Raw genomic sequence first — 144,179 nt, forward strand, 5'->3', positions numbered from 1 at the left:
AGGAGGGAATCCTCTGTCCACATACAGGTAGTTCTTGAACCATTCATTTAGTGACCAAAGTTACAACAGCACTGAAAAAGCGACTTATGACTGATTTTCTCATTTATGACTGTTGCAGCATCCCCGATCAAATGGTCAAAATTCAGATGCTTGGCAACTGTCCATGTGGGGAAGCCGGATTCACTTAACAACCATGTCACTAACGTAACAACTGCAGTGATTGACTAAGCAACTGTGGCAAGAAAAGTTGCAAAATGAACTCACCGGAAATTTTGGGCTCAAATGTGGTCATGAGTTGATGGCCACCTGTATTTGCTTCTAAGGCAGGTTACTCACAGGAAGAGAGGGTTAAGGTCAAAATGGGGAGCCATGACCTTGTGTCCAATTTCCACAACAAGCTTATTTGGATGGCCTTAGCAAAAATCAATTACAGAGTGACAAAATAACAGAATAACAATAACAGAATAACTGTTGTGGCCCGTCAGCGGCCTGCGCAGATTGTAGCTGATTCCGACAGCAAGGAAGCTGGTGTGGTGCTGCGTCAGCAGCCTGTGCAGCTAGCGCTCGAGTCGGACATGAGGAGGCTGGAGAAGATGTGGTGCCAGAGGCAGGGATTCAGCCAGGGCCTTCAGAACCTCCAGAAGCTCTCTTAAGTGAAGAGGACGAAGAGGAGGAGCCTCTTCTCGATGTACGGGCGCACAGAGCTGCCAAAAGGCAGGAGTGGCTCCTCAGGAGGAGGTCTCCTCGAGAGTAAGGCTTGGGGCTAATTGGCCATTCCCTTAGCTTATTTAAGAAGGAATGCCGCTTGCAACAAACTATAGAGAACAACTTTAGTTCACTCTCCTTCGTGTCTGCAAAACTGCTTCTGGGCTTTCTGCCACCTCTAGTAAGACTGTGATTACCTTATCTTAGAATTCTGGTAGGCTGTTAAGACAGTTCATTAACAGCCTTTGAATGATAAAGACTAAGTTTTTGAGTAAAATAGGTTTTGTATAGAGTTTGTGTGTGCTGCGTTCTTTGGGGTCTGTAGCTGGGGCAGAACAATAACAGAGTTGGAAGGGATCTTGGAGGTCTTCTAATGCAGCAGTCCCCAACTTTTTGGTTCTGTGGATTGGCAATGGCAGCGGCAGTGATGGGGGAAGCAGGAGGGAGGAAAGGTGATGGTTTCACATGTGTGCCCGCCACTTACACAAATGGAATTTCGTGTGGTTGCCCACTGCTTGTGCAACTGAACAATTTTTTTTTTAATTTGATTTATATGCCGCCCTTCTCCGGAGACTCAGGGCGGCTTACAATGCGCTAAGCAATAGCCTTCATCCTTTTGTATATTTATACAAAGTCAGCTTATTGCCCCTACAACTGGGTCCTCAATTTACCTACCTTAGAAATGATGGAAGGCTGAGTCAACCTTGAGCCTTGGAGAGATTCGAACCTGCAGTAATTGCAGGCAGCTGGTCTTAATAACCAGCTTAATAACAGGGTGCCTTAGACCACTGTACTACCAAGGCTCTTTTGAATCCACACCTCTTTTTATAAGCCTCCATTTTGATTTTTCAGAATCTCTTTGCAGATGTCCCTCCATCTTTTCCAAGCTGCAAATCCGCACACAAAACCCACATATCTGCCCACAAAACCCACACACAAAACCCGAGGTGGCGCAGTGGTTAGGGTTCAGTACTGCGGCTACTTCAGCTGACTGCTAGTTCAGCAGATCAGCGGATCAAATCTCACTGGCTCAGGGTTGACTCAGCCTTCCATCCTTCCGAGGTGGGTAAAATGAGGACCCAGATTGTTGGGGGCAATATGCTATTTAGTATACTGTCTTTGGTGTAAGCCACCCAGAGTCCTCAGAGTGGGCGGCATAGAAATATGAATAATAAAATAAATAATAATAAATAAATATACATATATTCATATAAAGCTGTATTAATTTTACATCGGAGACATTCACATTTTAAAAAAATCCACACATAACAAAAATGGCATGAAGGAAATTTGCATTAAAATTTGCAGTAAAAACTTACGTTAACAACTAGTTGCGACAGAGTCATTGTATATAAAAGCTTTATAAGTTAGGGAAATTTTTGAACAAAAACAATTGCACAATTTGGATGGATTGTGGGTTTTTTTTTTTAATAGAAACCCACCAATCCAAAGAATTATAATATTTAACATTATGATCTTTAAAAATTCTAATTTGTTAATCTGAGACAGAAATAATTAGTATCCAAAGCTGACGTGCCCTTTTAGCTATTGACAATTTTTTTCTACACAACTGGAATGTACTTCAATTTAAACATACAATTCTGTTCTTTGTTTACCTTGACACTAACATCTTACAGCATCAGATATATATATCTGAAATATCTTGAAATAAAGAATTAGAGCACAGGTGTCCAATCTTGTTGGCTAGGGAATTCTGGGAGTTGAAGTCCACAAGTCTTAAAGTTACCAAAGTTGGGCACCTCTGAGTTAGAGGATGTTCTGAGCATGAATAAAAGCAAAGTTTTTATTTACTTTGATTTTAATAAATTGCATGGCTGAGGGATTCTTTCTAAGTTCCTACAACAATCCTACGACTGATGGCTCCAGGCAGTGTGTAAATGAAGAGTACTAAGAAGATAACTAAGATAATTAGGATTAGGCCAATAATGATATATTTCTTGTAATTTCTCCAGATCAGATAATACAAACACTTGAAAGGATTCACAAACCAGGAGAAGGATGTGTCGGGCCGGCTAGAAAGGGAAAGAAATGAAAAGAAAACTTAGTAATACTGCTAGAAACATGAATATGTATAAAAATGAGTCAACATCTCACTCTTTAACTGAAAGTTGTTTGCTTGTGTGTGTGTATACTAAACACTAAACTAAACACCCATACACACAGGGTATGCCAAAAGCCAGGCCCCATAGACAATTTATTATATAAGATAAAGGTAAAGGTTTCCCTCGCACATATGTGCTAGTTGTTCCCGACTCTAGGGGGCGGTGCTCATCTCCGTTTCAAAGCTGAAGAGCCAACGCTGTCCGAAGATGTCTCCGTAGTCATGTGGCCGGCATGATTAAATGCCAAAGGCGCACAGAACGCTGTTACCTTCCCTGTTTTTTCTACTTGTATTTTTTATGTGCTTTCGAACTGCTAGGTTGGCAGAAGCTGGGACAAGTAACGGGAGCTCACCCCGTTACGCGGCACTAGGGATTCAAACCGCTGAACTGCCGACCTTTCGATGAACAAGGAGGCTGGGGAGGGCAAAAAGGTGACACCTGGGGGGGTTGGGAGGCCAAAAACGGGCCCATTTTCCACAAAAACAGGCCAGTTTTTCACGTTTTTGTCCTCCCCAGCCCCCAAGAGCACTCTGAAAGCCTCCCAAACCCTCTGCAAGCTCAGTTTTTGTGAAAAACGGGCCCGTAGTCCAAAAATACGGTATATTGGAAATTAATAATTGTTCGTAATTGCTCTCTCTCTTGCTTGCCCACCTGTTCCCCCCAAATCTGCTCACTTCCTAGGGTCTTTCCAAGCCATAGTTGCACAACTGAATCTAAATATGAGGCAGATGGTCAGCATTCTTGGAAAACAGCCATCTTTCTAATGTCCCGATGAGGAGATTAAATAATAAATCATAGTAATGGCTTTGTTTCTTGTTTATGCTGATTTAGCATTTTGTGTCTGATAAACGTATTATAAAAGGTAGCACTCGGTCACGGAGAATCCTGGAGGATGTCAGGCTTCAGGATGGACAGAAAGCTAAAAGTTCATTTTATCACCTGCCCAGATATAATAAACCTGGGATAAGTTGTGCCACTTACTTGGGTTTTTCCAAAGGTTCCGGTTCCTTCCGAGCTTTGCCGACTGGATTTTTTTCAGCCTCCTCGGCCATCACTAAATGAAATTCAGCTTCCACTTTGCCCTGGATTGAAAAGGAGATGAACTTTTGCTTCAAAATATTTAAAGATTTCGTAAAGAATGCTTTACTCACTACAGGTAGTGCTTGACTTACAATGATTTGTTTAGTGACCAACATTAAAACGGCATGGATAAAAATGACTTATGACCATTTTCACTGCCGCATCCCCATGATCGCATGATCAAAATTTGGACAAAATTTGGCAAACTGGCATGTATTTATGATGGTTTCAGGGTCCCAGGGTCATTTGATCAGCTTTTGCGACTAACGATTACACTTGAAGGCCAAAAATTCTGTTCTTAACAGTCGTTAAGTGAGTTTTCAGACCTTCCTTGCCCCAGTTGTTGAGGGAATCACTGCAGTTATTAAGTTAGTAACACAGTTGTTAAGTGAGTCCAGCTTCCCCATTGACTTTGCTTGTCAGGAGGTCACAAAAGGGGATCACATGACCCTAGGACACTGCAACCAGGGGTGAAATCCGGCAGGAGAACCGGTAGCGGAAATTTTGAGCAGTTCGGAGAATGGGCAAATACCACCTCTGGCTGGCCCCAGAGTGGGATAGGAATGGAGATTTTGCAATATCCTTCCCCCAGGAGTGGGGAGGGAATGGGGATTTTGCAGTATCCTTCCCCCAGGAGTGGAGAGGGAATGGGGATTTTGCAGTATCCTTCCCCTGGAGTGGGGTGGGAATGGAGATTTTGCAATATCCTTCCCCCAGGAGTGGGGAGGGAATGGAGATTTTGCAATATCCTTCCCCCAGGAATGGGGAGGGAATGGGGATTTTGCAGTATCCTTCCCCTGGAGTGAGGAGGGAATGGAGATTTTGCAGTATCCTTCCCCTGCCACGCCCGCCAAGCCACGTCCACAGAACCGGTAGTAAAAAAAAATTGGATTTCACCACTGCAACCATGATAATACATGCCAGTTGCCAGGCGTCCGAATTTTGATCACGTGACCATGGGGATACTGCAATGGTTGTGTGAAAAAAAGGTCATAAGTCACTTTTTTCATTACTGTCAAACAGTCACTACCTGTACCAACCTCCTATGCCCAACCTCTGTATGTTGCCAGAAGGTTTGAAGGAAAGCTGATGTTCTCGTGAACATTAGGGATCTTCTCTTTAATAGGCTCCCTCATCCTACAGAGAAGGGGTTCAAACTCGATTTCATTGAGGACTACATCAGGGTTGTGTTTGACCTCGGGGGGCCAGGGTGGGCATGGCCGGGGTGGTCGTGGCCAGCTCAACATCACTCGTATTGGGGGCACTTGTGGTGGCCAAGTGCTAAGGCAGACCCTCCTCCCTCTCATTATAATCTTCTTCCTTTCCTTTCCTTTCCTTTCCTTTCCTTTCCTTTCCTTTCCTTTCCTTTCCTTTCCTTTCCGTTTCCGTTTTATTAAATTTTTTATACCGCCCTTCTCCCAAAGGGACTCAGGGCTGTGTACAGCCAAGATAAAACCAACAATACAAAAGTTAAAAACAATTTAAAATTATTAAATAATTTGGCCGATCGTCTAAAATACAGTAACCCATTAAAATAATATTTTAGGCCAGCCCTGCTTGATGGAATAATAGCGTTTTAAGGGCGCGGTGGAAGGTACGGAGGTTGGAAATCCGACGAATCTCTGGGGGCAGCTTGTTCCAGAGGGCAAGTGCCCCCACAGAGAAGGCTCTCCCCCTGGGGGTCGCCAGTCGACACTGTCTAACTGACAGCACCATGAGGAGACCCTCTCTGTGGGAGCGTACTGGCCGGTGGGAGGCTATCAGATGCAGGAGGCGGTCTCGTAAATATCCAGGTCCTATGCCTTTCCTTCCTTCCTTCCCTTTTTCCTTCTCCTTTCTTCTTCCTTCCCCTCTTTCCTTATTTTTCCTTCCTTACTCTCTTCTCATCTTCCCATCTTTTCCTTTGCCTTTCCTCTTTCCCTTTCTCCTTTCCTGTCACTTCTTGGATGCTCAAATGCAAAAGGGGAAACATTTCTCCTTTTGTTTTGTTTTTAGTTTGCTTGTTTTGCTAGCCCACTGCCAGCAAAAACGGAGCTCAGGGGGATCGTACACGGTCTCCTGCAGCCCTCTACCAGTGAAAACAGAGCTTGGGTGGGGGGCCTGGCCGAGGCACCATGGGCCGGTCCTTTGATGTTTCCAGGGCAGCCCTGCAGGACAGAACTAAGCACCCCGTGGGCCAGATCCGGTTCCAGTTTGATACCCCTGCTACAGAGAGATTCCTAATGTTCATCAGAACATCAGTATGATTCTGCTTCAGATCTGCCAGCAATGTTCTAAGGCCAAGAGGAGATGGCATGTATTTTGTGCCCCCTTCCTATCCAGTTTGAGCCCTCCATAAATGATATAGGGTCTCCTGCTTGAGCAGGGGGCTGGACTAGAAGACCTCCAAGGTCCCTTCCAACTATTCTATTCTATTCTATTCTATTCTATTCTATTCTATTCTATTCTATTCTATTCTAGTCTAGTCTAGTCTAGTCTAGTCTAGTCTAGTCTAGTCTAGTCTATTGTCAACTTGCAAAGCTTTCAAGTTGCCATGAGCAGGAGGGAGGGAGAACTGATAGAGCTGATTGATTTCCCTAACTGAAGTGCATTCCATACATTCTTCCTGACTGCAATCAGAAGGAGGGTGTTGGATTTCACAGCCAGCCAAAGTGGTTAATTGGAGAATGTGATTAATGACATGGCCAGAGAGGAGGGGAGAGACAGGGTCATAGGGGAACGTAAATCTACGTGGGATTAGTTCTAACTGCATCCGAATATTGCCGAAATGGTGCTCCTAATAAATGACTGTATTTCTTTTGAAGTTCGGCTCATGGCTCATGAATTAATTAGGGCATCTTTCGGAAACTTCACATCTATTCTATTCTATTCTATTCTATTCTATTCTATTCTATTCTATTCTATTCTATTCTATTCTATTCTATTCGTTCCAAGCCTCCCAGTTCTTATACAGGTAGTCCTCAACCTACGACCACAATTCAGCTGAACATTTGAGTCACTCAAAAGTGAGACTTTGTGAAGTGAGTTTTGCTCCATTTTGCAACCTTTCTTGCTAAAATTGGTAAATGAATCACTGCAGTTCTTAAGTGAGTAACATGGTTGTTAAGTGAATCTGGCTCCCCCATTGATTTTGCTGGTTAGAAGGTCACAAAAGGGGATCGCATGACCCTGGGATACCGCAACCGTCATAAATACATGCCAGTTGCCAAGCATCTGAATCTTGGTCACATGACCATTGGGATGTTGCAAGGGTCGTAAGTGCGAAAAAACGGCCATAAGTCACTTTTTTCAGTGCCATTGTAACTTCAAATGGTCCTTAAATGAATTGATGTAAGTTGAGGACTACCTGTATTTGTTGCACTGTCCATGCAAATTTCAAACTGATCATCTCCGCAAATGCACTCAGTGCTCAAAACTCCTCGAAATGCATTATCTGCTTACTGTGGTATTAAAAGGATGTGGTTAGTAGCTTATCTGGTTTCAGTGGTATTAAAAGGAAGTGATTGTGGCTTTAGGTTTATGACTCTGTTGATGAGATTTCAGAAGCTAAAAGGGAGATTAAATAGGATTATTGATTCTTGGGAAATGGGGCTGCTCTACTATCCGAAATGTTATCTTTTTAGGCAAAATACTGGAATTTCCACTTTCCAGCAATCTGAGGATTCGTCACCTGATGAATTCCTGATTCTTCTGATAATTCTGATATCTTCCAATAGTTCATCTTCTGATATTTCATCAGAATTTCACTAATTTAGCAACTTTAAGAGGTGTGATCTTCAAATCTCGGAATTCTGGGAATTGAAGTCCACACCTCTTAAAGTTGTTAAGTTGAGAAACACGGATATAAAGGGATAATGGTCTATTTTTAATATCCAGCAGTTCAAACTGTTCCAGTCTCTTGGAAGTCTGGCGATGCGCAGAACTACACATTCTTGACCACAATATCCTATTATAGCTGAATGTTATGGAGATTCATTCCATACGTTGCAGGAATATCTGAAAAGCTCAGGTGGATTTTCAACCAATAGGATTTACATGCACACTTTAAACCCCAAAATGCACTAAGGCAGAAACTTGTCCCACCCCATGGATAAAATACCCAGACACAAACTGAGTAATGTGATATATGCAGGACAATGCAGTGAGACACGTATAGAGCTGTACATTGGAGAAACAAAACAACCACTTCACAAATGCGTGGCGCAACACAGGAGAACAAACCTATCAGGACAAGATTCAGCAGTCCATCTGCATTTGAAAGATAAAGGTCACCCTTTTGAAGACAGCAAAATTCATATCCTGGACAGGGAGGGTCACTGGTTTGAAAGAAGGGTCAAAGAGATCATCTACATTAAGATTGAACAGCATTCTCTGAACAGAGGGGGAGGAATATGACACCACCTATTTCCTGTTTAAACACAACCCTTTCTACAGTTCCAAGAAGGTTCCACATTCATTTGCATTATTCAGGTGACCCTGAGGATACAGATAAACTTCCAAGTGGCCTCAAGAACTCTCAGAAAGAATACTAATGACCAGATGACTGCAAGGAATATAAATCCTTCCATTCTCCACCATTCAGTCAGAACTGAAGAAGCGTCTTGGATGAGAAACGAAACGTCTTCAAGGAAAAATTAAATCCAATTGCCTTTTGAAAAAGCATCTATGGGACCTATTATATCTGCTTGCACTGAGTCTGGTAGGAAATTACAGTATACTCAGATAGGAAAAATGTCTTAGAGAGTGACATTTTCTCTCATCGTGCTTCAGAGGCACAATGTGCCTGGATTAATTATGGCTGTGTCATCTGCTATAAATCTTTTCTTCTAATTGAAATATAGTCAGTGCTGAGTAGAGGAGGAACAATCTCAATCAAAACACTGAAACCAGCATTACATAAAATGTCAGTGGCTGAATTAATACAGGTTAACCCCATTAACCTTTTTTCTGAATTAACTCTTTTTGTTCAAGAGTTGCCCAAGACAAGTGAGTTGTTACCCAAGAAGTTGGCTTCACCACAAAGAAACTCAAAACTGTGTCAATTTAGGATGTTGTGAGAATATAGTCAGTGAGTTTTTAAAAGAGAGTGAATTGTAATCTAAATCCAACCTTTGAGATTTATACATGCTGTCAACTCTAAAGCTGGCCTGACTGAAGCCATCTTGGAGGCTTTAGTGTTGCCACAATGGTGCTGAGGGATGGGGTGGGGGTGGGGGGAATAGAGATAGCTGGGGTCTTGTAGCCAAAACAAAAGTAAACTAAACAAAACAAAACTACATTTAGACAAGAAAAACAAAATGCACAGGTACAGTATATGTGGTATCGTGCTCAATAGCAGTAACTGCGAGAGGGATCTTGGTGTCCTAGTGGACAACCACTTAAATATGAGCCAGCAGGGTACAGCAGCTGCCAAAAAATCCAACATGGTTCCAGGCTGCATAAACAGAGGGATAGAATCAAGATCATGTGAAGTGTCAATACCACTTTATAATGTCTTGGTAAGGCCACATCTGGAATATTGCATCCAGTTTTTGTCGCCACAATGTAAAAAAGATATGGAGACTCTAGAGAGAGTGCAGAGAAGAACAACAAAGATGATTAGGGGACTGGAGGCTAAATCATATGAAGAACGGTTGCAGGAACTGGGTATGTCTAGCTTAATGAAAAGAAGGACTAGGGGTGACATGATAACAGCCTTCCAATATCTCAGGGGCTGCCACAAACAAGAGGAGTCAAGCTATTCTCCAAAGCACCTGAGGGTAGAACAAGAAGCAATAGGTGGAAACTAATCAAGGAAAGAAGCAACTTAGAACTAAGGAGAAATTTCCTGACAGTTAGAACAATTAATCAATGGAACAACTTGTCTCCAGAAGTTGTGAATGCTCCAACACTGGAAGTTTTAAAGAAGAGGTTGGATAACCATTTGTCTGAAGTGGTGTAGGGTTTCCTGCCTAAGCAGAGGGTTGGACTAGAATACCTCCCAGGTCCCTTCCAACTCTTATTCTATCCTAAAATAGTTTTTATATATATAGGGTCCTCATTTTACCCACCTTGGAAAGGATGGAAGGCTGAGTCGACCTTGAGCCTGGTGAGAATTGAACTCGCAGTAATTGCAGGCAGCTGGATGTTAAATGCTGCCTTAGTAGGAGGCATTAGCCTCCTACGCCACTCAGACTCACTTTCCCCTGGTTTCCCCTGAGAACCAAGGACATTCCCACAGGTGGCTGAAGAGAGGAGGAGTGAAGTTTCCAAGCAACCAGACAGCACCTTCATTGGACGATGTGACTGATTGTTTGGGAAAGGGGGAAAACTTTTACTTTTAATTAGGTAAAAACCATGGGAATCTTTAGAGTCAGTTTTCACCAGTCTGTGCTAATATGATATATCCAATAAACTTGTTCTTTGAGGAACCTTCTTGCCTTGGAGTTCTGTTTGCTCTGGGTGTATTACTTGGAATCCTGACACATGCCTTATGACAGATTATGCTTTCAGTTAAAACTGTCTTTTCATTTCATTGCATTATTTTATTGTATAAATACATACATAATCCAGGACATCACTATAACTAGCCTATATGGAACTGAATCCACAGCAAATAAGTGGATTGCAATTTTTGTAATGCTGAACCTGGGATGATACAGAAAGAAAGAAATTAAGGGAAGAAAAAAGACTAAAGCCTGAAAACAGTCCAAGACCACTTCGATTTATCATGTATTAAATGCTTTCCATCCTTTGAACCTTGATGGATTTTTTTTGTTGTTGTTAGTTTGTTTACGCACCGTAAGTTCTCCAGCTTTGGTGAAAGGCCACCAACCTCTGATCCGCTTCTGCTGAAATATGGAGATTTTGTTCTCTTCCTTTTCTGCTATCGTGCTTATGTCACAACGCTTGGCAGATTTGGCTGCTCGTGGAAAGCAGTTCAAGTTCATTTCAAGAGAGCCTGTGAACCATAGAATAAAATTCTACATTAATCAAACACTTTAATGGGCCCTATAACTTCCCAATATCAACTTTCAGTTCTTGGCTAAGCTCCAAGTACTTCAGATGAGTATAATCTATTTAATATTTCTATCATTGTTGTTATAGTGATTAGAGAAGCAAAAGCTTGGATGATGCGTTTACAGAAGTCATCTGAAAAATAAGTTAGCATGACCTTCTCCATTCTTCTTCCTTGGAGAACGTCCCAAGTTCAGATGAGACTCAGATTTCTATTGGAAACCTGGGAAAGTGACTACCACCTCATATGAACATAACAAGGATGGATAAGCATTCTATCTAGAGGTGGGTTTCAGCAGGTTCTGACCAGTTCTGGAGAACCGGTAGCGGAAATTTTAAGTATTGGGAGAACTGGTAAATACCACCTCTGACTGGCCCCACCCCCATCTATTCTCTGCCTCCCGAGTCCCAGCTGATCGGAAGGAAATGGAAATTTTACAGTATCCTTCCCTGCCATGCCCACCAAGCCACGCCCACCAAGCCAAGCCATGCCCACAGAACTGGTGGTAAAAAATTTTGAATCCCACCACTGATTCTACCCCATTAAAAGGTGGCAACCTATTTAGCATCACAGTTCAGTCATTGCGTATTTTGCTGTCCATCCATTGTGTAGCAATCTGGATTGTATGCACTGAAGAACTCTTCCAGATGTTTTAAAAAAAACTGAATTTCTTCCTGACTGTTTACATAAATTAACCATTATTTGGCATCCTTGGTTCGGGAATAAAAGAAAAATTAAAGGGAAAAGAAAAAGGACCTTCTTTTGAGCAGAATAATGTTCACATTTTGGAGAGGGAAGATAGATGGTTTGAGAGAGGAGAGAAAAAAATCCATTTATACTCCTCAGTAAAGGTGGAGGACTCAGACACAGCCTGTCCCCCATTTTTTATGCTGCTTTTGCATCAATTCTCCAGGAAAATCAAGACTACTTCACAGGTTCACCAGGAAGATCACACTTAACAACCCATATAAAAGAAGGATTTAGGAGCAACGACTCTTAGCAACTCTCTGCTTACTCACTTGAGAAGCCTATTCAGATGCGGTGAGAAATGAAACCACTCTGGGAATGTCCACCCGAGAGGACATAGATGGGCTCCCCCTAATCCACTTGCTCAGACTGAAAAAGCTACTTGGATAAACAGGAAATATTTTTTTAAAAAAATTGATTTATATGCCGCCCTTCTCCGGAGACTCAGGGCGGCTTACAATGCGTTAAGCAATAGCCTTCATTCTTTTGTATATTTATACAAAGTCAGCTTATTGCCCCCACAACTGGGTCCTCAATTTACCTACCTTAGAAAGGACGGAAGGCTGAGTCAACCTTGAGCCTGGTGAGATTTGAACTTGCAGTAATTGCAGGCAGCAGATGTAAGTGGATGTTAATTAGTCTGCTGAGCCACCAGAGCTCATTTGAAACCAAAATGAAGTTGTGGCTGCTCCAACTCTAGAAGTTTTTAAGAGATTGGACAACCATTTGTCTGGAATGGTATAGACCAGTGGTCCCCAACCCCCGGTCCGCGGACCGGTGCCAGGCCGTGGAGTACCTGGCACCGGGCCGCGCAGCGGCCGGGGGACATGAACGCTGCAGCGCAAAGGCTCCTGGGCCGTGCGCAAAAGCTCCTGGGCCGTGTGCAAAAGCTCCTGGGCCGTGCGCAAAGGCTCCAGGGAAGAGAGCCCCGCGCAGGTACGCACGTGTGGCCCAAAGCCCCCACCCCTGCGCGCGGTCAGCGGGCCACGGTAAAATTATCAAAGGCTGATTGGTCCGCGGCGATAAAAAGGTTGGGGACCACTGGTATAGACTCTAGGGTTGTGTGGAAGAGTCCCAGTTAGTGGTTAGCCCAGGGTTCTGCAACCTTAAACACTGAAAGAGCCATTTGGACCCATTTCCCACAGAAAAGAAAACACCGGGAGCCACAAAACCCTTCCCGTGCCTGACTATTTCTTGAGCGGCTACAAAACTAGCATATGTAGGTGAATTAAACATTCTGTTTTCTTCTGAAACTTTTCTTTTCTTGGATTTATCCATGATTGGCCTACCGGGGGTTGAAAAGCTCAATAAATTGCGTGCCGGCGGGTGTCACACATTGGCAGTTGTGACGCATATTTTGAGTGACAGGGAGCCGCAGCAGAGGAGTGAAAGAGCCACATGCAGCTCCAGAGCCGCAGGTTGCTGACCCCTGGGTTAGCCGAAATACCCTCCTGATTAGTAACTTGGTTTTTCCTTGACTGCTCATAAGCCTGTCCTAAAAGTTATCTGCAAAGCCTGAATTAAAACTGTTCATAGCTTGTCTCTAAAACTCTAGGGTTCGCTCCATTATCTTACATACACCACACCTATAACCCAGAAGCTTTGACTTTTTTAACTTTCCCAAGTTCAAAAGCATGCCAAATGCAAACTTTTACCTTTCAATAAAAAGTTGTTTGTATCATTGTGTTATTGTGTTTTTCTTTTAAGACGAAAGATGTTAATGTATGAGTTGTTTTTTCTAAACTAAACTAAAACCTCAGTATTCAGGTTAAATTGCCATGTTGGCACTTTGCGATAAATAAGTGGGTTTTGGGTTGCAGTTTGGGCACTCGGTCTCTAAGAGGTTCGCCATCACTGGCATAGAGTTTCCTGCCTGAACAGGGGGTTGGACTAGAAGACCTCCAAGGACTCTTCCAACTCTGTTATTCTGTAAAGAAGTCCAGTTGCCAGGACTCAAAGTCCAGACAATTCTGTCTGGATGATGAGAACCTTCATTGACATATTCACTCAGGAAACTATCTGCTCAGATAAGGAGCTCCTTACGGAGCCCTGGCGGTGCAGTGGTTAGACTGCAGTATTGCAGGCTGACTCTGCCTACTCCCAGGAGTTCGATCCTGACCGTCTTAACATTGACTCAGCCTCCCATCCTTCCGAGGTGGGTAAAATGAGGACCCAGATTGTTGGGGGCCATATCAGTGGTGGGTTCCTCCCGGTTCGGTCCGGTTTGGCCAAGCCGGTAGCGGTGACGATATGACATCACCGAACCAGTTCTCCCCCCTCCGCCCTCCCACCCCCCCACGTTATTCTTACCTTTTATTTGGTCCCACCCCCAATCTATTGCTGCCTCCTGAGTCCCAGCTGATGACTAGAGGGAAAAAAACTGTTTAAACTCTTGCCGCGGGGCTTCAAAGGGCCGTCCTACAGCTGATCAGTGTTAAAAGCAAACAAATGAGTCAGGTCATAAGTGCGAGGACTGGTCGTAAGTGCGAGGACCTTCCAGAAATGACTCTGACCAGCTAGCCATGGCCACCTAATCACATGACCTCCAAGCCACACCCACAAAATAAGCCACGCCCATAAAACCGGTAGTAAAAAAATTTAGAACCCACCCCTGGGCCATATGCTGACTCTGTAAACCGCTTAGAGAGGGCTGAAGCGGTATATAAATCTAAGCGCTATTGCTCAGAGACAGGAACATTTCCTTCAACTCAAAAAGGAAGTGAGAGCAATGGTACCTTCCAGTTATTGAGCAAAGGAAAAATGGCTGGCAGGTGGAAGGGATGGAACTTTGAAGAGGATATGGGGTTTCATGAGAAAAATCCCACTCCTGGATATCACCCAGAACCTTGAGGAAGCTGGAGAGTAGGAGACGTGTAACTATTGTGCCCATTCAGTGCCCCATCCCTTCTTACCCAGAAAGTCATCAGAAGACAGTCGTTCAAAGTCCCACACTTGGAGGACCAATACTGGAGGCATTTTGCGTTCTGTCTTTTCCAAGGAAAATATGTTCTCCCTCTTGCAGACAACCATCTGTTTTTCAGGCGGGAGATAGTGGAATGGAAACACAAAGCGCCAGTTGAAATTCCCTTCTCCTGTCAGGGAGTTGTAATGGACATCTGTCTCCTGTTTATCCTCTTCAAGGCCTTTCAACCATCTGTGATGCATGTAGGGAGAATGAAAAAAAAATGAAATGGGAATTTGCGATCCACAAAGTGGTCAGATAATTGGCATCAAAACAAAGTATCTCAAGATGCTTGATGGGGTAAGAGCAGTGGTGAAATGTAAAATTTGTTACTACCGGTTCTGTGGGCGTGGCTTGGTGGGGGGTAATGTGACTGGGTGGGCGTGGCCAACTTTTTTTTAAAAAACTTTTAAAACCAACCAGCCGAAGAGGTTGTAAAAAATGCTTTTAAAAGCCTCTGACGATCCCAGCTGAGTTGCCTGATCGTCAGAGGTTTTTTTAACTTTTAAAAATGTTTTTTCTACAACCTCTTCGGCTGAAGAAGTTGTTAAAAAAATGCTTTTAAAAGCCTCTGACAATCAGGCAACTCAGCTGGGATCATCAGAGCCTTTTAAAAGCATTTTTTCTACAACCCCTTCGGCCGAAGAGGTTGTAAAAAAATGCTTTTAAAAGCCTCTGACGATCCCAGCTGAGCTGCGCGATCAACAGCGGCTTTTTTTTTTACTTTTAAAAGCATTTTTTCAGCCGAAGAAGTTGTAGAAAAAATGCTTTTAAAAATTAAAAAAAAAGCCTCTGATGATTGCGTGGCTCAGCTGGGCATGGGGGGGGCAGGGATTTTTGCTACCGGTTCTCCGAACCACCTGCCGCCATCGCTACCAGATCGGGCAATCCGGTCCAAACCGGGAGCATTTCACCCCTGGGTAAGAGCTGACATGAACACATGACTTTTCTTTTTCAAGCTCTCTACTGGCTTCCTATCAGCTTCCAAGTACAATTCAAAATGCTGTTTTTGATTGTAGAAGTCCTACTTGACTTGGCCTCTTCAACAGATTCTGATCAAGTGAGGACTTCTTTGAAGGCTTAAATTTGCACCTTTTGGATGCTCCTAGCAACCAGTTGATGACTTCCATGTTGGCTTCCGGTTCTGTGGGCGTGGCTTGGTGGGCATAGTGTGGCTTGGTGGGCATGGCAGGGGAAGGATACTGCAAAATCTCCATTCCCACCTCACTCCAGGGAAAGGATACTGCAAAATCTCCATTCCCACCCCATTCTTCCAGGAAGGATATTGCAAAATCTCCATTCCCACCCCATTCTGGGGCCAGCCAGAGGTGATATTTGCCAGTTCTCTGAACTATTCAAAATTTCCGCTACCGGTTCTCCAGAACCTGTCAGAACTTGCTGGATTTCACCCCTGCCTTGATCCCTTTTTTACATGCCTTGATACCCCATGGATATTCCCAAAAGGACCTAACTTTACTCCCAAAACCTATACTGTAGGCACACCAGGGAGACTGTTCGCAAGAGTTTATTGGAATTGAGCAGTTAATACATTCCAATAAATAAAGAAACAGCCAAATACTTTACTAACATTTTGTGCCCAATACACAGAAGAGATCTTACAAATGCCAGATTCAGTGACACCTTCAGTACCTTCTGGAAAGTCAATTGTCTAACCCCATGGCCATATTACTTAACATTGTCTGTGGCCATTTTACCATTTTAAAAACATAAACTGATGATAAACTGGGATTGAGAAAATCTTGGAATCCTCAAAGGGCTACCAGATTTCATAATCATTTAAAGTGACTTTTAATTGTGCTTTTTAATGGGTATGTGTTCCAGGGGTGAAATCCAGCAGGTTCTGACAGGTTCTAGAGAACCGGTAGCGGAAATTTTGAGTAGTTTGGAGAACTGGCAAATACCACCTCTGGCTGGCCCCAGAGTGGGGTGGGAATGGAGCTTTTGCAGTATCCTTCCCCTGCCATGCCCACCAAGCCACACCCACTAAGCCACACCACGCCCACCAAGCCACGCCCACAGAACCGGGAGTAAAAAAAAATGGATTTCACCACTGATGTGTTCGCTTTGTGGACTTAACTTTGTATCTTCAGGCATAGACATTTTTTAAAATCCAGAAAGAAAGCAATGGAAAAAAACCACTTCCATAGATTTGCAAAAGAAAATAAACAAATGTGTCTGGATAGAAGTAAGTGAAATTCAAAGGAAGGTACTTTTTAATTTGTTTATAAATGTTGGGTGATAGAAGTATACAAAAGTGCAAACTGATTAAATTATCTGGAACTGCAACTAAATTCTGAGACTACATATAAATTCTTTATTACTTTTGAATTTTAGTCCTAACTCTTATCAGTTCTATGCCTTCTGAATTCTAAGTGGAAGCTGAATTTCCAAAGAGCCATTGCTGTAAAACACCTCATTGTCATGCTATAAAACGCCATATTTCCAGCAAAACCTGGCAGGGACTCCAGATTGATGAATGGCTTTGACCAGAAATTAATTTTCCCCTTGTTAAATAATTGACGTGATCTGCAAGTTATGTATCCCAAAAGGGTACAAGTAGACGTACCCTTTTACATAGATATCACTTGATTTTTGTCCTGTGAAGATATTTTCATCCTCCAGAATGACATCTTCAGTATTCCAGATTATTACTCTTAATTCATAACTGAGGAGGAAGGGGAGAAAATAAATTGAGAAAAGTTACAGGTGAGTGGAATATAAAGTCACTTCAGGAAGAATAGTAATTTATCATCCCTCGCCCTGGTCATATGGTTGATCGGGATTCTGATCATTCTGATAATTGGATAAAAGATTCTTATGTTGAAACGACAGAGATAAAGTTCAGCCCTTCGCATGCCTTTTGGGCACTGGTGAAATCTACTTACCTTCCCTACCGGTTTGGAAGTGCACGCATCATGTGCGTGCGCAGACCCTCTGCACATGCGCAAACCCTTCTGCGCATGCGCAGAGGGTAAAAAACAGGATACTTCCTCGTTAAAAACAGGATACTTCCTGGTTAAAACCAGGAAGTAATGACAACCGGGCAGGTGGGTGGAGCCTCGCGCTGCCGTCGCTACCGGTTCTCTGAACCACCCACAGCCATCGCTACCAGTTCGGCCAAACTGGTCTGAACCGGTAGGATTTCACCCCTGCTTTGGGGTTGTGGAAAATTTCATAAGAAACCACAAGTCTGCCAGTTGAGCACCTGATCAAAGCCACAGGATGCATGCCTAAGTATTTTTGCAACTTCTGTACCTTATCTATTCTATGCCGACTTCTTATGTAACCAAGTAAAGGTAAGAAATCTATATATACTTGCTTCGAACTGTATTCGGGGTTCTTCCAATCTTATGGGAAGACCCACCTTTGTTCAGCTGAATAAATGTGTCGTTTAGAGAGAAAATCTAGACCCCCATCTCTTTTTTCACAGCGAAGAGAATGACTGGCCCCAAATCACCCAGTTAGCTTTCATGGCTAAGGTGGGACTAGAACTCAAGTCTCCCAGTTTCTAGCCTAGTGCCTTAAACTACTAGATCAAACTGGCTCTCTACTTATTGAACATGGTATATCCAGTGCTTAAATTCACTACAGCATAGCTTCTCTGAACTAAAGGCATATAATATTTTTGCACTATTAAATACCGTGTTTCCCCGAAAATAAGACCCTGTCTTATATATTTTTTTGAACCTCGAAATAAGTGCTTGGCCTTATTTTCGGGGAGGTCTTATTATTTTGGGGCGCGTGGAGCAAGACGGCACTCCTCTTGCCATCTTATCTGATTTCCAGCTCTGTCTCCCTAACCTTAACCAGAGGAAATGGCAGGGACCAGCTGCGCACGCGGTTAAATATTTTCGGGGAGGGCTTATTTTTTTGGGGGGGGCTTATTTTAGTGCATGCGTTCAAAAGCCCGATTGGGCTTATTATCAGGGTATGTCTTATTTTCAGGGAAACAGGGTATAGATCATGCTTCTTAGAAAAACCAAATTTAAATTAAAACCTTTGGTACAAATTATATGCTATGAGAATTTTTAAAAAGCCCTTCATTAATTCTTCATTCATGCGTGTGTTTTAAAAAAACCAAATCAACGTTAAAAGTGAGGAAACTTGAGATATATTTTTATAAAATTATCCCACCTGCTAATTAATAAATTATTTTTGGAAACTCATCTCAAAACTTTTTAAATATCTGAATCTTCTTTGGATATTATATCTGATTCCTATTTATTACATGTCCCCTCTGAACAGTCAATTTGATAATGGCACTAGTTATCTGAAATTATGTTAAATAAGTATTGCCAAATTTCTTCAGGTTACAGGCCCTAAGCAGATATGTTTGCCTATTTATAATGGCAAAAAAGAGCCGATATGTAAATAAGTAAAATTCTTTTCAGAAAGCCTTAACTCTAACTTAAAGGTAAAGATAAAGGTTCCCCTCGCACATATGTGCTAGTCATTCCTGATTCTAGGAGGCAGTGCTCATCTCCGTTTCTATGCCGAAGAGCCAGTACCGTCCGAAGACGTCTTCGTGGTCATGTGGCTGGCATGACTAAACACCGAAGGCGCACGGAATGCTGTTACCTTCCCACCAAAGGTGGTCCCTGTTTTTCTACTTGCATTTTTTACGTGCTTTTAAACTGCTAGGTTGGCAGAAGCTGGGACAAGTAATGGGAGCTCACCCTATTATGCGGCACTAGGGATCTGAACCGCTGAACTACCAACTTTTTGATCAACAAGCTCAGCATCTTAGCCACTGAGCCACTGTGTCCCTAGCCTAACTCTAATTTAGGTAGCAGCAAATATTAATTCTGGAGACAACACAATAGAAAATAATACAGCTAAAGACAGATGATAGTTTCCTCCTAGTGTAAAAAAAAATGAAATAGGGATCACTGCTCATGACGCAGAAAAAAATATTTGTTGATCTGGGAAGCATTTTTATCAAGCTAAAAACCTGCAATGATTGTTTTACTAGAAAGAAAGCAGGATCTCTCCTCTTAACACCGGAATCCTTCAAGCAATTCTGCCAGACAAAACAATTTAGGACAGCAAGAGCAAATTAGAGTTAGAAAATGGGAGACATTTTTAAAATGAAAAGGACATTCAGATCCCTTTCCAAAAACCTGGAATTTCCTGCTGGTTGTGGGGCTACTTAACTAACCTTGTCTGCTCTTTAAAATTGCAAAGGTCGATTTTGTCCTTGAACGGGAGAGCAAATCTCAGGGTTTGGAAGCAAAAAAGGAAAATCCTCCAAAGTAGTAATGGCAAACTCTTTTGTGTCACAAAAACTAGATGGATGTGCTACTGTAATTGCAAGGGGGCCAGCTTGAGGGAGTCTTTATTTTTTCCTAATAAGAAATGTTGCCTTATGAAACATGCAGGACATTAGCAAATGTATATTTGAAGACAAAGAAGAAATGTATGTACCCTTTGGGCTTCCTAGGTGAAATGTCAACAGGAGGACCTGGAAGAGGCATATCTTTAGGAAATATATCCACCCACATCTGCACACGGCCCTGGAGAGGAGAAAACATAACACACAGAGAATAAGACTCTAAACTAGGCAAGAAATAAAATTATTACCGATTAATAAAGTTGAAAGGCACCTTGTAGATCATCTAGTCCAACCCCCCCCCCACCGTCAAGCAGGAGACCCTACACCATTTCTGACAGATGGCAGTCCAGTCTCTTCTTGAAAGCCTTCAGTGATGTAGCTCCCACAGCTTCTGAAGGGAAGCTGTTTTTTTTTTAACAGATTAACAGAGCTGGAAGGGACCTTGTAGGTCATCTAGTCCAGCCCCCCCCCACCCCCCACCCAAGCAGAGATCCTCCACCATTTCTGACAAATGGCACCCCAGTCAAATAATTCAGTTCATCTTCCTCCACCTTCCCACAAGGACCTGGGAAGAAAATGCCTTTGTACATCCTCTCTGTAGGAGCCTCAAGGCTTGTGGCCCTAAAATCGATGGCACTTCCCTTATTTCATGAGTCTCTTGATCTGATTTCAAAAGCAGCCTTGCAAGTGATTGAGTGCAACTTGTGATAACAGCTTTCTGTTTCCTTGTGGTCTATTCTATTGCTTCAGACAGCGAAAAGAGGGAACCAGAAAGAGAATAGAAGAAAGAAAAGGGGATTTGGCAGAGGAAGGGGAAAAAAAGATGTCAGAACCAGGACTAATGGTCTTCACTCTGGCCCCATCTCTTCCTGCTTCAGCCTACCATCATTAATGCATGATTCTGACAGCTACCTCTGAAGGAATGCAGTGGTGGATTGAGAAAAATTTGCTCAGTCTTCCTCTAGTGAATCATATTCCCTTCAAATCATGGAAGCACTGTTCAAATTCCAACTCTGTAACACTTTTAACTAACATAAAAGAAAGTTGAGATGTTGGGTTCTTGTGTTTTCTGAGCTCGAAACGTCTCTCCTGCAGACATTTCTTTACCAAGCTAGGTAACATCATCAATGAAGTAATAAATACTAGCTTGCCTTGCCAGTCTTAGTTAGAATATAATTCTCTCCTTGTTGTTGTTTTTTTGCTTCTATTGTTTCTTTCCTGATTATTTATCTGGTGCAGTTTCCTGCTTATCTGGGTGTTTGCTGTGAGGAAGAATATGCCCCAAGCTGCTTTTTCTTTTCTTGATTTTGGATTGTATCTTATAAATGATATGTAGATGGGGTTTATCTCTGTGTATCTGTTGATGGCCGATTTGTCACAGTTTCAAATTCCTAAGAATACCCTACCATTTTTTGATTTGGCTTGACCTTAAATGTTAATCATTTCCCAGTTGTAATTGTGGTTTAATTTATCTAGGTGTTGGGAGATTAAGGATTATTCATTATTTCTTCTGACTGCCACGTAGCGTTCATGGATGCGTTCTGCAAATCGTCTATTTGCCTAATAACAAAACATCTGCAGGAAAATAAATAACCAAACTCAGAAAATACCAAGAACCCAACAGCTCAAACCTGAGTTACATACAGTACATTCTCTTACTATTGAAAGTTAGGATAGAAGTAATATAACAAGATTGTTTGCCATCTATCTAAGATGCAGCCACATTTACCTGTTCCATGCCAGGCCTATCTTTGTGATAGAGAGGCCTTGTCTCAATGTGGTCAGGCACCAACTTACATCCAATCTCTGGAATTTCATTCCAGGAACGCAAAACTTTCAAAGCAAGATGTTCATACGATTCCACTGGCTCCCCCTCTGAACAAGGAAAGACAGCGTGAAAATGAACAGAAGAGTTAGAAGGTTAATATACTGATTAATATCATTGCATCAATTAACAAAGTGGGTAATGCAATGAGCCGTGGTGGTGCAGTGGTTAGAGTGCAGTACTGCAGGCTACTTCTGCTGATCACCGGCTGCCAGCAGTTTGGCAGATCAAATCTCACCAGACTCAAGGTTGGACTCAGCCTTCCATCCTTCCGAGGTCGGTAAAATGAGGACTCAGATTGTTGGTAATATGCTGATTCTGTAACCCGCTTAGAGAAGGCTGTAAAGCACTGTAAAGCGGTATATAAGTCCAAGTGCTCTTGCTATTGCTAATTACAATATCTTACAATGAAGAAGGTCTCAACTGATGGCAGCCCGAAATCTAAGCAGAGTTTGATCTTCTGAAGATGCAGAACTCCAGGACTTGAGGAAGTAGAAAACATCTCAGAAGATGTAAACCAGAGGTGAAATCCAGCAGATTCTGACAGGTTCTGGAGAACCAGTAGCGGAAATTTTGAGTAGTTTGGAGAACCGGCAAATACCACCTCTGGCTGGCCCCAGTGTGGGGTGGGAATGGGGATTTTGCAGTATCCTTCCCCTTCCACACCCACCAAGCCACGCCCACAGAACCGGTAATAAAAAAACCACTGATGTAAACCCTTTCTATACTGTTGTCAAAACAACTTAACAGACATGTCCATGAAATCACTAGGAACTAAATTGGTTTCTAGGAAGTCTCCCCCCCCCCCCAAATATAGACGCAGATGACCAAATACTGAGAATGAGAACACCCCATGGAACAATGCAAACAATATATCCAGATAACATTGGTAACCTTTCAAAAGATCAGGTTTTGGAGATCAGTTTCTAGAAACAGGCATTATTTGCATAAAATTGGATTTGTATCCAATGTCTACAAGCTCTGAAGGCTATGAATGTTTTCAGAGCTTGCCTTTATATATGGTTTTTTTTGTCATTTTGATTTTTTGGCTGTGTTTTAGATGGGGTTTATTTTTTAACCTATTTAGACTCTTTTATTTTGTATGATGCCTATAGGTGGCTATATTAAAGGGATAAATAAAAAAACCAATGTTTCCATTTGAGTTAAATTGAAGATATTGCCTAGAAGCAGTGGTGAAATCCAATTTTTTTTACTACTGGTTCTGTGGGTGTGGCTTGGTGCGCGTAGTGTGGCTTGGTAGGCGTGGCTTGGTGGACGGGGCAGGGTAAGGATATTGCAAAATCTCCATTCCCACCTCACTCCAGGGGAAGGATACTGCAAAATCCCCATTCCAACCTCACTCCAGGGGAAGGACACTGCAAAATCCCCATTCCCACCCCACTCGGGGGCCAGCCAGAGGTGGTATTTGCCGGTTCTCCGAACTGCTCAAAATTTCCGCTACTGGTTCTCCAGAACCTGTCAGAACCTGCTGGACTTCACCCCTGCCTAGAAGGAATTTTTAAGGATTTGCCTTTTCATTTTTAAGAACCAGATCTTTTTATTCGTTTCTCTTAACCTAATATAAGTAAAAGAGCAAAAACTGGGGTACCAGCATAAATGGGCAGCTTACTCTTTGCCTTTAAAACAATCAGATAAATCAGATTTAATTTGACCAGTGTTACTTTCCATCTTCACTCTGGAAAGTATCTAAGTTTATTCCACCCCTTACCCTGGAAAGTAACATCCTCCCAGTAAGACAGGAAAATGCATGGTTTTTCTTACAAAAAAATGGTGCATTTGCATTCATGCATGCATGTGTTTATAATTTAGCATGACTCCTGGTTTCTTCATCGCAATATCCATGTTGCCTTCTAGATCAGCAGGATGACTCTGGTTCACCACTGACTTCTTCTGAGGTTTGTTTTCAATTTCTCATTCGCAATTCTGGGATTTTTGAGGGTCTTTGACAAAATTACTATCCCAGTCTGACTCTGCCTAGCCTTTTAGATCAGGGGTCCCCAACCCCCGGTCCGTGGACTGGCACTGGGTTGCGGCATACTAGAAACTGGGCCATGCAAACAAGCAAAGCCCCATCTCTGGGATGCAGGCAGCATGCAAAACTATGCCCCCTCTTGCAGGAGTGGGTTCTACTTATCTTTACTACCGATTCGGAGCGGGGATGCGTGCACGCTCTTCTGCACAAGCAGAGAAGCTTCTGCACATGCACAGAAGCATTTTGATAACGTCGGGGTTGGTGGGCGGAGCCTCCCACCGGTTTTACTACCAGTTCTATAGAACCGATGTGAACTGGGGACAACCCACCACTGCCCTCTGGTCTGCAGAAAAACCAGTCTCTATGGAACCAGTACCTGGTGCCCAAAAGGTTGGGGGGATACTGTTTTAGATTACCATTACTTAGTGAGCCACCATCGCTTAGATCTGCAAGCTAGTTGACAATACTTATTATTAATAAACAGTTACTAATGAAAGTAATAATGCAACACGCGATATTTTATATACAGTGGCAAAAACACTGTTCCACTTGGGGTATACTCTGAGTATTGTTGATATTGGTAATAATTCATCCTGTGCCCACATAGTTACCATTTTCATCTTCCTGAAAGACAGTCTGTCCTGTAAAGATCTTGCTCCCTATTTGTATCTTTCCAGGTTGCATGATTGGCTCATTCAGTTTGTTATCTTTGCATAACTTGCTCAAGATTTCAGTTGGCTTGAGGGCATCTCTCCAAGCGTTGTATCCCTCACTAAAAATTCAAGGAGAGGAGAGGATTTTAGAGAGGGAGGAGTGAGAGAAGGAAGCTCACTTCAAACTGTGGGTCAGAATTAGCTTTGCCAAACTGTCCAAAGCTATTATAAATATCTCAGCACACTCAAGTTTCCTCTAGAACAGGAGTGTCAAACTGAAGGCCTGGGGGTCGCATCCGGCCCACGGGGTACCCAGATCTAAGTACCTAGAAACACCCTAGAAACAGGGAAGGACCAGCCCACAATGCTTCTGCCAACAAAAATGGGCTCCTGAGCTTCGTTTTTGGCTGCCATGGCCTCCTGCAACCCTCTGCCAGTGAAAACGGAGTTCGGGAGCCCATTTTCGCTGACAGAGCGCTCGAGCCATCATTGGCGCCCCCAACAGGAGTGACGTTGAGCTGGCCACGCCCACCCTAGCCACATACACACCCAGCCCCCCCCCCAAAGTCAAACACAATCCTGATGCGGCCCTCAATGAAATCGAGTTTGACACCCCTTCTCTAGAAGTTTTTGAACCTGCCTAATTTCCTTATCTGCCAGTTCCTTATAGACTGAATGTCCTGGAGGGACCTTACATTTCATATTGGCTTTGTAATCCACAAGTAGCCCTGTGCCTGCTGTAGAAACGGTTTTCTAGATCAATTTTAGTTTCTCCAATGAGGTCATCTGAACCAATCAAATCATAGTCATAGATCAGGACCGAAAGCAAGGACTCTTTAGGGAAAGTTGCCTGAATTTCAAATGACCTAATGCAAAAAGAGTAAAAAAACAATAATGTCAAATTCAATTATGATTGGACTGCAATCCTATGCATACTTAATTAAGAACAAGGCTCACTAAAATCACAAGAGATTGTTTATGGTGTAGAGCGGAGTGGATTTTGTCCTAATCAAGTTAATCAAGTTACTGTGTAGGCTAACAGTGTAAGGTCATATGAAGAATTCAGAGGTGAAATGCTACCGGTTCGGGCCAGTTTGCCCGAACCGGTAGTAAAAAAATGCTTTAAAAAGTGTGACAATCAGCTGTGCAGTGCCATTGTTGAAACTTTTTCTTTACTTTTTTAAAGCATTTTTTACTACCTATTCACCCAAACCGGTAGTAAAAAAATGCTAAAAAAAAGTTTTTAAAAAGTTCCTACGATCAGCTGTGCGACATTCAGCTGTGCTGGGCAATCGTAGGCACTTTTTTTTTTACTTTTTTAAAGCATTTTTTAACTACCGATCAGCTGTGAGACAATCAGCTGTGCCTGATTGTCTGTCAGGTTCCTGCCATTTTGTGTGAAGTCCAGCTGCTTTTGCATTGTGTGTGAGTCAGTTGTGCAGCTTTTGTGTTATTTTTCTGTAAAGTGTGATAGTTGGTTTTTGAACTCTGTGAGGTTCCTGCTTGTTGCAGGGCCATTTTGTATGAAGTCCAGCTGCTTTTACATTGTGTGTGAGTCAGTTGTGCAGCCATACCCACCCAGTCACATGATCACCAAGCCATGCACACTGAGCCACACCCACAAAACCAGTAGGGAATTTTTTTGAATTTCAACACTGGAAGAATTATATTAGTGATCCTATAGAAAGGAAAAGAAGTGTGTTTAGTGGAGGGTGATGGACATTCAGATGGGAAGAACATCCTGGAAACCAGCCTCTAGACAAGATGGAGAAAAAAGAATTGAAGTTCATTCAAAGTCTCCATTTATAATGGACTTCATTTACATTAGTTCAGTTTTTCTTGGAAAATCTCAGCTGGTATCATCATGAAATGATGATTAATCAGCAACAGAAAGAGACAAGATAGTAGATTCAAGGGAAATATAAGAAAGAGGTAGAAGGGTTAATTCACAAAGATCTCTTCAGTGTGGTTTATGCCATTTGTTCTCTCAACTTTCTCTCCTCCAAGGTTTAATGAGGCTGCAGAAAATTGAGCAACAAATTAAGCAAGATAATGAGATGAGAATTAACAGGTGAAAATCTTCAAGTTTAGTCACACTAGTTGGCAAAGTAAGTATAAACGACTCTGTTTTCAGCACAAACAGAAATAAAATCTCTGAGTTATCTTTATGGACACATTCATGCAATTTTCTTGACAATAGTATCTTCTTCTGGGATTTTTTTTTAACTTCCCAGTCTAGTCTTGGGAACCCCCAGTGGTCTTCCATCCAAAGATCTGGCCTGATCCCTGTATCCAGATTTAGACCATGTTAGCCAGGTGCTTCTACCTTCTGAGGTTGACTGTACATGGCTTAATACCATGCAGAAGACTGCACTTTAAAATAATGGAACTCTGCAAATAAAAGGAAATATGTTTATGGAAATGCTCGAATCCTGTCCCAAGAGTTGAACCTTCCTGGGAAGAATGCGTGACTTGGAATTCAAGGAACTACAATTCCACTCATTTTGGTGGCTACCATGTTGGAGAAGACTCCAGAGACCAAAGAACATTGTTCGGAGGCACAGTGACAATATTTACAATGCTGTCTTTGAATATGGTCTCATAAAACATTCCTGTTTCAGCAGGCCGGCCTGGCCTAACTTTCCCTTTATATTGCTTTTTGATTTTATTTTAAACTGGGATGTCTTGAATTATCTAGGACCAGAATGTTTAGTATATTTTAATTGGTTTTTTTATTATTAACGTTTGTATTACATGTATTTTTATCGTTCGCTGTTCACCGCCCTGAGTCCCTTAGGAATAGGGCGGTATATAAATTTAATAAATAAATAAATAAATAAATAACATCCGTTTTCCTTTCTTGGACTCTCTTTTCTAAAGTGTTTGTTAATGTAGACATTTCTTGTGAGGACTGGCTCTTATTAATCAAGGTTGTTTGGAATTAATTCAGGTGGGGTTATGTCCTTCCTGGAGAATTATTACCTTTCAGCCTCTAAATTAAACTTTTCAAGTTGCAAAAAGATTATGAAGCGTGGCAGGCATTCAACATTTTTGTTTTAGGAGATTTGACATGGAAATACTCAAGCCCTTATTTCCTTACCAAAAATTACTGAAAATGTGATTGAATCACGCAACTCAACTCTCCGAATTCCTGATCTCATGCTTCGTTAACTTTTAATACATTTCCGAGGTGGATCAAATGAGGACCCAGATTGTTGGGAGCCATATGCTGACTCTGTAAACTGCTTAGAAAGGGCTATAAAGCACTGTGAAGCGGTATATAAGTCTAAGTGCTATTGCTATTTTACAGCGCTTTATGCGTGGAAAATCTTTTGTGTATCAATAAAGTCAGGTAACTATTATCATTAAAACCACACAAGAGATGGACAATCTCTTGTATCAGAATGCATTTATTCAAATGCAACCATGAGTCCTGCTGTTGCTATTGTACAAGTAATTACTCTTCCTCTAGTCCAGGGATCCCCAACCCCTGGGCTGTAGATGAGCACCGATCCATGGCCTGCCAGGAACTGTGTTGCATAAGCAAGTGAAGCCTCATCCATGTGATGGGCTGTTTGCTAAAATAAAGCCAGGTCATGGCACACACTTGAAAGTAAATCAAGAAGCCTGTAATTGTGGAGTCTTATCTGGCAAGAACAAAGAATGCTTATCCACAGGAAATATGCATGTGTAAAGCTTGTAACAATTCTGGGTAGTTAGAAAACTGATAAAAGAGTTCGGCAACTTGCAGGCCTCAGCTAAAAGTTAGGAATAGAGATGGCCTGCAGCAAATAAAATGTGTATTAGATAACTCCTTGGGCATTCATTAGCCAAGGTTTAGGAATAGGGACAGCGAGAGACCAATAGAACAAACTGTAGAATTATTACTAAAATGTTTATTAGATGATATTTCTTATTATCTCACCTTATCTCGCCTTCTCCTTTAGTGAAAATGTATAAAGCTTACTTAATCCTTTGTTCTTGGTTCTTGGCATTTAGGCCAGGAGCCTTTTTCCTTGAGGTACCCCAATAAAAAGCAATCAAAACCTGCACCTTGTGTCTGGCGTCCTTCATTGGCCTCAGCACCAGGCTCAGACCCAAATTGGGGATAACACATGGATGTGTAGAAACCAGGCAGTGTGCAAAACCACATTCTCCTAGTCCACGGAAAAACTGCCCTCTATTGAATCAGTCCCTTGCACTCAAAATGTTGGGGGCTGCCACTCTAATAACCTACTAGAAGGCCAAAATAATCTCTAGAGCAAACTGGGAATTCTGCAGATGTGTTGTAAGCATGGCATATATACAGCACACCTAATGTAATAGGTTGCATAGGTAAAACTCCAGTACAAATATTTTAATTACAAAAGAATGACTTTAAATTTAAGAGATATTCTTAAGAGAATATATCACTTTAGACTTAAGAGACATTCAAATGATTTGTGATTATACCATTGTGTCAAAATCATCACAAAGGTAGACAGCTAATAACATGAACAGCCAAAAGGGTGGGACTTGTATCATAACATATCCAACTTTTTGCTAATTATGACTCTCTCCCCACAGATAACTATGGATTAGACAGTCTGCATCATTTTGAGAACCAAGATTTACTAACCCTGTGTTAAGGATATGGTTTGAGCCTAACACCCTGACATTTCAATATTTAATAAATGCAGCTCAAGGGAAGAAAAATGTCAGGAGTAACTCATTAATCGTGAAACACTATGCACATTTAATGAACTCACCGACCAAAGATGGGATTTAGTTGCTTTGGAATGTATTTGTCTCGGTCCTTAATTTGTGTTTCCCCCAATTTCAGCACAATATAAGGATCAGATTTACCATCAGGGTCAGCAGGACTGAGATTAAAGGCCTGCAAGAAATTGGAAAAAATATTATTTAATAAGTGCTCTTCTGTGCATTGAAGCTGATTTTCAAAGACAAACCCTGGGCAGGGGGTTGGACTTGAAGACCTCCAAGGTCCCTTCCAGCCCTAGGACTCTATGATTCTGTGAACCAAGGTGGGCTCTGAGGGCACCAATCATACCAGGGTAACAAAACAGGAACACAGCTGCCTGCCCTTCCTTTTACTCTCCCTCACCTGCAAACACTGTCTCTATTGATTTGGCTGCACACAAACAGAATACATAAACAAACCTGTTAAACTATGTCTCTTTTTTCAGGGTCATGCTGCATCTGTGAAGGGCAGATGTGCAAACTCAAAAAAAAGATATGGAGTTTAAGGAGAGACTGACAGATCCTATTTGGGGGCCCCTACGCAGGGGTGGGTTGCTGGGGGTTCGCAGGGGTTCGGGAGAACCTCTAGCTAAGATTCTGTGCAGTTCGGAGAACCCCCAAATCCCACTCCCGGCTGGTCCCGCCCACCATGCCCCTCCCCCCCAGGAGTCCTCATGCGGCCCGTTTTGAATGCAGGTAAGCATAGGGAATGTGCGAAGTCTTGGGGAGGGTGAAAAACAGACCTAACAGAAGTTCGGGAAGGCCAGAAACCCATTTCCGGCTTCCAGAGGGCTTCCGGAGCTGGGGAGGCAGTTTTCGCCCTCCCAGAGGCTTAAAGAAAGCCTCTGGAGCCTGGGGAGGGCAAAAATGCCCTTCCGTTGTGGTGCAGGAGGCCATGGCCACGCCCACCCAGCAACAGGGCAGAGGACCCCTTGCTAAAATTTTTGAAGCCCACCCCTGCCTATGAAGCTCTTCTCCTTCAGATCTGAACTCCTCCCAACTCTACCATTTATATAAGATTTCCAGTGTTTCCCCATTGAGTAAGAGGAAAATGTTCTACTTTAAAATAAAAATGAGATTAAATCTGCCTTTCCCAAATATTTTCCCATTGTAAGAAAAGTTTCTGTTTTCCTATTGGTTCTCACGGGATTGAGGATTATTTTCAATTTGCTCTTGCAATCTGTTCTGAGCAAGAGCTGACAGAAGAGGTGCATGTGTTATTCTTGAACTCTCTCTCCATCAGTCTAATACAGGGGTGTCAAACTTGCGGCTCGTGGGCCAAATGCGTCACCGTTTGGCCACGCCCACCCCGTTTTAGCAAAGATGGGGGGAAGTTGTGATATGTCACGTGTCATGACAGCAACATGTCATCACGAGTTTGATGGTCTAAAGCTGTGATGGCGAACCTATGTCATGCGTGCCACAGGTGGCACACTAAGCCATATCAGTGGGCACATGAGCATTGCCCTAGCTCAGCTCCAGCGTGCATGCGTGCGCCAGCCAGCTGATTTTCAGGCCTTCTGGGCCCACCAGAATTTGACAAATGGGCTGTTTCTGGCCTCCGGAAGGCCTCTGGAGGGGGGGGGGAAGGCTGTTTTCACCCTCCCCAGATTCCTAGAAAGGCTCTGGAGCCTGGGGAGAGCAAAAAGTAGGCCTACCGGGCCCACCGGGCCATCACGTGCCAAAAGCAGGGGGAGCGCGGGGGTCGTAAGTGAATGCACGGGGGGGGGCTGCAATGAATTATGGGTGTGGGCACACATGTGTGCGACTGCCTCTGCATTCCCCCCGCTTTTGGCACCCGACGGCAAAAAGGTTAGCCATCACTGGTCTAAAGCATTATTTCCCAACTTGGGCAACTTTAAGATGGGTGGACTTCAACTCCCAGAATTCCTCTGCCAGCATGTGTCACGTCCAGAAGAACAGATTGATACATGAAGGTCAATTAAACTGATTTATTCCTAATTATACCCAGGCACTGATATCTACTCAACTAACAGCACCTGCTTGGAGTTAAATAAAGATCAACAGAATTCAAAGGAATTTGAGCTTAATTCGCTTGTGGCTACATAGGGATTCCAGGCTGATCCCTCTTTGAACTCCACCCCCAAGGACTGCCACTCCTCCTACAAGTGGGTGAGCAAGTTATTTGCTCTTTATAGGTCCTTACATCTACATAATCTTGGAACTCTTTCTTCCCATGGAACCATGGAATCTTTTTAACTTAAAAGAAGAATTTGACAGGAGGTTACGGGATACTTACGGCCACAATATATACTCTGATTAGAACATTCACTGACTGATTTGGGGGTAGGCCTTGCAGAATTCTCAGAGAACCTCCGTCGCCTGAGGAAGAGTCTTCAGGAGTTTTGTATATGCAGAAGGAGCCCTTCGGTAAATATATACATTACTAAATTACTCATGGCAAACAAACTCAAGAAATGCAGACAGAAAACCCCAATCATTTTGGAAATTATTCCCCTCCTAATCTTAAATTGGTGCTCTTCTTTCATTTCTTCTTAAGGACAAGGACAGTCTCAAGGACTGTCATTTGTCAGAAATGGTATAGGGTCTCTTGCTTGGGTGGGAGGTTGGACTAGATGACCTACAAGGTCCCTTCCAACTCTGGTACCGTTTCCCCCAAAATAAGACATCCCCTGATAATAAGCCCAATCAAGCTTTGGAGCGCAAGGCAATAAGGCCAAGCGTTTATTTCAGGGTTCAAAAAAATATAAGACAGGGTCTTATTTTCGGGAAAACACGGTAATCTGTAATGACTGCAGGATGTTGTGACAACCTTATTTAATATTTTAGTCACTTCTAGCAATATCTCGGCAGTGTTATTTTAAGCCTAGTATTCAAAGGAATGAAACAGATGTGGATAGCAGCTCCGCAATCAATGTTTAGATTTTCAGGCTTGTTTATTTGCTGTTAGGTTGCTTACCTCAGTCTGGCAATTATAAGATTAACAATCTTGGAACAACAGGGCAGTGCTGTATTTTTGTTGACTTGCCAAAGTAAAAACATGGATACTATTTGACAGCTGGATTAAAGTCTATAAATCTTAACTGGTGAGATTCTAACTAAACTAAAAGAAAAAGAAATCACAAGTTCAACTCTTATTTTTCTCACTATATAAGGAAACTATGGAGAAGTTGGTGATGGTGCAATATGCAACTAAATATTATTTTTTATGGTATCTAAAATGCTTTCTGGCTACACTGCCAAAGTTCAGTGGCATGGTTTTGAAATATGAAAAGATGTGTCAACTATGTAATACTTTAGTGCATCTCAACCAGGGGTGAAATCCAGCAGGTTCTGACAGGTTCTGGAGAACCGGTAGCAGAAATTTTGAGTAGTTTGGAGAACTGGCAAATACCACCTCTGGCTGAGGCCAGAGTGGGGTGGGAATGGAGATTTTGCAATATCCTTCCCCCAGGAGTGGGGTGGGAATGGAGATTTTGCAGTATCTTCCCCCTGGAGTGGGGTGGGAATGGAGATTTTGCAGTATCCTTCCCCTGCCACGCCCACCAAGCCATACCTACCACGCCCACCAAGCCACGCCCACAGAATCAGTAGTAAAAAAAATTGATTTTACCACTGATCTCAACTTCAGCAAATTTAAGATGTGTGGACTTTGGATGGTTTGTCATGCTGGCTGGGGAATTCTGGGAACTGAAGTCTACACATCTTAAAGTTGCTAGGGCTGAGAACATTGGTGTATTTCATAAAATAGTATGGCTTAAACTTTAATGTACTGTAAGCCTAAACTTCTCCAAATAGGAGAAGGAAAGAAGGAAGGAAGGAAGGAAGGAAGGAAGGAAGGAAGGAAGGAAGGAAGGAAGGAAGGAAGGAAGGAAGGAAGGAAGGAAATCAAGACCACTCCCAAAATTGTGTCAAAACTAGAAAAACTTTCAGCATATTTTATTTAACCTTATCTACTTTGTAAACAATCTATGGCAGCCTTAACACTCCCCAAATTGTTCAATCACTTATATATAGCTTATCCACTTTTTTCCTGAAAATTATCTTCATTTGTCAATCAGTGAAGAGCTACAAAAATATTTGACCTCGTTTTGCTGCAACATTTTGAGTAGTTTGGCTTATTGATCAAGATACCCCTCTGTCCAATTCTTAATATTTACATATAGAGTAGGTCAGTGTTTCTCAATTTCCGGAACGCAGCAAGAGGTGTGGATTTCAACTCCCAGAATTCCCCAGCCAGCAAAGATCATTGAGGAACACAGCTGATTTAATTCTGAGGAAAAGCTGGGCTCTCAAGCTATGAAGATAAGGTCATCGATGTTTGCACACTCAGAAGACTGAAGCAATACACAGCCTAATGAGTAACATGAATTTTTCTACAACACCGACCCTTGACATATCACACATATATTTTGTCTGTCTTGAACCATACCTTAAATTTCCCGACAATCCTGTCTTCAAAATCAGTATGATCTTCCTCAGTAATTTTGCCTCGAAAGAGTTCAAATGTTTTTACCCAGTCTTCAAAATTGTTGAACTCGCTCTCCAAATCGCCATCATAGACCTTAAGTGGGGAAAAAATGGACTAAAATTCACTACTAAGGAAGAAAAGGACAGGTCTTTTCTTTTCTGTATTATTATATCTTATTCGCATGTATTCTGGTTTTTTTCATTGATGTTTTTGCTATTTTGTTACTATATTTTAGGAATAAATTGCTTTGATTACTTTCTTTTCTATTTCCTATGTGCCTTGCCTGGAGAGAGATGGCTAACCTTTTTGCTGTCGCGTGCCAAAAGCAGGGGGAGAGCGGGGGGATTGTGCATTTCCATGCCCACACCCATAATTCAATGCCCACCCCTGCCCTGCCCTCCCGCACGCGTGCTCCCCCCATGCTCCCCCCGCTTTTGGCACGTGATGGCACAGTGGGCCTGTTTTTCACTCTCCCCAGGCTCCAGAGTCTTTCTAGAAGCCTGGGGAGGGCAAAAACGGCCTTCCTCAACCCCCCTGGAGGCCAGAAACAGCCCATTTTCCAACTTCCGGTGGGCCCGGAAGGCCCGAAAATCATCTGGCCGGCAGGCACATGTGTGCTGGAGCTGAGCTAGGGCAATGCTCGTGTGCCCTCAGATATGGCTCCTCGTGCCACCCGTGGCACCCGTGCCATAGGTTCGTCATCACAGGTCTAAACTATGCTATATAGATAGTCCTCGATTTATGACTACTACTGAACCCAAAATTTCTGTTGCTAAGTGAGACATTTGTTAAATGAATTTTGCCCCATTTTACAGCCTTTCTTGCCACAGTTGTTAAGTGAATCACTGCAATTGTTAAGTTAATAACACAGTTTTTAAGTGAATCTGGCTTCCCTATTGACTTTGCTTGTCACAAAAGGAAATCACAATAGGTAATCAGAACACTACAACCGTCATAAATGTGAGTCAGTTGCCAAGCATTTGATTTTTGATCACATGACCATGGGGCTGCCGCAACAGTCATAAGTGTGAAAAACAGTCATAAGTCACTTTCTTCAATGCCATTGTAACTTAATATAGTCACTAAATGAATTGTTGAAAGTCGAGGACTACTTGTAATTCATAAATTTATCAAATAAACAACAACCTTTCAGTGTAGCACTGCACTGTATAAAGCAAATTTAATGATGTTTCCTGTCAGTTGTGTTACACAAGCTTCTATGTCCAGAAATTTGAAACAATCATTGACACAAAATAAGACGTATACTCTTGCTTTCATAATTGAGATCTTTTTTTGATCCAGAAGATCTCCTCTTATGTGCCTTATTGTATTCAGAGGAGTTGTCAGGCATGGAAGATCAGGTCCACATGTGAAGATCCTTATTAAACACATTTATTGCTAAAACACCTATGCACAGGAATGTTCTCAACTAATGGTTAGCATTTGCTTGGAATTAGATAAGGTGAAAGAAATTCAAGGGAGGTTGGACTTAGTCTGCTTGTGGCTACATAGAAATTCTAGCAGTGGTGAAATCTAAAATTTGTTACTACCGGTTTTGTGGGTGTGGCTTGGTGGTGGGGGGTAATGTGACTGGGTGTGGCCATTTTTTTTTTACTTTTAAACCCAGCGAAGAGGTTGTAAAAAAATGCTTTCAAAAGGCTCTGACGATCGCAGCTGAGTTGCCTGATTGGCAGAGGCTTTTTTTCTTTTAAATGCCTCTGATGATCAGGCAACTCAGCTTGGATCGTCAGAGGCATTTAAAAGAAAAAAAGGTTTTTTTTCTTTTAAATGCCTCTGACGATCCAAGCTGAGTTGCCTGATCAGCAGAGGCTTTTTTTCTTTTAAAAGCCTTTGACGATCCCAGCTGAGCTGCGCGATCATCAGAAGCTTTTTTTTTTTACTTTTAAAAGCATTTTTTTGGCCGAAGAGGTTGTAGAAAAAATGCTTTTAAAAGTAAAAAAAAAAAGCCTCTGATTGTGCGGCTCAGCTGGGCATGGGGGTGGGCAGGGATTTTTGCTACCGGTTCTCCAAACCACCCGCCTCCATCACTACCAGATCGGGCGATCCGGTCCGAACTGGGAGCATTTCACCCCTGGATTCTAGGCTGATCCCTCTTTTAACTTCTCCCCCAGGTGCTACCACTCCTTCTCCTATAGGAGTACAGAATTATAACTGGTTTCATTTCACACTGAATACCAACTATCCTGCATTCCTCAAATACTGTACTTGTTGCAATATTTTCAGGATCAGACTCAATAAATCATTTAAGAATTAAGAGTTCAAATATATCTCTATTTACATGAGGCATTCTATATTCACTGAATATTCACAGATAGAAGCGAGGAATGAGTGCGTGCAGCTCCTTATATATACAATGGGTGGAGCTAGATATGGGAGTGGTGAAATATGAATACATTAAGAAGTGAAGAATAAATTAACCCCTGATATCCCGTTCATATACTATTTACATATTGGAGAATAAGGCATTTACTTGTGACAAATCCCCCTCTAAATGCCGATTCGATATGCTACACCAATTACATTCAGATTCAGAACAATACAAAACATATAACTTAGAAGTCAGGTATTTATGTTGTTTAGATGGCAAAGGTTTTGTTAATATGTCAGCTAATTGTTCTGATGTCTCACAATGCACCGCTTTAATAAATCCATCCTGAGATAACTGTCTCACATGTTTAAATTTTATATCTATATGTCTGGACCTTTGTCCAATGGCGTCAGATCTAGATATTTCAATAGCTGCTTTATTGTCTTCATGCATAACAAAAGGTAAAGCAGGTTTTTTCCAAATGTCAGAAATTAAGTCATTAAACCATACAAGGTTATTTGCTGCTTTAGATAGACAAACATATTCTGCTTCTGTTGTTGAAGTGGCCACTAAATCTTGTTTGCCAGTGTACCAGTAAACTGGACAACCGTTAAGGAGAAATATATAACCAGATGTACTTTTTCTGCATGAAGTGTCTCCAGCCCAATCCGCATCTGTGTAACATGTGAGGTTTGGCTCCTTGACATTATTAGGCTCTAATATCAAACAAAAATCTAAGGTATTCTTTAAATATCTTAATATCCTTTTGACAGCTTCCCAATGGTACATTGTTGGTTTGCTGACATGTCTGGACAATAAATTGAGGGGTAAAGCGATATCAGGTCTGGTCCAATTGGAAATGTAAAGAAGGGAACCTATGATTGATCTATAGAATGTGTTATCTTTGAACTCAGGGGATGATTCATCTGCATTCCTTAAAAAATCAGTCTGCATAGGAGTGTCACAGGGTTTAGCATCGCTTAGATTACATTTGTTCAAGAGCTCTATGATCTTATCTCTCTGAGAAAGCTTGAATCCTCTTCTAGTTTTACTAATTCGAACACCAAGATACTTATTTACTTTGCCCAAAGATTTCAGTGAAAAATGTTCATTTAGCTTTGTTACAAATGTTTCTCTTCTTTCTTTATGTTTACCTATGTACAAAATGTCATCCACATAGATCAATACAAATTCTATGGAATCATCACCCTTTTTAACAAAGAAACAGTTATCAGCAGTAGTAGCACTGAAATCCATAGTTTTAAGTACTTTTACTAAACAATCATACCATCGTTTACCAGATTGTTTTAACCCGTATAAACTTTTGTTTAATAACCAAGTCTCATTCTTGTTTGTGTACTGACTGTGGGGTGCTCTTACATATATTTCCTTATCTAATTTTGCGTGTAAATACGCAGTCTGTATGTCATATTGGAATACATCGAGATTGAGTGCTGATGCTACAACTAGAGCTGTTTTGACACTCTCAGTTCTTACTGTGGGGGAGTATGTGTCAGTATAATCCTCGGGATATTTCTGTGCATAACCTTGTGCTACTAATCTAGCCTTGTATAGAGTATTGCCTCCCTCTAAATTTTTAATTTTATATATCCACCTAGTGCCAATGATAGTTTTGTCCTTTGGTGCAATTGCAGGTGTAAATACATCTAATCCTTGTAAACTTTCCATCTCTTTTGTCATTGCTGATTCCCATTTTTCTTTTTCTTTAGGAGGAAGTTTTAACACTTCCTCATATGTATTAGGTGTCGTTGATTCTCCATTCATATGCATTATATAATCCTTGTACTTATTTGGCATTTGATTTCTGGTATTTCTAATTGTTTTTTCAGGTTTACTATTATTATCATGCAAATATCTTGCTTCCTTTTTTGTTAATGTATCTGTCTTTATTTTGTGTTGACTGTTTGTCCATGTTTTGGTTTTGTTTCTATGTTTGTTGTCATTTTGCTTTTCTATAGTTCTTTTCTCTTGGGGTTTTGTACCTGTGTTGTTGCTTGGGAATATTTCATTAAGATGTATTTTAGACCAGTTGGCCTGTTCATGGAACACAGCTGTTCTGGAAACTATAAATTTGTTATTATTATCAATGAATCTGTATCCTTTTGTACCTGTCTCATATCCCATAAATCTAAGTCTTCTAGACACATTTTCTCCTTTTCTTCTTAATTGTTTAGGTATGTGTACGTCTGCAGTGACTCCAAATATGTGCATGTGTGCTAATTTTGGTTTCCTATTATACATCACTTCATATGGTGTCTTATTTACAATGCTGGACCAAGTTCTATTTTGTGTGTAATTGGAATATTGTAGGGCTTCTGACCAGAATTGTTTGCTTAAGCCAGCATCTTCCAATGTGCATCTAATCATGGTTTGTAATGTTGAGTTCTTTCTCTCTGCAACTCCGTTCTGGAATGCAGAAAATGGGCTAGATGTGTAATGTAACATTCCTTTGTCCTTCAGCCATTGGGAGAATTCTTTAGACATGAATTCACATCCCCTATCTGTCATGATTTGTTTTATTTTGATATTGTGTTGTGTTTCTACGCGTTTGTAAAATTCTTTAAATTTCTGAAAAGTTTCATCTTTATGTTTTAATGTGTAAACAAATCCATAACGACTATAATCGTCCACAATGGTTAAGAAGTAACGTTTTTTATAAGTGATTGATGGAGTTAGTGGACCAACCAGGTCCATGTGTACTAAATCAAAAATTTTGTTGGTTGACCTTGTTGATTTTCTAGGCCTGGGACTAGTTTTTAGTTTTGTAGACTTACATACTGAGCATTCCAAATAGTTTTCACAATTTTTTATTTTAACACCTTCTGCGTGTTCAGTCATCTTTTGTACTACAGGAAAACTGGCATGTCCTAACTTCCTATGTAAAACATGAGCACACTCATCATGAATTGGCTTACCTATTTTTGGTTTTTTCTCATTATGAGTATCCTTGTGATTATGAGCTACTTTACATTCATCATTGTCACTGTTACTAACGTTTCCATTATCTAGTTCAATACAATCTTCCATATTTGAATCAATGTTGTGTAACCATTTCTCCTTAGTTATTAAATAAGGGAGGCCTCCTTTAATCATTACTGTACCTATATCTATTTTATTTTTCTCCAAAGTCGCTTTTCCTTTTGAAAACACAATATTAATATCTGAATCTCTGCTTAGTTTTATGGCACTTAGTATGTTATGAGGTATTTCAGGTATTAGTAATACCCCCTCTATTTTTCCTAGGCCAGGTAAGGTTACATTCCCTCTACCTATTACTTGGACTTTTTCTTGGTTAGCTACCTTTATTACAAATTTATCTTCTACAAATGAAGATAATATACTTTTATTATTAGTGGTATGATTAGTTGCTCCAGAATCAATAAACCAATTATTGTTCTCAGTTTGTTGTATGTTAGTGTTGTCTTGTTTGTTTAGTCCATTCAGTGAACCAGATTTTCTATCCTTTGAATTATCTCTGCCCCCTCTATGCTCTTTATAATTTGGTGGGCTTCTATATCTATGTCTATCAATGGAAGACTGTCTATAGTTGTATTTATTTCTGTGTTCTGACCTATGTCTTTCTTTTGAAATTTTAGGGCAATCTCTCCTATTGTGTTCCTTGGATCCACAGTTGTGGCATCTAAATGTTTCATGATACCTTTCTTGAAAAGCTACCTTTCTATATGGTTTGTGTTCTATGTGATTGTTAGAGCGACTCCTCCTTGAATTGTCTTCAGCTATTAACTTATTGGATAGACTTTCTATGGATAAGTATCCTAGATTGATTGTGTCTAAATGTGACATATAATTATCCCATGATGGGTCAAGTGAGTTGATGATAACACTTTTCATCGTTTGGTCTGAAATCACCTCCCCCCTTAAATGCAGTTCAGCTCTAATTTTGTTTAAAGATATTAAATGTTCACTTATGGAAACCCCTGGTTTTATCCTAGAAGAAAAGAAATCTTTAGACATTCTTGTGGTAGTAGCTACACTATCACTGTGAAACAAATTGAACATGCATTGAATAATTTCTGAGACAGTCAGATTTTGCTTAATGCTGTGATACATTGCTGGAGATACACTAGAAATTAATAAGAAAAATGCTCTATGGTGTAAGCAGTCTAGCTTTAGAGTCCAAGGTCTTTTTGGGGGATTAGTGATAAAAAACAGTAAGTTTTCTTTCATAAAGACAACCTGGAGCTGCTGATACCATTCTTGTAAATTAATGCCATCTATTCTCAGCTTTGGGAAGTCACTGGGCAAGTTTCCGACATTATTGGGTCCATTACTTACAACCGGGGGTAGTCCGTGGTCTCGTAAATGCTGGAAATTACAAAACGGCGTGGGAATGCTCGCAACGAGTCTGCACGATCCTTTCAGCAACTCATGTCTTCCTGGGCCGTCTGCGTGGTCTTGCGCATGCGCGTTGCTCATTTCATTCCTGGAGTCGTCGTGAGAGGTTCTCGTCGTTGCGGCTCGCTCGCTCTGCTCCTCCTCAGATGAATCGGTCTCCGGCTCGGTCTTGGGAGTCCTGACGATGGCGGTTGTTCTTTTTCTTCTTTTGAGAGCGTTGGTGCTTGCATCGATCTGCGGTGTGGGGCGGTATCTGCAGGGCTCTCTGGGTTCAGGCGTCGGTGTTCTCGTCGTCAGGATGGGAGCGGGTAGATTTTGAGGCGTTGGCTTGTTCGCTTGCTTTCTAGTTGATTTTTTGGTAATCTTTAGTTTCGGTCCAAATGCAGCAAAAAGCGTTTTCATTGCTGACTTTATTTGTGTGTCTGTTGAATCACCTTCACTTTCCGATTCTGATCCTTCTGAGGTGTTTGACTTTCTTTTTCATTTTCGTTATCTAGTAATGTCTTTCGCGCCAGAAATTTTGAATCAAGTTTTCTGATTGGCTCTGCTTCGCTCACTCTGGAGGTCTGTTGAAACCAAGATGGCTGCCATTCGAAATTTTGCGCGGGATCACCGTTCTTCTTCACAGCGTTTTTGTCTGTAATCGTATCACTCACTATTTTTGAATCTTTTGGCTTTTCAGTAGCGATGTGCTTCTCTCTCGCTGCTCCGCTGTTTTTCAGCATATCTTGGAGGTTCGCGATGAGGCTTTCATCGTTCTTCTGGCTTTTTTAACAGTTTTAATATTTCTGACCTGAGTTCGTTGTTTTCTATTTTGTTTTCCTCTCGGTCATCATTTTCATTTATTATTTCTTCGTCTTCAGTGGTGTATTCTTCAGATTCTCTCGAAATCGCATTTGCGGATTCATCGATTATTTCTTGATCCATTTCCATTTCTTTGCTGTATGCCCTGGTGTTGGGCCTATCTCTCTTAGACATATTTAAGTTTTTATTGAGTCAATTCAACCATCCTCTGCTACCAGCTTGTTGCAATATTTTCAGGATCAGACTCAATAAATCATTTAAGAATTAAGAGTTCAAATATATCTCTCTTTATTTACATGAGGCATTCTATATTCACTGAATATTCACAGATAGAAGCGAGGAATGAGTGCGTGCAGCTCCTTATATATACAATGGGTGGAGCTAGATATGGGAGTGGTGAAATATGAATACATTAAGAAGTGAAGAATAAATTAACCCCTGATATCCCGTTCATATACTATTTACATATTGGAGAATAAGGCATTTACTTGTGACAGTACTAATGTTCCAAACTGGGATTTCAGTTTTCCAAATGAAATCAGTATAAGTATGAAATATTCTCAGACCTGCATGAATCATAATGAACTTTACCTCCATGGTGGCTAGCTTGGAAGAAATCTCTGTCACTTTGGATTTCAGCAATTTCTCTTTCTTCTTTTTATCTGGCTCATCTTCGGTGCTAAAGCTTACAGAGTTTGTCGTGTCTTTTGCTATAAAAATGAAAGCACAGTTATTATAATTGTAACAGCCCTGACAAAAATAGAACTGCTAGGTATGGGCTGTACAAATCCAGACCAAAATCCAGTTAGATGGCAACTAAAAGTTTCTGCTTGCTCCCGTCAAGATTTCTGCACCAAGGATGAAACTCAAGGCTACGATCACTGAAAGTACAATTGAAGCTGGCAACCCAACCAAATAAGTAACTCTAAACATGCTGGCTGAGGAATTCTGGGAATTGAAATCCACAAGTCTTAAAGTTGCCAAGTTTGTAGATCTCTGCTATAAACTCTGCTACTAATGCCAAAAAACTGCTTCAGTTTTGCTCAGGCCCACCCATTCTGTACGGATACAGATTAACAGAGTTGGAAGGGATCTTGTAGGTCATCTAGTCCAAAACACCCCCACCCCCACCCAAGCAGACCCTACACCATTTCTGACAAATGGCTGTCCAGTCTCTTCTTGAAAGCTTCCAGTGATGAAGCTCCCAGAACTTCTGAAGGCAACTTCTGTTCCATTGGTTGATTGCTCTCACTGTCAGAAAATTTCTCCTTATTCCCAGGTTGAATCTCTCCTTATTCAGTTTCCATCCATTATTCCTTGTTTGGCCTACAGGTGCTTTAGAAAATAGCTTGGCCCCCTCCTTTCTGTGGCAGCCCCTCAAATATTGGAACACTGCTATCATGTCTCCCCTGGTCCTCCTCTTCACTAAACTAGCCATGCCCAGTTCCTGCAACTGTTCATCCTATGTTTTAGTCTCCAGTCCCCTAATCATCTTGGTTGCTCTTCTCTGCGCTCTTTCTAGAATCTCAACATTTTTTTATAGCATGGTGACCAAAACTGGATGCAGTACTCTAGGTGTGGTCTTACTAAGGCTTTATAGAATGGTATTAGTACCTCACCTGATCTTGATTGTATCCCTCTGTTAATACAATTTAGTATTGCATTGGCTTTTTTGGCTGCCACCACACACTGTTGGCTCATGTTTAATTGATTGTCCACTATGACTCCAAGATCCCTCTCACAGTTACTTGCTATTAAGCCTGGTTTCACCCAGTCTATATGTGTACTTTTGGTTTTTCTTACCTAAATGTAAGACTTTACTTTTCTCTACATTGAATTTCATTTTGTTAGTACATTTCCATATTTCCACAGGCATAGCATTCACACTCTTCACACCATGCTCCTTTGTTTTTCACACTTCCTTTTGATTTAAATAGCTCTTCATAAATAACCACACTATTTAAATAGCCTTTGAGTTTAGGTCTGGCAAAATATTTCAAAGTTTTTCACACCAGCATTCAGATATTCCAAGCCAACATTTGATGCATTGGGCCATATTTTCTATGAAAGCCTATACTGTATTTACCAAGACAACAAGGGGAACAATGGCGCATGGTGTCAGTATTTCCAGGTAGATCAAACAAGAAATGTGCCAGTTAGGCTAATTCTACTTTATTGTACGGCTACCTTAACAGAATCTTGCAGAATCTCTGGCTGTCTCCTTTACAGCTTGAGAAACTAGAGAGGGTCCCTTCCAAATCTCTTTCTCCGTCCATTATACAGTTGTGGACTACGCCCTCTCTTATTTGACCATTCCCTAGGCAGTATCTCTTTTTCCCCTCTCCAAGATCTTTCCCACATACCTCTACACATAGGCTGCTAAACAGGGCTGCTAAGGCTGCATTTCAAATGAGGGCAAAATTATACTGAACATGAATACAGAATCAGAAAGAACAATTCTGTATAATTTGGCTAACTGATTAAAACACTTCACTCAGGGACAGATGCAAATAACCTGCATAATTAAATCTCCCAGAAGTTCTGCTGTGTCAGTGGTTTAATGATTAAAATTCCACTCACCTTCACCAACTTCCCAGCTAATAACAAGTATACAAAAGATGAGATTATGAGCCACCATCTTCTTAATAAAACTTCTCTAAGATGCTATAGCTTGAATTAACCCGCTCCTTTCCTGCAGTCCATCTCTCTGCTCATTTACACTAGAAATTTAGACTAAGCACTCAAGTTTAGGGCCAAAGTAGACGATGAATGCCCAGCATTTCTCCATGTTTTCCTTGCCAGTAGTAACTAGAGAGGTGTATTTCAGAAGCACAACCAGAGGGGAGGGAAAATTAAACGACACCCTTCCTATATAATCTCAGTTAGAAATTTCTACAAGAGGAATGGTCAAATAGCCTCACATACCATATGAATGCAAAAACAGGTCTTATTGTATTACTTTGAGTCTGTTTTCTGCAGCCATGGATCCCATCTATAAAATTGCAGTAGGGTAAGAAAGAACCTACTGTGGCAAATTCTCCATGAAGAAGGATCTTGAAACAAATTTCTACTTTGTCATTCAGAATCTCCTTCTATGTAGAAATGCCTTAAATATGCCTTTTGGTATCTACATAGAGATCTTTCTGAAATGTGCTAAACTTCTGAATCTTGTTAACATAGCTGGCTGGGGAATTCTGGGAGTTGAAACAGGTCTTCGGGTTGCCAAGGCTGGACACTCCTGATGTAGACCATCCACATTTGCCTCCAACATACTTGAGGTAAAAGTCTTTTGCATTCCAGTAATCCAGTGGTGAAATCCAAATTTTTTTACTACTGGTTCTGTGGGAGTGGCTTGGTGGGCGTGGTGTGGCTTGGTGGGCGTGGCTTGGTGGGCATGGCAGGGGAAGGATACTACAAAATTCCCATTCCCTCCCCACTCCTGGGGGAAGGATATTGCAGAATCTCCATTCCCATCCCACTCTGGGGCCAGCTAGAGGTGGTATTTGCCGGTTCTCTGAACTATCCAAAATTTCTGCTACCGGTTCTCTGAACTACTCAAAATTTCTGCTACCGGTTCTCCGAACTGCTCAAAATGTCTGCTACCGGTTCTCCAGAACCTGTCAGAACCTGCTGGATTTCACCCCTGCAATAATCCCGTGTTTTCTATATATCTGTTTTAGTGGATATAGGGAACTCTGAATACTCCATGGGACTCTCAAAGGTGCTTTTTCAAAAGGCAACTGGACATTGTTTTTCTTTGAAGACGTTTCGCTTCTCATCCAAGAAGCTTCCTCAGTTCTGTTCAGAAATGTTCAGAACTGAAGAAGCTTCTTGGAGGAGAAACGAAAGGTCTTCAAGGAAAAACAGTTGCCTTTTGAAACAGCACCTTTGGGACAACCAGGTGATATGAATGAGGAGGAACTGCCATGATAATGGACTTCTCTTTCTCCTTCTACAAGTGAGATTTTCAATGGGATCAAAAGTTCCTTTTCCAGGGAAAGATATATTCTGTAGGCAAACAGACATTTTGGATACAGATCACTTAGAATATACCAGAATACTGGTTGAGTGTGAGTATTCTTGAGAGAATGGACTGTTACCATTTACTATGAAAAACACTATTAATAAAAATGTAAATATCTACTTACATGTTCCTGGTTTTCCATCATTGAAATCCAAGACTTTTGCCTTTGGAAATAAATGGAAAAGTTTAGATACATGAAAATACAGATCAAGCTACTTAACTGCCATCCAGCTTTAACATATTTACTTTCTGTTATTTAATTATTTACCTAGGGATGAAGGCAAATATATATGTCCCAAGATAATGTTGCAGGATCCAACTGGGTCGATCACCAGGACCAGTTTTGTCTTCTGAGCTTTCAGACTCATGCTGGAGCCCATCTTTAGGGAACTTCTCTCTAGCAGTGTGTGTGCTATTCTCTGTGTGGTATTTATATGGTGCCTGTTGTATGTGGCTTTTTAGATGTTGACTGGAGTGTTGATGGCTGGCCATTAAATTGTTGGATGTGGTTTGCTTGCGCTGCCCAGCCCTTGCCTTCTAAGTACTTGATAATCTGGTGGTAATTAAGCACTCCTGTTGACTGAAGATGGGCCCTTTTCCCAGGCTTCAATCACTTCCCTGGCTGTTTTTGTGCCTGCTCGTCCGACAATTTTAGTAGCTGAAAAATTGAATGTATGTCCTTGTTCATTGCAGTGTGAGGCTACCAATGAGTTCAGGACTTAATTAGGAATACTTTTCTTTGCTGGAAACTCTCTCTCTCTCTTTCTCCCTCCCTCTCCCTCTCTCTCCCCCTCCCTCCCTCCTTCCCCCCCCCTCTCTGTATGTGTTTGAAATGTCTGAAAAGGAGCTATTCCTACTCAGGAAAAAAAACTTCAATCCTAAAAAAAAATTATATCACATAGAGAAATAGATTAAAATGTATATTATGACTTTGCCTACCTTTTGTACTTTTTGTATTGAAGCATAATACTTTGACCACCAATCAATGACATTTTCAGCAGATTCATCAGCAACAGTTCTTTTTTTCCTCTTGGTAGAGCGGTAAATTGATTTCGTCCGGTCCTTAAAAAATGTTACAGGTAAAAAAAATGACTTTTGCTTGGAGTCATTTTTTAAAAATGTACTTTTGTATCTATTTTTAATTATATCAACCCAGTTATTCCCTAACAAATGGTTCCAATTTATACAAGTGTCTATGACAAAGAAATACTGAATATGAATGTTTTAAATCTGGATCTCTTCTAGGATGATGAATCATAGGCCCATATACTCTAGTTTGTCAGTGTTCCAGAAAGTCCCCAACTCCAAGTAAAAACTCTGAGGCAGGTATTTCTCAAAGTTCCATTTAGTAGAAAAGGTAAACAGGCACATCTGGGAAAACCCAAATCTGAGAGTTCCTGTTTTCCCTCAGTAAATCAAAACCCCAAATCCAGCCCCTGCACCCATCAGTCTGTCACATGGCCCAATCACCATCTGTCCCAACTTGAGCCATCCCTGCAACCACTCCTCCTCTAGGTGCATAAACACCATGACTTTGACCGAAGGGAAGAATGCTATTATGTCTAACTACAATCACTCCTCTAAATCTCCCCCTCCCACTTTCCCAAGCGCAAGAAGTTGGCAGCGGGGAAGCTTCTGGTACTAATAATCCTATGGCATTTCTGGACTCCTACATAAATAGATAGCTTCCTTCCTGTCAAACAGACAACAAGTGGTCAAAATAGGAAGCGCTCTATCAAATCCTGTACATATTAATAGTGGTGTCCCCTAAGGCAGTGTCTTAGGTCCAACACTCTTCATACTTTACATAAATGATCTTTGTGATCATATTAAAAGCAACTGTGTTCTCTTCACTGATGATGTTAAACTATTCCACACCACCAACAATGCAACTACCCTTCAAAAAGACCTTGACTATCTGTCAGATTGGTCTAACAAGTGGCAACTCCAAATATCAACCAACAAATGCTCTGTCATGCACAGTGGCAAAAAAAATAAATCAAAACATAAAATACAAATTAGATGGACATGACCTTGTAGATGACCCTCACTCTGTCAAGGACCTTGGAGTACTCATTTCTAATGATCTAAGTGCCCGAGCCCACTGTAACAACATTGCCAAAAAGGCATTAAGAGTTGTTAACCTAATCTTGCGTAGCTCCTTCTCTGGTAATGTTGTACTACTAACTAGAGCATACAAAACATTTGCTAGACCAATTATTGAATGCAGCTCATCTGTCTGGAACCCGCACTGCATATTGGACATAAATACAATCGAGAGAGTCCAGAGATATTTTATGAGAAGTGTCTTCCATTCCTCTAACCCCAATAAAATACCTTATGCCACCAGACTTCAAATTTTGGGCTTAGACAATTTAGAACTACGCCGACTTCAGTCTGACCTAAGCATAGTACATAAAATTATCTACCACAATGTACTTCCTGTCAATGACTACTTCAGCTTCAACCACAACAATACACGAGCAAATAATAGATACAAACTCAAGGTAAACTGTTCCAAACTCAATTGCAGAAAATATGATTTCAGTAACAGAATGGTCAATGCCTGGAATGCACTACCTGACTCTGTAGTTTCTTCCCCAAACCCCCAAAACTTTAACCTTAAACTGTCTACTGTTGACCTCACCCCATTCCTAAGAGGTCTGTAAGGGGCATGCATAAGTGCACCAGCGTGCCTACCGTCCCTGTCCTAATATTCCTTTTCACTTACTCTTTTCATGTATTCATTATGTTTATACTTTTACCTGTTATCTGATATATGCTTGACAAACTAAACTAAACTAAACTAAACTAAACTAAACTAAACTAAACTAAACTAAACTAAACTAAACTAAACTAAATAGTTAGTAGTTAAAACACCAGGCTAAAAACTAGGAGAAAGTGAGTTCTAGTCCCACCTCAGGAATGAAAGCTGTCCAGGTAACTTTGGACCAATCACTAGGAGATTATCAATTCTAATCCCGCCTCAGTCATTGAAGCAGCTAGGTGACTTTGGGCAGTCACTCTCTCTCAGCCCAACTCACCTCATAGGGCTGTTTTAGTGAGGAAAACAGGAGCATGAAGAAATATTAGCTGTGTTCAACATTTTGAGTTATTTATAAAAATAGTAAAAATGAGATTAATTTTATACGCACACACCCATTGTTCTTTTGTGCTCTTTCTGTTTTTTTCAAATCAGGCCTATGTTGAGCTATAGCATTAGATTATATAACAATTTTCAGCATGGTTACTCACCCTACTTTATGTTCCTATAAGGAACAAGCTATAAGGAATAGCTTCATGATCCATAGCCTTTCGGGTATTATAATGTGACATTATGGTACCATAGTCATATAGATACAGTCTATTAGATTTTATGCATTTCTGTTTGTCATGGCCATGAGGCCCAAAAGGGCAGTATGGCTGCATCTGGTCATAACCACCCGTTTAGCACAGCCTGGGGAGCATGTGTAGCTTATGGAAAGCTACGGATGCAACAGTAACAGAGTTGGAAGGGATGTTGGAGGTCATCGGGTCCAGCCCCCTGCTCACACAGGAGACCTGTACTAGGGATTCGAACCGCCGAACTGCCGACCTTTCTGATTGACAAGCTCAGTGTCTTAGCCACTGAGCCACCTAGTCAGGCTGACTCCAAGGAAACACAGGTTCCTTGACAAGGCCTGAAAGGAGTATACTCTTTGGAAAATTATGTCAAGTCCCTTGAGGGTAAAAGGTATCAGGAGAATAAAAGACCCTAAGGCCGAGATTAACAGAATAACAGAGTTGGAAAGGACCTTGGTAGTCTTCTAGTCCAACCCCCAGCTCAGGCAGGAAACACTACACCACTTCAGACAAATGGTTGTCCAAGCTCTTCTATAAAAACCACAACTTCTGAACACCAGTCTTTTCACTGATTTACTGTTCTGTCAGGATGCAATACAGTGTGAAGAAGTGCCTCTGCCCTGTATCAGTGAGGATGGAAAGATTTCTCTTGTTGCGATTGTGGTACTGATATGCAAACTATTAAACTGATTGTGAAAGATTGTCCACGACGTGTGATCTCTGGTTCCATAGAAAATTTGCACAAAGCAATGCCAATTGGACATCCAGTTGTGAGGCCACTGCCATACCCCCTTAGAGGTTTTGTATATACAGGTAGTCCTTGATTTACAACAGTTCCTTTAGTGACCATACAAAGTTACAGCGGAACTGAAAAAAGTGAATTATGACCGGTTTTCACAGTTACAACTTTTGCGGCATCCCCATGATCATGAGATCAAAATTCGGGTGCTTGGCAACTGGTTCATATTTATGACCATTGCTGTGTCCCAAGGTCATGTGATCCCCTTTTGCGACCTTCTGACCAGCAAAGTCAATGGGAAAGTCAGTTTCACTTAACAACTAGGTTACTAACTTATCAACTGTGATGATTCACTTAACAATCGAAGTAAAAAAAAAGTCATGAAATGGGGCAAAAGTCACTTAATAAATGTTTCACTTAACAACAAAAATTTGGGGCTCAATTGTGATCATGGACTACTTGTAATAACATAGATTGTTTGTATACATTTACTTTTCTTCTGTCATGTTCTCATCAAACAATTAACAACTGTGTTATTAACTTAACAACTGCGCTCAGTAGTGGGTTGCCCCTGGTTCGGACCGGTTCACAAGAACCGGTAGTAAAACCGGCGGGAGGCTCCGCCCACCGCCCTGGATGTCGTCATCGGCGATCTGCACATGCTCACTTCATTCTCGCGCACGATCCTATTGCAAACCGGTAGTAAAGGTAAGTAGAACCCATCCCTGACTGCAGTGCTTCACTTAACAGCTATGGCAAAAGAGGTCATCAAATGGGGCAAAATCCCCTAACAACTGTTTCACTTGGCAATAGCAATAGCACTTAGACTTATATACCGCTTCATAGTGCTTTTACAGCCCTCTCTAAGCGATTTACAGAGTCAGCCTATTGCCCCCAACAATCTGGGTCCTCATTTTACCCACCTTGGAAGGATGGAAGGCTGAATCAACATTGAGCCTGATTTGAACTGCCAAATTGCAGGCAGCCGGCAGCCGGCAGGCAGCAGAAGTAGCCTGCAGTACTGCACTCTAATCACTGTGCCACCATGGCTTAGCAACATAAATGCTGGGCTCAATTGCGGTCATACATCGAGGACTACCTGTATGTGTTTTTGAGCTTGGTATATTTTTTGCACCTTGTTTCATCATATAGAAGGGTATGCATTGTCTAGTGGAAAATGCAAAAAGCTCTAAATTGGATGTTACTTACTTTTAATTTTCCCTCTTTTGAAGGTCTAGAGGAAGATGCTAATGAAGGTTTCCGTGAAGGAGCTGGTGGTAGCAGCGGGGGTGATAGGGGAACATGTACTTCTGCCTCAGGTTTTGGGATGGCTAAATGAGGCTCCCCATGTTCCACGTCAACATAAATGTGATCTGACGGAGGTGATTCAAATTGACTTGTGTGAGGTGGTGCTGGAGCAGCAGCTGGAGCAGGTGATGCTGGAAAGAAGTCAATATATAAAATTAAACAAGGAAGGTCATGTGGGAAACCACCCCTCTCCTAGAAGAATGAAATATTTTGAGAAATATTAAAAAAAGACAGGACAAAATATTTCCCCTAAAAGAGAAATAAAAATATTAAGAGAGACAGAAACTCAGAGCCCCAGCTCCCTGCCCCCAACAGATATTTTCTGCCAATTGAGAAAGATTGGGCCAACCTATCTACAAAACAAAAAACCTTCAGCTCTAGGATGATGGGATTAAGATATGACCCTTCAGGACATAATAGGATTAACCCTCTACCATTTAGCAAGGACATTGCATCACCCTCCAAACTTCAACCAAACTTAGCTCAGACAACCTATAGAGCCAGCTATGACCCCTACATAACCCCTACAGCAGCCAATAGAATACCTGTTCTTGCACAGGAACAGGAAGCTCAAAAACAGAGCCCAGAGAGGATATAAAAGCCACCCACTCTCAACTCCATATGGTCAGCTGCCCAGAACCTATGCGGTTGTGCTTCATTATTAAACCAAATTTCCAATCAGCCTCCATGTTTCCAGTGCCTTTCTCCTGGCTTGGAACTGAACCAGATGGATATTTCTTCCAACAAACATCTGTTCAATGTTCTAAACCAGAGGTGAGGAACTATGGCCTCTTTATGACTTGTGGACTTCAACTCCCAGAATTCCTGAGCCGGCCATGCTCAGAATTCTTGAGTCAGGCATTGAGTTCTACCCACAGTCACCATTTTGGCCAGCAGTGGCACCACTGGTCCTTTGATATTTCTAGGACAGATTTAAGCTGCCCACAGGACAGATCCGTCCCGTGGGCCTCGAGTTTGACACCCCAACCTATAGGATTACCCTTATCAGACCTATATGCCACTACCACCTACCCTTCCATGCTGCTCAGCTCAACAATATAAAAGAAACAAACATGAAAATTTAACAATGAGATATTAACCAATAAATCCTGCTAAAATAGATGTCATAAAAACAACCAACTCAGTGGTGGGTTTCAAATTTTTTTTACTACTGGTTCTGTGGTTGTGGCTTGGTGAGCATGGCAGGGAAAGGATACTGTAAAATCTCCATTCCCACCCCACTCCAGGGGAAGGTTACTGCAAAATCCCCATTTCCTCCTGATCAGCTGGGACTTGGGAGGCAGAGAAGAGATGGGGGTGAGGCCAGTCAGAATTTTTACTACCTGTTCTCCGAACTACTCAAAATTTCCACTACCGGTTCTCCAGAACTGGACAGAACCTGCTGAAACCCACCTCTGAACCAGCTCCACTTAATAGCAATAGCAGCTTGGTCTCCAAGGCCTTGCATCTTCACAGCTCTATGAGAAGAAAGGAGGGTGGATTCTGACAGGACCTTTGGCATGACTTACCTTTGTCCACTTCTACAATATCAGCTTCTTCAGCTAAGGAAACAAGAGGTTCCTTGAGTTTATGCAGAAACTGCTTAAGGCAGTTGATGGTGTGGGTCCCCACTAGAGTGCTACGGCCAAAGGCTCTCCAGTCAACCACACAGATGCTTAGTGGAGGGTGCAGAAGTTCATTTTCGGGCAATTCCTAACAATGGAGAAACATAAAAGAACCAGTCAGATCTTTCCTTATCTTCTCAAAATGGCATTTTTCATCATTTCCTTTCTGCACATTTTAGTTCTAACTGGAAATGAGTTTTCTATCAAATCCTACAAGAAAATCCTCTGGCGATTGGATTTCTGTAATTTACTTGAGATGATTTGTGTTCCGAATTTTTACAGAAGCCGGATTTCTTTAAATTTCATGTCTTATACTCAATAAAAAGGCCACTGGTGTTTTAGAACCTTTCATCATCTATTTCCATCCAACATGTCCTTTGAACAATCCCATTAAATGTCACAAAGATTAAAATCTATTGGGTTTAAAAAAACTGTAGATGTTTTTCTTAAAAAAAAAATAACTTTAGTTGTAGTCCAACCTTACATAAACTTCTCAGTAAAAAATCCCATTTAATTTCAGACAAGTTGTGATTTAAAAACAACAAGCCTCAGATCTTGCACCTAATAAATTCCAGTTATTAGATTCACCTTTTTATTCATTTAAATTAAAGTCACGTTTGAAGTCTAAATCCATTTATTGATTCATAAGAACCTTGGAACAAGTGACTTGTCATAATTTGTTCTTGCCAAACTTGGATAACATGCTATGGTGGATAGACTTTTATATTAGACACAATTTATTTGATTAGTCTACCTGATTAATTTCTTATGAAACATAAATTCTTTGATTATCACTTCAATAGGAGCATATTGAACTGACACTTCTGAAACTGCATACAAATTAAGATAATTAAAACATCAAAGCCATACTTGTCCAAATGTTCTAATGAACTTCACCAATCATAAAGTGCACAGCAAGATATATACATTATGCAAAGATCTAAAATAAGTATATTATCTGATAATGTGAAAAACAAAAAAAAGCACAAACGAATTATAAATTTGCAAACTATATGCATGAATTCTCAGTATTTTTTACAGAAAACATTCTTAAACATGTAGAAAAGAAATGAAATGAAACAGACTGATAAATAAGCAATCAAACAAAATCAGATTCAGCAAGTTTTCTCTCTTTGTTACACAAGCTAAAGAGAGAGTGGGGGAAGAGATTGATTTATACCCTCTCTTGGTCCCCGCCTTAGAGCTTCCTGTTCCTGTGTAAGAGCAGGTATTCTGATTGGTTTTCAGACACCCATGGGGCCATGCAGGTGTAGGTTGTCTTTGTAGGTTGTCTTGAGTCCCAAACCTGGTTGAATCTTGCTGGGTGATGATGTGATGAAGGGGCTTTGGGCAATTCCTATTATGGCTTTGTCCTAAGCTGGCCCAGTCTTTGTCTTGTAGATAGGTTGGCACCAAAATATCTGCTGGGGGGGGGGGGGCAGGGAGCTGAGGGTGTGTGTTTATGTCTTTAGAAACATGTTCCTCCTTTAGGGAAAACATAATATTCTTTTTAATATTTCCTAGAATACTTCATTTTTCTAGGAGAAGGGTGGGTGCTAACTTTCTACAACCTTAATGCTGTAATCAACAATCCTATAATATTTCTCTTAAAATTATATGCCAGATGCTGCTAGAAATGTGAAGTGCATAGGGCGCAGTTAAAGTTAGCGAAAAACAATGCAAGAGGAGTTTGGGAAGTTAAACCTTCCATTATTTTCTTTCTGGACATAGTTTCTTAAAACAATATGGTAACAATTTCCTCTCTCCTGTGCAGTCAGCGTTAGGGATAAAAATTTCATGGGTATGAACAGTACTATAATTCTAACTGTTGGTTATTAGCTCTCCCACAAGAATGGCAGCTGAAAAAGGTAGGAAAGTTATGCTTAATGCCATTCGACATTTTAAAAATGAAATGAAACTCACAATCGGATTGTATTCTCTTATTTCAACCATATTTTAAGTGTCAGGCCCCATGAGCCAAGATAAACAAGTGGAATTACTTCTGAGCCATTTCCCTTATTGTTCCTCATCTAGAGGGAAATCTTGCTAAACTAAAGCAACTATTTGCATCATATAGTAATAGCAATAGCACTTAGACTTATATACCGCTTCATAGTGCTTTGCAGCCCTCTCTAAGCAGTTTACAGAGTCAGCCTATGGCCCCCAACAATCTAAGTCCTCATTTTACCAACCTCGGAAGGATGGAAGGCTGAGTCAACCTTGAGGCTGGTGAGATTCGATCTGCCAAACTGCTGGCAGCCGGTGATCAACAGAAGTAGCCTGTAGTACTGCACTCTAACCACTGCACCACCGCGGCTCATATGCTCTGAGAATTGCTAGGGAGGAGCCATTTTAACTCTCTTTCTCCCAACCAAATTATCTAAGCTTCCCTGCCTCTTTGACCTCTGGAATGCAGCCCCTCCCACTTGGGAATCCAGACTACATTCCACTACAGTAAGGCAAGCTGTAAGCTAAGTGATTTGTTCAAAGTTACCCACTGTCCTTCAGAACTAAATCAAACCTGAATGCTCATGTCTCCCATGGGTTGCATTGTGCTAGACAACTGAATTATTCTTATGAAATTCTATCTAATTCTATAGCTGAGGTGGCGCAGTGGTTACGGTGCAGTACTGCAGCTACTTCAGCTGACTGCTAGTTCAGCAGATCAGCGGATCAAATCTCACCGGCTCAAGGTTGACTCAGCCTTCCATCCTTCCGAGGTGGGTAAAATGAGGACCCAGATTGTTGGGGGCAATATGCTATTTAGTATACTGTCTTTGGTGTAAGCCGCCCAGAGTCCTCGGAGAGTGGGCGGCATAGAAATAATAATAATAATAATAATAATAATAATAATAATAATAATAATAATAACAACAACAACAACAACAACAACAACAACAACAACATCCTTTTAATCAAAAGGCAAAGATTGCAAAGATGAATATATTTAGCAGAAATTTGTATGCATGTACCACTTCAAACCGGTCTGACAGGGTAGTAAAGTTAGGGTTTTTTTTGTAGCTCTGGATCACAGAGGATTTCACTCCTTTACTGGCACATTCAATGAAGACTTGGGGACGATCAACAGATAGAAACTGCACTTTCTTCAATTCCCGAAGACCCCAGAATAGAACCTGTGGCAGGGAAAGAAATAATATGTAACTTCTACAGAACTCGCTTCAGGGATCAATGTATTAAATACAACAACCCTTTAGAGGAAGCGATAATTTGGATCCTCACACTGCAGGTGGAGAGAAGAGAAGATAAAGTTGGTAAAAAGAAGATAGGCTGTGGACAGGTGGTAATTGGGTTGACCCTGAAGCCATGAGATCAATCTTCTGTTTTTCTTTTGAGCAGCTTATAAAGTATAAAGCAACTGACCCCAGATTGTGTTAATTAACTAATTCATTAGTTAACAAGAAAGAGAAGCAAAAGAATCATTGAGGAAGAGGAGGCACACAACTTAGATCTCTCTTTCTTGGCTAAGAATCTCAAAGTATAATGTCAACACACCATGAATTGCGAGGATCTATTTAAATGTGAGACAATCATGAGATCTCTCTCTCTCTCTCTCTCTCTCCCCTGCCTCCCTCCCTCCATCTTTTAAGTGCAAAACATCTGGCAGGGAAAGAATGAAATCCATACAGGTGTGCATCAGAAGTACAAATGGATGTGAACAAACTCACTTTGCCTCAGCACATTTACATGCACTACACAAGGGCTCAGAGGATCATTAGGCGGTTCATTTATCTGAACTTACCTCTACTCTATATTTACTTAATACAGGTCGTATATTGGCTGGGACTGCATAGATTAGGCTGGCATCTGGAGGATCAAGAGATGGAAGGTTTTCTGGGCCAGAATCAGGGACCTATAGCACAAAAACGCATGTTATTGTTCAGCTGCGATACTATTAAAAGCACTCTGAAAAAAATATCCTGGTTAATTCTCCCTGGAATTAACCTAATCATCTATTGATCAAATCAACAATCCTTCTGCCTCCAACTTTTAATTCAAATAAAATCTTCCTATAATGATCTTCTACATCTTCCTATAAACATCATTCTTACTGGAAACTATATAGATCTATCTAGGTGGTCACTAGAAGTCAGAATAAAACAAGAGTAAAATTGAATTCATTTATTAAAAATGAAATTGTTCCAAACTCACCTGAAGCAGCTCAAATGCAGCCAGAAGATCCCCCCCTGAAAGACTGCCACAGTAGATAGGATGGTAACTAAGTTTTGGGGGCTCATATTTGTCCTCCACCAGCCTAGTTACTGGAGCAGCCACAGTTGCACCGATATATTCTGATTTTCCCTATATGTTTAAAAAGAAAAAAAAAATACACAATGCCATTTATGTTCACATTCTGCTGATCCTCCAAGCTCATGCTTGCAATCATTGGAATAAGCAAAGGGGTTACTAGCAGCATAGCAATATTAAATATCTGGATTCCACAGAAATTTGTTTATCTAGCTTAGTACTTCCATATGGCTTCAATCAATCAACTGTAAGTGGCCCAGAAGTCTACTGATAGATGTAGAAAACCCCTATCCATATGGCTGCTAAGAAACAACACTGATTTGATGGCACATAATCAATTAACACAAATTAAATGACAAGTGTGCCGTCATTTAATGAAATATACTAAATCCTTGGTGATATTTCAGAAGCAAGAATGGGCATCATGTCAATATTCCCTTAGTCAAGGTACAGTATGCAATTAGCTCACCTGAGCTCATTAAATTCTGATATCCTATATGTTGACCAACTCAAGATTTGGCAAGATAAGCATCCATTTCCCCCAAAGAACACCTGGGACCCACCACCCAAATTAAAATAATTGTGTACGATGCTTAACACTCATAGGACCCCTCCCCCCTGGTACCTTGTGGTGCCAACAATTTATTAGATCTCAGGTAACAACCCAGGAATCTTGCAGAAATTCCAACGAGACTTCAGATTGAAGCGATTGTGTTGTTCAGATGTTTCATTACCCAAACTAGGTAACATCATCAATGCACTGATGTTGTTACCTAGGTGGATAATGAAACATCTGCAGGAAAACAAGCAAGCTCAGAGAGCACCAAGGAACCCTCATTTCAACCCTGAGCTACAAATATTCTCCTTTATTGAGACTTCAGGGTCTTTTTTATGAGATCCCAGTGAGAGATGGTTGAAATCATCCTTTCATAAAATTTGGGAGGATTTGGATAGGGACACCAAACCTGTAGTAAAATTGGGGCCTGGGGATTTTAAAATATGGATGTTTTGTTTCCAGGTGAGCATCTACTTCTCAAGGCTCTTATTTGACATGTTAGATTAGTCTTCATTTGCCTGATTGAGGTTTTTTCCTTGTCCTTCTGGATTTTTTAATAGAATAGAATAGAATAGAATAGAATAGAATAGAATAGAATAGAATAGAATAGAATAGAACAGAACAGAACAGAACAGAACAGAACAGAACAGGGTAGGGTAGGGTAGAGTAGAGTAGAGTAGAATAGAATAGAATAGAATAGAATAGAATAGAATAGAATAGAATAGAACAGAACAGAACAGAACAGGGTAGAGTAGAATAGAATAGAATAGAATAGAATAGAATAGAATAGAATAGAATAGAATAGAATAGAATAGAATAGAATAGAATAGAATAGAATAGAATAGAATAGAATAGAATAGAATAACAGAGTTGGAAGGGACCATGTCCTAGTCCAACCCCCCCACCAAGCAGGAGACCCTACACCTCTTTCTGACAGATGGCAGTCCAGTCTCTTCTTGAAAGCTTCCAGTGATGAAGCTCCCGCAATTTCTCCTTATTTCTAGGTTGAATCTCTCCTTGATCAGTTTCCATCCATTATTCCTTGTCTGGCCTTCTGGTGCTTTGGAAAATAGGTTGACCCCCTCCCTCCTCTCTGTGGCAGCCCCTCAAATATTGGAAGACTGCTATCGTGTCCCCCTAGCATACAGTATATTAGATCCAACACTGTTGATTCCTAGAAAAGACAACAAATCAGTGTTTTACTCAGCTCTTTCACTGTATTAATAGAAGTAGAATATTTTTTTTCTAGAGCAGCCTCAGCTTCTATGTATCATTTGCACCTTGCCCCTGACATTGGGATGCTTTCAAAAATATTTTTTTTAAAAAAAGCCTCTGCAATTCATTACATTGAACATTACATTACGCTTTTTTTTAAAAAAAAAAATGTATATAAGTATGGGAAAATTATCTTTACCACAGCATCATCATCATAGAGTTCCACAATGATTATAGGAGGGAATTCGGCAATTTCCTTGGCTTCGCCATGAAGCTGAATATTATTAAAAAGCAACATCTGATTCCAAGTGGGAGACAAAGTTTGCTGAATGATCTACGGGAGAAGGGAAAAAAATAGCATATTAATAATAGCGGGGCTTGCAAGAACATATTGCAGATTATCCTGGCAATAACCTGATATCTTTCAAAGCAGGTTAAAAAGGTTAAAACAGATGGTTGATTGTTTTTTTTCTTCAGTCTTTGGGTTTATTTAAAATTATACTGTCTGACTACCTTTATTTCATGTTACCCACAATCACCACAGAGGCAGGTGATCTATTCAGCCAACAATTTACAGAATACATTTTCCTATACCTGCTCACGCCTGCAGAAGGATTTCTTCTGGGTTGCATTATCTAATGACATCAAGCTTACCACGACCTTGTTCCTCTATGTCAGTGTTTCCCAGCCTCTGGAATTTTAAGATGTGTGGACTTCAACTCCCAGAATTCCCCAGCCAGCAATGTTAGCTGAGGAATTCTGTGAGTTGAAATCCACACATTTTACAATCCCCTAGGTCAGGGGTACCAAACTCGATTCCATTGTTGTGGCCCGCCAGCGTACAGTGGACCTGGCAGCAGATTCGGACAGTGAGGAGATTAGAGAGGAACATGGGCCAGTCCTGGAGTCTGGGGAAGGCTCTGATGTGGGCTCTGCGTCAAAGGCAGAGAGGGGGCCAGCGCCATATGCCAGTTATCAGCTGCCTTTGGAGTCAGACATCAGTGAGCCAGATGAACAGCTGGAGCCTGTTCCCAGTATGCGCATGCGCAGAGTTGTCAGATGAAGGGAACAACTAAGGAACAAGGGTTGACTTGGGAGTAAGGCTACAGGTGGACGATGAATGGCCCCTCCCAGAGGGAATAAAAGAGGAGCAAAAGGGGAGTGGAGTTTGCAGGAGACAATTAGTTCATTACTGCATTCTTGCCAAGTATTGCGGAGTCTGAAAGATATCGGCCTGGCCATTCTCCAACCCTAATAAAGGTCAGTAATTGTGAACTATCTTGAAAGACAGTGGGAGAAGAAAGACTTTGCCGGAGAGGAATTCGCTGTAAATTAAATAAAAGGGGTTTATCGGGACAAGGACTCAGCTTCGTGCTGCTGGAGAAGCCTAGTCAGAACATCCATTGAGGGCTGCATCAAGGATTTTGTGTTTGGGTGGGCATGGCCAGTTCAATGTCACTCATGTTGGGGGCGCCTGTGGTGGCCCAAGCAGACTGCCAGCAAAAATGGCCTCTCGAGCTCTGTATTCACCTGCGATGGCCTCCTGCAACCCTCTGCCAGCAAAAACGGAGCTTGGGAGCTCCATTTTTGCTGGCAGAGGCAATGCAGGCCAGTCCTTCACTGTTTCCAGGGTGGCCCAGCGGGCCATATCTAAGCACCCTGCAGGCCAAATCTGGCCTTGATTTTCACACCCCTGCCCTAGGTTGAGACACACTGCTCTAACAACATTAATCATCCCCATTTTCCCTTACCTTTGTGGTCTGGCAGTGGGAAACAAAAGTCACTTTAGCAAAAGGATCCGAGAGGCCGCTGCTGTCAGCTGCGATTAATCCTCTTGCTTGATACATGTGAGCTCTCAGTTGAAAAATATTCTTGGCTGCAAGCAGGTAATGGAGAGAGTTATGCATGTCGTTTGGGGATGACCAGGAGCATGATAGAAACATGGTAATAGGAGAAGGGACTATAAAAGAACATGGAACAGATTGTATTGTTTTTCTTCTAACTGATTCATGGTGGGATCAACACTATCTGGAAAATAGCCTAGTTCTTCCTTGTTTTTCCCCAGAGGAAAAAAATCCAGTTCAAGTTGTATATTTTGTATATTCAAAATTGTATACTTTGGGCTTTTTCTTTCACTCCTTCCCCATGAACATATGAGCAGTATACAATTCTCTGCATCTAGTTTTTCAGTACTTCTTGGGCTGACCATGAGAACATTTACATGGTTATTCCAAGATGTAACAGTAACAGAGTTGGAAGGGGCCTTGGAGCAGGGGTGAAATCCAGCAGGTTCTGACAGGTTCTGGAGAACCGGTAGTGGAAATTTTGAGCAGTTTGGAGAACTGGTAGCGGAAATTTTGAGTAGTTCGGAGAACCGGCAAATACCACCTCTGGCCGGCCCCAGAGTGGAGTGGGAATGGGAATTTTGCAGTATCCTTCCCCTGGAGTGGAATGAGAATGGAGATTTTTCAGTATCCTTCCTCTGCCCCTCTCACCAAGCTCCACCCACCAAGCCACACCACGCCCACCAAGCCACACCCACAGAACCGGTTATAAAAAAATTTGGATTTCACCACTGCCTTGGAGGTCATCTAGTCCAACCCCCTGCTCCCGCAGGAGACCTGTATTAGGGATTCAAACCGTCAAACTGCTGATCTTTCTGATCGACAAGCTCAGTGTCTTGGCCACTGAGCCACCTAGTCAGGCTTAGTTGTGCTTCAAAATGCCGTCGTTTAAGCAGGATGGATTTAATTTATGTATTTAAGAAAATGTACATGGTTGCACAATTAACTCTCAGGATATTTTTGCTATGAGGATGAAATGCTCAAATTCCCAACCCCTCATACATGTGGAAAATTAAATTGAGCCCTTATTTGTCCCTGATTAGATGAGTAAATTCATGTCAGATACTTTATAACAAAATGGATGGGGCAATTGGTCAGGATTATACTAATCCTTGCTTTCTAATAGAAGGGATTTATATAGTCATATAATCCAATGTATGGCTTCTGTTTAATTTTCTTTATCAAAAATGATTCCATCTAAGGTAAGTATGTTCTTGTTGAGTAGCACATATAATCAGGAAAATTCAATTAATTTTCTTTGAAACCAATGATCTAGGTCAGGGGTCGGCAACCTTAAACACTCAAAGAGCCACAAAGGTCCTAACCGGAAGCCCCCCGTTTAATTCTGGAGCTGACTGAAAGTCTGGTTCCCCTACCATAGAGTCTCCTCCTAGCGTGGCATCCTTTTTCCTCTACCAGTCCTAACCCTATCAATTGCGGGCTGACCTGAAAACCTGCCTCTTGCCATAGAGTCTCTTCCTGGCATGCCTTGCTTCCCCCACCGACCCACCCCCAACTGGAAGCTCCTCTCAAAATTGTGGTGCCGACTGGTGACAGGGAGCCACAGCAGAGGGATGAAAGAGCCACATGCGGCTCCAGAGCCGCAGGTTGCTGACCCCTGATCTAGGTCAACATTTTAATTATGTTCTTTAAAGTTTCAAAGAAGTACATAAAGCTATAAGCAACAACAATAAGGTATACATTAGATAATTTGTTAGTACCCAAATACAAAGTATGTCTCACTTTTGTAGATCAGATTGGCAGGGTAGGAAGTAAGATGGGATCCTGTACTTTCTGCCATAGGTGCTTCTGTTTCATATCCAACTGGTAAGTTTTCGAAAATAGCATGGGCATAGTTACTAGAGCCAAGCCAGAGATAAGTGTCAACTTTTCCATGGACGTTCCAACCTGGAGGCCTTTTTCCTGGCAACTAAAGGAAAAAAGTTAAAATATCAAATCCCCAATGATATTTCTAACCATATTTCTTTTCATAATACTCCACTGGTGGCATCATCTAGATGACTTCTGTTGATCATAAGAAGTTAAGCAGGGTCCAGCTGGGATAGTACTTGGAAGGGAGTCTATCAGGATATCCTATGGCTGTAGCCAGGCCAGAATTTAAAAAAGGAGTATAGAAGAAAACAATGGCAAAATACAATCTGTACTGTGGAAAGATGGATCAATAGATCAGTCTAAAAATAGTGGAGAATATCAATCTGAATAATAGGAGAGATGTTTAGATAGAGAGGAGAAAATCTGCCACTATTAACTTGCCACGATGCCTATAGATTTATAAAGTTTTTTGGAGGGAAAAGCACCTTTTAAAATCATTTTTTCGGCCAAAGAGGTTGTAGAAAAAATTCTTTTAAAAGTAAAAAAACAACCTCTGATGATCGCGCGGCTCAGCTGGGCAATGGGGGCGGGCAGGGATTTTTGCTACCGGTTCCCCGAACCACCCGCCACCATCGCTACCGGATTGGACAATCCGGTCCGAACTGGAAGCATTTCACCCCTGATCTGCGGGATGTAGGCATTTCCTGTCCACGAAAATATCTTTCTCCATGGAACCAGTCCCTGATGCCCAAAAGATTGGAGGCCACTGCTATAAGACTTAGTGAGGATTAAGATTATTTTATTTCTTTTCAGCCTTACTTTCAAAAAATGGGTTTTAATCTTCCCGCAATGTTTGCCCCGCTGCTCCTTCACAGGGGAATACAGCACGTCTTTGGCTGGGATTCTTGTATAGGCGATTCTTTTATTGTTGCTAAGCATCCAGATGAAGATGTCGGGCACTGTATGTTGAGGCTGGAAAAGAGGAACATTGACAGCTTTAAGGCAGGCGCCCAGCTTGCAAAATCTGTTTTTGAAGCAGCAGCAATTTGAAAAATTCAGATGGATGAACAAAGGTTCAGTTAAACGCATCAAGCTTTTATTTCAAAATTAAAACATAGGCATAGCTTTGCATTCACAAGCCTCTATTTAGGGCACGATATTATACCATTTTTAATGGCACTCAGAGCTCAGATTTGAGGGTTTATTTATTGCATGTTTTGATCTCTAACTTTCAGCTTTTGTTTTTTGTAGCATAAGCACATGCTGATCCTACCCAGTTTGACATTATTAAATATATTGGAATGAGGAAAATTAATCCTTTATTCCAGTCCTGTAGCTCCTTCTTTTAGACTGCCAATTCTACACAGGGGAGCGTGTGATTTTTGTGTGTGTTTGTGTTTAAATCCATGGCAATAATAGAGGGTTTTAAAGACCCTATGCCCATATAATTTTCTTTTTTTAAAAAAGAAAGAAAAACGGAAGGGCTGTAGAAAAAAGACAAATAAAGCTACTTTTCACAATTCGTGTTTGTACATCAGAATTGGGCAACCATGAAAAACCGATCATTAAAAAAAAAAAAATAACCCCAATACTTACATGTTGTCTTGCTAGGGACTCACAAACATTCAGTACATTATAGAGTAAAATTAAAATTACTGTTCTGACCTAGGCTTCCTGAGTCATTAAATCTCACAAGTAGTCCCAAAAACCTTTTTTATTGCAACAGCTGTATATTCTCTTTCATTCACAGATGAGTCCCAATTAGTTATAAAGAGTCCTTCGGGAGAAATCCTTCGGGATAATCACCCACCTTTATCTCCCTTGACACGTTGCCAAAGATCTAATTGGCAAAGCCACACGGAGTCCAGAATCAAACAGAGCTTCAGGCTTTAAGCTGAACCAAATGAACAAACATTGCTTCCTGCAAAGGCCCACGTGCCTTTCCTCCACTATTAAGTCTTATGGGAGGGGCCAATCATCTCCAAGCCCTACTCCCAAGTTGTCCCTTTTGTTTTAGCTGTTCTTGACTTCTGGCAGCTCTGCGCATGCACGCACTGGAAACAGGTTCCTCTTCCTCACTAAGGTCCGATTCTGGAGGCTCCGGAGGCAGCACATACCTCCCAGATGGCCCTTTCTCTGCCTCTGATGCAGAGCCCTTGTCCGAGCCTTCCCCGGACTCCAGAACTGGCCCATGGTCCGCCCCAGCCTGCTCACTGTCCGACTCTGCTGCTAGCTCCGCAGGCTGTTGGCGGACCACAACAATTACATTCAGACATCAGCCTACTCAGTTGGGAAGGGAGTGAGATTGAATGTCCTCAGTCCAAATGTATACATTACAACGTAAGAAAGTTTTTGTAAACTACACACACACACACACACACACACACACAGAGGAGGTCTTTTAAAAATGTAAATATTCGTTAGCACTTCAAGCTGCATTTACTCTAGTGCTGACATAAGAAGGAGAAGCAGAGGCATCTGGAAAGGGACGTTTGACTTTTCACCTACTTATTTTCCCTGGAGATAATATCCCCTAGGAGATGGGATGGGAGGGGGGAAATTCCTTTGAGCTGGAGCAGTATATTAGGGGTAGAGTGACTTGGAAGATGGCCAATGAGTGCAGGGGAGTGGGGAATGGAAAGGGAGGGATTTGGGTCTGGAAGTCAGTGTTGGCTGTGATGCAGTCAGAGTTAGAATGTCGTGCTAAATAAATGGGAGTTTTCTTCAAAGACTTTGTTTGAAATGCAATTTATTTGAGACGACCTCGAAACCTGACAATATTAGGATATAGGCTAAGGAGACATTATGCTTTCTCTTGTAAAGTGAATCTTGACCATAAGTTCCAGTCCCAACGGAGATGTCAAGAAGCATATCTATTGGTGCTGATTCTTAGCATTGTCTAATTAGGCATGCTTTTATTCTTTACACTGGAGGAGCCCATAGCAATTTGCAAGCAATGCCCAGGTCTCAGAAAACACTAGCTATCACAAATCATTTCTAAGGCAGAAAGTAGGGTGTTGCCTTTGAAGATCAAGTGGATGAAGAAAGGAAACTCGAGCAGTTACCTCGTCAATTAAGAACCGAATCCTCTCTATAAAGTTTTGTGTTTCACGCATCATTTCATCTAGCGAAATCTTCTTTTTTTGCTGCTGGAGAATCCCTTTAGCATCCTTTGACATGGCTTCCTGTAAAAGCACAGAGAAACAACGGATCTGTAGGAGTGGCGAATATCTGTAGCTTGGATGTAGGATGAGGGTGGAGGTTTGTTCTCCGAGCTTGTGGGTCGGTTTCTGAACGTTTCATTACTAGGCTAGATAACATCTTCAGGGGAATTTAGGGAAATCTTTCCTTTAATCTTTCCTAAATCTCTCCCTAAATTCTGCTGAAGTTGTTACCTAGCCTGGTAACAAAATGTTTGGTAATAAAACCAACCCAAAAGCTTGGAGAACGAATCTCCACCCTCAATAGCAATAGCACTTATACTTATATACTGCTTTACAGTGCTTTACAGCCCTCTCTAAGCGGTTTTACAGAGTCAGCCTATTGCCCCCAACAATTTGGGTCCTCATTTTACCCACCTCAGAAGGATGGAAGGCTGAGCCATCCTTGAGCCTGGTGAGATTTGAACTGCCAAATTGCAGTTAGCCGGCAGTCAGCAGAAGTAGCCTGCAGTACTGCACTCTAACCACTGTGCCACCATGGCTCAAACAACTGATTAGTTCTGGGACTCACACAATTCCAGGGGATGCAAATGCTCTAGTTTGCAGTATGAAGGCAACCTGCAACTCTAAGTCCTTTGAGAGGAAGTGCAAAATTCCAACCCCTCAAAGTTAATTCTTCCAATTGCAGTGTTTGGAAGGACAAGAAGGTGGAGGCATTAAGTGGGCATTTTCTTAATACTGCCTCCCTAATGGACAGATTTGCCTATGGAGGTGCCAATGACAACATAACATCAGCAGCCATGAATCCTAAGACTTTTGAAGGCCAATAGATTTTAAAAGGTGACTTCCCAGCCTCAAGAAAGTTACAAAAGAGAGATTCCCATGGTTTTCCAGGAGAGATTCCCATGGTTCTTTGCCCACATTAGCAACATCCTATAGGGATTTATAGGGACGCGGTGACTCAGTGGCTAAGACCCTGAGTTTGTTGATCAAAAAGTCGGCAATTCAGCGGTTCGAATCCCTAGTGCTGCATAATGGGGTAAGCTCCCATTACTTGTCCCAGCTTCTGCCAACCTAGCAGTTCGAAAGCACCTAAAAAATGCAAAATAGAAAAATAGGGACCCCCTTTGGTGGGATGGTAACAGCGTTTCGTGTGCCTCTAGATTGAGTCATGCCAGCCACATGACCACGGAGACGTCTTTGGACAGCACTGGCTCTTCGGCTTTGAAACGGAGATGAACATCACCCCTAGAGTCGGGAACGACTAGCACATATGTGCAAGAGGAACCTTTACCTTTACTTTTTTATAGGGATTTATTGCTATACAAGTAATCCTCAAATTACGACCACAACTTTGTCCATCTCAAAGTGGTTGTTCAGTGAGTTATACCCGATTTTACAATGTAAGTGAATCATGCGGTCATTAAGAGAATTTGGCTTTCCCGATTGACTTTGCTTGTTGGAAGCCATCTTGGAAAGTTGTAAATGGTGATCACATGATCCTCGGATCCTGCAACTATTGTAAATACATGCCAGTTGCCCAGTGCCCAAATTTTGATCATGTGACCATGGAGATGGTCATAAGTCTCTTCAAATGGTTACTACGTGGATGTTCGTAAGTCAAGGACTATGTGTAACTAAATGTCCTCCTGCCCAAGTTTCATGCCATCTGTGGTGGTTATTTTAAATGACAGTGTGTCACTAGTGGTGACTGAATTACAACAAAAATACCTGTAATGATCTTCCCATTTGTCACTGTCTTTTAGCACATTCCCACATTTCTCCTTCAGATCTGTGCAAGTGAGCAGAACTGGGCCAGTGCTCTCCATCAGGCTGGATGGTGACCACATTTAGCATTTCATGAGTGATCGAATTCCATGGTAGGTGCTGAGCATACAATTGTTCATTGTAATGTCTTTGCCATTATGTGTTGTGGGAACTCAGCCATTTTGGTCATGGCTTGCCCTATTCCCTATTTCCAACCTCCCGTGTAATGGAGTATAGTGTAGTGACACACTGTCATTTAAAACAACAACCACAGATGGCATGAAACTTGGGAAGGGGGACATTTAGTTACACATAGTTTATTCATGAATGAAGACAAATATATGTGTCCCAGGATAATGTTGTAAATTCCAATCTGGTTCGGTCACCAGGACCAGAGATTTAATCTTTCAAGCTTTCAGACTCATGCTGGAGCCCATCCTCAGAGAACTTCTCTCTAGCACAGGGGTCAGCAACCTTAAAAACTCAAAGAGCCACAAAGGTCCTAACCTGAAGCCCCCCGTTCAATTCTATAGCCGAACAGAAGTCTCCTCCTAATGTGGCATCCTTTTTCCCCTGCCAACTGGAAGTCCAGTTCCCCCACCATCGAGTCTCTTCCTAGCGTGGCATCCTTTTCCCCCTGCCAACTGGAAGTCCAGTTCCCCCATCATAGAGTCTCCTCCTACCTCGGCGTCCTTTTTCCTCTACCTGTCCTAACTGAAAGCCCTATCCATTGTGGAGCTGACTGGTGACAGGGAGCCTCAGCAGAGTGATGAAAGAACCACATGTGGCTCCAGAGCCACGGGTTGCCGACCCTTGCTCTATCAAAATGTGTGCTTAAGGCTATTCTATACATCATATTTATGTGGTGCTTTCCTATTGGTTGGATGGCCAGCACAAGTCTGAAAACTCAGAAGAGTAAACCTCTGGTCCCAGTGACTGACTCAGGTTCGATCTTGGAACAGTTTATTCAGTTCATTCATTAAATTATAGTTAAACCAAACATGGCTTAGCACAAATATAATGCCAGCCAATTGGTCCAGCAGGTTTTTAATTCATTCCCACAACAGCCTAATCAAATAGTTCACATACCAGTTCTTGCTTGCACAGTTTCAGTCTTTTTTTATCCAAAGCTGTCCGATTCATGAGTTTGGGCTTTTTTTCAGCATTTGTGATAAACGATCTATGGATGCACAAAAGAAGCTTTAGAGACAATAAAAGAACATTTCTACAAAAAAAAAAAAAGATAGCGCTTCTACTGGGATATACTTTGATCTAGCAAAGCAGGAGAGGCAGATATATTACGAGCTTTAATTTATAGCACAATACAGTCATCATTTGTATTTATAAAAAACATGAAGATTCGGAAACACAATTTCTATGTTAATATTCCAAAGGAAATTAATCTGTTTTATTTTGCACCTACATCGCCACACCCAACAGAAGTTTAAAGAAATATGCATAACTACGTTGATCTTGCAGATTTTGGCAATATCTATTTTCAAGAATTGTTAGTGAATGCTTCCAATCAATATTACGTTCTTCTGGCAGAATCAAAAGCTTGCTGGATTATCTAGTAATGAATTGCAGGTAAATTTATAAAGGAAAAAACAATTGAAAGTAGGCCTTTGCACAAAATTGGAATCAAAGCCAGTAATAACTTTTACACTTACAGAATATATATAAAAAAAGCAAGCAATTCTGATTTAGCTGCTGTGCTCAAAGATTTCAATCAGTTTTCATTTTTAAGATGACTCACACTTCCCTCACTTTTTTTTTTTTTTAATTTGATTTATATGCCGCCCTTCTCCGGAGACTCAGGGCGGCTTACAATGCGTTAAGCAATAGCCTTCATCCTTTTGTATATTTATACAAAGTCAGCTTATTGCCCCCACAAACTGGGTCCTCATTTCACCTACCTTAGAAAGGATGGAAGGCTGAGTCAACCTTGAGCCTTGGAGAGATTCGAACCAGCAGAAATTGCAGGCAGCTGTGTTAATAACAGGGTGCTTAGACCACTGTACTATCAAGGCTCAATTATTTACATGCAGAATAAAACTTGGTTATGATTCAACCTTTTTACAACACAATGCTTAAGTAGAATATATAAATATTGATCAAAAGACACGTATTTTAAGTTCAGGTGAATACAAAGTGCCAAATGACTTATGTATAGAAGATTATTCTGTGGAAAATTAATCAAAAGCAAAGTTATTTTTGTATATAATTTGTTTAAAAATAAGTCACAAACTGATGTGGGACAGATTCAAAATCAACGTAGACATACAGTGTGTTAGAAATCAACTCTGCATGATGTGTGTGTATGTGTATTTGCCTTTGCCTTCTTCCTAGGGCTGAGCGAGAGTGACTGGCCCAAGGTCACCAAGCTAGCTTTCTGCTTAAGGCAAAACTAGAAGTCACAGTCCCCCAATTTTAGCCTAGTGCTTTTAACCACTACAGGTAGTCCTCGACTTATAACAGTTCATTTAGTGACTGTTCAAAGTTACAACGGCACTGAAAAAAGTGATTTATGACTATTTTTCACAGTTACGACCTTTGCAGCATCCCCAGGGTCATGTGATTGAAATTCAGACGCTTGGCAACTGGTTCATATTTATGACCGTTGCTGTGTCCCAAGAGTCATGTGATCCCCTTTTGCGACCTTCTGACAAGCAAAGTCAATGGAGAAGCAAGATTCACTTAACAACCGGGTTACTAACTTATCAACTGCAGTGATTCACTTAACAACTATGGCAAGGAAGATCGTAAAAATCAGGCAAAACTCACTTAACAAATGTCTTACTTAACAACATAAATTTTGGGCTCAAGCGTGGCCGTAAGTCAAGGACTACCTGTAAACTGGCTCTTCTCTACATGATTAATGAAGAGAAGGACGAGGGGAGACATGATAGCAGTGTTCCAATATCTCAGGGGCTGCCACAAAGAAGAGGGAGTCAAGCTATTCTCCAAAGCACCTGAGGGCAGGACAAGAAGCAATGGGTGGAAACTAATCAAGGAGAGAAACAACCTAGAACTAAGAAGAAATTTCCTGACAGTTAGAATAATTAATCAGTGGAACAACTTGCCTCCAGAAGTTGTGAATGCTCCAACACTGGAAGTTTTTAAGAAGAGGTTGGATAACCATTTGTCTGAAGTGGTGTAGGGTTTCCTGCCTAGGCAGGGGGTTGGACTAGAAGACCTCCAAGATCCCTTCCAACTCTATTATTCTATTCTATTCTATTCTATTCTATTCTATTCTATTCTATTCTATTCTATTCTATTCTATTCTATCCTATTCTATTCTATTCAGAAAGTGTAACATTTCCAAATATCACCAGTTTCTATCAATCATGTAGAACTATTCTGACAGGTTTCTTCCCTGAGTATTCTTACCTACTTTGCTTGATAAAATCAACCAGAGTTGACTTTATTTTCTCTTCTGATGCAATCTCAGAAACTTTAATGAGATTTTTCACTTGCTCCAAACCTTCTTCCTGAAAGAAAAAGAGAAGAATAAAGAAGGGCATTAAAATAATTTCAGATATCAATCGATGCTATAGGTACATATTATTGTTGGAATATTTTTATATGCTTACAATAAGGAAAGACAGTAGCTGGTTCCTACTGTCAATATAAATAAGTGAATCTTTCATGTAACAAAAGAAAACATGTATAGAAAAATACATGTAGAAAGAAAAAATGCCCATTGCTTAGCTGTAGATAAAGAAAAATCTGCTAAACCATAAATAATGAAGTTTGCTGTAACTTTAAGATAAGGAAACGTGTTTAACCGAATATAAAAAGAAGATGTTCACGAATGAAGGCAAATATACATGTCCCAGGATAATGTTGCAGGATCCAATCTGGGTCGGTCGCCAAGACTTAGTCTTGGCGACGAAGATTTAGTCTTCTGAGCTTTTGGATTCCTGCGGGAGCCCATAGTCAGAGAAGTTCTCTCGACCGGAATAGCAATAGCATTTAGACTTATATACCACTTTACAATGCTTTACAGCCCTCTCTAGTGCATATAGTCAAGGCTATGGTTTTCCCAGTTGCAATGGATGGCTGTGAAAGTTGGACCATAAGAAAGGCTGAACGCCAAAGAATTGAGGCCTTTGAACTCTGGTGCTGGAGAAGACTCCTGCGAGTCCCTTGGACTGCAAGGCGATCAAACCGGTCAGTCCTAGAGGAGATCAACCCTGACTGCTCTTTAGAAGGCCAGATCCTGAAGATGAAACTCAAATACTTTGGCCACCTAATGAGAAGGAAGGACTCACTGGAGAAGAGCCTAATGCTGGGAACGATGGAGGGCAAAAGAAGAAGGGGACGACAGAGAACGAGGTGGCTGGATGGAGTCACTGAAGCAGTCGGCGTGAGCTTAAATGGACTCCAGAGGATGATAGAGGACAGGAAGGCCTGGAGGAACGTTGTCCATGGGGTCACGATGGGTCAGACACGACTTCGCAACTAACAACAACAGCCCTCTCTAAGCGGTTTACGAAGTGCCTGGTTGTGTGTAGCTTTTTCGTTGTTGATTGGGATGTTGATGCCTAAGATGTTCACGCTGATAGGGCAGAAACTCTTGTAATAATTTTATTTATTTATTTATTTATTCATTCATTATTTAGAAAATTTATATTGCTACCTACTCAAGCCATCTTACAGGACATAGAGATCCAATATAAAAGAAATAAAAATAATAAATAATAAAATAATAATAATAAGCCGACATATAAGCCGACATATTTCATTCGGTTGATAATGATTGACTTAAAAAAAAAAACCCCTATAAATAGATGGAAAGAAAGCCTGATGCAGCCACCCATCCAAAGCAACTTGACAACTTTGGCTGAATAAATATATTTTGTCTCTCCGCCAATTGTCTGTTGCATTTTATTAAAATCCTGACTTGAAAAAAAGAGAAAAGAAAGAAGTCTAATCTTTCTGACACTGTTAAAAGGAAGGCTGTGTGACAAGTGTGTGTGATACACCCATAATAGCAGGGGTGAAATCCAGCAGGTTCTGACAGGTTCTGGAGAACTGGTAGCAGAAATTTTAAGTAGTTCAGAGAACTGGCAAATGCCACCTCTGGCTGGCCCCAGAGTGGGGTGGGAATGGGGATTTTGCAATATCCTTTCCCCAGGATTGGGGAGGGAATGGGGATTTTGCAGTATCCTTCCCCTACCACGCCCACCAAGCCACACTATGCCCACCAAGCCACACCCACAGAACCGGTAGTAAAAAAATTTGGATTTCACCACTGCATAATAGTAAACAAAAACAAACCTAACACACTTTTACTAGAGAGTGAAGACACCAGCTCCTTCTCACTGGATTCAAAATAGTTCAATGAACAGAAAGATTTCCCAACATACAACATATAAATAAACTTATCATATTAAGCATTGTTTCTTAGTGGTCTTCCAGTTATTACTTTATTCTTCTTCCCCTTTATCTTAATCTATTACTCCATCTTCTTCCCCTCTTTTTCCTTTCCCCCCCCCCTCTTTTTCCCCCCTTTTTCCCTTATAGAGAACTGTACATTTTAGTTATTTCTTTACTATTATATATTTCTACCTTCATATTATATACATTTTTATTCCACTCTGCACATAGGATACATCTCTATTTTGTACTTCTATTTTTCTCTCCTAATAGTTATTATTCTTTATTGTTAATCTTAAACCAATTATACTATTTATTCCATATTCTATAATATTCTGTCTCTTCTTTTTCCTTAATTTCTTGAAAGATTTCCAATAAGAAATGAATGTTTACTCTAGGGAAACTACTGTATTATAAAAACCCATTTATTTAATCAATGTACATGGCTACCCATTTTGCAAATGCAACTCAGCGGATAACCAGGGATTTTAAGCAAAATTTTAAGCAAAATAATAGCAAAAGCATAGGAGCATAATGCACCCACAATATGTATTCAGCATTTCAAACCATCCAGAAAAGGCTGCCCACTTACGCCAGTTGAAACAACTGAGTTGATTGATCGATTGAAAATTGTTTCACAAAGACACACTCTCTATGTGCGGCTCAAACATCAGCGTCATTCCAAACTTACCAAGAGATCTCCCATTTTTTCCAGGGTATTTGAGAGATACAACCGAAAGGTTTGATTCCCCCAAAAGCTCTTGACGTAAACGCAAGGCTTCTTCTCACCATAAGGCAAGTATAGGTAGTTTCTGTTGAAAGAGAAGAATGCTCATCGGTCTGTTGAAATCCACTTCCTAAGGGACCTCACATACAAGGTCTAGCATAAGTTAGTAGTCATTAAAAATTACCTGGTTTTTTTAAAAAATCTGTTTTTAAAAATGATACCTAACTCAATTATGAATTGATTAATGAATCAATTGAATCATTGGTGCTGTTAGATCCTGGTCAAACAGTTCTTTGGGATTCCCAGATGTGACTGGCGTTTTGTTATCGACAGATGGAAATTTTATTGATGTGCCGCTTTTCTATCCAAGGTCTTTTGGTATGGCACCAAGTGTGCCAATAACCACAAGGATCACCATCAGTGGAACAATCTGCCTCCAGAAGTTGTAAATGCTCCAAGTTTTTAAGAAGAGATTGGATAACCATTTGTCTGAAATGCTATAGCCTCGGTGGTGCAGCGGACTAAGTGCTGTTAACTGCTAGCACTTAGCTGCCAGCTGCCTGCAATTAGTGAGAGTTCAAATCTCATCAGGCTCAAGGTTGACTCAGCCTTCCATCCTTTCGAGGTAGGTAAATTGAGGACCCAGATTGTGGGGGCAATAAGCCAGCTTTGTATAGAACAACACCGCTTGGGGGGGGGGGCAAAGCCCTAATAAGCAGGTATATACATAGAAGTATGCAGGCAGTACAGTATTCTACAGTATTTTAACTGGCTAACTTTCTCTACTTTCCCAACTCTGTGTTCCTATCACCTTTTCATGACTGACACATGATAATTTTTATAGATGTTCCAGTAAATCATTTTGGCAAGGGGTTATGCCCACCGTTCAAAAAAGTTAAGAGGATGGCTGGGACCGACCAACTTTTTTGACTTTTTTTCTTGACTTTTCCTCTAGGCAGAGTCACTTCACTAGCCCCTAATTCCATCACAGTTTAGAACATCCCAAAAAATTGTTGACAACTCCCTAAAGTAATTTTGGGTACTTATGGGGAGTCAAGTTTTGATGTTTTGTGCAATCCGAGTCACTGGAGTTAGTATTATACGAGAACCTAATTAGTAGTGGTTTAAGGGATGCGGTGGTTCAGTGACTAAGACGCTGAGTTTGTCAATTGAAAGGTTGGCAGTTCAGCGGTTCGAATCCCCAGTGCCGTATAACAGGGATGAGCACCGGTTACTTGTCCCAGCTTCTGCTAACCTAGCAGTTCGAAAGCATGTAAAAATGCAAGTAGAAAAATAGGGACCACCTTTGGTGGGAATGTAACAGCCACAGGTGGGTTCTACTTACCTTTACTACCGGTTCGCAATGGGGCCGCGCGCTCTTCTGCACAAGCGCAGGAGCATTTTGATGATGTCAGGGTCAGTGGGCGGAGCCACCCACCAGTTTTACTACCGGTTCTATAGAAGCGGTGCAAACTGGGGACAACCCACCACTGGTAACAGCGTTCCGTGTACCTTTGGCGTTTAGTCATGCCGGCCACATGACCACAGATACATCTTCGGACAGTGCTGGCTCTTCGGCTTTGAAACCGAGATGAGCACCACCCCTTAGAGTTGGGAACGACTAGCACATATGTGCGAGGGGAACCTTTACCTTTACCTTTAATTAGTAGTGGTTTAGTCAACAACCCATACTTAAGCTTGGCTCAATGATGTGTCAACCCATTGGTTATTTGAAGAGTCCCAGTTAAAGAGAGCAAGAGATGGAAATTTAGCAGAATGAATCTACCTGTTTCCTTCCGTAATTAATGGCTTTTCAGGAGATGTGGTAGATATCAGAGGCATTGCAACGTCAGGAGAATCTTCTCCTGTTCCTTCGTGCAACAAAGGGGAACCTTCTTCTTCTTCTCCTTCATGGGCCTTCTTTTTCCCCCTGGCTCCAGATGACACTCCATCAATCACATTTCCAAAGTCCCCTACAAAAACCAAAACTACTTGTCAGGATGGCAAAATGAGAAAGATAGAAATGAGATTAGGACTAAAGATAAAACCCAGGAATTCATTTACAGTACCAAACATTTGGTGCTGATGAGCAGGTATCATAAAGATTTCAAATTCTTAAAATTCTGCGGGATTTCACAGAACATCTCCCTCCGACAGTGCTAATACTGTAACTCCCTCAGGTATCCAAATACTTAAGAAAAAGGTAACCTAGTTTTTAAAAAAGAGATCTCATTGTTTTGCATGTCTATGTTTTCAAGTGGATATTTGAAGTCTTTTTATAGCAGCTGGAGTGGCAATTGAAGCAGAATGTATTGAATTTGATGATAAATGAAAATGGCAATCTTGATTCCTTGGAACATGAGAACTTTGAAGTAAGTCCAACAATAATTCTTCTTCCTTCAGGTAGCTTTTGAGATATCTCCTATAATCCTGGCTGTCAGACCTGGAAGCCAGTGGTGAAATCTAAAATTTGTTACTACCGGTTCTCTGGGAGTGGCTTGGTAGTTGTGGAGGGTAATGTGACTGGGTGGGCATGGCCAAATTTTTTTTTTAACTTTGGTTTTTTTAAAACCATTTTTTCTACAACCTCTTCAGCAAAAAAATGCTTTCAAAAGGCTCTGACAATCCCAGCTGAGTTGCCTGATCGGCAGAGGCTATTTTTCTTTTAAAAGCCTCTGCCGATCAGGCAACTCAGCTTGAATCGTGAGGGGCATTTAAAAGAAAAAAAGCCTCTGCTGATTAGGCAACTCAGCTTGGATTGTCAGAGGCATTTAAAAGAAAAAAAGCCTCTGCCGATCAGGCAACTCAGCTTGAATCATCAGAGGCTTTTAAAAGCATTTGACGATCCCAGCTGAGCCGCACGATCATCAGAGGCTTTTTTTCTTTTGAATGCCTCTGAATTTTTTCCACCAAAAAGGTTGTAGAAAAAATGCCTTTAAATTTTTTTTTTAAAAAAGCCTCTGATGATTGTGTGCCTCAGCAGGGATTTTTGCTACCGGTTCTCCGAACCACCTGCCTCCATCACTACCGGATCGGGCGATCCAGTCCGAACCGGGAGCATTTCACCCTGCTGGAAGCCATCTTTTACAGTTGGGCCTTCAGGCCTGCTACAATTTCTACTGTGGGAAAATGGAAGGGGGGAATGTATAGAGCATGGGTGATATATAGTCAAAATAACATTCTTTTCTCAGAGAGTCAAGGCCACGATACCCTGCAGCTGCCATGAGAGAACTGAGAGGCATCTCCAGTTGGGACAGTGCGTTGTGGGTGCTGGGCAGGGACTTGAACTTTCTTTTGGGTGGGGAAAACCTGGAAGCTTTCAGATTTAGGTTTCCCCAGATGTGCCAATATGACATCTCTAATAAAATGTAACTTTGAGGAAATCCAAGCCTCGGAGTCTTCTTTCGTTGAGGGTGTTACTTGGAACCCTGATACAGGCTTTAGAAAGGGATCCTAAATGGGATCCCTATAACAAATCACCTGTGTGATTCACCTATATCCTCGGTCTTTGGAAAATCCCTGTCTACAACCTTCCCCTTGGTATCCTGACAGTTTGGACTACAATCCTATCAATTCTTTGATCCTATAGAATAATATCCAGTTGATACATGATACAGTACAAATAGTCCTCGACTTACAACAGTTCATTTATTGACCGTTCAAAGTTACAACGACACTGAAAAAAGTGACTTATGACTATTTTTCACAGTTATGACCTTTGCAGCATCCCCATGATCAGGTGATCAAAATTCAGATGCTTGGCAACTGGCTCATACTTATGACGGTTGCAATGCCCCAGGGTCACGTGATCATCTTTTGAAACCTTCTGACAAGCAAAGTCAACAGGGTAACCAGGTTCAGTTAACAACCGTGTTATTCACTTTACAACTGCAGTGAGTCGCTTAACAATTGTGGCAAAAAAAAAAGTCGTAAAACTCCCTTAACTAATTTCTCACTTAGCAACATAAATTCTGAATTTAATTGTGGTCATAAGTCGAGGACTAGCTCTCCTAGCCAGCATGACTAATGGAAAAGTCTCTCCCTTAACCTTTCTTAAGAGGGTGGAGAAACAGGATAAGGCCTTGCTCTAATCCACAGTACACAAATACACTCATGAGGTTTTGACACATTCAGCCTCTCCCAAGCCTCATGTTTCAGTCAATATTAGACTTAGACTTATTTACCTAAAAAGCCTTCTTCTCTACACCCAAGCTGATAATACAGGCTTGTTATCTTGAGATAACAACTGATGTACTTAGAACGAAAGAAGATTTTTCTTGTAATGAAAAGACATGCTGGGTTTTTCCTGAAGTTTGATACTGGCCCTGACTCAAGCAACCTGAGGGAAGAGCAAAATGTTTTTTATTTTTATTTTTTTTGTGGCATTAGTACACACTTTCTAAATTAGGTAAAGCCAGGGGTGGGCTCCTGGCAGTTTGGCAGGGTTTGGGTGATCCTCTAGCCAAGGATCGCCGGGGTTCGATGAATCCCCAAATGCCATCCCTGGTTGGCCATGCAGCTCATTCATCATTCCTCCACGCAGAGGGCCTGGGAGGGCAAAAAAATGGGCCTACCGGAGGTTCTGGAAGTCCAGAAACTGGCCTGTTTCTGGCCTCTGGAATGCCTCCAGAGCCCAGGAAAAGCCATTTTCGCCCTCCTGGTGGCTCAAGAAAAGCCTCTGGAGCCTGGGGAGGGTGAAAAACAGACCCCCCCTGGAAGTTCCGGAAGTCTGGAAACGGGCCTGTTTCTGGCCTTCAGAGGGCCTCCGGAGCCAGGGGAAAGCTGTTTTCGCCCTCCCAGAGTCTCAAGGAAAGCCTCCAGAGCCTGGGGAGGGCGAAAAACAGGCCTCCCGAAAGTTCCGGAAGTCCAGAAACGGGCCTGTTTCAGGCCTCTGGAGGGCCTCTTGAGCCCAGGGAAAGCTGTTTTCACCCTCCTGGAGGCTCAAGGAAAGCCTCCGGAGCCTGGAGAGGGTGAAAAACACACCCCCCCTGCTGTGGTGCAGGCGGCCAATTAGGCCACACCCACCATGTCCACGCCCACCCAGCAACGGGCAACGAACCCGTTGCTAAATGATTTGAACCCCACCCTGGAGTAAAGCTATTTGAAAGAACAGTCAGACCAAATGGTTAACAGTAACATCAGCCTGGGGAAGTTCTATTTGGAATAGAATTGTATACACATACCAACAGATACTTCAAAGCTTATTGGTTTATCTCCAACCTTCCTATCAATCATGGTTGCTTCAAAAAATGCCCCAAAGAGAAGGAATTCCGCAAGTTGTTCTTCATGGATCTGATAAAAACATCACAAAGGAAATCTACTTTAAAATGAATTTGTAACAGTTTACACATGAACAGACACCAAGATATGCCCAGAGAATTCTGGCACAGTACTGGTTTCATATTTGTTATGGGACATATGAAACTGAGCAAAACAGGCGTGAAAGTAATTTCTGCACAGTTTATTTTACTTTACCTGAAACAAAAAGGAATAGAAAACTAGTAGGTTTGTAAAAAAAAAAAATTACTGGCCTCAAGCATAACCTGTATTTTTAGCAATGCCATCACTAACCCTTAAAAGTCTCTTTAGAAATTAAAATAGTTGATGCCACAGCCCTGTGTCAATCCAGATGTTTTGATACTTGCCAAATCTACTATCAAAGTGCTTATAAAACAGATGTTCAAAAATTTCCACAGGCTTGAAAAGCTTGCTGTATTGGATCTCCTGATCAAACCTTTTATTATGGTCAATGATCAGATATCTATACGATGGCCTAAAGTTCTAATATTGCACAATATTACATATTATTACTTAGACATTACCTCCATGGAATTCATGAGAATTGACAGAGGTAAGGTCTCAATTACATCAATACTTAGATCATTCAGTTCTAATCCATCTTCACATAAGAACAGACATCTACATTTTCAAGTAATAATTGTCAATGATTCAGGCAGAATTTACAAATGCATTTCATTTGAATATGGCCACCGGCATCAGGTGGTAAAAGTACTTATTTCATCTTACACCATAACAAATCCTCATCATTTGCCCTGATTATGCACTGAGCATTTTTTTTTCCTTACAGGCAATTCCATAAGATTAAAGATCGCTTTACGGGAGATACATAAAAAATGCTGCTACAAGGCTGATTACCAACATAAATTACTGACGTCTTTATTCATATCTAAGCACATATGGAATGAAATTAATGTTAAATAATGTGTGTGTTTAGGATAAAATGTCACCCTGTTTAATTATACTCTTCAGCTCTAAACAATAAACACTGCAGGATTCAGACTGCAGAAGCCCCTGGACAAGTTAACGAATTACTTCCTTCAATAGAACTGGGAGAAGTAATTTCTCTGTCCCTGCAGCCCTTCTCCCTTCCCATCTTTAAAACCTTCTCTAAAAAGCAGAGGATCCTTAAAAACAAATCTGCAAGGCCCAAGGACAGAAAATCCCATCCTGTGGATCAGGGATGGGTTCTAAAATTTTTTACTACCGGTTCTCTGGGCGCAGCTTATTTTATGGGTGTGTCTTGATGGTCATGTGACAATTCTTTAGGATTTAGCAGAGGTACTGGTCTACCAGGCTTTTAACTGCTTGCAGAGCTGTACTGATCTACCCATTTATTTTTTGCTGGCACTGGTCTACCCATTTATTTTTGCAGGTACTGATCTACTTGTGTATTTTTGCAGGCACTGATCTACTCATGTATTTTTGCACGCATTGGTCTACTCATTTGTTTTCTTTTAACACTGATCAGCTGTAGGGTGGCCCTTTGAAGCCCCCCAGCAAGAGTTTAAACAGTTTTTTTCCCTCTAACCATCAGCTGGGACTCAGGAGGCAGCAATAGATTGGGGGTGGGGGCCAAATAAAAGGTAGGAATAACGCGAGGGGTGGGGGAGCGTGTCAGGCGTGGGGGGGCAGAACCGGTTCGGTGAGGTCATATCGTCACCGCTACTGGCTCGGGAGAACCGGGCCAAACTGGGAGGAACCCACCACTGCTGTGGATGAAATATGCTGCATTTTACACAGTGCTATCAAGCACAAGCCGTTTCATCAATGCTACCCTCGTTACCCATCCTTTTGCCTTCAGCCTTAGTCACAACATTTGCCTTCAAAGAATCCTGATGTTTTTCCTTAAAAAAGTCTCTGATTTAACATGCAGACAGATTTTATTTTTATTTTATTTTTTATCAGATATAAACACAAGAGCACCAAGGAGATAACACCAAGGAGGCTCCTGGTACTTCCTATCATCCCAAGGTTGACATTGCATATAATTTAAAGTAGAACTAGAACAACAGAACACAGAATAATAGGATCGGAAGGGACTTGGAGGTCTTCTAGTCCAATATTTCATTGGACTAGAATATTTCACGAGAAGAGTCCTCCATTCCTCTACCCGCAATAGAATGCCTTATGCCACCAGACTTGAAATTTTGGGCTTACACAACTTAGAACTACGCCACCTTCGGTCTGACCTAAGCGTAGTACATAAAATTATCTGCTACAATGTCCTACCTACATAGTAGTCAATGTCAATGACTACTTCAGCTTCAACCACAATACACGAGCGCACAATAGATACAAACTTAAAGTGAACTGCTCTAAACTCAATTCCAGAAAATACGGCTTCAGCAACAGAGTGGTCAATGCCTGGAATGCACTACCTGACTCTGTGGTTTCTTCCCCAAACCCCCAAAACTTTAAGCTTAGACTGTCTACTGTCAACCTCATCCCATTCCTAAGAGGTCTGTAAGGGGCGTGCATAAGCGCACCAGCGTGCCTACCGTCCCTGTCCTACTGTTCCCTTTTATTCGTATCCATCTCATGTATTCATAGTTATGTCTATACTTATATCTGTCATTTAATACATGCTTGATGAAACAAATAAATAAAAATAAATAAGGAATTTTTTTTAAATCCCCTGCTCAAGCAGCAGACTATTATTCCAGCTGTCCAGTCTCTTCTTGAAAACTTGCAATGATGGAGCACCCACAACTTCTGGAGGCAAGATGTTCCACTGATTAATTGTTCTCACTGTCATGAAATTTCTCCTTAATTCTAGGTTGGATCTCTCTTTAATGATCATCCATCCATGACATCTTGTCTTGCCCCTAGGTGCTTTGGAGAAGCAAACAGAAGACCAGCTCTATTGGTATCTGTCTTTAGAGATTTGCATGTTGACACAGGCCCAGTACATACTGTATTTAAAGAGATTTAAGATCATATGACTTCTCCATGAACCTTCTGTAGTGAGGGTGGCTCCAACAGAGGAAGAATTAGATAGTGCTGTATACCTCTTTCTTGACAATCTCATGTAATGGACAAATACGTAGTGCATAATTAAGCAAATATTTGTTTTAGTCACTAAAAGGTCACACTGGATTATACTTTCTTCGTTCTAGTCCTTTGTTCTGACTTGCAGAGTAGGATGATCTTTCTCATCTTCAAATAACCTTGAGAAACAGATGATCCTTAACTTTCATGTGGTCTCATCACCACCTTCAACAAAATTTGATGATCTTAGTCCTGGCAGGAATGCAGCATATTCCAAGATAGATAGTTATTCTCTTGTCATTGATAACATCCGGTGAGATGAGACCATTGAGAAGCATAAGTGCTTAATTATGGTTCAGAACCTATGCTCCATGTTTGCTAACTTTGAGAGGGTCTACCTGCCTGGTAGCTTTGAGGGGGTCCATCTCCTTGGGATTCCCTGCCAGAAGGGTCATAAGGTCTTCCTTTGTCTTATATTCTTTAGTAAAATTGAACAGTTTTTGATTGCTGATTTGGGTTATATGATTATGTTATTTTCTTATCCTGCCTCAGAATAAAGCCTCAAGAGGTCATTGTTTCTGAACACAAAAGTACCTCTAACCCAACCCTTCTGGAAACTGTAGTGTGTTGAGGAAATGGAAAATTCTGAAAAAATGTCCCAGAGAACTACCTTTCAGTAGGAGCTGTGCCATCTAAAACAAGACCAGACCTACTTCTTGGGATTCATCCAGGGGTGGGCTGCTTGGGGTTCGCAGGGGTTCGGGAGAACCCCTAGCTAAGATTCTGTGCAGTTCAGAGAACCCCCAAATCCCACTCCTGGCTGGCCCTGCCCACCCCACTCCTCCCCTCCCAGGAGTCTCTACGTGGCCCGTTTTGGATGCAGGTAAGTGCAGGGCGCGCACGGAGGCTTGGGGAGGGTGAAAAATGGGCCTACCAGATGTTTGGGAAGACTGGAAACAGGCCCGTTTCCAGTCTCCAGAGGGCCTCTGGAGCCTGGGGAGGCAGTTTTCGCCCTCCTGGAGGCTCAAGGAAAGCCTCCGGAGCCTGGGGAGGGCAAAAACACCCCCCCCCGCCATGGTGCAGGAGGCCAACTAGGCCATGCCTACCATGGCCACGCCCACACCCACCCAGCAACCAGGCAGAGAACCCTTTGCTAAAATTATGGAAGCCCACCCCTGAGTCCACCTGCCATCACCTCTTTGGGATTCCCTGCCAGAAGGGTCATAAGATCTTATTATATTCTTTAGTATAATTGAATAGTTTTTGATTGCTGATTTGGGTTATATGATTGTGTTATTTTCTTATCCTGCCTCAGAATAAAGCCTCAAGATTCATCTAGTAAAGCAAGATTCATCTAGTAAAGCAGATCCAGATTTTAATTATTTACCTCAGGGGGGACATCAAAAGCTTCCACTTCTGCATCTGTTGAATTTGTTTTGTCTGAAGAGGAAGGTGACTTGCCATCTTCTGCCCCTTTGTCTTTTCCGGTCCCTTTTGAACTTTTAGAATCTTTGTCCTTTGATGACCGTTTCACATCCTTGATGATCTTTGAGAACTTTGATTCCTGGGCTGCACCAGAGAGGATTTCCACTGCAAGCTCAATTAGGAGACGACCCCTAAAAGAGACACCTTCCCCATAACCTTCGTTGAGTTCCTGGTAGTCATCCATCAAGCCGTGGGTTTTGGGTGCACCATAAAGATTGATCCAAGCAGGCCCAAAAGTAGGCAGGAAACCTGAAAAAAGAGATACGTTCCATAAAGAGAAAGTCTAATAAAGCATGAGAAAAACAAAGATGCCCAACACAAACAGGCCAGAGGTGGGTTTCAGCAGATTCTGACCAGTTCTGGAGAACCGGTAGCGGAAATTTTGAGTAGTTTGGAGAACCGGTAGTGGAAATTTTGAGTAGTTCAGAGAACCGGTAGTAAAAATTCTGACTGGCCCTGCCTACATCTATTCTCTGCCTCCCGAGTCCCAGCTGATTGCAAGGAAATGGGGATTTTGCAGTAACCTTCCCCTGGATTGGGGAGGGAATGGAGATTTTACAGTATCCTTCCCCTGGAGTGGGGTGGGAATGGGGATTTTACAGTATCTTTCCCCTGCCACGCCTATCAAACCATGCCACACCCACCAAGCCACACCCACAGAACTGGTAGTAAAAAATTTTGAAACCCACCACTGAAGCAGGCATGTTTAGTTGTGTGCCAAATACACTTTTGAGGTAGCATAGTGGCTTGCTGCATATCTTACAAATTGATATATTTATTTGCTAGTAAATCTACACAAGTAAATTAAAGTCTTGACTAGAAATTATAGGTGACTTTTACATAATTGTAAATGAATGAGGTGTGTGCAGGAGTGGGCCGCTGGGGGTTCGCAGGGGTTCAGGACAGGGGTAGATTCTACTTACCTTTACTACCGGTTCGCAACGGGGCCGCTCGTGCTCTTCTGCACATGCACAGAAACGTTTTCATGACATCAGGGTCAGTGGGCGGGGCCTCCCGCCAGTTTTACTATCGGTTCTGTAGAACCAGTGCGAACCGGGGGCAACCCACTGCTGGTTCAGGAGAACCTCTAGCTAAGATTCTATGCAGTTCGGAGAACCCCCAAATCCAACTCTTGGCTGGCCCCACTCCCAGGAGTCCCCACATGGCCCGCTTTGGATGCAGGTAAGTGCAGGTGCACGCGGAGACTCAGGGAGGGCAAAAAATGGGCCTACTGGAAGTTCGGGTCTTCTGAGAGCCTCTGGAGCCTGGGGGAGGGGCGTTTTCGCCCTCCCGGAGGCTCAAAGAAAACCTCCAGAGCCCGGGGAGGACAAAACACACACCCCGCCATAATGCAGGAGGCTGACTAGGCCACACCCCCATGGTCACGCCCACCCAGCAACTCGGCAAAGAACCCTTGCTAAAATTTTTGAAGCCCACCCCTGGGTGTGTGTGCTGTATTTGTGCCTTATCCAATCCAGTTTAGAAAACAAGAGAGTTTGATTTCCCTGAAAAGAAGTTCCAGTAAAGGGAATCTACTTGAAAACCAAGTTCTCAGATAGCTTTTCTACAATTTTAGATATGTGTACTGTGGTGAACTAAAATAACAGGAAATGCATTGTGCATTGATTTGGGTACCATCTTTTTTTCCTCCAAGGGAAAAGTGTGCGTATGAGTGCGTTGGGCAATTCAATCTACCCTATAAAAAGAAATTATATATTCTTTAACTACAATCTGGGTCCTCATTTTACCAACCTCAGAAGGACGGAATACTGTAATACTGCATTCTAACAACTGCGCCATCACAGCTCAGGAAAGGTGTCAATAAAGGAGAATATTTGTAGCTCAGTGTTGAAGTGAGGGGTCCTTGGTGCTCTCTGAGCTTGCTTATTTTCTTGCAGACATTTCATTACCCAAATAGGTAACATCATCAGCAGGGGTGGGTTCTAAAATTTTTTACTACTGGTTCTGTGGGCGTGGCTTATTTTGTGGGTGTGACTTGATGGTCATGTGACAATTCTTTAGGATTTAGCAGAGGTACTGGTCTACCAGGCTTTTAATTGCTTGCAGAGCTGTACCGGTCTACTCATTTGTTTTTGCAGGCATTGGTCTACCCATTTATTTTTGCAGGCATCGGTCTACTCATTTATTTTTGTAGGCACCGGTCTACTCATTTGTTTTTGGAGGCACCGGTCTACCACCACACTGCCTTTTAACACTGATCAGCTGTAGGGCGGCCCTTTGAAGCCCCACAGCAAGAGTTTAAACAGTTTTTTTCCTTCTAGCCGATCAGCTGGGACTCAGGAGACAGCAATAGATTGGGGGTGGGGCCAAATAAAAGGTAAGAGTAACACGGGGGGGCAGAGGAGGCAGAACCGGTTCGGTGACATCATATCGTCACCACTACTGGCTCGGCAGAACCGGGCCGAACCGGGAGGAACCCACCACTGATCATCAGTGCTAGTAAGGAGTGCAGTTTGCTGTCAGTTTATATTCTAGTGGCTTGCCTGTCAATGTTGGTGGGGGTGGTCTTAGCGATTCTGTTTGCTATTTGTTTCTTTGGCAGTTTCTTGATTGGGGTATTGTTTATTTGATTGTTGGTCTGATGTAAGCTTGGAGTAAATCTATGCTGATCTTGGTGGCTGATTTGTCAAGAGTGCCAGGCTTCTAGAAATTCCCTGGCATTTTTGACTTGGCTTGGTCTAAGATGTTCACATTTTCTCAATTGAAACTAAGGTGTGCTAATTCTGTTTTATTGTAAGGCTCCATTAATGGAATCATGCAAATATGAATGTGCAAACGTCCTGCTGTCATTTTTAACCACTTGATCAATTATGGTATGTCCACTCTAAGTTTCTTTCTCTAACCGTTAAGCCAGGGGGCTCCTGTTTTTCTTATCTGATTGTTTCCTAGGCAGCACCTCATTCTCCAAGATCATCACACCTCTACAGCTTGAGTTTGTTTTTTAACCAGAGAAGCATTTGTCTCTTTACCTTTCTCGCCGTCCTGCTCATTTGAGATCTTCTTCAGGTCTATCATATGAGTTGCCAAAGCCACATCATTCATGCTGCCTTCGTCCCATACTTGGATTTTGACTCTCCGGCACAGTGGGGGAAACATTTCTTTAAAGACAACCTGTTCATGCCACACAGGATCAGCACAATTTTTTTGCACCGTGGTTCGCCCCTAAAACAAAAGAGACTGGTTAAAGGAGGTCGTCACCAAACACCCATTCTACTCTAGCTGGGAACAATACTCTCTAATGCAGCGGTCCTCAATCTTTGTGGCTTGGCAGCCTGGCTGGGGCGGGAGAGGGGAACTGGGCCACACAAGCCACAGGCTGACTCATACACGTGCAAACAATTGGACTTGTGTGAGTGGCGGGCCAGTGGGCAGGCACATATGCTCCCCACTTCGACTTGCACAAGTTGAGCTGCATGCACACCAGCCTGCTGCTTGTGCAGATCAAGCTGTGTGTGCGTGCATGTGCACTGGCCCTCCACTGACATGGCCCGGTTCCGAATAGGCCACAGCCCAGTAATGGGCCACAGCCCGGGGTTGCAGACCCCTGTTCTAACATAACTTCGTTCTGGATTCTGATATTCATGAGAAATAACTGTCAGGGTTCCAAGTAATACACCCATAGCAAACAGAACTCCGAGGCAAGTAGGTTCCTCAAAGAACAGGTTTATTGGATATATCATATTGGCACAGACTGATGAAAACCAACTCTGAATATTCCTGCAGCTTTCACCTGATTAAAAGGAAAAAAATTCCCCCTTTCCCAAACAATCAGTCACATAGTCCAGTCAAGGTGCTGTCCGGTTGCTTGGAAACTTCACTCTTCCTCTCTTCAGCCACCTGTGGGAATGTCCTTGGTTCTCAGGGGAAATTATATTGTTTTGGCTACAAAACCCCAGCTATCTCTATTCCTCTCTCCCTATCCCTTATCACCATTGTGGCAACACTGAAGCCTCCAAGATGGCTTCAGTCAGGCCAGCTTCAGAGTTGACAATAGCAGTGATCTTCTACTCAAAGACAGAAATCTACATGGGATCCTGCTGGGAATGATGAAGAAGGAAATCTAGTGTAAGTCCCGAAAGATAAAGAAAGATACAGCTTTTGTACAAATAGGAGAAGCATTTTGGTAGAACTCTCCATACATCATACAGCAATGCTATCCCTCCTTCTGCAGAACTGAATCCTGAAACAATTGTGCAAGCAAACTTCTTAGTTTTCTACTGCAATGTGCTCTTGATGGAACAGCCCTTGAAGACAAGTCAAAGTTGGAACTGGAATACAGTAGATGACACTCATTCTGAGATTGCTGAAGTGGTAGCCAAGAGGACCAATTCAAAATGCTGATTAATACAAATAATGCCCTATACAGCATAGCTCCAGGATGTATCAGGAGTCACGTGGATTGTATCTGTCCTGTCTGAATACTTAGGGAGAACCTGTTGAGGGTCCCACCACCACTGTTGAGGTACATTTGGCCCCAAACCTTCTGGAATTCCAGAAATTCTGGAGACCAGTTGTTTCATAGAATCAGATGGTATTAAAGTTCATCTAATCCAATCCCTTATTCACTGCAGTATCTAGTTCAGAGATGGGGAATGATGGTCTCTTTCTGACTTGAGGACTTCAACTCCCAGAATTTTTGAGCCAGCCATGCTGGCTCAGGAATTCTGGGAGTAGAAGTCCACAAGTCAGAAAGGGGACATAGTTCCCCATCTCCAATCTTAGTAGATGAGAGATCATCAGTCAGCCTCATTTGAATGGGCACTTAGCCTACTGTTAAGATTAGTTATTATGTTGATTCTGACATAAATTTATATTTGAAAGGCGCTGGGGAAACCTGACCACATTGTGGTTTTCTCCTTTATTATGCACCTAAAGTCTTGTGGTTTAGGGCAGTATAAAACATTGTAAAACAAATGCATAAATTGCTGAAGTTGCTAACATAACCCTGCTCATTCAAAATTCACCACAGCTAAATTAAAATTTTATGCATTTTTAGCTGTTAGGAGACAACAAGAAAAAAAGTAAAGGCTGTAGGAGACCAACTGGCCAGGAAAGGCAATCCCTGTACGTGTCCACTTACCCTTTGACCTGCAAACATGACAACCACAAATGGATCCACCAGATCTTTACTATCGCCTATGAAAGCTTTTGTGACGTTGGCCATGATGCTGGAGTTCATTTTTGGAAGCTCCTCAGCTTTGTAGATTCTCACATAAAATCTAGCCCAAGGTCTTTCTGATGGAAATCCCTTTGGAATCAAGAGATTTCTGGAAGAGAAGAGTGGGAAATGGAAGAAAAGAAAAGGAACAGATAAGCTAACCTCTGAAGAAAACTCAGCAAAGAAATTCCACACGAACGGTTGCATACATCCAAGCAACTCAATGCTTAATGAACCCTTGGCTGCAGCCCAAAGCTGTCCAAATTTGCCACCCAAATTTGCCAATTTTGAATGGATCCGTAGGAGGACATTATTAACTAGGCAAAGAATGATCAAGTGACTTTAATTCAGTAGTATAGTGGAATCTTAATTGCATTTATTACATTCAAACCCAAATTAAATCAAAATTAGATATATTTTTTTTAAAAAAAGCCAAGTCCAATTGGATGTTGAATTTGGAACAACTGTATCTATTTGTCCAGAGCAGTGTTTCTCAGCCTTAGCAATAGCAATAGCACTTAGACTTATATACCGCTTCACAGTGCTTTATAGCCCTCTCTAACAAGTTTACAGAGTCAACATATTGCCTCCCAACAAACTGGGTCCTCATTTTATCAACCTCAGGAGGATGGAAGGCTGAGGCAGGTCAGGATTGAACTCCTGGCAGTAGGCAGAGTTAGCTTGCAATACTGCATTCTAACCACTGAGCCACCATGGCTCAGGAAACACAAAAGATGTGCTAATTCTGCTTTATTGTAAGGCTCCATTAATGGAACCTTGCAATCTGAATGTACAAATTTCTTGTTGTCACTGTCATTGGAAGGCTGAGTCCACTTTGGGCCAATGAGAATTGAACTGCTGGCAGTCGGCAGAATTAGCCTGCAATACTGCATTCTAACCACTGTGCCACCAAAGCAAATTTAAGATGTGTAGACTTCAACTTCCAGAGTTCCCCAGTCAGCACTGTGTGGTCTACACATCTTAAAGTTGCAACGGTTGAGAAATACTATGCTAAAGACATCATTCACACAAGTAATTGTGGACAGGCATTAATGAATTCCAAAAGCAAACAGAGGGCCCTCTGTTCAAATTATGACCATGACTTGAAAGAGTTTGACTTCCTTTTAGTGCAGATCCATCCTGCTTCTCATGCTTGCTGTTTAAATTTAAATATAAATTGCCAGTCTGAATGCCTCCAATCTAGCAAGGAATGATCAAAATTATCTCAGAATGGGAGTGAAAATGAAATGCATGATACGTATTTTAGCATCTTTATTTTACCCAAATGCAACCATCAAAGCTTCTCTCCATAAAATCCCAAGAATTCTGCAGCAATTAAGACTGCTGTTTCCCAAGGAACTCTTTAATCAAAAGCAAACCACCGTAGCTAAGATAGATTTTGCCAAGCACCACCTAAGACCCATGTTATTCCTGCAGGATTTCCATTATTTTGCACGGCAGCTGCCTCCTTTTTATAGAAGCTGAGAGCCAGCTGGAGAAGAAGGGAAGGGATGTCATACTTCTCTATCTGCTCTTCGGCATCACTTCCTTTCTGAACTGCTTGGATCGTGTCTCCTTTCCCTGCCACACTGATATCACATTTCAGATATCCCTTGACTCCTGTCTTAATGTCTGCTGGATTCGTGAGAACGGCCCATTTGTCACAGAACTGATGACCTGGAAAAACATACACATGAGAACAGCATCCAGCAGTGGGTTTGAGATCCTTGCTAAAAGGATTCCAGCAAGGCAGAATCTGTTTTCCTTGTTACTTTCTGGGAGGAGGTATCTGAAGCAAAACATCCAGATTCGGTCACAGTTTTGATCCATATAATCAACCTTGTCAACTCTCAAACTTCCTTTTTCTGAGGAAGCTTGAGAGTACACACACATTATTTATATGTCTGGGTGTATGTGCATATATGTGTATTTGTGTGTATGTATGTATGTATGTGTATGTGTATACACACACACACACACACACACACACACACACACACACACACACACACACACATATATATATATATATATATATATATATATATATATATATATATATATATATATGTAGGTCTTTGGTTATTCGGGTCTTCTCCCATGTAAAATTGGAAGTGTCTTGGCGACGTTTCGACGAAGTCTCATTCGTCATCTTCAGGCTGGTGTTCTCGGCTTCGTGCTTCCAGGAGCAATGTGAGATCGCAGCTGTCTCTTCCTTTTAACTGCTAGTGGGGGTGTGAGCTGATTGGGTGGGAACTTGGCTGTGTTCTGATTGGGTGGAGGTGTGTTCTGATTGGTTAGGGGCTTGGCTGTGCTCTGATTGGATGGGGGGTTGGTTGTGCTCTGATTGGTTGGGGGGGTGTTCTGTTTGGGTGGGGGCTTGGTTGTGCTCAGCTTAGTCTGAGTTGCAGGGGGATTTGAGCTGGTGAGCTGCGTTGTTGTTGTTTGGCTTCGTGTTTGTGGCCGTGCGAGCTCTTCATGGTGGGTGTCAGTCTGCTTCATGTATGGATTGGAGGGGTTTAAAGTGGCTAATGATGCAGCTGAGGTTTGGCTTCTGGTCCTTGGTCGTGGCTCATTATCAGTGTGGGTTTGAGTCTGCTTTCTGCGTGGATGTGTGGTGGTGACATCCTGTGTGGCTCTCGTGAGTGTGGGTCTGGTGTCATTCGTCGTGTTAGGGACTCGTTTGTCAATAAGGGCGGGTTTCCAAATGGCTGGTAGGCGGGAGGTATCGTCTCGTTTGTTCATGCTGTGTGGGCGTTTTTCTATCTCGATGGCTTCTCTGATTATTCTGTTGTTAAAGTGTTCAGTTTTGGCGATAGTTCTGGTCTTTTTAAAGTCAATATCATGTCCTGTGGCTTTAAGGTGTTGGACCAGGGAAGAAGTTGGTTCCTCTTTTCTGACTGAGTTCTTGTGTTCTTCTATGCGTGCACTTATTCGTCTGTTGGTTTGTCCAATGTATGTGGTGGGGCAGGCGGTGCATGGGATTTCATATACTCCTTGATTTTCTAACTCAATTTTGTCTTTGGGGTTCCTTAGGATGGTGGATATTTTTCGGTTTGTGCAGAATGCTGTCTTGATGTTATGTTTGTGGAGGATTTTGCTTATTCTGTCTGTGGTGCCTTTTATGTATGGGAGGAGGGCTTTGCCGTTTTCTTGTTCTCTGTCTTGGATTTTAGTGGGGGTTTCTTTTTGGATTAGGTTGGTGATCTTCTTATAAGCTGAGCACAACCAAGCCCCCACCCAAACAGAACACCCCCCCAACCAATCAGAGCACAACCAACCCCCCATCCAATCAGAGCACAGCCAAGCCCCTAACCAATCAGAACACACCTCCACCCAATCAGAACACAGCCAAGTTCCCACCCAATCAGCTCACACCCCCACTAGCAGTTAAAAGGAAGAGACAGCTGCGATCTCACATTGCTCCTGGAAGCACGAAGCCGAGAACACCAGCCTGAAGATGACGAATGAGACTTCGTCGAAACGTCGCCAAGACACTTCCAATTTTACGTGGGAGAAGACCCGAATAACCAAAGACCTACATACAAACACCCGCGAAAACCTGAGAAAACATATATATATATATATATATATATATATATATATATATATATATATATATATATATATGTTTTTTTTTTTTTTTTTTTTCTTCTAGCCAGGTTTTCCCTACGTAGCCAAGGTTTTTTTGTAGCTCCAGCTCAGTAGAATCTCATCTACTCGGTTCTGGGCTTTTTTCTTTTCTAACACCTAGCAAGCTCTCACTGCTAGGTGGGAGACCTAAATAGATCCATTTCTAGCTCGTTAGCTTTCATCAGTAGGCCACACCCATCTCCTCCCTGTAAAGGCATAGTATCAATTTTCTTACTTCTTCGTAGGGTCTATGTGTGTTTTTCTTCTAGCCAGGTTTTCCCTACGTAGCCAAGGTTTTTTTGTAGCTCCAGCTCAGTAGAATCTCATCTACTCGGTTCTGGGCTTTTTTCTTTTCTAACACCTAGCAAGCTCTCACTGCTAGGTGGGAGACCTAAATAGATCCATTTCTAGCTCGTTAGCTTTCATCAGTAGGCCACACCCATCTCCTCCCTGTAAAGGCATAGTATCAATTTTCTTACTTCTTCGTAGGGTCTATGTGTGTTTTTCTTCTAGCCAGGTTTTCCCTACGTAGCCAAGGTTTTTTTGTAGCTCCAGCTCAGTAGCTGGAGCTACAAAAAAACCTTGGCTACGTAGGGAAAACCTGGCTAGAAGAAAAACACACATAGACCCTACGAAGAAGTAAGAAAATTGATACTATGCCTTTACAGGGAGGAGATGGGTGTGGCCTACTGATGAAAGCTAACGAGCTAGAAATGGATCTATTTAGGTCTCCCACCTAGCAGTGAGAGCTTGCTAGGTGTTAGAAAAGAAAAAAGCCCAGAACCGAGTAGATGAGATTCTACTGAGCTGGAGCTACAAAAAAACCTTGGCTACGTAGGGAAAACCTGGCTAGAAGAAAAACACACATAGACCCTACGAAGAAGTAAGAAAATTGATATATATATATATATATATATATATACACATATCAAATTTATTTTTCGCTGATAAAGAAATAAAGGGAGACTAGTATAGATCTATTTCAAGCTATTTAGCTCTCATCAGCTAGCCATACCCTTACTCGGATTCGAAGACCTTACTTGGGCTGCCTGCATGTTAGACAGTTGTATTAAGCTCTGAGCCACACGTTCTCCTCCTTTCATCAGTTTGAGCCAGGGGAGAGATTAAGTGTTTTTCTATCGAGACACCTGGTCTACCCCAGCATGTGGGAGGGAGCATACTGCATCCCTTTCGCCTTTCAGCTCCAATCCAGGAGCCCTCAAGCAGCCCTCAGGGAAATATAAATTTGGTATAAAGTGGTTTGTCGTGAATGCGACTGCTTGAGGGCTCCTGGATTGGAGCTGAAAGGCGAAAGGGATGCAGTATGCTCCCTCCCACATGCTGGGGTAGACCAGGTGTCTCGATAGAAAAACATTTAACACACACACACACACACATATATACACATATACATACACACACGCACACACTGTTTCCCCAGAAATAGGACCCAACATGCTAGGACCCAATAACCTAGCATGATTTTTCAGGATACTTGTAATATACCCCCAAAATAAGCCCCAGTTATGATTGTCAGCCAGATGGGTGCATTTAGTACCGTATTTCCCCCAAAATAAGACCTAACCAGAAAATAAGCCCTAATTTTTATTTTTATTATTCATATTTCTATGCCGCCCACTCTCCGAGGACTCTGGGCGGCTTACACCAAAGACAGTATACTAAATAGCATATTGTCCCCAACAATCTGGGTCCTCATTTTACCCACCTCGGAAGGATGGAAGGCTGAGTCAACCTTGAGCCGGTGAGATTTGATCCGCTGATCTGCTGAACTAGCAGTCAGCTGAAGTAGCTGCAGTACTGTAGTGTACAGTACAGTACTGTATCACTGCGCCACCTTGGCTCATAATCTTTTGGAGTCTTTTGGAGCAAAAATTAATATAAGATCCAGCCTCATATGTGTGTGTGTGTGTGTGTGTGTAATATATATATATATATTGTGGATATGTGTGTTATGTATGTGTACACTTTTGAGAGCAGACAACAGAATTTCATTTTTAATGTGTTCCAGTGTGCCCACAGTAAAAAAATGTCAATAAAGATTATCTGTCTGTCTGTCTGTCTGTCTGTCTGTCTGTCTATCTATCTATCTATCTATCTATCTATCTATCTATCTATCTATCAGCTTGGCAAGAAAAATATGCAATTAAGCTCCCCTTTTTTCCCTGGCTACCCTCTGTTATCAGTCAATGTCCAATGAGAAGTTCTCAGGTTGTTGAGGAAACAGCCCCATGGGACTTAATCCCATGGAAACCCACTGTCCTGCAGCTTTCTCTCCAAGAGATGTCATCTGGGCCGCATGTGGGTGATCTCCTGTTTTACCATTATCCAGGAGAGATTCCAAGGAACCGGTGTATAGTATTCACCAGGTGCTTGATCTTTGCTGCAGTCATTGCTTCCAATTACATGGAGACATCTTTAATTGACATATCTCCCCCAGAAGTCAAGAAATTATATTAAATCTCATTGTGAACTTGTGAGCTCAAAGAAACCAATCTTTGTAATTCTGTTTCTGAAGGTTTATGATCACTTTTGGGTTAATTGCAATGTGTTCAAATATTCTGCCTATGGATATTGTCCTTTCTTACATCAAGTTGGTGCCAATTTTCAAACTTTTAACATAGCAAAAGTTGTGATCCAAATTTGTGCACACTCAGGGGAAACCTAAAGGTAAAGGTTCCTCTCGCACATATGTGCTAGTTGTTCCTGACTCTAGGGGGCGGTGCTCATCTCCGTTTCAAAGCCAAAGAGCCAGCACTGTCCGAAGACATCTCCGTGGTCATGTGGCCGGCATGACTAAATGCCAAAGGTGCATAGAACGCTGTTACCTTCCCACCAAAGGTGGTCCCTATTTTTCTACTTGCATTTTTTATGTGCTTTCGAACTGCTAGGTTGGCAGAAGCTGGGAGAAGTAACAGGAGCTCACCCCGTTACACGGCACTAGAGATTCGAACCGCTGAACTGCCGACCTTTGGATTGACAAGCTCAGCATCTTAGCCACTGAGCCACCGTGTCTCTTTTAACCTTAACATAGATGATTCAATATGAGCCGTGAATACGCAATATCTACACAATACAGAAGTGGGTTGCTTTGTTTGCTTTTTATTTTAATTGCAAGTTAAATGAATTAACCTTGAGGTGCAACAAGTTAAGCAGAAAAAACTACTTAACAAAAAGAATTGCTGAAAATATCTTGCTTACCTGGTTCGTTGTAAACAGTTCCCAAATCTACTTTGAAGGAGCCAATCAATAAACTTTTTAGAAGTTTGTTATGCATAACCTGTGAAGGAAGACATGAAAAGTTTGTCCATCTATCTACCTATCTCTCTCTCTCTCTCTCTCTCTATCCATCCATCATCTTATTCGTCCATCCATCCATCCATTCCCTATCTTCTATCTATCTATCTATCTATCTATCTATCTATCTATCTATCTATCTATCTATCTATCTATCTATCTATCATCTTCTGTCTATCATCTATGTATTTATCTATCTTAGTGTGCTACCTCAATCGCTAATGCAATTTTACCCAGAGAAGTTACAGTTCTGGAGAATAAACATTTTTATTACCGTGTTTCCCTGAAAATAAGACCCTGTCTTATATTTTTTTGAACCCTGAAATAAGCGCTTGGCCTTATTGCCATGTGCTCAAAAACCCAATTGGGCTTATTATCAGGGGATGTCTTATTTTGGGGAAAATAGGGTAAATGAAAGTTTAGTTCCTTCTCTAACATTTGAACTTTCCAAAAGCAGAAGAACCAGAGTAGTGATTTGTTATTGGAATACATATTCATGGACCTCTCTGTTAATCATTCTATAGTATAGGGATGGTGGAAAATAAATTGAATTTGAATCTATCTAATTTAATATTTTCCAGGCGAAGTACAAACAAAACAATTGAAATGCTTTTAAAAAAAATCTCAATGTCATTCAATTAGGGTCAATTAGTAATTAGGGAAAAGTCTATTCAAATATTCATTAAATTAATGTATACATTGTATTTTATTTTGGAAAAATGACTATAATATCTTATATACAATATCTCCAGGTAAATAGGTGTTTTAAAAATATCAAATTTGGTGCAACATATTTCACAGATCTGAAGATATAACACAACACTGGAAGAAACTGACATTTTGTTCATTGCTAATGTAATTCAGCTGTTCTTTTATTTTGACGAGATCTTTTAATCTTGCAGATTCCTCTGTGTTTTACCCTTTCTTGCCATTTTAACCCCTTGCCATAATTCATTCTGGGCAGAGGTGTCTGCAGGACACGGTCAAAAAAGTCACGATGATATCTCTGTTGTTGCAATCAAAGTGCCATCCATTTGTTGCCTCAACAACAGGCGGAGCCTTGATCTCATAATTGTGGCTTTTTGACTGCTTCCTGCAGTTACCTCTGATTCTATAAGAAATGTCACAAGGGCCACTAAAGGGAATGAGATTGTTCATATTTTCTATCAATACAGTAGAATCAATCAATCAATCAGTGAATCCTGTAAAAGCTCCAGACCAGGGGTGTCAAACTTGATTTCATTGAGGGCCACATCAAGGTTGTGTTTTACCACCAATGGTGAACATGTCTACAAGCCCAAAACTATTGGAGTAAGATAAAAGTTTGGCTCATGGAGATTACAGGAGTCAGTTTTCAACTGAGACCAGAGGTCTACTTGCTAGGAATAAACCCTGGGGGCATAAGGAAAGCAGACTGGTACCTTTTCATACACATTACCACTGCGGCTAGAATTGCATATGCGCAACTTTGGAAAGGGAAGGAAGTACCATTGGATCAGATGATTATCAACAAAATTCTGTGGTGTGCAGAATGTGATAGATTAACATATATACTTAAAGATAGACAAGAATCAATTTTCAATCAAAGCTGGGATAAATGGTACCAATGGATAGAAGTAAAAATGTCATGAGGTAGATGTTAGGGAAGCATGCAGCATAGATATGTAAATAGCAAGCTAAATATAAATAAGGGAATATTAGATATAAGAAGATTAACAAATGCAAGATGCAGTATAATAAACCAAATTGAAGCTGTAGTATGATGATATGTAATGCTATTTAGAAACTGTATATATATGGGGGTTGAATCAACCTCAGTCATATGTATGTGATTGTGTTTCGTTATAGTCTTTATTCTGTTTTATATTTCTAATTTATAATAAAATTTTATAAAAAAAAGGTTGTGTTTGACCTCAGGGGGCGGGCCTGGATAGGATGAGTGTGGCCCTCTGCCAGCAAAAATGGAGCTTGGGGAATGTGTGTGGCCACCCAGGATCCCATTTTCGGCCAGGATGGCCTCCTGCAGCCCTCTGCCAATGAAAACAGAGCTCGGGGTGGGGGTGGGGGGAGGCTGTGTGCTCCGTTTTTGCTGGCACAGGGCTGCAGGAGGCTGTCCTGGCCATAAATGGAGCCTGGGAGAGCTGCGTGGGGCCCTCCCAAGCTCCGTTTTCTCAGGCAGAGAAACTGCGGGTCAGTCCTTTGCTGTTTCCAGGGTGGTCCTGCGGGCCAGATCTAAGCAGCCTGTGGGCCGGGTTTGGCCCACAGGCCTTGAGTTTGACACCTCTGCTCCAGACCCTTTGATTTTGCAAACAAGTTAAAGTTACAACAGTGTCAGAAAAGAGGCATGAATTTTGGATGCTGGCTGTCAAGTTGTCTTATTTCCTAAAAAATAGGCCTGACCTTGACAGCCCAAACTTAAATGTTGATTTAAATGTGCAATGTAAAACAAAGGAACCCAATAGAAAATAGACTGGAGAAGAAAATAGATTATTCCAATTAGAAATAAAGTTAAAGAGGCAGGGTTTAAGAATACCTGAGCTTTGTATTAACATAAAGTAGTCCTGTCAATTTTTAATTTTTATAAGTACAAGCCATCTCTCTCCTACAGAACCATTTTCAAACAAGAAATGAACTGTCTGCCCACGATGTGTATACTTACAGAGATGTTGATAATTTTGTCAAACAGATGAACTTGGGGCCCAGTGAAATCAAATAGAAAATACTGAGAAGGGGGAGAAAAACCAAAGAAATAAGTATGACAGAATTTAGAAGAGTATCTTTAGATCTTATATCTTTAAATTTTTCCACAAAGGATAACACGAGAGAATCACATAGGGGGAAAAAATAATTCCAACTTCTCCATCACTGTTGTTCTCATCCAGCTGAGGGGCAACCTTTATTGTTATCATCTTAATTATTACAGAATTGATTTCTGCTTTCTGAATTTTTTTTCACTTGAACCCTAAATTAAATGATAAGTCCGTGATGGCGAACCTATGGCACGGGTGCCAGAGCCATATCTGTGGGCACGTGAGCGTTGCCCTACCTCAGTCCAGCACACATGTGCACGCTGGCCAGGTGATTTTTGGGCCTTCCGGGCCCACTGGAAGTCGGGAAATGAGCTGTTTCCGGGTCTCCAGAGGGCCTCTGGTGGGTGGGGAAGGCTGTTTTTTGCCTTCCCCAGGCTCCTAGAAAGGCTCTGGAGCCTGGGGAGGGGAAAAAATGGGCCTACCGGGCGGCCCACCGTGCCATCACGTGCCAAATGTGGGGGGGAAAGCGGGGGGGTCGTGCATGCATGCCATGGGGGGATGGGGCGCATTGAATTATGGGTGTGGGCACACGCGCATGCAATCCCCCCTCCACTACCGCTTTTGGAACGCGATGGCAAAAAGGTTAGCCATCCCTGTAATAAGTCCTTCTCCTAAAGGAAAAAAAATCTGGGAACTGAAGTTTAGTGAAACTCTTAACAACATTTTTAACATGTTTACGCTGCAGGTTCATTTGCAAGATATCATGGAATTTGCAGTTACCCCTTGACGCTGGTTGCTTAGTGTCATTCAAAATTACAAATGACAATCCCCAGGGTTATGTACAACCCAGATTTAAAGTTTTGAATGTTACTCCCCATCCCCACGGTCACATGATATGACTTTTTTGCTGGAAACGGGTCTTTAATTCTAATTTCTGACAAAAATTGCCCGTTGTGGATAATAGATTCACTTAGTAATTGCAGCCTTCGCTTAACAAGCAAGGTGTTCGCTTAACAACCATTGCAAAAAAAAAGTCATAAAATCAAGTATGGTCATGTGGTGACCTGCTTAATGACTGACAACCATAATTCCACACTCAATTACAGATGTAAGTTGAGGACTACCTGTATTCTGCCATAATGCCCATATCACTCTAATATATCCCCAAATGGGGAAGATCCCTTCAACAGGTGGCAGAGCTGACCTTTTAACCATTTTATTCATTTTACTAAAAAGAACAAAACAGAAAGCAAACCAGCGTGGACATCTGTGTTTTCTAGCCACTCAGCTCAGTTTACATACTTCATTATAAAATGGTGTATTGGTTCCTTCTTTGACTGTAGTCTGCTTCTTTTCATCCCCAATTTCTATAATCACCACCGGATCTATATTCTCACCAACGAGCTGCCGTGCTTCAATGATGGTTATGGCAATCTGAAAGAACGCAATGCAAATTTGACTCAAAATCTTTCAGATGGGAAAGACCAGGTGCACATGTGAATAGCAATAGCGCTTAGCAATAGCACTTAGACTTATATACCGCTTCACAGTGCTTTTACAGCCCTCTCTAAGCGGTATACAGAGTCAGCATATTTCCCCCAACAATCTGGGTCCTCATTTTACCCACCTTGGAAGGATGGAAGGCTGAGTCAACCTTGAGCCTGGTGAGATTTGAACTGCATTCTAACCACTGCGTCACCATGATGGCGTCAGTAAAGCTTCAAAAAAGCTGTTTTATTGCTAAAAGCCTATGTACAGGACTCTTCTTAATTACCGTAATACTCAGCACCTGGTAAGAATTAGCTAAAGATCAACAGCACTCAAGGGGAGGTTAGACTTAGTTTGCTTGTTGCTACGTAGGGATTCTAGGCTGATCCTTCTTTTTCACTCCACCTCCAGGTTCTGCGTTCCTCCTTCTGCCAAACCGAAAGGGATGTTCAGTTCCTTGACCTAAGATGCTGGCCATCATTTTGTACCTTACCTGATAATTCTGGGTCTTCAATTCCGTTTCATGGATCTTCAACTGCAGCTTGGCTCTGTTTCCATTTCAGAAGATAATGACAGGTCTCAGTCTTCAGAAGCTACATTTTACATTGTTAACAAGCCTAATGCCATTTACTTTGTCCATTTCCATACTTAGGCATAGGGCTTACTTAAAATTGCAAGTTATTCAGAGAACTATTAGGACATAGGCAATAATCCAAGTTCCAAAATTAAAGCATTTATGGCCCTAGTTCCAGAGGTGGTACTCAGCAGGTTCTGACCAGTTCTGGAGAACTGGTAGCGGAAATTTTGAATAGTTCGGAGAACCAGTAAATACCACCTCTGACTGGCCCTGTCCCCATCTATTCTCTGCCTCCTGAGTCCCAGCTGATTGGGAGGAAATGGGGATTTTGCAGTAACCTTCCCCTGGAGTGGGGAAGGAATGGAGATATTACAGTATCCTTCTCTTGCCATGCCCACCAAGCCACGTCCACAGAATCGGTAGTAAAAAAATTTGAATCCCACTACTGCCTGGTTCACATATATTGTTCTAAGCATGGTTGTTAGGAGAAGCAATTTTGGTCTGGTTCATGTATAGCAAAAATGTTCAGTTCACTCAAAATGCCAAGCCAAAGCCAAGACTAAGTTTTCAAGTTCACTCCCAAAAGAGCTAGGAACAATCTCTTCCTGAAACTTTGGGAGCCTGATGTAAAGGGCGTTAAATAATACGAGCAATTATGAGGTTTGATGGCTTCATATGTTATACAACATTGGAGAGAAACCATCATTTCATAACAATGTCAGGTTTCAGCATTCAAAAGATTCTGTGTTCAGTCAGTTGGAGAACTTTAATCAGCATTGGAGAAAATGGCGATTAATCACTACTATACATGGTGCATCTAGATGACCTTCTGTATCATCCTCAAGATGATTTAATATGGAGGACAAACAAGAGAGTGCTCTGTTAGTCTTTTCCCAGGAGCATAAATAAAGCCATCCATTCTAGGAGCAAAATGCTGGAAGGACTTCTGTTTTTAGAACCGGACAGCCCAAACATTTTACTTAGAATGAGTGTTTAGTATATGTTCATCTATGAAGTCTGCAGTGACTGAGTTTGCACAACATACTCTAGGCTAAAATGTTGTATAAATCAGACCTTCACAGAAAGCTAGAAGAATGTTTCCTTCCTTCCTTCCTTCCTTCCTTCCTTCCTTCCTTCCTTCCTTCCTTCCTTCCTCCTCTCAACTCTCCTCTCTTCCCCTTCCCTTTCCGCTTGCCTCCTTCCTTCCTTCCTTCCATCCATCCTCCTCTCCTCTCTCCTCTCTTCCCCTTCCCCTTGCCTCCTTCCTTCCTTCCTTCCTTCCTTCCTTCCTTCCTTCCTTCCTTCCCTCCTTCCTTCCTTCCTTCCTTCCCTCCTTCCTTCCTCCTTCTTTCCTTCCCTCCTTCCTTCCTCCTTCTTTCCTATCAACTGGGAACACAAAGTTTTAATTATGAATGGAAGAGCTAAGATGTATATTGAAAAATTATAAATTGGTATCATCTATGCCATTGTGGGTATATATGAAAGTAGGAATTACTGATAGCAGGTTAGTGATGCTTGCATTCAGCACAGTATTTATTTTATTTATTTATTTTATTTAATTTATATGCCGCCCTATCTCCAACGGACTCAGGACAGCTCACAACAATAAAATCCACAATAACCACAGTACAAAGTTAAAATACCTCATTAAACCAGATAAAAGTTAAAAACCCATATAAAACTCCATCAGTCCAGGCCGTTTTCTGGTTAGGTCTTATTCTTGGAGAAATACGGTACTAAATGTGCCCATGTGGCTGACAACCTTAACTGGGGTTTATTTGGGGGGAAGGGCTTCACAGTAGTGAATGGGATAATGGAAAAGAGATTTTGAAAGTATCATGGATATTCTGAATGAATGTCATCCAAGTGAAAAATTCCAATAGAGGAGAATATATATATCTAGCTCATGGTTACTCTCTGAACTTGGTTGTTTGCTTGCCCTCCCAGTGTTAGTGGAATGTGGGTTTTTCTGTGGTAATTCCTTGATTAGGATATTGTTTTCTGCTTAATTGCTTGCTGGGTATTAATCCCTGCTTATCTGGGTGTTGGCTGCTGGAGATAATGTGCTCTGGTCTTTTTGTTTCCTTATTAGCATTTTATTGTTGCTATTTGGGGTGGTGTGTAAATATGGTTTATTTGTATGAGTTTATTGATGGCTTATTTTGGTGAATTGCAGGCTTCTGGAACTCCTTTAGTATTTTCAGATTTAGCTTGATCTAGGATGGTCACAATTTCACAGTTGAATACAGTTGAGTCTGTCCATGTGTTGTGAGATTAAGGAGTTTCCATGATATCTTCTGGCTACTAGTTGGTGTTTATGGATGTGCTCCGATAGTCTTCTCCTTGACTGTCCTACCTAGTACCCATATTTCCCCGAAAATAAGACTGGGTCTTATATTAATTTTTGTTCCAAAAGACGCATTGGGGCTTATTTTCTGGTTAGATCTTATTCTTGGAGAAATACAGTACTAAATGTGCCCAACCTTAACTGGGGTTTATTTTGGGGGAAGGACTTATATTACGAGCATCTGGAAAATGATGCTAGGGCTTATTTTCTGGTTGGGTTTTATTTTCTGGGAAACAGGGTAGCTGTTACCGTCTTTACATAGTATGTTGTAAATGTCTCCTATTTTTTTCTTCTTGGGCTACTGGGCCTTTTACTTAAGATGTTTTAGGAGCTTTAGTTGGCTTGTGTGCCACACAGTAATGTCGTGTGGTTGTAATAGTCTGTTGGTTGGTTCTGAGATGTTCTTGATGTATGGTAGTGTCACCCTTTTCGTAGCTCGTGTTGGTTGTTCTGTAGCAGGTTGAGTGATGTGGCACTGAGAAGAATTGTTCTGCCAGATAATACAAATGAATGGGATGGAAACAGATTGATTGGGCCCTTCACAGATGCAAGGATGTTTCATGAATATCTATTTTGAAAAAAGCCTGCTTGCTCTGAATACTTGGTTTTAGCATATACTTTTTCTTATGCACACATGGCTAAGGAATTAAACAATTGCAGTGATTCACTTAACAAATGCGGCAAGAAAAGTCGTAAAATGGGGCAAAACTCTACAAATTTCTCACTTAGCGACATAAATTTTGGGTTCAAGTGTGATTGTAAATTGAGGACTACCTATATTAATTTCAGAACAGGCACAGAAAAGGTGGGCAATAAAGTTATTCTAAGTCTAAGTTCTAAGTCTAATGAATGAATGAATAAACTATCTGCCTTACTCAGAAGCTTTGAGTAACATTCATCCAGTGGTGAAATGTAAAATTTGTTACTACCAGTTCTGTGGGCATGGCTTGGTGGTGGGGGTAATGTGACTGGGTGGGCGTGGCCAACTTTTTTTTTTTTAACTTTTAAAAGCATTTTTTTCTACAACCTTAAGAGGTTGTAGCCTCTGATGATCAGGCAACTCAGCTGGGATCACCTGATCGTCAGAGGCTTTTAAAGGCATTTTTTTTTCTACAACCTCTTCGGGTTGTAGAAAAAGATCGCCTTTGATGATCCCAGCTGAACCCGTTGCCAAGCATCTTAGAATTTTGATCATGTGACTATGGGGATGCGGCAATGGTTGTAAGTGTGAGAAACAGTCATATAAGTCACATTTGTCAGTGCCATTGTAACTTTGAACAGTCACTAAATGAACTGATGTATATCAAGGACTACCTGTATTCTGTTAGAACATCTGCAGAACTGGGCAATAGTTTTGAAATAAGTTAGAAGTAATTCAGACCGAGCATGAGGAAATACAAACATAGCCACTGCAGTTCTTTAAAGCAGCTGCATCTTTTCCAGGGAAGCAGGCAGATGCTGCATTCATGCCAAAAAGCACCTTTTTGGAACACAGCCTGTGTGAATTACACAGGCAGCCATAATCACCTGTTCAGAACTTGCTTTGTGTTTAAATATTAACTACAAAGACACTGTTATCAGCCCAAAGAACAGGATATAACACCAGGAATATTGAGGTAGCCTGCTTGCCAAACTGACAAGAGTTCTTACGTGATATAATACAGCTGTCAATCTCACATACCGTATTTTTTGAAGTATAAGACGCACCTTAGTTTTTGGGGAGGAAAATAAGAAAAAAGCTGATTGGCGGGTGGATCGGCCTCCCGGAATACCCCCAATCAGCTGTTCCCAGAGGTGAATTTTAGCAACAGGTTCGTTGGTTGGGAGCTCTGTGCCTTGCTTTTTTTCTTTTCTGACTCTGAAACTTCTGAAACTCCATTTAAGAAAAAAACTTTTTTTCTGCCTCTGAAAGCCTCCGAAACAGAGCTTCAGAAAAAAAAAATCCTCTGAAACTTCGTTTCTTTTTTTCTGAAGCTCTGTTTGGAGGCTTTTTTTCTGAAGCTTCATTTCTGAGGATTTTTTTCTGAAGCTTCTTTCAGAGGCTTTTTTCAGCCTCTGAAATCTCAGTTTGAGAGGCCAGGCAGGGCTACATTTGGAGTATAAGACGTACCCAGATTTTCACCCTCTCTTTTGGGGGGGAAAGGTGCGTCTTATATACTGAAAAATACGGTATATGAAAAATATTGCTGTACATGTATTTTATAGCTTCATTTGGATCTAGAAGGTAGATTCAATTTGCACTGAAGTCAGCAACTTGCTTTCTACAGACAAGAGCGAAAGCGAAATCAAGATTGTTGATCTGTTCCTTCCCACTTTTTTATCTTCAGATGGCTACATTTTGTTGAAATACAGATTCTGTCGTCATTTCCCCCTCCTGCTGCATGTCATTATCTGCTTCCAACTGAGCATATTGGTTTTACACTTAAGCACACCAACTCTCAACCTTTTAAGAGTTAATGCCAGATGATGTAGAAAAGTGACAACTTCCACGGTTTCCAGTCTTCTGCTAGATCAACAAAAGACAGGAGCATTTAGTGAGGGAAGAGATTTTTTTGATTGATATACCTTTTACTCCAAGACGCTGAGACTCCAGAGCTACACATGGAATCAGTTTCATCATTCAGCATATCTTCTAGTTCGCCATCTTGTCCACTCACAATCTCGTGCTGTAAATGTTCAGGTATCTTCTCCTCTGTGGAAGAGAAATATATATGTTTATAAGCATGGACAGTGCATGCACCAGCAAAGCGCGTGCATGGAAGGCCGGGCGTATGCATGGACGGGATGCGTGCACGCTCACATTTGCAAACCGGTAAAGAAAGTAAGTGAATACCACCCCTGGATCAGCCTATGTTAGTGCAACCCCCCCAAACACAAAATACATCTCAATAACTCATAAGTGAAAGAAAGAAAAAACCCTAATCCAATAGATCATACTAACGGACACACAATCCCATACACATATATGTGCATAACATTACATTCAGGGGTGAAATTCACTTACCTTCGCTACCGGTTCGCAAATGTGAGCATACATGTGCAGAGCGTCAAAAATGGGACGTGATGACATCTGGGCAGGTGGGCAGAGCCTCCTGTAGCCGCTGCTACCGGTTTGCCCGAACCGGATAGAACCGGCTGAAAACCACTACTGATTCCATTACATATATATATATATATATATATATATATATATATATATATATATATTTATTTATTTATTTATTTATTTAGTCGCATTTCTATGCTGCCCAACTCCCAAGGGACTCTTATATTACACCAGTATAGATACGTTGCACGTTGTGCTGGCTGGCCCTGCAAGTCTATCATACTAAATAGTTACGGTGTTACGTTGCATTTAGAAGTCTGACAGCCCCACGTATAGAAGCTATTTTTCAGCCTGTTCATTCGGCTGGCTATGCTTCTATATCTCCTGCCCGATGGTAGGAGAGTAAAGAAGTGCTGACCGGGATGAACCTTTGAGATTTAAAGCAATAATCCATTATAGCTGTATGTGACTGAGAAAGTTCATTTCTGATAAGCAAGAGGACTTTCAGAGAAGCTTGCCTTCCATTATTTATGTTTTAGAAATAATTACCTAACTATTGCATATCGGGGGTGACAGCTTGAGCATTAGGTTTAAAGCAGGAGAGGGCAAATATCTGCCTAGAAACCCCTTGGTTCAAATTATGAGAACCTTCTCCGATCAAAGCTACTTAAAGTTAAAAATGTCCTGTCATTCTGGATAAGAAATGTTCAATAGTGTAGGCCCTAAAATAGGTTTAACATCAGGAGTGAAATTTACTTACCTACCGGCTCGCAAATGTGAGCACGCGCGCCTCGACGCATGCACAGAACCTTCTGCTCATGTGCAGAGGGTAAAAAAACAGAACATGATGAGGTCTGGGAGGGGGGGCGGAGCCTCCCACCACCGGCCCTACCAGATCATGCAATCCGGACAGATCTGGCTGAATTTCACCATTGTTTTAACATTCTAAGAAAAAAGCCAAACCCTATTTGTTCTCTCTCTTCCCTTTAAAGGCCTAAAGATTTCTGGATTCTGCATCCATATCTTGACCATTGTGCTTCCTGGACATCCAAAAATGTAAATTGAGGTCTCCAGCCTGACATCTTCTCAAACCAGATAGGCTTACCTGTTGCTCCCTTGTTTGCAATAAATAACCCCTTGTCGCCTTTTCTCTTCATTTTCATCTTTATTCCAGCGAACAATCCTTTTCTGAAAACAAACAAACAAATAAATAAACAGGAGGAGGAGGAGGAGAAAGAGCAAGAGCAGGAGGAGCAGGAGGAGCAGGAGGAAGAAATCAGCATTGAAACAAGAATAACAGAGTTGGATGGGACCTTGGATGCCTTCTAGGATGCTCAAGCAGGAGATCCTGCACCATTCCAGAAGTGGCTGTCCAGTCTCTTCTTAAAAGGTTAATTGTCCTCATTGTCAGGAAATTTCTCCTTAGTTCTAGGTTGCTTCTTTCCTTGATTGGTCTCCATTCATTGTTTATTGTCTTGCCTTCTGGTGCTTTGGAAAATAGGTTGACCCCCTCTTTTTTGTGGCAGCCCCTCAAATACTGGAACATTGCTATCATATCACCCCCTAGTTCTTCTTTTCACTGGACTAAAGGTAAAGGTTCCCCTTTGCATATGTGCTAGTCGTTCCCAACTCTAGGGGGCAGTGCTCATCTCCGTTTCAAAGCTGAAGAGCCAGCACTGTCCGAAGACATCTCCGTGGTCATGTGGCCGGCATGACTAAATGCCAAAGGCGCATGGAATGCTGTTACCTTCCCACCAAAGTTGGTCTCTATTTTTCTACTTGCATTTTTTATGTGCTTTCAAACTGCTAGGTTGGCAGAAGCTGGGACAAGGAACGGGAGCTCACCCCGTTACGCGGCACTAGGGATTCGAACCGATGAACTACCAACCTTTCGATTGACAAGCTCAGCGTCTTAGCCACTGAGCCACCATGTCCATCAATAGTCTAGTCCCTCACTAGATTAGACATATCCAATTCCTGCAACCATTCTTCATATGTTTTAGCCTCCAGTTGTCTAATCATCTTCATTGATCTTTTCTGTGCTCTCTCCAAAGTCTCAGCATCTTTTTGATAATATGGTGACCAAAACTGGATGCAGTATTCCAAGTGTGGTCTTAGTAAGGCTTGATAAAACGGTATTTGTACTTAACGTAATCTTGATTCTATCTCTCTGTAGTAATTCTAGTAATTGTAGTAAATAAAAGACTTGTAATTCCTTTCAACAGGATTCCAGTCCACCTCTTCAAGATGCCATTCCATTCTTCTTCCATTCTTTATTTTCTATTTTCCCCCCTCATTCCTCAATATTTACTCAGTGTTCCATTCTCAATAAAGAAATTCAGTCTTTGCTACACTACTTTTGACCATTCTATACCTCGGCATAAAAGGGATGTGGTGGCTCAGTGGCTAAGATGCTGAGCTTGTCGATCAAAAGGTTGGCATTTCAGCGGTTCGAATCCCTAGTGCCGCGTAATGGGGTGAGCTCCCGTTACTTGTCCCAGCTTCTGCCAACCAAGCAGTTTGAAAGCACATAAAAATGCAAGTAGAAAAATAGGGGCCACCTTTGGTGGGAAGGTAACACTGTTCTGTGCGCCTTTGGCGTTTAGTCATGCCAGCCACATGACCACGGAGACGTCTTCAGACAGTGCTGGCTCTTCGGCTTTGAAACAGAGATGAGCACCGCCTTCTAGAGTCAGGAATGACTAGCACATATGTGCGAGGGGAACCTTTACCTATACCTCGGCATTTTTTAATGTTTCTTTTCTTTTGTTTAATTTCTACTAAACTTTTTTAAATAATACTTTTACATTTTATTTCCAAAGTTAAAATATTAAAAAAGGGAATGAAATATCATTAATACCTCAGCAAAAACCATAGGGGACAAAACAAGCATCTTGCTGATCGAAGGTGCTGATTCCCAACTATACTAAAAGCTACCCACCCAGCTGATCCTTTTGCTTTTGGGGCAACTCAAAGCACATTTGCAGAACAAATGGCATGTTTCTGCAAAACAATTGGAACACATGCTTCCAATCCCACCATCTCAGTTCCCAAGAATTAGAACAGCCGGTGCCTGAGCAGTTCTTCCTAATGTTGTAAAAATATGAAGAACATGCCCTGATGATTAAAAATAGAGGAGCTGAAACAGATGCAGCACAGTAGCACAAATCCCTCTCTCTGTTTCTATTTATTTTTTTTATTTACTTGATACAATTTAGGCACCACCCAACAACTGACGACACTTGGCAGCTTAGCCTTTAAAAAGGAGGAAATAATGGAATAGACAAACAGATCATGTACATACAGAAGGAGGGGGAAAAAAACATACACCTTAAGCATACACAGGTGCTCCCGACAATCTACTCCATGATTTGGGAGAATGAGTTTGAAATACTTTTTCACATCTCTCTTAGTTTTTCTGAGGAAAACCTTTGCTAGATCAATTCTTGAGTGCAACCGGGTTGCCCGCGGTTCGCACCGGTTCTATAGAAACGGTAGTAAAACCGGCGGGAGACCCCGCCCACCGACCCCAACGTCATCAAAACGCTTATGTGCGAGTGAAGCGAGCGTGTGCGGCCCCGCTGCAAACCGGTAGTAAAGGTAAGTAGAACCCACCCCTGAATACAACTCATCTGTCTGGAACCCGCACTGCATATCGGACATTGATACAATTGAGAGTCCAGAGATATTTCACGAGAAGAGTCCTCCACTCCTCTGCTCACAACAGAATACCTTATGCCACCAGGCTTGAAATTTTCGGTTTAGGCAACTTAGAACTACGCCGCCTTCGGTCTGACCTAAGCGTAGTACACAAAATTATCTGCTACAATATCCTACCTGTCAATGACTACTTCAGCTTCAACTATAACCGTGATGGCGAACCTATGGCACGCGTGCCACAGGTGGCACACGGAGCCATATCTGTGGGCACACGAGCATTGCCCTAGCTCAGCTCCAGCATGCATTCACACACCCGCCAGCTGATTTTCAGGCCCACCGGAAGGCAGGAAACGGGCTGTTTCTGGCCTCCAGGAGGTTGGGAAAGGCCATTTTTGCCCTCCCCGGGCTCCTAGAAAGCCTCGAGTCTGGTGAGGGTGAAAAACGGGCCTTCCAGTCCCACCCGAAGTCGGGAAATGGGCCATTTCTGGCCTCTGGAGGTGGGGGGAAAGGCAGTTTTCGCCCTCCCCAGGCTCCAAGAAAGCCTCTGGAGCCTAGGGAGGGAGAAAAATGGGCCTACCGAGCCCACTGTGTCAAAAGCAGGGGGAGCACGGGGGATCATGCGTGCATGCGCGGGGGGTGGTGGGGCACATTGAATTATGGGTCTGGGCACGCGCGTGCATAACCCCCACACACTCCCCCTGCTTTTGGCACACGACGGCAAAAAGGTTAGCCATCACTGAACTATAACAATACACGAGCACACAATAGATACAAACTCAAGGTAAACTGCTACAAACTCGATTGCAGAAAATACGACTTCAGCAACAGAGTGGTCAATGCCTGGAATGCACTACCTGACTCTGTGGTTTCTTCCCCAAACCCCCATAACTTTAACCTTAGACTGTCTACTGTAGACCTCACCCCATTCCTAAGAGATCAGTAAGGGGCGTGCATAAGCACACCAGCATGCCTACTGTCCCTGTCCTATATCCCATTTATTCATATCCATTTCCTGTATTCATAATCATGTTTATACTTATATCTGTCATCTTATACATGCTTGACAAATAAATAAATAAATAAGAATAAAAATAAAACGCTCAAATACCTCAAACCCCATTTTTCGTTCAATTTGTTGCACAATTTAATCAAAAGTCAAGCAAACAGTAATGGATTCATATTGCTGGGATATCTGCAAAAGTCTACTGTAAGGAGAATTTGTAATATCCAGGTACAGTATTTTTTTTAGCTGCTTTAAATGACTATGTGCAGATCTTAATCGTTTTCATTATTCTGGCTGTATCTTGCATTATTGCTTCCAACTGTATACCGGAAGCAAGTTTTAATGTGAATAAAACTTCTTCCAAATGTTTTATTATGTGGCAAACAAAAATGTGATTCGCCAACTGGAAAATAGAGCTGATTATGGGTTTCTGCTGGTAGTCCTGAACAATGCATGTGCCTTTTAGATGAATACTAAATTCTATAGTGTTTTTCAATCTCAGCAAGATGGTTAGCTGGGGAATTGTGGAATTGAAGTCTATACGTCTTAAAGTTGCTGTGATGGAAAAATATTGTAGAAATATTTTAGATAGAAATATCTGTTCTATCACTTATGGACTTCAGGACTAGTGCATAGCTTCGCTGACTATAAAAATAAAAATAAATCAAGCAGAAAAATATATATTGCTGTCTGAGAAAGCGTGTTTCCTTAATTTTAGTAATGTTAAATACTACTTTTTAAAAAATGTAGCATTTATTTTTCTTAAAGTTCCTAGAGTTTGCAAATTCAAAGCATATAGGAAATATTTAGCCTACTAAATTTATTACAGGTAGTCCTCAATTTACGACCATAATTGAGTCCAAAATTTCCATTGCTGAGCAAGACAGTTGTTAAGTGAGTCTTGCCCTAGTTTATAACCTTTCTTGCCAAAGTTGTTAAGTGAATCATTGCAATTGTTAAATTAATTACATGGTTGTTAAATGAATCATACTTCCCCACTGACTTTGCTAGTCAGAAGGTCGCAAAAGGTGATCACGTGACTGCAGGACACTTCAACCGTCATAAATACATGCCGGTTGCCGAGCATCCCAATTTTGACCACGTTACCATGGGGATGCTGCAATGGTCGTAAGTGTGAAAAATGGTCATCTCACTTTTTTCAGTGCTGTTGTAACTTTGAGCAGGTCACTAAATTAAAGGTTGTAAGTCAAGGACTACCTGTAGTCATTTTGGGATTAAGGGTGTTTCCAAAAGGAAGCAAAATGGTAGTTCAAGGATTAACTGTTGAATGCAAAAACATGTCATTGTGAGGTAAATTAGTTAAAACAGGAGTGTCAAACTCAAGGCCTGGGGGCCAAATCCGGCCCGCGGGGTGCTTAGATCTGGCCTGCGGGGCCGCCCTGGAAACTGTGAAGGACCGGCTCACAGTGCCTCTGCAAGCAAAAACAGAGCTCTCAAGGGCCGCACACAGCCACTCGAGCTCCGTTTTTCCTGGCAGAGGGTTGTAGGAGGCCATCGCAGCTGAAAACGGAGCTCGAGAGCCCATTTTTGCTGGCAGAATGCTCAGGCCACCACATGCACTCCCTGATATAAGTGACATCATGCTGGCCATGCCCACCCTGGCCCCCTGAAGTCAAACACAACCCTGATGCGGCCCTCAAATGAAATCGAGTTTGACACCCCTGCATTAGAACAAAGCTTATTTGTGAACAATCCAGCTGTTCTTCCCATTGTCCTCCTTCTCCTAAACGAAATTCTACAGATCAAGAATCCTAAAATCTACGTTGAGTGGTGTACAGCCCTATTTAATTCGTATTTCCACCATTTATTCCAGGAAGTTGGAATATAATAAAAGTCACAATTTATTAAATAAACACTTGAAAAGGAAGAAATTCCTTATGACCAAGAGCATGTATGTTCATATTTAGATACCTAATTACCTAAGGTTTGGTAAATGTTAGCAAGATGTAGAGATTGTTTTTCAAGTAACTTGGTCAGGTAAATTGGAAAACTTAATTATTTACTAATTCAGAATATATTGTTGCAGATACTGTAGATATAAAAATAAATCCAATCCCTACATAAGTAGATTAAAGCTAAGCTCCATGGCTTAGGGCCGGGGTACTTACGGGACCGCCTTCTGCCACCAATAGCCTCCCACCGGCCGGTTCGCTCCCACAGAGAGGGCCTCCTCAGGGTGCCGTCGGCCAGACAATGCCGGCTGGCGACCCCCAGGAGGAGAGCCTTCTCTGTGGTGGCACCTACCCTCTGGAACAATCTACCCCCAGAGATACGAATGATCTCCGACCTCCGGACTTTTCATCGGGCCCTAAAAACTTACTTTTTTCAGTTAGCCGGTCTGTCTTGATTTTATGGTAGGTTTTAAAATTTGATACGGATTTTAAATTGACAAGTTTTAAATTACGGGCCAAATTTATTTAATTATTTTAAATCTATTTTTAACTGTAATGTTATGTATAAATGTTTTTATTTTGGCTGTTCACCGCCCTGAGTCCGAAAGGAGAAGGGCGGTATAGAAGTTTGAAAAATAAATAAATAAATAAATAAATAAATAAATAAATAAATAAATAAATAAATAAATCAACCCAGTCTTAATGGGCAGCTCAAAACTTAAGAAAATGGCTAGAATGGAATACAGTGAGAAAGCAAATTATTAAATTTATAAAGTAGTAAGGCTGGATTCCCACATGTTAACCCTTGCTTTTTTAAAACCACAGTTTACTTAGTAAATTTCAATTACCGGTTCACCAACATTTTAGTCATAAATCATAATTTAAAAGCCACAACGGTTGAATTCCCACATCCCCAAAACCAATCAAGGACAATATTTGATTAAAAGGCATCCAGAGTCATCCCCTGCTTGCTTGAAACAAGTTTATCTATATTTAATGAAGCTTAGTCCTAAATAATTACCCAGTGGGATGTAATCATCATTAGATACACACAGCTATGAAGAAGTCAGAATAACTAAGGAAGCATTGAATAATTCTCAAATTCACCTGTGGGATTCAGGGCTGTTTCCTGAAGACTCCATCTTCCTTGTGAATGGTTGTCTTTCTTGCCTGGTCTTTTACATCTAGCACAGGTTCTCCAAATTAATATATATTTGCATTTGAGGATAGTTCTGCCTCTCAGTGATAGGTTAGTGAGATCCGAGAACACCTCCCTAAAAAGTTTAACCTGCTTCTTGTGCAAACAACAGGCTTCCTCAGGTTGGTTCAGCTGGAAGCTTGCATTGCATTCTTCAAACATTAAATATATAATTTTCAGCCAAACTTTTCTGCCTGTCCATGTTAAATACATAGGGTTAGGGTTAGGTTCCCATGAACTCAGTTCATGGTTCATGAACAATGAACTCAGAGAGCAAAATGGATGTTGCCAATGAATTAGCAGCGCATCGGTATGTTTACAAGTGGGCTGAGTTTTTCAGATCAGTATATTTGGAATTCATTACTAAGGAATTCATTTTCTTTTCTGAGTTCACGGGGACCTAACCATAACCCTAAGTAGGCTTACCCATCAATGAGTTTTCCCCCTATATTTAACCTGGACAGGTAAAAAAGGTGGGCTGAAAATATCATCTGCCTCCTAAACGTACCGACGCGCTGCAAATTCATTGGCAACATCCATTTTCCTCACTGAGTTCATGGATTTAACTCTGACCCTAAGTAGGTTTACCGTCCAATGCAGTGGTGGGTTTCAAAAATTTTTACTACCAGTTCTGTGGGTGTGGCTTGGTGGGCGTGGCAGGGGAAGGATACTGTAAAATCTCCATTCCCTCCCCACTCCAGGGGAAGGATACTGCAAAATCCTCATTCCCACCCCACTCCTGGGGGAAGGATATTGCAAAATCTCCATTCCCACCCCACTCTGGGGCCAACCAGAGGTGTATTTGCCGGTTCTCTGAACTACTCAACATTTTTGCTGCCGGTTCTCCAAACTGCTCAAAATTTCCGCTACCGGTTCTCCAGAACTGGTCAGAACCTGCTGAAACCCACCTCTGCTCCAATGGGATTTTACCCATGTAATCAACATGGACAGGTAGAATAGGTGGGCTGATAAACTATGCCCCCTCCTAAACATATTGACATGCTGTGAATTCATTGGCGACATCCATTTTGCTCTGCGAGTTCATGGGGACCTAACCCTAAGTGGGTTTAGCTTCCAATGGGATATTTTCCATGTAATTGACATGGACAGGTAGGAAAGGTGGGCTAACAAACTATGCCTCCTCCTAAACATACTGATGTGCCACAAATACATTGGCGACATCCATTTTGCTCTGTGAGTTCATGAGGACCTAACCAGGTGTGGGATTTAGTGGTGGGTTGTTCCCGGTTCGCACCGGTTTGCAAGAACTGGTAGTAAAAAATGTTAGTAGTTCGGAGAACCGATAATAACATTGGCTGGCCAGACCCCTGAACCGGTTCCCAGCCCAGTTGCCGCTCGCTTACCCTGCTCATCTCATCAGAGGCTTTTTTTTTTTTACTTTTAAAAGCATTTTTTCTACAACCTCTTCAGCCGAAAAAATGCTTTTAAAAGTTAAAAAAAAAACCTCTGATGATTGCGCGGCTCAGCTGGGATCATCAGAGGCTTTTGAGAGCATTTTTTTCTGCAACCTCTTCAGCTGAAGAGGTTGTAGGAAAAAAATTGCCTTTAAAATCCCAGCTGAGTTGCCTGATCATCAGAGGCTTCCAAGAGCATTTTGTTCTGCAACCTCTTAAGGTTGTAGAAAAAATGCTTTTAAAAGTTAAAAAAAAAAAGTTGGCCATGCCCATCCAGTCACATTACCCCCACCAAGCCACACTCACAAAATAAGCCACTCCCACAGAACCAGTAGTAAAAAAATTTAGAACCCACCCCTGGTGGGATCCCACTGGTTTAACAACCGGTTTGCTAAGTGCGTGCACACATACACACTTTGGAGAAAACTCACCTTTTGCATTGCTGCCGGCAACGAAAACAGCTGAGGTGCGGCAATCCACTCTGCTGCACCAATCAGCTGGCTTCAGAAACAGAAACATAGGTGAGTATAACGCAGGGGCGGGTAGGCGGGCCCATTTCAAAATCGGAACAAACCGGTTTGCTCACAGCTGATAGTCAGAGCTAACGGTTTGCCCAAATCCGTCTGAACCAGTAGAAACCCACCACTGGACCTAGCCCTAACCCTAAGCAGGTTTACCTTCCAATGGGATTTTCCCATGTAATTGACATGGACAGGTAGAAAAGGTGGGCTAACAAACTCCTAAACATAATGATGTTCTGCAAATTCATTGGCGACATCCATTTTCCTCTCCAAGTTCATGGGGACCTAACTCTAACCCTAAGTGGGTTTACACTCCAATAGGATTTTGCAACATATTTAACCATTTAAGCCATGTAATTGACATGGACAGGTAAGAAAGGTGGGCTGAAAAACTCTGCCCCCTCCTAAACATACCGATGCACTACAAAGCCATTGGCGACATCCATTTTGCTCTCCAAGTTCATCGGGACCTAACCCTAACCCTAGCTCAAGGGAGGCATATCACTAAAAGAGAATCAGTTTGGTGTAGTAGTTAAGGCACCAGATTACAAACCAGGAGACTATGACTTCTGGTCCCACCTTGGGCACAAAACCAGCCAGGTGACTTTGGGCCAGTCGCTCTTTCTCAGCTCTAAGAAGGAGGCAAGGACAAACCACTTCTAACAAATCTTGTTTAAAGAAACCTACAGGGATTAATCCAGGCAGTCACCAGGAGTCCAAAACTGACTCAAAGTTGAGAAAAAAAATGTTAGCATCTAGACTATTTTGTCTTGTTCATTGTCTATTAGAAAAGCATGAATTCAGATCTTGTTCATTGTCTCTTATTTGGCATGAATTCAGACCTGTTCGCTGTCATTCCACGGCAAGAAACACAGAATAATGGATTTAAATTGCGGAGAGATGGAGTCTGAAGGCTGGGGGAAAAAACAGTAACTTCCTAACAAATGGGGTTTTTTATCCAGAAAAAAATGGGGTTCCTCTTTATTAGACAGCTGTCTACATCTTTGGCCTTTTAGGATTTTTAAAAAACAACTCTGTGATTCCATCAGTTGACGGGAGTTATTCGAAAGAATGGAATGAGATGTCACGGCAGCGTTGCAATTATCTCTGCCCCCCCCCCAAAAAAATTTCTGGTATTAAGCAGATTAAAAGTCAGTTAAATTTACAATGATGAATTAATCCCTGCCATTCATCACCATAAATGCAGGTGAATCCCATCCTATTCTTTTATATTCTTCCCCTCTATTTTTGCAGAGTAAGAGAGGTGAATACAAAAGTTGAACAGAAATTTCTTTGTTGACAAAGGAGGCGTTTCATTAGGCGCCATGATAAATTTAAATCGGGGTTCCACCTAGCCAAAAGTCACGGGCTGTGAAAGTGAAAAACTTCGTCACGAAATGGTGCTCCCACCCAAAACTGAAAGACGAATCTCAAATTATGAATGTCTGAGGAATTCTAGATTGCATTACATCATAGTTCTGAAACATCTTTTACCTGTCTGACTAAACTACAGCACTTCTGGAAAAATGGTGTTTACTTTTATTAAAGTAAGATATTATTGATTAAGAAATTAATCTAGCTGTATACCAGAGGTGGTATTCAGCAGGTTCTGACCAGTTCTGGACAACCGGTAGCAGAAATTTTGAGTAGTTTGGAGAATCGGTAAATACCACCTCTGACTGCCCCCGCCCCCATCTATTCTCTACCTCCCCCGAGTCCCAGCTGTTCGGGAGAAAATGGGGATTTTGCAGTATCCTTTTCCTGGAGTGGGAAGGGAATGGAGATTTTACAGTATCCTTCCCCTGCCATGCCCACCAAGCCACACCCACAGAACTGGTAGTAAAAATTTTTGAATCCCACCACTGCTCTATACTACATGAAAGAAAGAAAAGCCATCAGATCTACTAGATCAGTGGTCCCAACCTTTGTGGTTTGGTGGCCTGGTAAAGGGGGGGGGAGAAGAACCGGGCCGCGTGAAAGATGGACCAGCGGATACGCACGTGTGAAATTCAACTTGTACGAGCAATGGGCCAGCAAGCATGTGCATGTGCAACTTGTGTAAGTTGAGCTGTGCATGAGTGTGCACACGTGCCAGCCCACCAATTGATTGGGAAGTCAATGGTTCTCCAATTTACTCTAGAACAAGAGATTGTCCCAGCAGGATCAGAGAAAACATTTACATAGTCTAGTCTTCCCCACTGCAGACACTTCGTATGTGAATACTTCAACTTCAACTTCAACTGTTAGAATTCCCCAGGCAGCAAATGGTCTATTCCAGAGGTGGGTTTCAGCAGGTTCTGATCAGTTCTGGAGAACTGGTAGCATAAATTTTGAGTAGTTTGGAGAACCGGTAGTAAAAATTCTGACTGGCCCCGTCCCCATCTATTCTCTGCCTCCCAAGTTCCAGCTGATCAGGAGGAAATGGGGATTTTGCAGTAACCTTCCCCTGGGTGGGGTGGGAATGGACATTTTACAGTAACCTTCCCCTGGAGTGGGGGTGGGAATGGAAATTTTACAATATCCTTCCCCTGCCACGCCCACCAAGGCCACGCCCACCAAGCCATGCCATGCCACGCCCACCAAGCCACGCCCACAGAACCAGTAGTCAAAAAATTTTGAAACCCATCACTAGTCTATTCCACTAGGTAAAATTTATGGGAAAGCCAAAGCAAAGCATCTTATCAGTCAATAAATTTGCATTGAAGCTCTGCTTCAGTGCTCCTGAGGGACAGTGGTGAAATCAAGACTACTGTTGTCATTTCTTCTTTGTCCATGTCATATATACCATGAAATATATCTACTTCTCCCTAAGTCTCCCAAAAGAAATTTGACACCTACAAGATGTTTAAGGTCATTATGAGTAGACTTGTAGATTAAATTATTAACCTATCTCAGTCCATCCCTAAATCAAATAAAGGCTAAACCAAACAGACATTTCTGGTCTCTGGCATTGCCATCACTTTTGATTTAAGGGGACATCTGTCATCAGCACTATTACGTTGCTGTGAAAAGACAACTGAAGGAAAAAGGAATTTGTTAACAAACAAGTGCTGTATAATGAGCCATCTCTTGACATTGCTGTGTTTTTATCTCATCCAATGGGGAAAGTGTCAATATTTTTGATTTTCGAGTGAGCTGACTGATGAGTAAGTCAAGGGGGTAAGATAGAGCTAAAGGTTTATAGATATTTCAAATCACATTGCACAAATATTTTGAAAATGAAAAGAAGGGCTAGATAACAGTGTTCCAATATTTAAGAGGTTGCCATAAAGAAGAGGGTCTCAACTTAAGCTCCAAAGCACCTGAAGCAATGGATGGAAACTGATCAAATTTCCTGACAGCTAGAACAACTCATCAGTGCAACAACTTGCCTCCAGAGATTGTGGGTGCTCCAACACTGGAAGGTTTTAAGAAGAGATTGAATAACCATTTGTCTGAAATGGTATAGGATTTCCTGCCTGAGCAGGGAGTTGGACTAGAAGATCTCCGAGGTCCCTTCCAATTCTGTTATTCTGTTCTGTTAAATGTCTTTGATTTCATCATCCTTATTTAACGGGAAATCAACTTCCTGTCAAACGGATGAGAAACACACTCCAAGTCCCTTCCCTTAAGTATTATCATATTTCTCGTATCATTATCATCTCTAGCATGTTTACTCAGGGTTGTTTTTTTTTCCACCTCAGTTTCCTGGACTCTTCAGCAGAATCCAGCAGAAAACAAACCTCTTTCTTATGGGAGGCCTTGAAAAGGTGGTTCTTCTCACAAGCTTTGATGTAGGATGAGGCTGGAGCCCACCAAGATGGTGCGTGGTTATATGGGACAGTGCTGCCTTGGGATGCCATAAATTTTTATTGGCCTTTATTTTGAAAGTTGAGGGTTTTCTATTATTTTTATTCTTTTGTCCGCCACACAGAGCTGCTGTGTCAGTATGGGTGGTTCTACAAGTCTTTTAAAATAAATAAACAATATTACTGTTTGGTGATAAAAGCAACAGCCACCATTTTTTTCTCCAGATACACATATGAAACAAAACAGAGAGAGGGGGAGGGAGAGGGAGGGAGGGAGAGACAATAGATGATAGATGATAGAGAGAGAGAGAAATGATGATGATGAGGGAGGGAGGGAAGGAGAGAGGGGGGAAAGAGAGAGAGAGAGAGAGAGAGAGAGAGAGAGAGAGGGAGAGAGAGAGAGAGAGAGAGAGAGAGACTTTCAGAAGACAATTAAAAGATAAGAAACAATAGTGTCTCTTTAGATTCACTTCATGTTTTAAGATGGCCAAATCTGACTGGTTATTTGGGATTGTGAATCATCTTCATGAGGTAATCTCTACATGGATCAGGTACCCCTTGCAATTTGAAAGAACCAAAAAATCAGGATGATAAAGGACTGTAAATCCAGATTGGCCTTTGATTGTAATTTGAAAGAACCAAAAAATCAGGATGATAAAGGACCGTAAATCCAGATTGGCCTTTGATTGAAGCCCATAAATAATTTACTGGTACTCAGGCTACTTGGGAAATCTGAACCTCTATGTAGATCATGTTCCTCGTGATCTATATAGAACAGTGTTTCTCAGTGTCGGCAACTTTAAGATGTGCCAACTTCATCTCCCAGAATTCCCCAGCCATTTTCATATTGTGGATTTCAGCAGCCATTATAATCTTCCAATGCAATACCAAGAGAATGTAAGACCCAAGAGCTTGAAAGCTGCAGCAACACATATATTTTAATTTCTAGAAGACAACAGTACATTCTTTATGCAAGTGCGTACAAAATATCCGCTCTTATTTATTTCCCTATTGCCTTTTCATTGTCCCGTTGCAAAATTACTCTGTTGCACCCCCAAGTGGCTCAGACAAGCAAAGAAAGCCAGCTAACTTTTCATGAACTTTTGCTGTTGCGCCTTCTCAAGGAAAATGTGTTAATAACTTGCCTTAGATGACAAGTGTCTATTTTATTGCTATAAATCACATAAGTCACGCTCTTTGTTTCATTCAGTCTATTAGTTCTGTTTGTTTGCTATTAGCCAAAGACACTCAGTAAGTGTGAGTTGTTGAAACACTGTCAGCACAATTAGACAAAGAGGAAAAGGAGCACCTAGGGAACAACCAACATTTCCCACTAGATATATAAGGCCTTTTGCTGTTGAGGCATGACATCTCACATGCCTTTTCTTTGAATCTTGATGGTTCTTGGGGGCCTTAGGGTGGCCCCTGATACATGGCTGTTCCACAAACTACATTGGTTGCTGGTTTGCTTCAAGGTACAATTCAATGTGTTGGTAATTACCTTTAAAGCAGGGGTGAAACACACCCGGTTCGAACCGGATCACTCGATCTGGTAGCGATGGAGGCAGGTGGTTTGGAGAACTGGTAGCAAAAATCCCTGCCCCCCACCCCCCATTGTCCAGCTGAGCCACGCAATCATCAGAGGCTTTTTTTTTAATTTTTAAAAGCATTTTTTCTACAACCTCTTTAGCCGAAAAAATGCTTTTAAAAGTTTTTTTAAAAGCCTCTGATGATCGCGCGGCTTAGCTGAGATCGTCAGACGCTTTTAAAAGCATTTTTTCTACAACCTCTTGGGCCGAAGAGGTTATAGAAAAAATGTTTTTAAAAGGAAAAAAAACCTCTGCTGATCAGGCAAGTCAGCTGGGATCGTCAGAGGCTTTAAAAGCATTTTTTTACAACCTCTTCAGCTGACAGAACTGGTAGTAACAAATTTTACATTTCACCACTGCTTTAAAGCCCTTCATGGCATGGATCCAGGCTATCTGAGGAACTGTCCATCCCCCCACCCCCCCACTGTGCCAGCAAAAAGGACATGTTGTGGATCCCATTGTTCAAGACATTTCAGCTGGCAGAGTCCAAGAGAAGAGACTTTTCTGCTGTGGCTCCTTGAGATATCATGTTCCCCAAGGTGAGATCTGATGCCTCCCATAATGGCCTGAAGACCTGGCTCTGCCAGTAGGTCTGGGGCCTCAACGAGAGTACACCATTTTGAAGGTGGCTATCAGATGAAGAGAAGATTTCCCCCTCTAGATATCTTGACCATGGTGGATAAACTGAGAAGGAATAATCTTTTCCACTCTACAGCTCCCAAAGGTGCTTTTTCAAGAGGCAAACAGGACTTTCTGATTTTTCCTTTGAAAACGTTTCGCTTCTCATCCAAGAAGCTTCTTCAGCTCTGACTGGATGATGGGGAAATTCTTCAGTCAGAGCTGAAGAAGCTTCTTGGATGAGAAGCGAAACGTCTTCAAAGAAAAACCAGAAAGTCCTGTTTGCCTCTTGAAAAAGCACCCTTGGCATGGATGTCTGAGAATCTCCACAGACACTCTACAGCTCCTTATCCAAAACTTTTATCAATGCCACACCAAACTTTGCACATATTATATCTAAATAGACTTTTTTTTTCTACGCAAAGGACTATATTAGGATTAGGACTGTAAAACAGGATAAAAGTTAAACATAGTTTCTCCTCTTTCCTCGCTCCCTTTTTCAGGAAAACAGAGTGGCAAAAGCTCATTCTTAGATTAGGTTATTTTTTGACAATATTCAACCTCAGAAAGGGTTTCCTCTTCTCTGTTAATTTCTGATCCCCACTACAATAACGTAAAGAAGCTGCGGGTATGTCTAATCACACCCACTCTCCAAAGCCATCAGATTATATTAAATATAAGGAAACTCTAACTCTCTAAGTCAGGAGTCTCCACACTTGGCAACTTTAAGACTTGTGGACTTCAACTCCAAAATTCCTTAGCCATCTTAGTTCAAAAGTCTTAAATTTGCCAAGTTTGGAAACCCCTGCTCTAGGTGCTGCTGACCGACAGGTTGCAACATTCTTGGTCAACGTAACCAAGAATAAAGTATGGTGAGAATTTTAGTCTGATAACTCTAGGAGGTAACAGGCTTCTTTCCTCTAACGTATGCAGAGAAATCTCCTTAATAAGAAGAAAAGTATTAAGTCACTATTTTTATCACAGCCAGACTGGTTGAACAGGTGCAGCAACTTCAGCAATTCTATTATCTTACAAACCTAAAATCACGGAACTATATAGAATCTCTTAGAGGACATCTACAGTACATTAAATGCTCTCTTCAGTGTTATGCAGGTCCATTCGATAGGAAGTACCACTTATATTATGCTCGAATAACATGCTTCCTTTCAGTTAATTCAACCCCCGCTTTATTCCACCTAATTTGCTATCTTTACACAATACATTAAACCATAAACAAATCAGGCAGGCTGACTGTCTATCACAGGATGGGCTAAAAGTTTTCTTAATTGTGATACCAGCAAAGCAGAGCCACTGAGTGCATTCAAACTAAGCTGGCTACTCTAAAGCACCTACTGACCCGTGCATTCATTAACTATAGCTGCATCCCTTTGTTTCACTACGGGTACCTTACAGGAGCCATGTAGACACTGCACTTATTACTCAGTCTTGCCCAGCCTACTTGATTCCAAATGTGAGGACTACAAGTCTCAAGAGTTCCCATCCAGGATGTTGTAGTGCCTCCTAATGCTTGTAGATGGCTAAATTGGGCTGATTCCTCTTCTGAACCTCCCAAGGCAGACTGCAATCTCAGATGCATTAACTTACTTTGCTGGCTTCTCCATGGTCCTTCTGAATGCCACACTTGCTTCCCGGTAGCCCACTACAGACGGTATCTCCTGTGACTAACTCAAGGAACAAGCCATTCTTTTTCTGCTCCCGTTCATAGGGTTTCCTTGTAGTTAACTTCCCAAAGTATCAGCTGCTGCAACAGGGTGGGGCTGTTCAAACATACAGTTATTTTCAAGACTTCTGACGTTAAGTCCCAGAGCATCCAAGACCGTGCAGTTAAATGAGGCAATGCACAACTGTTTGATATTTGCTTTCGGTGAGATCTTCTACAAAACAGAAACTAGTCGCATTTCTCCAAACAGTTGCAACTTTGTTTTGAGGGGGATGATATCAGAGAAATTTGTCTGTCTGCTATTGTCTGTCTATCTGTCTGTCTGTCTGTCTCTCTCTCTCTCTCTCATCTATCTCTATCATCCATCATCTATCATATTATCTGTCTATCTATATCTATATCTATCTATCTATCTATCTATCTATCTATCTATCTATCTATCTATCTATCTATCATCGTCTGTCTGTCTCTCTCTCTCTCTCTCTCTCTCTCTCTCTCTCTCTCTCTCTCTCTCTCTCTCTCTCTCTCATCTGTCTGTCTGTCTATATCTATCTATATCCCACTTTCTTATTTTTGCAAATAATAAATTCACACCTTCCTCCTTCTACTTTCCCTCCACAAGCCTGTGAGGTCGGTGGACTGAGAAAGTGACTGGCCCAAAGTGAACTCAGCTATCTTTCGTGGCTAAAGTAGAAATCATAGTCTCTGGATTTCTAGCCCAGGTACCTTAACCATTAGACCAAACCAGCTCTCAATGAATTACAATGTAGAAAGATAGCAGAATCCAATCTGGGTCGGTCACCGGAACAACAGGTTTAGTCTTCCAAGCTTTCAGACTCGTGCTGGAGCCCATCCTCAGGGAACTTCTCTCTTACCAGAATGTGCACACAAGAGAGAAATTCCCTGAGGATGGGCTCCAGCATGAGTCCGAAAGCTTGGAAGACTAACCCTGTGGTCCCAGCAGGGATGAAATCCAGCAGGTTCTGACAGGTTCTGGAGATCCGGTGGCAGAAATTTTGAGCAGTTCGGAGAACCAGTAAATACCACCTCTGGCTGGCCCCAGAGCGGGGTGAGAATGGAGATTTTGCAATATCCTTCCCCCAGGAGTGGGGTGGGAATGGAGATTTTGCAGTATCCTTCCCCTGGAGTGGGGTGGGAATGGAGATTTTGCAGTATCCTTCCTCTGCCACGCCCACCAAGCCACACCATGCCCACCAAGCCACACCCACAGAACTGGTAGTAAAAAAATTTGCATTTCACCACTGGGTCCCGGTAACCGACCCAGATTGGATCCTGCAACATTATCCTGGGACACATATAGTTGCCTTCATTTGTGTATAATTCAAATCTATATTAGAAATGGGAGCAACTTTTAGAGACTATTACCGGTAGTTCATCTACTTGTGTTTCCTGCCTGCTTTGCCCAGGAGGACTGATAGGGAGCAAAGAATCACGATTGCCACCTTGAGATAGGATTGTTATTACTTGCGTAGGCAATCAATAGTTCTAAAGGGTCCAGCTTTTTTTGTACAGCTCAAATGTAGCAGATTTCTTTGTTTAAAAAAAAAAAAGGAAAGCCCTTGAAATTTTAAATACTGAAATGAGAAAGGAAAACTAGCAGCTCTACAGTATTTAGCTCTAACCGCAAGCAAGACAGGTTGAGGGGAAAAAGCAAAGAAAAGGGAAGAGAAATTTGTATCCAGCTTTTTAAACCTTTTTTTTAAAAAAAATTCTAAATACACCACTATTTTAAGAAAAGGGAACGTGCTATCTTTACTTGCCCTAAACAAACAGGAGAAGGAAGATTAACACGACAGGTGTTGAGCACAACCCACAGTCACCATTCCTGACATGAAAACCTGTTCACTTTTTATTACACCATAAAAGCAATTTAGAAGAAATCCAACCCCATCCCTGGGAAACCTAAGGGATGATACCTAAGTCTGACCGCAAGCGACATAGTTCCAAGTTATCCAAACCAAGAATTTCAGGCCTAGTAGCATAGGGAATTCTATTACGTGCCGAAGGTGCAAAACCTTTCTCATAAAATACTTCTGAACCCGCTCGATTGTACTAATGTCAGATATATGTTAGGGATTCCAAACAGTTGAACAGTACTCTAAGATTGGTCTAGCATAAGTTTTATAAGCTCTATAATGTTTCCAGAAAAGAAGCTCCGTAGAATTAGGTTTACAACTTTGAATTTTGGAGCATAGATCGTCAGAGATAAGTACACCTACGTCCTTAACAAAGTGAGGTCATCTGCTAGATCAATATCACCTAGCTTACACTTGACATTCTGATTACGTTCACCAATATGTAAGACAGAAGATTTATTAATCAAAATTTGAAGTTGCCTTTTAAACTGTTGCATAGCATGCAGTAAATAAGAAAGATGTTTTGTTTCTTTTAACCCAGCCTTCCCAGATTTTGTGCCCTCTAAATATGTGAAATTCCTATCATCCTCAGCTGTAATGGCCTATTTAGTTGCGTTCTGGAAATTAGCGAGATGAATTCATTAATTAATTGAAGACACACACACATACACACTATCTATGTTGGTTAGAAATGATGAAGATAATGGTCTGATGCCAATTGTTGGCATCAGGGTTGGGGACATTTGTTCTAAAGACTTTGATTATGTTGCAGGATTGGCACTGGTTCTACATTTTAATAGGCCCTAGGCCAGGGGTGTCAAACTTGATTGCATTGAGGGCCGCATCAGGGTTGTGTTTGACCTTGGTGGTGGGGTGGGCGTGGCCAGGCTGGGTGTGGCCAGCTTCACGTCACTCGTGTCAGGGGTGTCTGTGGTGGCCCAAGCACTCTTCCAGTGAGATCGGGCTCCAGAACTCCATTTTCAGCTGCGACGACTGCCTGCTGCCCTCTGCCAGTGAAAAGGGAGCTCGGGGAGACGGAGCCCCCCCCCGAGCTCCGTTTTCAATGGCTGAGGGCGGCAGGAGGCTGTTGCAGCTGAAAATGGAGCCTGGGAGGGCCACATGCAGCCCTCCCATGCTCCGTTTTTGCCAGCAGAGGCACCGTGGGCCTGTCCTTTGCTATTTTTACGGCAGCCCCATGGGCCAGATCTAAGCACCCTGCAGGCCAAATCTGGCCCCCAGGCCTTGAGTTTGACACCTGTGCCCTAGGCCAGTGATGGCTAACCTTTTTGCTATCATGTGCCAAAAGCAAAGGGAGTGCAGGGGGGTCACATGCGCACGTGCCCACACCCATAATTCTATGCGCCCTGCCCTCCCACGCATGCGTGCATGACCCCCCCGCTCCCCCTGCTTTTGGCATGCGATGGCACGGTGGGCTCGTTTTTTCGCCCTCCCCAGGCTCCAGAGCCATTCTAGGAGCCTGGGGAGGGTGAAAACAGCCTTCCCCACCCCCCGGAGGCCCCCCGGAGGCCCTCCGAAGGCTGGAAACGGCCCATTTGCCAACTTCTGGTGGGACTGGAAGGCCTGTTTTTTGCTCTCCACAGGCTCCAGAGCCTTTCTAGGAGCCTGGGGAGGGCGAAAACGGCCTTCCCCACCCCCCGAGGCCCTCTCGAGGCTGGAAACAGCTTGTTTCCCTACTTCTGGTGGGCCCAGAAGGCCCGAAAATGGAGCTGAGCTCGTGTGCCCACCAATATGGCTCCACGTGCCACCTGAGGCATGCATGCCATAGGTTCGCCATCACAGCCCTAGGCTGTATCATTTCAACTCCTGCAAGACAGTGCAATTCAATCCAGTTTCAATGCAATGCAATGCTCAGCTGGGTTTGTGCGTCAGATAGACAGTGTCTAAAGCTGATAAATAAAGAAATAAATAAATTCAGTATCTCTTGTAGATCATCCCTTTCAAGTACAATCTCCCAAGTCTCCATTTCATTCGAATGGGAAAAATATAATAATATTGATTTCAATTCTATCTGCCACCTGTTGTCATTTCTAGAAAACCAGATATTTCGTCCCACCTAATATCAGCCGAGTTAATAATCTCTTGTTTAAAAAGGAGCACAGCTGAGTCAGTTGTAGGCATGAACACAATACTTTTTTTCCAGACAATTAAATATAATGCCGTTGACCTTTAAGTTGCTTCTAGTATAGCTTATTGCTCTTTTGCACTCCTACAGATGCCTTTTTCAAAATGACAAATGGGAATTTGAAATGAACTGAGATATATACCAAAAAAACAAACAAACCATCATGCATCATTTTAGGGAACTTCTGCTAGGTGGCAGCTAGTTTCAAGGATCACTTCACTTTGTTGAATATATTGGCATTAATTTCTTGCTGCATCTTTAGCATAATACAGGATTAATACTGGGGAAAAAATGAAGAAGCAGAAAATAAATGAAGCATATCAAGAGCCTAAGAAGCCAGTCCATAATTTGATTTGCAATTCTGGTGCATCTTTACAGAAGTTGTCCAAAATATATATGAAGTAGAAGTGCCTCATTCATTTTTAGTACTTACCTTTCAAAGGGCATCTCCTAGACCCTACACCTTATAGAACCGAGATGGCGAACCTATGGCATGCATAGGTGGCATGCATAGCCATATCAGTGGGCATGCCAGCCCAGCTCTCGCATGCATGTGCATGCCGGCCAACTGATTTTCAGGCCTTTGGGGCCAATCAGAAGTAGGGAAACAGGTGTTTCCTGCCTCCGGAGGGCCTGGGGTGGTGGTGGGGAAGGCCCGTTTTTCTTTCTCACCTGGCTCCAGATCCTCTCTAAACATCTGGGGAGGGCGAAAACAGCCTTCCCCAAGGCTGTTTTCACCCTCCCTAGACGCATAGAGAGGATCTGGAGCCAGGTGAGAGAGAAAAACGGGCCTACTGGGCCATCGCGTGCCAGGAGTGGGGGGAGTGGGATCACGCACACATGCGCGGGTCTGGGCGCATAGAATTATGGGTGTGGGCATGCGCGCACATGAACCTCCCCCCCGGCACCCGATGGCAAAAAGGTTAGCCATCACTGCTATAGAGTGTATGAACTCCAATGATTTATTTGTACTATAGAACTGGTGAATGGATATCTGTGCATGCATATAGACATTTGTGCAAGAAATAATAAATAAAAATCTTCATTGTGTGCAAGATTTTCCTGGTATGTTTCAGTCCTAGTAGATCCTGCATCAATCTATCACTTTGAAGAAAATTAGAATTCAGGAAAAAGAGGAAAAATACCTGCCCTTCCACAGGGGTCAATGGTATGTGAACCCCTTGTAGGTACAAGGATATGATCCAAGTCCTAGCCCTTTTTATTTATTCAATTTATTTATTCAAAATATTTATTTATTTATTTATTTTGAAGAGGCTTTCAAAATTGTTATCAACCCTTCAGGATAGGCAAGGTCAAGAAACAAGCATAGCTGAGATTCCAGGAATACCACTTCATTACTGTAGGGTAGAATAACAGAATCTTGACTTTTTTCCCTTTGTGACTGTCCCATCTCCTACCAAACAAAATCAAGGTGAGGCTATTTTGAGTTTCTTTTGCATGCTTCCCCTTTTTCTGGACTGAATAATATTTTCTGTCGTTCCCTCCTTAATGGATTGCTCATTCGTTCCTCGTCCCCCCCAGGTCAGAGCCAAATGCTACCAGTTTGGGCGAACCAGTAGTAAAAAATGCTACCGATTCGGGCAAACCAGTATTTCTGATGATCAGCTGTGCCGCACGATTTATATTCGCTAGAAAGCAGGAAATTCTGCTTTCTAGCAAATCGTGCGGGACAGCTGTTTCCCCCCCCCTTGCTGTTCTACTTACCTTTGCAGACTCAAAAAAGGCTTCTTAATCCCCCTTTTTCAGCGCTCGCCTGCATTGTGCATGCACGCAAAGCGCATGTTTGGCGTGTACCGCGCATCATGTGTGCACAAAACAAACCGGTGCACAAAGCGAACCAGTAGCAGACTTCAGAGCATTTCATCCCTGCCACATACCTTCAGAAATAAGAAAGAAAATTAGAAAGCCAACACAGTTCTGCATAAACAGAGGGATAGAATCAAGATCATGTGAAGTGTTAATTCCACTTTATAATGCCTTGGTAAGGCCACACTTGGAATATTGCATTCAGTTTTGGTCGCCACGATGTAAAAAAGATGTTGAGACTCTAGAAAGAGTGCAGAGAAGAGCAACAAAGATGATTAGGGGACTGGAGGCTGGAACATATGAAAAACGGTTGTAGGAACTGGGTATGTCTAGTTTGATGAAGAGAAGGACTAGGGGAGACATGATAGCAGTGTTCCAATATCTCAGGGGTTGCCACAAAGAAGAGGGAGTCAAACTATTCTTCAAAGCACCTGAGGGTAGAATAAAAAGCAATGGATGGAAACTAATCAAGGAGAGAAGCAACTTAGAACTAAGGAGAAATTTCCTGACAGTTAGAACAATTAATCAGTGGAACAACTTGCGTCCAGAAGTTGTGAATGCTCCAACACTGGAAATTTTTAAGAAGAGGTTAGATAACCATTTGTCTGAAGTGGTGTAGGGTTTCCTGCCTGGGCAGGGGGTTGGACTAGAAGACCTCCAAGGTCCCTTCCAACTCTGTTATTCTATTTCTAAATCTGTAAACCAGTAAACGCTTTACAGATTCTCCTGTCAATTCATGACTATTTTGAAAAATTATTTCTATAACTGCTGCAGGGATAGCACCATTTGTGTCCTTCTACAGCATCCAATCTTCGGTCTTATCCAGGATACTTAAGGGTTTAGCTCTCATACGTAGATAAGCATCAGAGTGCCAGAGGGCTGGAAAATGTTTTAAAACTGGAAAACATTAGTAACACCATAAACCATTTTGGACAATGTACTTTTGGAAACACACAAAACACATCAGGATTGCTAGTATTGTCCTATTTTGATGTTGGTGGTGAAAAATGAAACATTTTGGGAGGGAAAGGAAGGTTCAAGAACAGGGGTATCAAACTCGCAGCCCGCAGGCTGGATGTGTCACTTGCTGGCCACGCCCACCCCTAGTTTAGCGAACAGGGGGAAAAGCAGGGGTGAAATGTAAAATTTGTTAATACCAGTTCTGTGGGCGTGGCTTGGTGGGGGGGTAATGTGACTGGGTGGGCGTGGCCAACTTTTTTAAAAAAAACTTTTCAAAGCCTTTTTTCTAATGCTTTAAAAAGCCTCTGCCGATCAGGCAACTCAGCTGGGATCCTCAGAGAGGCTTTTTAAAAAATGCCTCTCTGCTGATCAGGCAACTCAGCTGGGATCGTCAGAGAGACTTTTCAAAGCATTTTTTTTACCACCTTTTCGGCCAAGAGGTTGCAGAAAAAAATGCTTTGAAAAGCCTCTGACAATCCCAGCTGAGACACGCGATCATCAGAGGCTTTTTTTTTTTTACTTTTAAAAGCATTTTTTCGTTGGAAGAGGTTTTGGAAAAAATGCTTTTAAAAGTTATAAAAAAAAGCCTCTGATGATCGTGCGGCTCAGCTGGGCATGGTGGGGGGGGGGGCCGCAAGGATTTTTGCTACCAATTCCCCGAACCACCCACCGCCATCGCTACCGAATCGGGCGATCCGGTCCGAACCGGGAGCATTTCACCCCTGGGGAAAAGTCATGATACGTCACGTGATGCTGCGAATTTGACACCCCTGTTCTAAAATCAGATTCCTCCACCACATAATCTTTTGCACGTCTCTAGTGTACGTAGTGTGTTCATAATACAGTATATTAAACAGTATTTTTTTTTTCTTTTAGCTGTTGAGCCATCAGTTGTCTTGATACAGCTGCATCTGGATCTCCCAAGCAATGCTTCCTTTCCCACTCAGTAGCAGCAATGGGGGAAGCAGAGCAAGGAAGGAACTCAATGAATCAGAATCAGAATAGGGCTGGAAGGGACATTGGAGGTCCTCTAGTCCAGCCCCCTGCTCAAGCAGGAGAACCTATACTATTTCAGGTAAGAGACTGTCTAGACTCTTCTTAAAAACATCCAATGATGGAGCGCCCATAATTTCTGGAGGCAAGTTGTTCCACTGGTTAATTGTCTTCACCGTTAGGAAGTTTCTCCTTAATTCCAGGTTGCTTCTCTCTTTGATTAGTTTCCATCCATTGTTTCTTGTCTTGCCTTCTAGTCCTTTGGAAAATAAGTTGACACCCTCTTTAAGTTTTAGATAAGTTTTAGATACTCCTGAAGGTATCTAAAACTATGCTTAGCGCAGAGAAGATAAAGCTTTTCTCCTTCTGCAAAGATTAGAATCCAGAAGTGTATGAAAAAGACGACATTCTTCACCAATGGCTGATTACGCTCTGGAGTCCAACAGGAGAGTCACCAGTTTAAAGAATAAATAAAGTCAGGATACAAATTAAATAAATAAATTTCAAAAGCTGGGACCTATGCATGGCAGAGAAGACCACAGTGGCTACTAGACATTGCTTTGACTATCATATTAGGCCATATTATTTATTTATTTATTTTATTCAATTTGTATACCGCCCTTCTCCTAATGGACTCAGGGCGGTGCACAGTCAAAACTAAAACACATACCAATACAAAATTTAAAATTTTAAAAGAATTCCATGACTTTGGCCCCAAAATTTAAAACATTCAAACTAAAACCCATTGACAATTTAAGAAACTAAAAAAGCTAGAAAAGGGGGGGGGTCACGCCAGTCCTGCTTGATGGAAAAGAAAAGTTTTTAGGGCACGGCGAAAGACCCGGAGACCCGATATCCTTCGTATCTCCGGGGGCAAATCGTTCCAGAGGGCAGGAGCTGCCACAGAGAAGGCCCTCCCCCTGGGGGTCTCCAGCCGACATTGCCTGGCTGACGGCACCCTGAGGAGTCCCTCTCTGTGGGAGCGTACTGGTCGGTGGGAGGCTATCGGCGGCAGAAGGCGGTCCCACAAATACCCAGGTCCTATGCCATGGAGCGCTTTAAAGGTGGTGACCAACACCTTGAAGCGCACCCGGAAGACCACTGGAAGCTATTGCAGCTCACGCAGAAGAGGTGTCACATGGGAGCGCCCCCTCGCTCCCATAATCTCGGTGAAGGAGTTTTGGTCTAATTCCATCATGGCTGTGTTTACATTCTGGGCTGAAAACATGAAGTAGCTTAGTTACTTGAACTGCTGCTGACCCTGATCCATACTGAAAAAAGTACAAAGGTAGGGCTTTCCAGATCTAACACAAACCGCTAGATTAAAGTTCTGCTGGGCAAAATTGTTTCCTGGCTGAGCACTTTTCAAAACCCATTTGCATAAATCCACCATTCCAAAGATAAATAGATTACGTAATTTAAGCTCAGCTCCGTTTTGCACAATCCCTTTCCTTGGCAGTTTTCCAAATGTACCTGCTATAACAGCGGTTCAAAAAGCTCCTTATCGGCAGAATCCTTCTTGTGCTAGCATTATTTTCCACACATTTCTGTAGATGTAGGCACTGATACATTCTGATAAAGCTTACTGATCTCAGCAGCACTTTCTTCTGACAAAATATGGTTGTGGGCACACACGTGCATGACCGCTCCCCGCACTCTCCCCGCTTTTGGCATGCGATGGCAAAAAGGTTAGCCATCACTGGTCTAGACTCTTCTTAAAAACATCTAGTGATGGAGCGCCAGTGGTGGGTTCCTCCCGGTTCGGTCCGGTTCGGCCGAACCGGTAGCGGTGACGATATGACGTCACCGAACCGGTTCTCCCCCCCGCTCCCCCACCCCCCACCCACGATATTCTTACCTTTTATTTGGTCCCACCCCCAATCTATTGCTGCCTCCTGAGTCCCAGCTGATGACTAGAGGGAAAAAAACTGTTTAAACTCTTGCCGCGGGGCTTCAAAGGGCCGTCCTACAGCTGATCAGTGTTAAAAGCAAACAACTGAGTCGGGTCGTAAGTGCGAGGACTGGTCGTAAGTGCGAGGACCTTCCAGAAACGACTCTGACCAGCTAGCCACGCCCACCTAGTCACATGACCTCCAGGCCACACCCACAAAATAAGCCACGCCCACAGAACCGGTAGTAAAAAAAATTAGAACCCACCCCTGTGGAGCGCCCATAATTTCTGGAGGCAAGTTGTTCCACTGGTTAATTCTCCTCACTGTTAGGAAGTTTCTCCTTAATTTCATGTTGCTTCTCTCTTTGATTAGTTTCCAACCATTGTTTCTTGTCCTGCCCTCCGGTGCTTTGGAGAATAATTTGACCCCCTCTTCTTTGTGGCAGTCCCTCAAGTACTGGAATACTGCTATCATGTCACCCCTAATTCTTCTTTTCTTTAGACTAGCCAAACGCAAATCCTGCAGCCGTGCTTCATATGTTTTAGTCTCCAGGCCTTTGATCATCTTAATTGCTCTTCTCTGAACTTTTTCCAAAGTCTCAACATCTTTTTTGTAGCATGGTGGCTAAAATTGGTTGCAGTATTCCAGGTGAGGTCTGAATAGGGTTTTATAAAGTAATGTTTCATGTGATCTTGGCCTTAACCGAGACATTCTTTGTTCTCTGTCCCAAGAAGCGGGAAAATTACAGTTCTTAGATCTAATGAGTAGTCTGAACAGCTGGGGGTGGGACTTATAGTTAGTATTGTACCAGGGGTGGGTTCTAAAATTTTTTACTACCGGTTCTGTGGGCGTGGCTTATTTTATGGGCATGGCTTGATGGTCATGTGACAATTCTTTAGGATTTAGCAGAGGTACTGGTCTACCAGGCTTTTAACTGCTTGCAGAGCTGTACCGGTCTACCCATTTGTTCTTGGAGCGTCCTGGTCTACTCATTTGTTTTTGGAGGCACCGTTCTACCGCCACACTGCCTTTTAACACTGATCAGCTGTAGGGCGGCCCTTTGAAGCCCCAGGGCAAGAGTTTAAACAGTTTTTTTCTTTCTAGCCGATCAGCTGGGACTCGGGAGGCAGCGAATAGATTGGGGGTGGGGCCAAATAAAAGGTAAGAATAACACGGGGGGGGCAGCTCCTGAACAAAGAGAACCGGTTCGGTGACATCATATCGTCACCACTATCGGCTCGGCCGAACCAGGCTGAACCTGGAGGAACCCACCACTGTATTGTACCATACTTGAGAGACCAACCTGCAAATTTTTCTAAACCACCAAAATCTGGAGATTTCGAGTTAGTGACAACCTCTTAGCCTAATAGATCTCCCAGGGCTATTATTAAAAGGATAGAATTGGAAAAGGGAATATAAGTAACCCTCAACTTATCACCACAATTGAACCCAATATTTCTGTTGTTAAGTGAAACATTTGTTAAGTGAGATTTGCCCCATTTTACAACCTTTTTTGCCACTGTTGTTAAGTGAATCCCTGCAGTTGGTAAGTGAGTCATCCAGTTGTTAAGTGAATCTGGCTTCCCCATTGACTTTGCTTGTCAGAAGGTCGCAAAAGATCATCCCATGACGTTGGGGCACTGCAACCGTCATTAATATGAACCAGATGCCAAACATCTGTATTTTGATCACATGATCACGGGGAAGGGCCAAAGGTCGTAAGTGTCAAAAACGGTCGTAAATCACTTTTTTTCAGTGCCACTGTAAATTCAAACAGTCACTAAGCAAATTGTTGTAAATTGAGGACTACCTATACTCTGTATATCACTGTGGGCTTGTAGTAGAAAAAAGGAAGGAGGAAGGGGGGGAAGGAGGAGGAAGAGGAGGACTGAGAGCCATAAGAAATTAGCTCAAGATTTGTGTAGAGCTCTAGAATACTCAACTACCCAATTCAAAGGGAAATCTATAAACTAAAAAGAGAAAATTTCTCTTCTAATAGCTAAGTGGAACCATTTATCTACAGCAGATTTTTTAGGGGGGAAATATGGAAGTGGTTTCCCTGCTGCCTCTAGGAAATTTCAACTTTTCAATCTGCTTTATATCCCTAGGGCAGGGCAGGGGTGAAATCCAGCAGATTCTGGAGAACCGGGAGCGGAAATTTTGAGTAGTTCGGAGAACCATTTTGCAATATCCTTCCCCCAGGAGTGGGGAGGGAATGGGGATTTTGCAGCATCCTTCTCCTGGAGTGGGGCGGGAATGGAGATTTTGCAGTATCCTTCCCTTGCCACGCCCGCCAAGCCATGCCAACCATGCCAAGCCACGCCCACAGGACCAGTAGTCAAAAAATTTGAATTTCACCACTGGGGCAGGGGTGGCCCACGGGGTGCTTAGTCTGACTTGTGGGGCCACCCTGGAAACAGGAAAGGACCAGCCTGCGGTGCCTCTGCCAGTGAAAATAGGCTCCTGAGCTCCATTTTCATCTGCGATAGCTTTCTGCAACCCTCTGCCAGAGAAAACAGAGCTCAGGAGCCCATTTTCGCTGGTAGAGCGCTTGGGCCACCAGAGGCGTCCCCAACACAAGTGATGTCGAGCTGGCCACGCCCCCTGACCTCCCCAAGGTCAAACACAACCGTGATGTGGCCCTCAATGAAATAGAGGTTGACACCCTTGCCTTAGGGCTTCCACGGCCTCCCCTCCAAATCCTAATCAGACCTAAACCTGATTAGCTGTAACATCTTTCCATCTATTCTTTTCTCTTCTGTTTTAGTTCTGTCTTTGTCGTTTTTAATGTTTGTTTAATCATTATTATATAATGGGTTTAGGAAATGAATGTTTTACATATCTGCCGTTTTATTGGAGGTTGGATGCCACTCAGGGTCACTTTCCATGAGATGGACAGCCATATTACATTGATTAATGAATAAAATCAGTCAAAGGTCAGCTAGATGCTGCCACCTGCTGCAACGACGGAGACTTTTAGAATATAAACTTAGTACAATGTTGTGTTTCCCACCGCCAGCCACCACCCCACCCCAAAAGAAAAGTTTTATAGCCTGACCAGAGAAAAGTGCAGATTTTTTTGTCATGATTGATAGCTCTTATTAAAAATAAGAAAAATCTTCGGCACTGGGGGGGAAAAAAATGAGGAAGCGTGGTAGGTAAGTTGCACTCTTTTACTTTATTGCTGTTAACTTCAGCACAAAGTCTGATCAGAACTCACGAATATGAAACCCCAAATGTGGGCCATGTTTAAAGAAAACATAGTTCAATTAGGTGAATGTGCCATGTAAACCGAGCAACATCTGGTAAAGAGAAAAAGAGACAACACGGCAGTTAGATAAACACAGCACAATTAATACATCCTTGTGCCTCTATCAGAGGGAGACATTATGGCAGCTGCACACTGGATAATTGAGAAAGTAAAAAGCAAAAAAAAAACAAAAAAAAACCCAAAGAAACACTAAATGGAAGTCTGTATGTGCTTCATCATTACGAAAGGCCTTTAGTTGCCTCAACCATGTCAAACTGTGGAATATCTGAGAAATGTTTTGACAGTTAGAACAATTAATCAGTGGACCGAGTTGCCCCCAGAAGTTATGGGTGGGTGAGTGGAGATTTTTAAGAAGAGATTTGGACAACCATTTTCTGAAACTGCATAGGGTTTCCTGTGTGATGACCTGGGGCATGCCACACAGGTAACACAGGCAGCTGGCAGTTCAAACTGCCCCTTTATTGCTCCAAATTTCCCAAAACACTCCCACATTTCTGGCAAGACCCAGAGCAAAGTGATGACACACCCACACCCACACCTCAAGCAGCCTCTGGCTGCAAATAGTCCAGCCCATCACTGTGAGCACCACAGCTACAAAGCAAGAAATCCAGCACGGCATGTCGAGGAGTCTTAGGAATCAAAGGAGCAAGGCAAGCATCCAGAAATCCAGAAAGAATGCAAGGAATTCAGGAAAGTTCAAACATCGGCACTCAACATTCCATGAATTCAACATTCGTTCTGACAAATGCCCCTCCCCACAGTGTCTCATTAAATCTCAGTCCCCAGGTGTGCCTTGTGAAGAGGGGCAGGATGCTCTCCTCCTGAGTAGCCGGGTCAGTCTGCACTGTTCTCACCTTCTCTCCACTCTCCGTGCTCGAGGATCAGGAGGAGGTGATCCTTGCTCATCGCCTGAGCTCTGTCTCTCATGTTCACTGCTTAGCTTCTCTTGGTTATCCTGCCCCCCTTCCTCCCTGCCTACAAGCCATCCCAATCCTGAAAGGCCCTGGCCTGACTGGCCTTGCTCCTCCCCATTTTCCAATGAAGGCGTCCCCTCGATCTCTGTCGGCTCCAGTTCCAGCTTGTCTTCCCCAACAGATTCAGGCTCCAACGGGAGCATGACATCCTGTTTGAGCAGGGGGTTGGACTAGAAGACCTCTAAGGTCCCTTCCAACCCTGTTATTCTGTTATTTTGAATGGGAATCTCAGAACACCTCATTGATTCATCGTCAAATCTAACACAGGAAAGGAAATTACAAGATGGATGGAACATAGTAAAACAGATTGGCTCCAGTTTGGCAAGCAGTGAAGTAAGAGTGTATATTTATTAATTCATCTTAAATGCTGAATATGCATTAAGAGAGCCTGGACTGGAAGATGAACTGAAGGAAGAAATATCAAGCACATGCACTATGCTGATGACACTGTTACCTAAAAACATACAAAGGATCTGCAAGCTTTAGTAAAGAAAATTAAACAGTACTGAAAAATTGGGATGCAGATTAAATATAAAGAAGACTAATGTAATGACAACAGGTACAGTAATCAGATTTACAATTGACAACGGGGATATTGAAGTGGTGGAGAGTTTCTTCCACTAGGAAGAAACTAGGGTCAATTATCAATGGTAAGAAAACCAGTTTTGGTTTACTGGTCTAGTCTGGCACCAGACTAGAAATTGAGAAGCCATGAATTCAGTCCTACCTTAGGCATGAAACTATTTTAAGAGCCGCAGTGGCACAGTGGTTAGAATGCCGTAGAATGCAGGCTACTTCTGCAAACAGACCATTTTCGGCCTCTGGAGGGCCTCCGGGGTGGGTGGGTGGGGAAGGCTGTTTTCACCCTCCCCAGACTCCTAGAGAGGCTCTGGAGTCTGGGGACAGCAAAAGACAGACCTTCCAGTCTCACCGGAAGTTGGCAAACAGGCCATTTCTGGCCTCCGGGGGGTGAGTGGGGAAGGCCGTTTTCATTCTCCCTAGAAAGGCTCTGGAGCAAGGTGAGGGAGAAAAACAGGCCTACCAGGCCATCGTGTGCCAGGAGCATGAGGAGTGTGGGGGGGGGGGTTGTCGCGCGCACATGCACGGGGGTGGGGTGCATAGAATTATGGGTGTATGCACACGCGACCCCCCCTCTCCCCCTCCTGGCACGCGATCGCAAAAAGGTTAGCCATCACTGGACTAGTTCTTGGTAGAATAGCAATGGCAATCTAGGAAAAGACATTGAGATGTCAGGACCTACAAAGATCAGAATCGTACTGCCAATGGTTTTCCTTGGACTCACTACGGAAGTGAAAGTTGAACTTTAAAGGAACAGGCTGGGAAGACACTTTTGAACTTTGGTGTTGGAGAAGACTCCATAGAATATTGGATAGGCAAGAAAGCACACAAATAGGTAATCAAAAATCAATCCAGAGTTCTTAATAGAGGAATAAATGACCAGGGGGAAAAATTATCATATTTGGGGCATATTATATAAAGATCTTGCCAGAGGTGGGTTTCACATAATTTTACCACCGGTTTGCTGCGCACCAAAAATGTGAGCGCGTGTGCACGGCTTAGAAAATGTGGCTAAATAGGATGGCATAGTGCCAGGGCAGGTGGGCAGGTCCACCTGCAGGTCGCCATTACAGATTCGCCCAAACTGGTCCGAACCAGCTGAATACCACCACTGGATCTTGCTCTTTGGAGAAATCTAGAATAGCATTAGACTAGAAAGTAGGAGACCCTGAATTCTAATCCCACCTTAGTCATGAAAGCCAGCTGGGTGACTTTGAGCCTCTATCACTTCCTGTCAGTCCAACTCATCTCACAGGGTGGTGATTGTGGGGACGATAGGAGGAGGAAGGTGTGGTGGATATATTTGGCACCTTGAGCTATTTGTAAAAATAATATAGGTGGGTTACAAAAATAAAATAATGCTGGGAATGATGATGGAAGAAGGAAAGAAAAGAGGATTACCAACAACAAGATGGATGGACTCAATTACTGTTGATTAATTAATTGATAATTAGGATAAAAGAACTGGACAACCAGAAGAGCCAGTTTGGGGATAGATCAACCTGGAGAAAATCTATTCCACTGATTGCCAAGAGTTGACACTGACTTGATGGCACATTATCTGTCACTGACTGTGTACTCTCTGATAGCTCCTCGTTCATATATGATCACATGAATTTTGTTTGTTAGAAGGCATTCACAAAACCCTTAAAGTGATAATGCTTTTCCATTCACCCATAGTTCAGTTAAAATTGCTTGGTGAAGGGGAAAATCTATTTTCTGAGATTAATTATGCTGGGATATAAAAATCTGTCTATGTGAATTAGGATGGATTACGTTAATTCAAAGTCCTAAAATGCTCATTCAGTTCTTTCTAAGTAGAGGAGGAACCCAAATGAACCTATTTCGGAAGGTCTTGAAAGGACACTGTTTTTATTCTGAAAGATGGGTTTAATTTTCACCTGACAATTCAATTCAATTCAATTCAATTCAATTAAACGGTTGAACCTTAGTGCATACTAGGCAACTTTGACCCACTGGGTCATTCCTTGTCAGTATTTACTTACCGTATTTCCCCGAAAATAAGACCCTGTCTTATATTTTTTTGAACCCTGAAATAAGAGCTTGGCCTTATTGCCATGCACTGAAAAGCCCGATTGGGTTTATTATCAGAGGATGTCTGATTTTGGGGGGAAACAGGGTACCTAAACAGAATCACGACAGGGAGACCCCAAAAAATGGGAGCAGGAGCGACTTCTGACTTCCTGCTGGCTTTCCCACTGATTTTGCTTGTGGGAAGTTGGCAAGGAATATCAGAAACCATGACCACATGACAGTGGCTGACCACGACAGCACTGCAAGGGCCACAATTTTATAAATACAACTGGTCTGAATATCCTTGAAATTTCAATTCCATAGGAATAACAGGTCCTGGATTTTGGATGCATTTTTTAAGTTGGTGTATTTGAGGCAACTGTATTCAAAAATTGTTGTCCTGTGATATACTGTTTTAGCTAATTAAAGGCTACAAACAGACAGCACGGAGAGTTTTAGTAGTTACTAGAGAGAAAATCTCTAGTTTTCAGAAAGATGGCCTTAGATAGCGTTCCTTCAAATGTCATCTGAGAATCCTGAGACAATATGTATTTATTTTAATCCTGCCTTTACTTTTTTAAATAAATAATTCAGGGTTATTTTTGTAGAAAGAAATATCCTTCTGGGTTCAGCTCCAAGTGGGGAAAAAGACACTGGAAACATAGAGACTGCTTGGAAAGATGGTTTAATGGTGGACAGGATCACATGGCTTGAGTTCCTGAACAGAAAAGGGGCGAGATACCGTGAGTCCCCGGGCTTTATGCTCTCTCTGGCTTTGAACTTCCTGTGGCCCTGAAAGAGTATCCTGATTGGTTGTCAGACTCCCAGGGGGTGGGGGTCTTAGCTAGCCTTGCTGGCTGATGTAATCTTCCCAGGTGCCATGTGGTGAGTTTCTGTTGCTAGGTGGGTCCTATTGTGTTGCAGACACAAAGGTTGAGTTTCTGCCTCTGGCTCATTGACAAAGTGGGGGGGGGGGAGCAAGAAGGTGGCAGCTTCGCCTTTTAAAACATGCTTCTCCATTTCTCATCCAGGGAAACATAATATTCTGCCTTTTTAATATTTCCTAAAACATTTCATTCTTCTAGGAAAGGGGTGGGTGCTAACTTCCTACATTTTCCCCACAAAAACCCTGGGAGTTGGCCCAAAATCATCCAGCCGGCTTTGATATCTAAGATAGGACTAGAACTCAGTCTTCTGCTTTCACTACTAACAGTAGCAATAGCAATATTACTTAGACTTATATACCACTACACGGTGCTTTACAGCCCTCTCTAAGCAATTTACAGTCAGCATCTTGCCCCCAACAATCTAGGTCCTCATTTTACCAACCTCGGAAGGATGGAAGGCTGAGTCAACCTTGAGCCAGACAGGATCAAACTCTTGGCAGTGGGCAGAGTTAGCCTGCAATACGGCATTCTAACCACTGTGCAACCACTGCTGGGTGTTGACAATAGTTTTCCTAAGGCTGGATGCTGGAGCTACAATGAAGTAATCTATAGCTAGTGAACACAGTAACACTCAGAAATATAAATTCTGCATTTAGAAAGAAGGTCTGGAATGGCTGGAGATTTGTGAACTTCCCAGCCAATGTCTGACAAGCAAAGTCCATGGAGAAAGTCAGATTCACTTAATGATTGTGTGATCCACTTAACTACGCAGATTTGGTTAACCAATGTGGCAAATATCAGTTAAATTTAAATAAATTAAATTAGGCGCAACTCACATAACAACCCTCCTTCCTTAGCAATGGAGATTCTGGTCCCAATCATGATCATACGTAACTGTATAGATTGATTCTTTCATTTTCATTTTTACAGGTAGTCCTCAACTTATGACCATAATTGAGCCCAAAATTTCTGTTGCTAAGTGAGATAGCTATTAACTGAACTTTGCCCTGTTTTACAACATTTTCGGCACAGTTGTTAAGTGAATCACTGCAGTTGTTAGGTTAGTAACATGATTGTTAAGTGAACTGGCTTCCCCATTGACTTTTCTTGTAAGGTCACAAAAAGGAGATCACATGACCCTAGGACACCGTAACCGTAATAAAAATGAGTCAGTTGTCAATTTTTTTTTAAAAAAAATTGATCATGCAACCATGGGGATGGTGCAACGATCATTAAATGTGAAAAAGACTCATAAGTCACTTTTTTTTTAGTGCTGTTGTAACTTCGCACAGTCACTAAATGAATTGTTGTAATTTGAAGACTACCTGCATTCTGTTTCTCAAGGAAGTTCACATCATGCCTCCATTTTATCCTCACACTGATTCTGTAAGGTAAGACAGACATTTGGACTAAGATTTAACAGATTAACAGAGTTGGAAGGGACCTTGTAGGTCATCTAGTCCAACCCCCTGCTCAGGCAGGAGACCCTACACCATTTCTGACAAATGGCAGTCCAATCTCTTCTTGAAAGCTTCCAGTGATGAAGCTCCTGCAACTTCTGAAGGCAACTTCTGTTCCATTGGTTGATTGTTCTCACTGTCAGAACATTTCTCCTTATTTCTTGGTGGAATTTCTCCTTGTTCAGTTTCCATCCATTATTCCTTGTCTGGCCTTCGGGTGCCTTGGAAAATAGCTTGACCCCCTCCTCTCTGAGGCAGCCCCTCAAATATTAGAACACTGCTATCATGCCTCCCCTGGTCCTTCTCTTCATTAGACTAGGTTTCATACCTTTGATTTGAAACTGGCTCTCCATAGTCCTAGCCGAGCTAAGCCTTCTCCAATCTGCTCCTTTCTAAAATATACTGAGAATACAAGTCCACCAAGCTAGTTAGGACTTCTGAAAACTTGTAGCCCAGACACATCTTGACAACATCAGCTTTCAGGAAGATTGGCCTAATAGGCACTTTGTATGCTGTAAATATTTAGTAGTATATGCAACTCATGTATTGCTCTTTGCTCAATGTTCCCTGAGAAAGCTATAAATCTTAATAAATTATTACATCCCAGTTGTCAACACCATTATGCCAGCAGTCCGACCAGAACATATTGCTGTAGATTTAAACTTCACTGACTCTGCAGCTGGACGTGCTCCAAAAGTGTTCATTATACTTCCACTTCTAATAGCTTATCCGCATCTTTTAGTGTGCATCAATCACTTACACATTTCAACAGCTGCAGAGCATGACTGCAGCATAGCTCCAAAATGGGGAAATAAGAGGGCTGCAGCTGTCCTAAAAATAGACTGATGCACATCAAGGTTCTCGAAATCGGGAACAGCAATGGGAAGCAAGAAGTTTCATTTCCCATCTAGGACTGGGTTGCTCCAAAATATACAAGGAGCTGCTGATACAGTTCTACAGAGGAATTATTGAGTCTGTCACCTGCACCTCTATAACTGTCTGGTTTGGTTCTGCAACCCAACAAGACAGACACAGACTTCAGAGGATAATTAGAACTGCAGAAAAAACAATTGCTACCAACCTGCTACCAAAGAGGGCTGTGAAAATATTTACAGACTCCTCGCATCCTGGACATAAACTGTTTCAACTCCTACCCTCAAAACGATGCTATAGAGCACTGCACACCAGAACAGCGAGACACACCAGAACAATGAGACACAAGGACAGCTTTTTCCCGAACGCCATCACTCTGCTAAACCAATAATTCCCTCAACCCTGTCAAACTACTGTATTTACTAAGTCTGCATTACTATTAATCTTCTCATCGTTCCTATCACCCATCTCCTTACACTTATGACTGTATGATTGTAACCTTGTTGCTGGTATCCTTACGATTTATATTGACTGTTTTCTAATATGATTTGATTGCTTATTTGTACCCTACAACTATCATTAAGTGTTGTACATCAATCATCCATCTAGGGATGGGATTAACCTCTTCCCTTCAGAAAGAAGGACAAGATTACAAACATTTTCATTATAAAGAGTATTAAGTAATACTTCTGTGATCAGCTGATACTCCCTGGAGTTTCCCAAGACCTTTTATAGCTGCTGCAGTGTTGGCTACTACTTGCTTCTTGGGGGAGGGGGAGATACAGGAGGGGACAATGATGCAGCTTGATCATACAGGATGTAAATTTAATGCATGTGTGGTCCAGCCAGCTGTATTGCTTCTGCTGTGAAGCACCCAATTTAGAACATAGAGAACATAGAATAATAGAGTTGGAAGGGTTAATGGCTTTTGGCAGCACGCCCAAGCTTTCAATTAGCCTGAGCAGCTGCTCTTAATTTCCCTCTCAGCTGCTGCCTTTGCTTTGGGGTTGACTTTTTTTTAAAAGGGGAATGGCTATTTTAAGTTTTCTGCATTGTTTTAGTGGTTCCTTGCACTGTCCTTTTTGCGTGTACTTCCCTCACTCTTTTTGAAAGCCTCTAGTGATGGCACACCCACAACTTCTGAAGGCAAGCTATTCCATTGGTTGATTGGTCTTGCCCTTAGTCTTAGGTTGCTTCTCTGTTTGGTTAGTTTCCAACCATTGTTTCTTGTTGTGCATTTTGGTGCTTTGGAAAATAGATTAACTCCCTCATTTCCTGACACAACAATTAATCAGTGGAACAACTTGCCTCCAAGTTGTAAATGCTCCAACACTGGAAATTTTTAAGAAGCGATTGATAATCATGTCTGAAGTGGTGTAGGGTTTCCTGCCTAAGCAGGGGGTTGGACTAGAAGACCTCCAGGGTCCTTTCCAACTCTGTTATTCTATTCGAACAGTGCTATTTTATTATGCTATTTTATTGTGAGTTGAACTAAGAAATTTCCTAAGGGTGAGACCAATCAGGTTGGCCACGCCCACTCAGTCACATGACCCATTTCCCACAGGGAGCCACAAAACCTGGGTAGGTGTGGCTTGGGGGGGTCATGTGACTGGGTGGGAGTAACATTGAGTTGGCCATGTCCAACCACTCACATGACCACCCAGCCAAGCCACGCCCACAGAACCAGTAATAAAAAAATTTGAATTCCACCACTGACCCAGTCACATGATCAAGCCACACCCACAGAACCGGTAGGGGAAATTTTTGGATTTCACCATTGGTTTGTTCCTAGAAATAGTTCCTAGAAAACAGTGCTAGTATATCACGTGCTGTATCTGTTTCTCAAGTCCAGATGTATAAGCATCTGCAGCACATCAAGCTGGCATCAAGTTAGTGATATGGTGCAAGCCACACCCTTATGGAAGTCCTCCTAATCTCTAATGCAAAGGTTTAAATCATAGTTTTTTGTGATGTTGAGAGATCG

The 144,179-nt window shown here is 42.0% G+C and overlaps 1 protein-coding gene across 1 annotated transcript; it reads right to left on the minus strand.

The window, feature by feature from the left end:
* Nucleotides 1–2,554: 2,554 nt before the first annotated feature.
* FER1L6 (fer-1 like family member 6) lies at nt 2,555–112,757 on the minus strand. Its single transcript, XM_070942030.1, has 41 exons — nt 112,723–112,757; nt 106,145–106,227; nt 104,559–104,685; nt 99,563–99,617; nt 98,884–99,015; nt 97,491–97,553; nt 94,736–94,814; nt 89,404–89,560; nt 87,806–87,992; nt 85,695–85,887; nt 82,607–82,953; nt 78,114–78,222; nt 74,717–74,903; nt 72,895–73,015; nt 70,212–70,312; nt 67,911–68,001; nt 64,959–65,078; nt 62,713–62,865; nt 61,804–61,990; nt 59,968–60,092; nt 58,416–58,550; nt 56,350–56,499; nt 55,940–56,050; nt 55,152–55,313; nt 52,084–52,267; nt 50,456–50,670; nt 46,105–46,227; nt 45,290–45,329; nt 41,733–41,851; nt 33,593–33,724; nt 31,439–31,564; nt 29,187–29,314; nt 25,134–25,304; nt 24,397–24,557; nt 21,697–21,842; nt 20,060–20,148; nt 17,202–17,300; nt 14,565–14,806; nt 10,688–10,848; nt 3,810–3,910; nt 2,555–2,738 (listed from the first exon to the last, which is right to left on the minus strand). The coding sequence occupies exons 1-41, from the start codon at nt 112,755–112,757 to the stop codon at nt 2,555–2,557; spliced, it is 5,631 nt and encodes a 1,876-aa protein (XP_070798131.1).
* Nucleotides 112,758–144,179: the final 31,422 nt, after the last annotated feature.

The sequence above is a fragment of the Pituophis catenifer genome, unplaced genomic scaffold (assembly GCF_029215685.1).
Source record: "Pituophis catenifer annectens isolate HBS135680 unplaced genomic scaffold, rPitCat1.0.hap2 SCAF_3, whole genome shotgun sequence".
In the NCBI taxonomy this organism is placed as follows: Eukaryota; Metazoa; Chordata; class Lepidosauria; order Squamata; family Colubridae; genus Pituophis; species Pituophis catenifer.

Bases quoted from the DNA above. Each gene is read 5' to 3' on its own strand.
- FER1L6 (XM_070942030.1), bottom strand. From the start codon at position 112,757: ATGGAGTCTTCAGGAAACAGCCCTGAATCCCACAG. The intron at 31,565-33,592 runs GTATGGTTCAAG...TATTTACCGAAG, and splicing joins GGATTGTCGGGAAATTTAAG to GGCTCCTTCTGCATATACAA. The intron at 17,301-20,059 runs GTACATACATTT...CTTCCTCCTCAG, and splicing joins TCACCTAGGAAGCCCAAAGG to TTATGAATTAAGAGTAATAA.